Below are 144,179 nucleotides of genomic sequence, written 5' to 3'. Positions count from 1 at the left end.
AAATCTACCTCAGATCAACAATTAAACTCATACAATATTCAAATTCAACAACCAAAATTCAACTAAGAGTCATAGTTCACAAATCCTAGGCTTTTAACACAAAATACCTCAAATCAATAATTCACCGAATCATTAATTAATCAACAAGCACCAAACCAACCATGTTCATCAATAATAACATTCACCATCCAAAATTAATAACTAATTATCCAATAAACTTCAACCAAATATATTCATCGAAAAATTACTAAACATTAAACATTAACCCGCATTCCAACTTATCCTATGGTCATCTAGCCTAAGTTTTCATAGAACATTATATATTAAATACAAGAAACCTAAACCATACCTTAGCCGATTCCCAAGTATTATTCCAAGACAATTTTCCTAAAAGAACACAGCCCTCAAAACTTCAACTAATCCGCTTCCTCCAAGTTCCAGTATTCACAATTTCAAGCTCCAATTATTTATTCACAACCTAATACACATTCATAACACATATATATCCAATTTAATACTCAAAGCTCAAATTCAATGAAATTAAAATAAAATTATCGTATCCTCACCTTACCCAAGCTTCACATAAGCAAGAGTAAACGTTTTCCTCAAGCTAATTGGATCCTAAAACATCAGAAATCAAAGAAATTCAACATTCCCACTTAAAATTCAAAAATTGGGGGAAATGAGAGACTGAAGTGGAATATCAAGTTACCTATGAAATTGTTCCGGTAGAAATGTAGAGCTCAACGCGGTGAACGCGTGGCCGCAAACGGTGCGGCGATCGGAGCTCGAACGGAGAAGTTGCGGTGTACGGAAGTTAACGGGAGGGTTTGACGTCCTTCCTTTTCTCTCTTCTGTTTCCCTTCGATGCAGCCAAAATGAGAACAAGAAGGACGTGGCCTTTACTTAAAGGGCTGGTCTGGTTGGGCCCACGGTCCGGTTTGGGCCCGGTTCAACCGGTTCGGCCCGTTCGGTCCAATCTTGGACCGATTTCTTCAAAATTAGTGTCAAAATTCTCGTTTCGATGAGCTCTATCCTAATTTAATATACTATTCACATTTCTAATCCTCCTTATTAAAAATTAATTTATTAACTAATTATCTACTAATTTAACCGGGGTTTACATCCTACCCACCTAATAAAGAATTTTGCCCTCAAAATTCAAATCTAGTTACCTGAAAAGAGATGTGGATAGTCTTTTTGCATATCTGATTTGAGTTCCCATGTGTGTTCTTCAATACCAGCTCGACTCCAAGCTACTTTTACCAATGATACTTCTCTTCCTCGTAATCGTTTAACACTAGTGTCATCAATTCTTACCGGAATTACTGGAAGTGTTAGATCTTCTCTCACTTGGATTGGTTCTGGTTCTAGAACATGACTTGCATCAGGAGTATACTTCCGAAGCTGTGATACATGAAACACATCGTGCAAATTCGAAAGGTACGGCGGTAAGGCAATTCTATAAGCCACTGGTCCAATTCTCTTCAGAATCTCAAACGGTCCAATATAACGAGGATTCAGTTTCTTGGTCCTAATAGCTCTTCCCACTCCAGTGGTTGGTGTAACTTTCAAAAAGACATGTTCTCCTTCTTCAAATTCCAAAGGCTTTCGCCTCTGATCAGCATAGCTCTTCTGACGGCTTTGGGCTATAAGCATTCGACTACGAATTTTCTTTATCTGTTCAGTAGTTTCAGCTATCATCTCAGGCCCTAACAAACTTCTTTCTCCAGTTTCATACCAACACAGTGGAGACTGACATTTTCTGCCATACAGAGCCTCATATGGAGCCATTCCGATGCTCGCATGATAGCTATTATTATAAGCAAATTCTATTAATGGCATATACCGATCCCAGCTCGTAGGCTGGTCCAAAACACAAGCCCTTAGCATATCCTCCAAGGTCTGAATAGTTCTTTCTGACTGACCATCTGTCTGAGGGTGATACGCAGTACTCAAACTTAACTGAGTTCCAAATGCACGCTGAAAAGCTCCCCAGAACCTTGATGTAAAGCGAGGATCCCTGTCAGATATAATGGTAGAAGGCACGCCATGCAACCTGACAATCTCTTTAATATACATTCGAGCTAATTCTTCCATTGAACAACTTATTCGGATAGGAAGAAAGTGAGCTGATTTTGTTAGTCGATCCACAACCACCCAAATAGCGTCACAACCCGATCGGGTTCTAGGCAAACCTATCACAAAATCCATTGCGATACTCTCCCATTTCCATTGTGGAATCTCCAAAGGCTGAAGGGTCCCTGATGGTCTCTGATGCTCAATCTTAACCTTCTGACACGTTAAACATTTAGATACATGCAATGCCACATCATTCTTCATCCCTGGCCACCAGAACATCACTTTCAGATCCTGATACATTTTAGTACTCCCTGGATGAATTGAGAACCCACTCTTATGAGCTTCCTTCAAGATACTTTGTCGCAGGTCTCCAACATTAGGCACAATAATCCGGTTCTTGAACCTCCATAAACCATCCTGGCCTTCTGACACTCTCAACTGTTTTCCCTGTTCAACTGCCGGTAATACTTTACGTAACGCTTCACTGTCTTGATGAGCCTTCAGAAGTTCTGATTTAAAATCACTTGAAATCTGCAACTGACTCAAACACAAAATTCCAGATTCTTCTCTAATTCCTAAATTCAAACCTTGAAATGCCTTCAGTAGTTCTTCCTCCTGTAGCATCATCCAAGCTGCATATAAAGACTTCCGACTCAAAGCGTCCGCCACAACGTTCGCTTTTCCTGGATGATAATTCAATTCAAAATCATAATCTTTCAAAAGCTCCATCCACCTCCTCTGACGCATATTTAACTCTTTCTGCTCAAAAAGATACTTCAAACTCTTATGGTCTGAGAAAACATGAAACTTAACACCATAGAGATAATGCCTCCAAATCTTTAAAGCAAACACAACAGCAGCAAGTTCCAAATCGTGTGTCGGATAGTTCATTTCATGCGGCCTTAACTGCCGTGAGGCGTATGCCACAACATTCTGGTGCTGCATCAGAACGCACCCTAAACCTTTCAGAGATGCATCACAATACACTTCAAACGGTTCACTTGGTTCAGGTAATACCAATACAGGTGCAGTAGTCAACCTGTGCTTCAATTCTTGAAAACTCTCCTCACACTCTGGAGTCCAGATAAAAGGCGTATCTTTCCTAGTCAATTTAGTTAAAGGTAAGGCGAGATGTGAAAATCCCTTAATGAATCTGCGATAATACCCCGCCAAACCTAAGAAACTCCTAATCTCTGTCACTGAAGTTGGTCGCTCCCAATTCATCACTGCTTCAACCTTAGCAGGATCCACAGCTATTCCCTGCTTACTTACCACGTGGCCGAGAAACTTCACTTCACTCTTCCAGAACTCACATTTAGATAACTTAGCGTACAACTTTCTGTCTCTCAGAATTTGCAGCACAGTTCGCAAGTGATCAGTATGTTCCTCTTCAGTCTTAGAATAAACAAGAATGTCATCAATGAAGACAATAACAAACTTGTCCAGATACGGTCGGAAAATCCTGTTCATATAATCCATAAATATTGCCGGGGCATTAGTTAACCCAAAAGACATTACTGTATATTCATAATGACCATAACGCGTCCTGAAAGCAGTCTTCGGAATATCCTCATCTCTAACCCTTATCTGATGATATCCGGATCGCAGATCAATCTTAGAAAACACACCGGCTCCCTGTAACTGATCCATTAGATCATCGATTCTAGGCAACGGATATTTGTTCTTCACAGTGATCTTATTCAACTGCCGATAGTCGACACACAAACGCATACTCCCATCCTTCTTCTTTACTAGTAACACTGGTGCTCCCCACGGAGAAACACTTGGTCGGATGAAATGCTTACCCAACAAATCTTCCAGCTGAGCTTTCAATTCAGCCATTTCTAAAGGTGACATCCTATAAGGAGTAATCGAAATTGGACCGGATCCAGGTACCAACTCGATTGCAAATTCAACCTCTCGGTTAGGTGGGAATTCATTAATATCATCCGGAAACACATCTGGAAATTCACATACAACCGGAATCTGCTCTAAACTCTGATCATCACCTGATACTCCCGCAGTTAATAACATAATACCCTGACATTCAGTTCCAGAACAGGTTACTATCATAGAATTTAAATAGTAACTATTCACCACAACCGGTGCTTCTGACCCTTCCGGCATAAACTGTACTGACTTCTCAGAACAATCAAGCAAAACATGATTCTTGGATAACCAATCCAATCCCAAAATGAGATCAAGACCAGTCATAGGCAAACAAATCAAATCATGCACAAATTCACGCTGTTGTACTCGAAAGGGAACTTGTGGACATCCTATCCTAGTCACCATAGCTTCATGAGTAGCATTATATATTTTCAAATCATAACCTAAAACCACCATTCTCAATCCTAATTCATGGGCCTTTTCAAATGCAATAAATGAATGACTTGCACCTGAATCAAATAAAGCATTTAAGATTTTACCAGCCATTTCACAATTACCTCTAATCAGTGTCTCAGATCCCTCAGCACATATGGTAGAAGTGGTGTATACTCTCCCCGGCTGCTGCACCCTACCAGACTCATACTTCTTCTTCTCCGGGCAATTGGTGGCCATATGTCCGGGCTGTCCACATGAATAGCATACTCCAAGTCCTACTCTGCACGGAACTCCAGGATGATACCTTCCACACCTCTGACAATTCAGATCCTGCTGTGGCTGCTTCCCAAACCTTCTTCCCTGATTAACATTGGTATTCAGCCTTCTGTAATTACCTTGACCCTGAGTCTGCTGCGGAACAAAACCTCCACGCTTGAAATTTCTACCTCTCGGAGCAAAGTTCCTTCCTGAAGGTCTCTGAAAAGGCACCCTCAAACTTCCTTTCTCTGCTGTCGCCTTCCTCACACAATCCTCAGCCACCCTACTCTTATTCACCAATTCAGAAAACACCCTGATCTCCATTGGGGCAACGAAGCTCAGAATATCACTCCGAAGACCTCCTTCATATTTAATACACTTCCATTCAGCAAAATCTTCAGGCGCACCTTGACAGATACGAGAAAAGCGACACAACTCCTCAAACTTACTAGTATACTCAGCAACAGTCATCTGTCCCTGCTTTAACTGCATTAACTCAAGTTCCTTGGCATTTCTGACTGAATTAGGAAAGTATTTCTTATAGAACTCTGTCCGAAAAACCTCCCAAGGAATCGCAGCACCATCAGGCTGCAGGATACGTCGTGTTCCCTGCCACCAATACTGAGCTTCACCTTGCAACTGATAAGTTCCAAATTCAACCCATTGCTCTTCAGGAACCTGTTGTGCCTGTAACGCCCTTTCCATAGCCTGAATCCAATTATCTGCGTCAGTGGGATTTGAGGTTCCCCTAAAAGTCGGAGGGTGAACTTTCAGAAATGTAGCAAGTGTCATTGGACCGCCCTCATCATTATTGTTCCCATGATTCCCCTGGTTTATTTGATTACCCAGTGCCTCGGCTGTCGCCTGCATAGCTGCAGCCATATTTCCCAGGGCAGCCATAAAGTCTACTGGATCAGTCCCTATGGGAGCAGGAGTAACGGTGCCTGTCCTACCTCTACCTCGCCCGCGACCGCGTCCGCGAGTTGACATCTGGTCCCTATATACACCAAACAAGTGATATTAAGTTGATCAGTCTCAATATCGCAAGTCTAATGCTTTAAGTTCCAAATGCATGCTCACAAACGTTTATGCCATATATATCAGTCAGATATCCTAATAGCACATAAACACATATACAGAGAATGCACAGAAGTACAATCAGTCCGTCTTTCAGGCTCTATAGGAACGAACTGCTCTGATACCATAATGTAACACCCTACCACACTAAGCTTTACGCTTAAGTCGTAAAGCAGAGGTGGTGTGGTATTACGACCTCTAAAATAAAATGTATATTTATAATAGCAGAAGAATTATAATATTCTAGGAGCCTTGAAGAATAGAGGAAATAAAAATCGCGAATATAAAAGCGCAACACTCGAGAAATGAGTTAACTTGCATGCTAAGAAAGCTACAGCTGTCAAGTGTAAAGAAACCCAAAACAAGAACAGAGAGTCAAAGATACAAAATAACGAGCTCCTGACTCAGCCTGCGAAGTCAAGACTGGCCGGAGAATATACACCCATATATACATATATATATACATATCCAAAACCTAAATGTACATAAACAAAATTCTGCCTCTCCATACACCTCTAGGAGGATCAAAAAGAATAAGTTATGTGGAGAGAAAGCTAAGTACATATATATACATCATAACATAACAAAATAACCCAGTAACCACTCCGCTTCAAGAGTCCAGACGCCTAACGAGATGCCTCTCGACCTGCATCTGAAAAACAACAACATAGTATGGAATGAGAACCAGAGGTTCTCAGTATGGTAAAGGTGCCACACACATAATATATAAGGTCCTGGGAATGCCAGAGGCAATCCTAGAACGCCGACACTCAGATTATAGAGCTTAAAGTATTAAATAGAAGCCATAAAAGGTGGTTTACTAAGGATATTTAAACCTAACTTAACTTAACCTTAAATCTAAATCCCATTCTGCCATTCCTCCTTACCTCCAACTACATCATGCATTTTCACAGACAAGTAAACAAACAAAGGCAAACACAAGAAGGTTACAAGTACTGCAAATAACAAATATACATTTAACATGGCAAGTACATTTAAGCACACCCAGTTAATACACAAGCAAGTAATTCAAGTAATATGCATATGATGCATGCCTGTCCTATGGCTGATGAGGCTCATCTGTCGGTTATCCAGCCAACCCGACAAGTCTGAATTGTACTTAGACTGTCCCCCGACGTGCATCCCCAAGAGTCTATGCATAGTTTTTTCTCAAATAATCAATAATACTCAATGGGGGTAACATTCCCGGGAATTTATATAGTGCCCGGTCACACACTTACGTCGTAGGGTCAACAGAGTATCAAGTTTTCAACCTGGTACACATGGTGGCAAGCCACGGCACTTAATCCAGGGAATCTCGTATCTCAGATTATTCAAATTCATAAGCCATATAAATAATTCAATTATAATTCATCAACATCAACATCATTCTCAATCGCATTTTCATTCATCATCATACATCAATCATATTCAATCCTTATCCTTCACTATCACACCTCCCATTCCGTCCATCAATAGTTCCAATTCAAAACATAATTCATTCTTTTCTAAATGAATCAAACTTAAAACATGCCCATTTTCTTAATAACTCTAAATCAAACCATATACCCTTTGAATCTAAATCTTTTTAGATAATCATATAAACAAAATCTCTAATTTCTATAAAATTTCGGCAGCATCTCCTCTAAAACTCGGATTTTGCCACCCTTTTCGGGTCCAAACCTGCATTCTTTTCAATTCAACATACCCTTCCTTATCATCATAACAATCACCACAATAAATCTACCTCAGATCAACAATTAAACTCATACAATATTCAAATCCAACAACCAAAATTCAACTAAGAGTCATAGTTCACAAATCCTAGGCTTTTAACACAAAATACCTCAAATCAATAATTCACCGAATCATTAATTAATCAACAAGCACCAAACCAACCATGTTCATCAATAATAACATTCACCATCCAAAATTAATAACTAATTATCCAATAAACTTCAACCAAATATATTCATCGAAAAATTACTAAACATTAAACATTAACCCGCATTCCAACTTATCCTATGGTCATCTAGCCTAAGTTTTCACAGAACATTATATATTAAATACAAGAAACCTAAACCATACCTTAGCCGATTCCCAAGTATTATTCCAAGACAATTTTCCTAAAAGAACACAGCCCTCAAAACTTCAACTAATCCGCTTCCTCCAAGTTCCAGTATTCACAATTTCAAGCTCCAATTATTTATTCACAACCTAATACACATTCATAACACATATATATCCAATTTAATACTCAAAGCTCAAATTCAATGAAATTAAAATAAAATTATCGTATCCTCACCTTATCCAAGCTTCACATAAGCAAGAGTAAACGTTTTTCTCAAGCTAATTGGATCCTAAAACATCAGAAATCAAAGAAATTCAACATTCCCACTTAAAATTCAAAAATTGGGGGAAATGAGAGACTGAAGTGGAATATCAAGTTACCTATGAAATTGTTCCGGTAGAAATGTAGAGCTCAACGCGGTGAACGCGTGGCCGCAAACGGTGCGGCGATCGGAGCTCGAACGGAGAAGTTGCGGTGTACGGAAGTTAACGGGAGGGTTTGACGTCCTTCCTTTTCTCTCTTCTGTTTCCCTTCGATGCAGCCAAAATGAGAACAAGAAGGACGTGGCCTTTACTTAAAGGGCTGGTCTGGTTGGGCCCACGGTCCGGTTTGGGCCCGGTTCAACCGGTTCGGCCCATTCGGTCCAATCTTGGACCGATTTCTTCAAAATTAGTGTCAAAATTCTCGTTTCGATGAGCTCTATCCTAATTTAATATACTATTCACATTTCTAATTCTCCTTATTAAAAATTAATTTATTAACTAATTATCTACTAATTTAACCGGGGTTTACATGGATGAGAAGTGGAATTGGGTTTGGGTTTATGATACGGATGTGAAGGGAAACTAGGGAGTTGGTGTCTTTCGACCTACTAAAATTTCAGGAGGTTTAATTTCTTACAGAAATTGAATCTTTGGGAGTATGCGGTTCAAATATTATTTTATTATTCAGATTTTATTTTCATGAGAATTATGAGAATCAAATATATATATTCAGGATAAAGGTAAAAATTGAAGGGATGATATTTAATTCTCTGAAATCAAACTTATTTAAAAATAATATTTTAATAAACTTTGAATTAAATATAAGAATATGATTTTTTATCTTATCATTTTTTCAAGCACACACACTTAGTGTTGGTGAGGAGCTATTATTATTTCATACTTTGACAACAAAATTACTTTTCTATTGTTTGATCATGAGAGTTTTAGGTAGCAAAATTTGAGTTTATTGTGTCGATGAGATGTTTTGTTTTGAAAGGGGAAGAAAGGAATTAAAGCGTGAAGGTGGTAGTGGCGGAGTAGGAGATGATGCCAGTAATTTTGGAAAATTGGATAATTTTTTTAATGGAATCAACCAAAATTTAACGTTTGGTTATTTTTATTAAATGAAATTTATTTTTAATAAATATAAAATTATTTTTTTATGAATAATTTTGTCAGTATTTATAATTTTTATGAGTATATAAATGATTTTTTTTTTGCTAATTGAATAATATATATATTATATATAAATTTTTTTATATTAATGGTACATAAAATTTAAACTTATATATTATATATTTATTTGTTTGTTTTTGAAAAATTGTCCCTTCTATTGTGATAAAAATAATAATAATAATAATAATAATAATAATAATAATAAAACACTAACATATAGTTGCAACTTGAAATAGGCCAAGTTGATACTTGTAGGGCATATATGGGATTTGTACCAAAAGGAATTAAATGTTATGTAGTATATGGGAATTTAATTTTGGCATTCAGATTATGGAATGAAAGCACAATGGGGCCAAAAACATAATGGTCCCAACGTTTCTTGCCATCTTTAGCATCTTCACTAGTACTCAGTTTGGTGGTACAATGATATGTTTGAATTCCACATTGATATTGCAGAGTTGCCGTTCTTTTCATTTGTGGATAATGATGGTATTGGTAGTTAAAGTTTTGCAATTCACAGTTTATGAGATTTAACATATGAACGAATCATATGTTACAGGTATGTAATGTATGATATGATTTAATTTGGTGCGGTTTTCCTTTCCTTTTAAGATTTTAATTTTGACTTGCCATTTAACTCTTAATTTTTGTAGTGTAACACTTACTACCACCAGCGACTTACATTTATAAATTATAATGATCCCTAAGGTTGCCGAATTCCAAAGGAAAATGTTCGAATATAAGACAAATTAAAATTATATATAGATTAGAATTGGCGAAGACTACTACATATATAATCATTTGTTAGATATATAACGGTTGTGTTATTTTTTTTTTATCAGTTTAAATTTTTAAAATGAAAAATTTTATGTTCAAAAAATTTAAAATTAAATCTTTAGTAAATTTTATATTGAGTCAAATATTAATTAATTATCTTGTGATGACAAATATAATTAATAATTTTTTATTATATTGATTTTTTTATGAGTCTTGTAAGTATTAATAGATTGGCAATAATAAAAAATTATAATCAAACAATCCATAATTCAAACAAATTAGCACATAATGGATTTTCTCTTCAACACCAAATGACTACAATATTAAAGGTGTATCAACTAGCTTGATCAAAATAAAAATTATTCTAACATTGAAAAAAGATATTAGCTCTATATATGAAGAATTCATCAAAAGAAGAAGGCAACCATTAGAGTATAATCTGATCATATACACACAACATTTGCCTTTTTATTATTCGAGTTTATTCATATTTTTTATCTAAATTTAAGCTTAAAAGATACAAAAGATAGAGAGAATAATACACACAAAAATCATTTAATTTTTTGTTTAAAATTTTGACTTTGAAAGTGTGTTGAGTTTAGAGTACACTTAGTTCTCTTTAATTAAGTTGGGTTAGCACTTAATAAGTGAGTTATTAAGTTTTGGATAATTTAAGTGATTTACAAGAGTGTGAATTTTTTAAAATTGGTAATTGTAATCCTTATTAATTATAGTGAAAAATTATACCGTTGACTGGTGAAAATCAGTCATAAGTTACATTGCACTTTATGGCTGAATCAGAATATATTGTGGTGTTATTCTTCTTCATTCTTAAACTCTGTAACTTTCATTTTCGTTCTGTTCTGCATTTACAGAACAAGATAACAAAATATCTTGATTATAGTGTACTATATAATTTATTTTATTAAGTGTTAAAAGTAGTTTCTTAATTCAACTCCCTTCACAGCTTACTTGAGAACCTTTACTCTAAAAAAAAAAAAGCATAAAACAAATAAAAAATAATACAAAAATCAAATAAATTCAAAAAAATATTCTTACTTTAGGAGGGTAGAGGCAGATTTTTGCCCTACCCTACCTTATCCTCCCTAGAATAACCCACATAGAATTTGCTCTGCTTCAACCACGGATAATAAAAAATTAAACCCTATAGCTAACTCGTCCGCACAGGTGTTCGTCCCTATAATTATTAAAATTTAACAAATAAAATTAAATATTAAAATTTATATAACCATCATTACATATATAATATAAATTTAAAGTAAAAATTTAAAAATAATATAATATTATTAATTATTTTACTAATTATCTGACACACACAATATATATATTGGAACGAATAATTATCCACCCGAGTGATTAGGAGCGGGATGGGTACCCACATATTTAGATAGTGTTGTCATTTTAAATGTTATTTTTTCCTATCAATATAAAATTAAAGAATAAGACAAATAAAAAGAAAAAAGAATATCTATGTAAAAGTTAAGCAAATTTAAAAAAGATTTTGTTTGAGAAATAGTGTTAGAGATATAATCACTCATATTACATTCTCTTACGAACTTAAACTTTTATAGTGAGTGATTTTATAGCAATACTACTTGTTAGTTTAGATTAGAATATTTAAGTGGAAAAAGATTTTTATTAAAAATAAAATATTTTTATTAAATTTTAAATACATTTGGATACATTTAAAAAAATATTAAAAAAATAAATTATTTATTTTCTACTAAAAATCAACAATATTTTACTTTTAAAAAAATCGAAGTAAAAGGTATTTTTAATACTTAAAAATTCTATTCAAATATAAAATAATATTTGTCTATTAAAAAATATATTTTTATAAAAATAAAAATAAATAAATAACTCATTCAAACTAATCTTAGATATAGAAAATTAATTATTAAATTAATTATTTATGAATATATATTAAAATATAAAATACATGTTAAAAATAAATTAAATATTATGGACATTTAGATACAAATATATTGTAGTTAATTTAATAATTAATTTTTTATATGTACGCAATATTTTGTATATGAGTAAATAATCAAATTAGTCTCTAAAAGATCATTCGATTTCTAAATTGGTCATTGAAAGATTTTATTAATCAAATTTTGTTTTTTAAATATTTTTAATTAGTCATGTTAATCTTTTCGTTATTTTCTTTGTTAATGGTGTCAAAATTTACTAATGTGATACATTAAGTGGCACCATAACACACACCTAAAAATTTTTTTGACTATTAACATAATAAATTTATGAAATTAGATCAAATTAAAATTTAATTGATGGAAGAATTTGAGGCATTGAAATCTCTCAATTTAGGATTAATTTAATATAATTTATAAATTAGATATGTTAATAGTCAATTAGGATTATTAGATGTGTGTTGTGATGTTATTTAATAATGTATCACATTAACAAATTTTGATATTATTAGTAATAGAGTGATGGAAGAAGTGATATAATTAATTTAAAATTTTTAAAAAACGAATTTAATTAAAAAAATTAGAGACCAGTTTAAATAATGAATATTTTTTAGGGATTAATTTGATGATTAAGTTTTTGTACATCTATATACATCTTCAATTTATAGACCTACATAGCCACTCAACTCTGCAGAGATGTTAGCCTCACCCTCACACGAAAAATCTGATGATTATCACTTAGTTTTATTCTACGACCTCACATATAGAATAAAAAAAAAATTATTCATTTCATCATTTGTGATTCACTTACTTTATCACAATCTAGATTGATATATATAATACACACATTTGCAAAAGATAGATAAAAAAGTAGCCTTAATCAATGAATAATAATTATTGATCATTCATGACTAGCTAGCTAGCCTTAAATGCGAGAAATAAATAATGAAAATGACATGCACTCTTTATATTTCCTTTTCAAAATGACACGCACTTATTCGTATAGCCTCGTTTATAAATGTTGTGTGTGTTTGGCTCCTTTAGATGTCATGTAGCTAATTTGGAATAGTAGTTATGTATTATCAGATATTCAAAACTTGACTCTTTTGGTCCCCTTTCATTTTTTGACAATGTTAACTTTCATGGTCCTTGCCTGTTTTTTGTATCTGTTTTAATTAATTTGTTTTGTTTCCTTTTAAAGTGTTTTTTTTCTTTTTTTTTTTTAAATCTATCATATGTTATCAAAACGAAGATTTGATACCTAAGATTATTAGTTTATTACTATTATTATCTTGTATATTACACGTTAGAGGTTCAACTTATTTAGATATATAATTCATTTTGTATTATCCAACAATATATGTTTTTGGAATAAATAATTTCATGACATAGTGATATTATAACTTTTATAATTAAAAATTAAAAATTTAATCCTTGTTGCTTCCAAAAATTTTCAGCGTGATAGAAAAAATAAATTTCTAAAATAATTCGTGATAAACTTATTATAGGTATCAATTGAGAAATAGTTGAAATAATAGGATTTAGATAATTATCGATAACGAGAATGTCATCCATATATACAAAGTTGTATTATCGGTTAGTTAGGTATCAGTGGTTTTAACAAACTATGCAAGTCTTCAATGTCCATCAACTAGAATAATATTATATGATGAGTAAATATTATTAATTTAAATTAATATTTAATTAATAATAATTTATACTTATATTTATAAAAATTAACACACAAAATTATATAATAATTTATATTTATATTTATTAAAATTTATACACATAAATTAATATAATTTATAGTAATATTTTTTAAAATTTATATATATAAATTAATAAAATATCTTTATTAAAAATAATTTAATATTTGTACTAATTAAATAATAAATAAAATTATTAAAAATTATTGTCTCCAAGAATTTTTCCAATAAGCATGTTAATCAAAATTATATGAATACTCGTCACAAGCCAGTGATATATGTATTATTCAGAATCAATTCAATGCACTCAATATTCTTGTTTCACAATTCTCTCTTATTTTTTTTTCTCTTGGTTCAGATCCTTTTCTGATCTTGCTTCATCAGTTCAAGTCTCAATCCAACTCTATTAGTAATCTTTAGGGGGAGAAAATTTAATTATAAATTTTCAAAAGCTTGTAAATTCGGCGTTTTAATTCTTCAAGAACTTACTTGGAATTTTTTTTCTTTTTCATTTAGGACATAAATAATCTATTATAAATTTATTTAAAGAACTTACTTTATACTTTATTTTCTTTAAAAATCTATAAGTCAATCACAAAATTTTTAAAAACCTGCTTGTCCTATTATTCAATGTGGATTTATGCACAATTTATATTATAAATCTAAAAGAGAATCTTTTGCGAGAGAGTCTATTAAATATATAATAACTATGTTTATCCTAATACTAATTGCAAATATTGATAAATAAAAAATTCACTGTATCACATATTTTTTAGTTTCAATAATTAGGATGTTATATATGAAGATTTTGGTCAATTTGTATCGGCTTCACATCTTAATTCAACACTAATTATTGTTAAACTTATGTTTAATGTATATTATATTTTTTTAGTTTTCATAGCATTGAGATAATAAGTATTTCTTAATTCAACACTAAGTATTTCTTTTTTTAGAACTATCGTGATTTTTTAGCGTTTTGGCCCCATTATCAATAAAATACATACAATACAATCCAAGCACCAAGCGTTTCCATTGTGTCGAAAATTAAAGTCCATATTATATTCATCAATTTAATTATCCCTAATAAGTAATAGTTCATTAGTACGTAAGCCTTACGTTATATTTTCCTTACTATTTATACTTATGGCGTTTTCGAAAACGGCAATCGAATAACGAAACATGAAATGATAATGATAACAATTAACGAAATCTTTTACTTGCACATTACTACTAGTCATTTCACGTTTTCTTGTTGCACATACAAACAAACCATTTTAAAATTATTACATATAATTAAATTATGACGATATAATTACATAAGTTTCAAAGTTCTTCCAACTCAATTTTATTAGCTTAAACGCCGATGTTCAATTTTTGAGGTTAAATTTTTTTAATATTGGGTTGTAATATGATATTTAATTACCAACTATTGGGATTTGTTGATGAATTTTGTTAATATGAAATAGTTACTGAAAAAGAAAATTCGTCAATAACGATTTTAATTTTCTAAAATTTATTTTTAAAAAAAATCATTAGTAACAATTTTAATTGGCTGAAATTTAATATTTAAAAAAAACGTTAGTAATGATTTAATTTTAATTGACTAAAAAAAATTAAAAAAATAATAAGTAATGATTTTAAATTTTCAAATCTAACTTCTTCCTTTAAAAATTGTTAATGACGATTTCTCTTTGTATTTACTCACAATTACTTATACTCATTCCATATTAGAGCATTACACCATTTTAATTTAATATTAATGTATTACATTATTGTATCTCTCGTATTAAAGTTAATTTGCACACTTTTGATGTAACAGTAATATTTTTCCACAAGAAAATTATGAAAAGAGCTCTATAATTACTAATGAGATCGATTAATTATGGGCAGATTTTTTTTTTTTACTAAACCACTAGTTATTAGCGAGATAAAATAGCAAAATTTAATGCCTTTGATGATACTGAAAACTTAAGCTTTTATTTGTTTTCAATATTTTTTGCCCTTTTATCTCTTTAACGGATACCCGTTTGCAAAACAATTTTCTTAATACTTTAAGTTTTGATTATACTGCATAAGATTAATATTGAGGTAATGTCTTAAAAAGATCCTGAAATTTTTAATTCACTTTAATTAAGTCTTTTATTTTTTAAAATAATCAAATGTATCTATTATTTTCAGAAACGAGAGTATTTGTTAGTTTAAATGTTATTAACGATTTTAACGTTCTTAATATGTACAGTTAAGTGTTAATTTAACAATTTGTTACAAGCTGACGTAGATAAACAATGAATTTACCTTAAATTAGTACTCTAAATTTATTTAAACTCATACACAATTATAAATTTAAAGTCCTAACTCTCAATCTTTATCTTCATCATTTATTCTTCCTCCTCTTTCTTAGATCCCTAAAATTTAGACATGTTCTTCTCCCTTTAAATTCATTTACGATACTTTTTCTGAGAGAGAAACCAGTTGCGACATCAACGTTAAATTAGAGAACAATTTTAGAAGTAGATTTATTGACGTTAATTGAGGCACTGGAAATAGACTTGAAAACGGGTTCGTTGTGGGTTGGGGAGAAGCTGAGGGCAGCAAAAGGGGAAGAGAGGAAGCGACCAAAATGAGAGGGTAAGAGAGTGGGAGAAGAGTCGAACGATGAAGATGAGGAGAAAGACAACATAGAATAAGAGAGGAAGAAAAAACGATGAAAATGAAGATTTGAGAATTAGAGTTTTATAATTGTGTATAGACCAATTTGAATGTTATAAACAAATTTGAAATAATAATTTGAGTTTAATTCATTGTTTGTTCACGTCAGCTTGTAGTAAACTGTCAAGTTTATATTTAACTGTACACATCAATAATGTTAAAACAACTGATAATATTTAGACTAACAAAAATTTTAGAAAATATTTAAAAAACCTAATGAAAGCGAGTTGGAAATTTCAGAGAATATTTAGAGTAATATCTTGATTAACATTCATCAATGTTATAATTAAACCTTTATAAGTGGTAGTTTGTAATTATGAGTTTGAGTATAGTTGGGTGAGTTTTTTTCTATTTTTTATTTTTTTTAAAACTCTGCTATGATCGTATTTATAAATGGTCAATTATTTCAAAAATGAAGGGAACATAAATTAAAAATCAATGCAAAGCACTTATCATTCATCAGCATTATTGAAACACCAAAAATAAACTTACAAATGAAAAATGCTAGATGACCAACACTTTTTTTTCCCCTTACATTTGAACCAAGAGTAGCTAACTTTCTATCCTTTATCACTAAAAATGTTGGCTCTCTAGCATTCCCCAAATTTTAGTAAACTTACCAAGCCACACAATTAACACCAACAAACACACTCTCACACATAAGAAGGAGGGATGAAAACGCTATTTTATAGGATATTTAATTAAGAGACACACAAAGAGCTAATTAACACTATAATTAGAGTACAGATCATAGATTTACGCTACATTAACATGGGATCAACACTTTGAGGCAAGAATTTAGGTGAATCTCCATCGTCCATCAAGCATGGACTAATCCTAAACATGAGAATGCAAAACTCCATTTGGTTTAGGGCACCATCTCCATCCAAATCACCTTCCATTAACATGCACAACAGCTCATCATCCCTCACCTCCAAACCTAGTAAGCAACAATTCATCTTCAAGCTCTCGAACGTGATCAACCCCTTGTTCGCGTCCATAAGCAGACTGAATCCATTGCAGAGCTCGCCGATGAAGCCTTCTGCGCCGAGGCTGGAGATCATGTATGGAAAGTAGTCCTCAAAGTCCATACCATGGTCTAATTCCATGATAAAACTGTCGGCAAAACTTTAAGTAAGAAGCTAAGGGGCTTATTATGACAATAATAGTGAATAGTAGAGTTAAGGGGAATATTATTTTGTAGCTTGTGATAGAAGGGATGATGGATATTGTGTATATATATGGCTAAGTTACATAAATAGACAAGAAAACAGGAGTAATATATAATAAAAAGAATAATAGAGAAAGTGAGAATTTAGTACAGGTACATTATCCACGGAACTCTCACCAACTTTATGTTATGCATGTTACATGACTATTTGTTGAAGTTTGGTTCTGATATAGTATTAATTTGTATAGTTAAATATTTGTGAATTTGGTTCCGATATGGTATTAATATAAATTGTGAATTTAATTTTGATATAATGATAATATATATAACAAATTAAAATCAGTTTTCGTACATTATAGGCAGTATAAAAAATTATAATCATACACTTAATTATATATTATTAGGTAAACAAAAATATTTAAATAAAAACTAATGATTGAATAGTTGTGTAAAATATGTTTTGTTATTAGTGTATCGAAATTAAATTTTAACAAATTCAATCACATGTATGTTGTATATAATAATACTTTTATTGATAAGTCATATATATGTTCAACCTCATTAAAAATTGTATGCATACAAATAAATTAAAAAATTATTTACATTTTTTTAGTAATTTATGAAAAGAGTTTAATTTTTATGCATTATCAATGTTGTAAAGAATTTTATATAATTATTTAATTAAATTTTTGTATTTAAATTATTTTTAAAATAGTAAATTTAAAAATAGTTATTTTTACATAATTAATTGTCATTGAATATAAAGTTTAATTCTAATAAAAGATATTAAACATATTAATGTATAATCTTAATACATTATAGGTCTTACATAAATATTAAAAGGTTTTGATGTAACATTTGAAAACAAAACTTTTATATTAAAAAATAAATATATAATATTTTCATACATTTAGTGTATAGAAATTACGCATATTCTTAGCGAAGAAACTTTATATATATATATATATATATATATAACCATGCACCTATAATATGTTTTTGAATTATTCAACTCAATTATTTATTATTTTTTTTAATAAACTATACATGAAGTGTTGTTGATAACTAAAAGAAAATTAGTTGTCCATAAATATTCTTTTCATATCAAGTACTTATCAAAATTATACGCACTTAAAATTTGGAGGAATTTTTCTTTTCTTTTAAAGGATTTAGTTAGCATGTGAGTATATGATAAATTTATTATTAAAAAAATTTAAATTTATAACTATTAATTAATCATTATTAATATTTTTAATAATATAAAATTATATTTAATAATATAAAATTATATATTTTTTTATCGATTATACTGACTAAATTTTAATAAAAATGTTGGTTTCTTAAATTTTTTTAAAATAGATAAATCTTTAAAAAAAAAGGAAAAGAAATTGAATTATGATGAGACGTGTGTGTCATATCAATTTTGGAATTAATAGCGTTCTGTATGGGAGCTTCTTGCGGCTTTCATTTCAACAAATGCTTTTTCATTTTCTCGGTCGATGGGGCTATTGTGTTTGTGGAGCCTTCTCCTTCGTGGAAGGTGCGGTAGTTCTTTTGTAACTATCATTATGTACCCTTGACCGTACTCATTTATGTCCATGCACTATTTAATTAAGAGCAATTTATGTACACTACCGTATTATTTATCAATGTAGAGCGCCTTATAAACTCTGAGATAAGATATAACGATTCAATGAGAAGGCTCCATATATATATAAATAAATATGTCTTTGTTTCTTTAATTTGATGTGACCATGCATGTGCATTGCGTGCTTTGATTTGATTTAATAGAAACACGTTTATATGTTATAATTATGACGACTATAATATATATGATTTTCTTTTATTAATAGCTAGTGTTGTTCTAATAATATTGCGTATGTTAGTTCCTGTTACCAACAACAGTTCTTTATAATTTGGTCCAACTTAATTGAGCTCTCAGAGAAGGGATACAACTTTTTTTTACCAAGAGGATGCTTCTATGTTTGACATTGGTGTCTTTTTCTGAAACACTGATATCTATTTAGGGTTAAGGAACATGTATGAGGATATCTAATTTGGGTTAATCTAATAGTCAATTTATTCATTCACTTAATAATAATTTATTGATCAATAAAAAATTTTTAAAATAAAATTCAAATTTATAATAAATTAATTTTTGACCTATTAAATTAGAAAATATTATATAAACAATCAAAAAAAGAATATATATATATATATATATATATATATATATATATAATTATATATTTAACATGCATTCTTATACATATAAGAGTTATTTTTGAGTTTGAATATTTTTTTTATACTATAATTCTATCTTTATTTAAGATTAGGTGTAATAATAAAGATTGAAATTTAGTAATATAAATTCTAATAACATGTTATATGAATTATTTTTTTAGAATTTAAACTGTTAAATAGAGACACATAAATTATTGTATATAAAAAATATTATGTATATATTAAAATCAGTTACTATATATTTGTCTATAAATATATGTGTAGTTTAATTTATTTTTAATATATATTTTATATTTTAATATATATTTTATATTAGTAGCTAATTTTAGTAACTGATTTTAGTGTATGTTTAGCATGATTCTATATTTAACACATTATGGAGAATAAAGACATGGAAGTTATGATTGAGAGTAATAAACTAGATTTTGTTACCACAGTTGCCAACTAGTTTAGTATAACTAGTTTCAGTTTAATTAGTTAGTATATACTTTTCGGTTTTAGTCCTGCAGTATATAAGTTTGTATTCTCATCCTATTGTTATCAAGAATTATAATTCATAATTCAAATCCTCATAATTGTTATCAAGAATTATTCAATTTTATTATTACTTGACAGCATCATGCTCTTTTCACCACCAAAGACTAAAATATTGAAGATCACGTTCAAGAAGATAAATCTCCATCTCAATATAATTCAGATGCAGCCAAAACAGCAGATACAATCTCCACCAAATATGAATGACTCCAACAAAATTATAATCTTAGTTCATAGCTTCTTGCCTCTGTTGATTTTTTTCCCTCAAAAAATTGTGTCGTGTATTGTTCTTCTGTGTTTGAAATTTGGCAAAAACTTCAAACATCTTTTGCTAAATCAATTACATTCAAAATTAAAAACTTTGAAATTAGCTCAAAATTTTCAAGGAAAAGAATCTATTTGTCGCAGATTACCTTACTCTCATCAAGAAATTGGTTGACTTCCAAACTGAGAAATGGTATTTTTAATTAGTTGAAACTTGAAAGGTATAGAAGCTAAGACTAGAAATGTTTTGCTGAACAAGTCTTTAGGTATTTTACAATAAAAGAGAAGAATTTCTATATAACATTTTGAGAAAAAGTTGAAGGGCCAGCAACAAAATTTATTGTTTTTTTTGTTAGTATTTTTAGCCATCACTTTAATTTCTTTAGTCTACTAATTAATTTAATAATATTTTTAGTCTATATTTTTAAATATTAGTATTTTACTGACACAAAAAAATAAGTTATCCTAATTCTCTAGTATTTTTCTAATATTTTAAAGAAGACACCCAGATTCTTAAGACTCATTTATTTGTGCTTTTAAAATCTAAAAATAATTTTTTTAAGTAAATGCATCTTTTTTTTCCATCATTTGTATATACTTCTAAAAACAGAGGTGGAAAATAAGCTAATTTTTTTTAGGTTTTTTGAGAAGTAGGTAGAGACTTATTTTTGCAAGAAGCAAAAACAACTAAAGAAAGAGAAAATTTGTAAAAATGATATTTGTTTTGAGATTTTTTTAATAAATAATTTAAATATTTATTTATGGATATTTGGAATTTAGACAATATTTATCAATTGGTATCTTATTATTTATTTTATTTACAGTGTAAACATATTAATTAAATACGTATTTTAATTATAATATAAACGGGATAAGATACAAATTTTATAAATAGAAAATAGGTGCAACATGATATTTTTTCTGAGTGTGCATATCTTATTTATATTAAAAACGAGATATGCATGCAATCATATTGTGCACACCGTCAATAAAATATGCGAAAAGTTAACTTTCAGTGTAAACGTAATATGAAATGACAAAACATTTTCATTTATATAAGGAGGTACATGTAGTAACTTCACTCAAATTTCAGTGTAGTGTCATGCTACAATGGAGGTTTGGTAGGCTACTAGCTACTACTGTCAATTGATAACATATTTTGGACATTTCCTTTATGTGCGGAGGCCTTCAAACACTGTAAATTTTTTTGTCTCGGTTAACGATGCCTACCTCTACGGCATGTTTGATGGAGTTGTAACACACTGCCATATAGAACCTTATGTTTAAATCATAAAATAGAAGTGATGAGATATTACGATTTTTAGAAATAAAATTTAATATATATAGTAGTGTGAAAAATGTTTATAAGTAAGAGCCTTTAAAAAAAGAAATAACAAAATCGTTAAATTAAAAAGCGTGACACTCCGATCAATAACATAACGAAACAGATAAAAAAATAAGCTAACGCGAGTATATAAACAAAAGAGTGCCAAAAATACGGATATTCAAAACTCAAGACCCGGCTTGCAACGATAACCGGTCCGAGCATAGAAGTGTATATATATATATATATATAAAGTAAGGAACCATAAGAAACCCAAAAGACAAGTACAGAACTTGTCTCTCAAAAATAATCTCTAAGAGGAGTTAAAACAGTATATATGTATATAGTGGAGATAATAAGTATCTAAGTAAGTACATAAAACCAAAATAAAGTCCCAAGAGCTAAGGATCTTCGCTAATCAAGAAGTCTCCAGCATGCCTCAGCGAGAAGCCTCACGTCCTATATCTGAAAACCACAAAATTCGCATGGGTGAGAACCGGATGTTCTCAGTATGGTAACAGTACCCACATATCTAACATGTAATGTCCTGGGAAAGCCGAAGGCAATCCTAGAACTTTCAACAGATAATCAAAGCTTATAAACAGACTAAAATAATAAATGGCAACTGGCTAAAGATCTTCAGTCTAACTAACACTCCCATTTTCAAATCCTTTAGACCTCCCAACCATCATCAATAATTTGATACCGCAAACACAATTATATCAAACAAGGAAGAGCACAAATAGAAAGCAGATACAGAATTTAGATAATTAGCACGTAATATGTAGTCAATTAGGCATTCCAAACAATTCATATATAATGCATATGATATATACCTGTCCTAGTGGCTGATGAGTCTCATCTGTCGGTTATAAAGCCAACCCGACAAGTCATGGTAGCTAACCATTGGACTGTCCCTCTATCGTGCATCCCAAACTCGAATTATTCTCAATCATAATTATCAATACATATACATAATTATTCACAGGGACGAGCTCATCCGGAACTTTCACAGTGTCCGGCCACACTTACGACATAGGGTCAGCAGAGTATCAAATCTCCATATGGAGCACGTGGTGGCTAGCCACTGCTTTCACCCAGAAAAACTCGTATCTCAGATAGTGGAAGTGAAACATTCACATTTCATTCAATAAGCATATATGCAATCATACTCAGCTATAATTCAATATTAGCTCAGCCATAATTCAGCAATAACTCAGCCATTCGACTCATAATACAATTCATACCCAGCCACAATTTATTCACAGTTACAGCCTTTCGGCTAATGGCATATAAGGTACTTCCACCATCATCACCAACACCCCATACGATTATCTTTAATCATAATTCACCCCTTACTTCGTCCACAAGTTACCACATCTCCTAACCCCTTTCCATCGTTAGGCATTCTATAAGTATTTAGGACATAAAGGGTGAGAATGGAGGCTTAGAAGTCTGAAATTCGGCTTTGAAAACTCAAAAATCAGCTTTGGGGTGAAAACCGGGTCACACGTGCGCGTCGCCCATGCGCACGCATGGAAGTCAGAAAAACAAAGTGACGCGTGCGCGTCGCCTATGTGTACGCGCGAATGGCAGAAAAGTAAAGCGACACGTGCATGTCAGCCACGTGTACGCGTGGGTGCGTTTTGTGCTCCTCGCACAAAACCAGCGTAACTCTCTGGATTTTCTACTGGGCATTTACATCAGTGCAGCGACACGTACACGTCGGCCAGGCGCACGCGTAGGGGAGTGAAAATTGAGACTAACGCGTGCGCGTCGGCCACGCATGCGCGTGAAAGCACGATTTTCCAAAATTTTTACTAAGTTAAAAAGTTGCAGAATTACAGTTTCAAACCCCAATCTTCCGACGGGCATAACTTCTTCGTTTCAAATCATTTTTCATCCATTCTTCAAATGACATAAACATCCCGGATACAATTTTATTTCTAAATAAGTTTGAAACAAATTGGGAATCCGGAGACCAAGTTATACTCCGTCAAAGTAGACCCAAAAACCACATTTTTATACAAAACCACAACGTTTCATTTTCAAAACAAACCAATTTCAACCCTTTTCAAAACCAACCAAAACATACCAAAAATCAACCTCAAGCCTCCTCAACTCACATGTTAACATTTTTATCAAATTCACCATCCACCAATCCACCATTTTAACCAATCTCAATCAAATAACCCAATTTCAAACACAATATCATGTCATATGTCTTTCCTCATCCCAATTTCCAATAATACCCTTCCCATCAACCATCAATACATACAATCAATATCATCCTCACCATCAACATGGTTCCACTCACAATTCAATCTCTCAACCAATCATTAAGCATATATCAAAACATGCACATCTCTCATACATCATACCATCAAAATATCCAAAATCCACTAATCACATACATAACAACATAAGTCATCTCAACCAATCAACAACATCAATAGTCCAAATCCTATCTTATGGGTCTCTAGCCTAAGTTTTTACACCACATTACATTTTAGATACAGGAAATCGAAACTATACCTTCGCCGATTCCCTGCTCAATCTGGAGCACCTCCAAATCACTTTTTCACAAGCTCTCAAGGATTTAACACCTCCAAGAACAGATTTTTAGCACACCAAAGTCCTTTTCCAAACTTTTCAAAATCTCAATCAAGCTCCAACACACATATATACACTTCCTAAACCACAATATCACATTCAAACATACCCACTTAATACCCAAACATCATAAATCAATAAATTTCACTAGGGTTGAGAATCTTACCATATCCAAGGATCAAGGAGACAAGATTAAGCCTCTCCTTCAAGCTAGTTGGATCCTATAACATCAAAAGCTCACAAATCTCAACATTTTCACCCAAATTTTCGAAATTAAGTCTGAAATTTCAGAGGAAAAAACGTGGCTTACCTCAAAAACAAATTTTTAGGTTTTGTAGAGCTTGACGCGGTGAACGCGTGGCCGTAAACGGTGCAGCAATCGGAGCTCCGTATCAAAAGTTATGGTGGTTTGAAGATCAAGTGAGGATTAGAACTTTGGAAGAGTGTTCTTCCCCTTCCTCATTTCATTTCAGCATTTTGGAGGTTTTAGAGAGGGGGGAGAGAGTGTTGTTTTAGGGTTTTAGGTTGAGCTTGGTTGGGCCAAGGGCCCAATATGGGTTCGGTTGGCCCGGTTTGACCCGTTCGGTCTAATCTTGGGCCGATTTCTTCAAAATTGGTGTCAAAATTTTCGTTTCAATTTTCTCTATCATATGAAGCCATAAAAATTACATTTTTAATTTTATAGAATAGATTTTAATTTATGGGATAATTAGTCATTAATTAACCGAATTTTACAGGAGTCTTATTCATTGCTATAGCGCAGGATAGTAACAACAACATACGTAAGTTGATAGCAAATACCTCCTCTCCCTCAACTACAGCGACTGAGGAGGCCTAGCACTGAAAAAATACTCTACCAAATCTCATGTCAGGTGCTAATACCACGTCTGAAAGTCTCTAAAGCACCTATTCACTCGCTCTCTGGCGTAACCTAAAATGGCACACCATATCCTGTAGATTGGATATGGTAATGATGCACTCATTCTATGGTAGATAAAAAGTGAGAGTCCCCAAACACTAAGTCACTAACATTCTACGAATGTAGAAATTAGCTGTTGTAAAAAATAAAATCTCTGAGCTAAATTGTGTCATTAAAATTGGTCTCTCTCAAATAAAAAAAATGATACCCGATAATACAAAAATATGGATAACTTGCCTTAGAAATAGGAGATGAAATCTCTATTGAAAAAAAAATTACCGAATTCCAAATTCAAGATAACAAAATTGATAATAGAAATTACAAGTTTTTTCATTTCTTTAAAAAAATAATTAAAAAATTATTTTTCATATAATCACAACTATTTAATTAGTTATCAGTATAATAAACTAAGGCTAGTGCCAATTACAAACGCAAATTTGGTAAAAAAAATTATGTTCCTAGCACAACAATAACCCCTAATCATGCATACCAATATCATTAAACAATATTTTTTAAATTTGTATTTCAATTAAATAAAATTAACAACACTAACCTTGAATTGAGGGCCTCTGTAATATTTGGAGGGAAAAAAGGAGAAGTAGGTGCGAAATTTAGCATGGGATCTATCAGTGGAATTAAACCCATTTTAGTAAAATGCTGTGTTTTAGTGACTTGTAACCAGTTACTGTCGAATTTATCCGCCGGTAAGTCCAACGATAATGAGCCCTAAAATTCAAAGCGTGAACCCTCTCTCCCTTCAATTCAAAATCTACTCTCTCTCTCTCTCTCTCTCTCTCTCTCTCTCTCTCTAACCTCTAATCTCCCTTTTTCTCTCTAGCCGCCTCCTCTCTCCGCCGCGTCGTCAGCCCCACCACCGCCTACGCCGCCTCCCCCTTTCCTTGCACTGACCCTTTTCCGCGACGTCTCCATTGCAGCTGCCGTTGCAAACACTAGCCTCCATTGTAGCCGCTTTTCTTCTCACTGCCAACGGCTAGCCGGTCTTCGCACCACCAGGTCCAGTTTCGTTGTCAAATGCCAGGTCCAGGTTATTGATGAGTTCTTTTTTTTGTTTTTAACCTGGTTTTCATAAAAAAAGTGATTTGGTTAATTTAGTTGGTAATGTGTTCAGAATAATTTAGCTAAAAATAATTAGTTAATTTTGTGTGTGTTTGTAAGCTATGATCTCTTATGATGCTATGTATGTAATATAATTGACTAATTGCATGGTTATCAATTTATGATGAGACTTGAAGTTGTCAATTTGTGAAATGAGAGACTTAAATTTGTTTAATGGAAAGCTTACAAATGGTTCATTTAGTAATGCTGATGACTGCTAATTTTGTGTGCGTTTGCTAATTTTGAATTTCTTAAATGGGAAGTTTGTTAATTTTTGTGTGTTTGCTATTTAGTTCTGCTTTATGTAATTTCATATCTTGAATCTTTCCATGATTCTAGTTCCATGAATGACTAAATAATACCATGAAAATATATTTACATGAGAGATATTTGAATGACAACAGCAAAATATAAGTTAATAATTATTATTTTTAGTTATTTTTTAGTTAACATGAGAGATATTTGAATGATAACAGAAAAAATATTTTTTTTGGATTTATGCATGTCACATCTTATTGCTTTGGATTTGAACCATGAATGCTCCTTGTTTAGTTGAGGGTAATTTTTATGAAATTATTTGAGTGTTGATTGATGCTATGGATTGATATTGGTTGGATCTTTGGAAACCGTAAAGGTGGATATATGTCCAATTTTAGAGGAGGTTGTGTCCAATTTTTCTGGAGAGTTTTGTTGAATGATATGTGCAGTATATATGCTAATTAGTGTTAATACTATATTCGCTTTGCAGACATGACGACAGGTAGCAGAGGTAGATCGAGTAGGTCTTGTGGTCGTGGTAGAGGGAGGGTTTTCACCGAATCTCCAAGTACTGTTCAATCATCGCCCTCTACCTCGATTACCCTATCGACCTCTGTGACGTCATAAGCAAGTCCAGCGGACCAAGAGTTTATCATGGTCCCAAACCCAAACTACGTGTTTCCTTCTACAATGCTCCTCTACAGATCCAGCGACAGAGTTCGTAGTGGATAATTTCTCTAGTGGCCCCAGCAGGATGCCCCTCTACCACCGCCCATCATCTAGCTGAGGATTTGGCCCGATGGCATGCAGGCGTGAGTACATATTATTTTTTAATCTTAAGTTTGTTAATCTTATGTGTTTCTATATGTTTTTTAATATTAGATTTTTTCTCTGATTGGTTTTTACCAAACAATAATGCTTGCACACAGGAGATCTTCGAGGTCATTAAGTTAATGTACGACCTCCCGTGGCCGAGCTACACAAAGATTCCTACTGAAACCAAGGAGTGATTGTTTCAGAAGTGGGCGATAAAAACCCAATAATGTTGAATTAATAAACTGTCTTTGAACTGTATTTTATTTCAATTAACTAATGTTGTTGAATCACTTTGTGCTGTTAAAATTCATATGAGATGCAGAATATAATCTCATGATCAGGAAGATCTACAACCACCGGGCAGCTAAACGACTTCAGCAGATAATGAGCGACGTTCGTCAAGGGAGCGGCCACTAATGACTTGGATTCGTTCATCTATCAAGAAGGAACTGGAGGCCCATTTTAGAAATGATGAGGGGTTCAAGCATCGCCGTCTGACGAACGCGCTAACAGCACTTCGCTGAGGTCGTCTAAGTATATGGGTGGGTCGGCGACCTTCATGAAAATGAAGATAAGACTAGTAAGTAGCTTGGTAATGTTTGTTAGTAGTTACTTGAATTAGTTGTTTGTCGATTTATTTTATTGGTTGATTTGAATATGTGTAGTCTAAGTCGTTAGATCGTGAGGCGACACTGGCGGAGACCTTCAAGTATACCCATACCTTGAAGGCCAACATGGAGAGATTTGCTAAGGAGCGGTCTGCGGCCCATTATGTGAGTTTCAATTAATTCTAAGTTTCAAATTTATTTGTTTTAAAGTCAATTAACTGTTATCTTAATCACAACATATGTGACACAGGAGAATTATATGCAGAGATTAGAGGCCGCGATCCAGCAATTTCAGCCGCCTAGTGGGAATGACAAAGCCAGCTCCGAGACCTTAGTGGTAGATCCTTATAGGGTTTAGCGCGAGAGTGCCTTTGAACCCCACAAGAATCGCGCTTTAGGTTGGGGTCATTCTTGCCAGTGGAATTCGTTCCTCCACATTGGCGGCTTCCTCTGCCGCCAGTCCTGTCGATCTGCAGGTGGCTATCGATCTGAGGGAGGAGGTGCAAAATCTGACAAAGAAGCTTCACCAACAAGCGGAGCAGTCTGAGCAGAGGTATAACGACTTTCTTGTGCGCGTGGGAGGAGCCGTTGCTGTTAGCTCTGACCTAATGGAGAAGCTGGAGCAGTTAGATCGTCTGCGAGAGCAAATGGAGGTGTACAACCAGCATATGTGTGCTGGAGGCAGCAGCGCTGTTGGTACCAGAGGCAACGCTGCTGATGGGGCACCGACATCAGCACCTATTTTGCCGCCTCAGTAGGAGAAAGATGACAACGACGATTACCGGGATATATAGTGTAACATCCTACCACACAGAGCCTTATGCTTAAGTCGTAAGGTAGAGGTGACGAGATATTACGACTTCTAAAAGTAAAATACATACATAAGTATAGTTGAAAGAAATTCTATCTAGGAGCCTTGAAGAATAAGCTAAACAAAAGCAAAAATAGAAAATCGTGTCACACAGATATCAAGCTCCAAACTTGACCTGCAAAACTAAGGCCGGCCAGAGTATGTAATTACATATATATATAATCCAAAATATGACTCAAACTACAAAATAGACATTTGTTTCTCCAAGTCAAACTCTAGGAGGGACAAAATACAAAATATACATGCGGAGATTCTATATACATATATACATAGCCTAAAACAAAACTATGTAGCCAAAAGATAGTTCTTCGCTTGTAAGAAGGGTCTCCAGATGCTCAATGAGGTGCCTTTCGACCTGCATTTGAAAAATAACAGAATATATATGGAATGAGAACTAGAGGTTCTCAACATGATAAAGGTGACCGCATAGTTAATATAAAAGGTCTCGGAAAAGCCAGAGGCATTTCTAGAATTCCAACACTCAGATTCCAGCTTAAAGATACAACTAAACCAGAAATTAAGTAAATTATCTAAGGTATTCAAGTTCTAAATCTAACTTTAACTTAGCACTTCATTTTCTGTCTCCTCCAATCCTCCGAATTACACATACAAGTAGCAAATATAGATAGAGGTGCAATTACACATACAACTCAAGCAAGGAAAACATAGATAGAGGTGCAATTACAGCAAGTAGAACAAGTAGCAAATAAGCCTGAGTTAAACAATTAAGAAAACCAAAACAATGCATACTCAAACAAAACATACAAATGCATATGATGTATGCCTGTCCTATGGCTGATGAGTCTCATCTGTCGATTATATAGCCAACCCGATATGTCCTGGTAGTTAACCATTGGACAGTTCTTCCGTGCGCGCATCCCCTTGCTAAAAAATAATATCTATTGAGTCAAATTCCAAGTTCAATAATATAATATTCCATGGAGTCAAACTCTAAGCTCAATAATATAATATTTAAAGTCCATATATATATGCATGCCCATGGAGTAACCCGGGAAATTAAAGTACTTGGTCACATCTTGCGACAGAAGGTCAACGAATAGTCTCAAATACACAAGCCACGTTCTAATCTTTTTCTTTTTAAAATAACACTTCGAATTAAAACTCCAATTCTTATAGAAATTTCGATAGTATCTCCTCTAAAACTCGAATTTCTGCCATCCTTCAGAGGTTCCAACCACCAATTACCAAACACCTTTTGATCATTCAAATCATTTCTAGCATCAAATTATTTCAAAATCAAACAAATACCAATATTAAATATTTTTCCAAAATCAACTAACTCCAATAGCAAATCATACAACAACCAAACCACACATCTTATACCATATACACAATCTATCAATAAGTTGTTCAATTCATTCCTATCTTAAGGTCTTCTAGCCTAAGTTTTCACTTGACATTAAACATTAACTATGAGAAACCAAAACCATACCTTGGTCGATTCCTCCCTAAGCTCGGAACATCTCAAAAACCTATCCTTTCACAAGCTCCAAGCTTCCAAACATCAATTCCTCAAACTTAATCACACGGATTTCGTTTCAAACCGCCTAATTGAACTCCAAATCAACCAGAACACAATCTATTTCACACAATATTACTATAGTCATCCTCGGATTCACTAATTCAATGATTGACATGGGTTCAATAGTTTTTTACCTTACCCATGGATCAATTGGACAAAACCCAAAAATTTTTCACTGCTAGAGTTCACCTAAACCATCAAAATCATTCAATTTCTCAATATCCTAACTAAAAAATCTCAAAATTGAGGAGGGAAAGAACTGGGAGAGAAATGCTAATCTTTTACCAAATTTTCAGATAGAATTGAAGATAATTTCGAGACGAATACGTGATCACTGACGGCTCATCAATCAGAACTCCGGATTGAAAGTTACGGACAATTGAATTTCGGAGATGTGAAGGTTTTTTACTCTTTACGTGAATCTCTCTTATCAGCGCATCTCATAAAAGAGAAGGAAGAAAGCTCATTTTCGGTGGTTTATAAGTTGGGCCTTGGGACAGTTTGGGTCCGGTCCAATCGATTCGGCTTGTTGGCTCGATTTTGGGCCAAAATCTTTAAAATTAGTATCAAAATTCATATTTTTAATATTTTTACTCCTCTAAATTATAAAAATTGATTTTTTCTAATTTTCTTGAATAATTATTAATTTATAGACAAATTATTTATTAATTTCACAGGATTTACATGTAGGATTTAGGAATTTAATTTTTTTCTGTATACTTCATTGTATTATACTTCTGTGACATTTATTATATTCAGACCATTTATTTTTAATAAAATAATTTGTTAATTTTTGGTAATTTTGAATTGTTGCTTACAATTTCATTGACAAGTGTTTTAATTTGACTACTAATTGTGGCTTAACTGTGCCAAAAAGAAAAGCAATAGTAGGATTTACCAGCGGCCAAATCCGACGGTAATTGGGTGCCAAAACACGTGATATGGCACCAAAGTTACCATCGAAATAATCTGACGGTAATCAACAACTCAGTCTCGACAAATTCATTGAAAAATGGACAAAAAATCCGCCGTTAATTAACGTTGGACGAAAATAATCCTCTGGTAAACAATATCTGGCGTCGTTTATACTGTCACCTCCAGGACGATGATAAATCTGATTGTAAACTAATTTGATAGTAAATTCGACGATATTCAATATTTTTTGTAGTGAGTGTAAACGAAATAGATACTATTACACACTACAACAGATACGGAGGATGGCGGCAGAAAATTGGCGGCCGTTAACAAACCTACCACAGATTGGTTGGATAGTGGTGGTTGTTGTAACAGTTTGACAACTGCACCAAAATTAAATAGCATAGCGGTGGTGACACGTCCCAACCGTTGGAAAGCAACACAGTGATATATATAACAAAGAGAAAATAACAAATAGATCCTTGACTTTTTGATCCGCTGACATTTAAGTCCTCAAGGATTTGAAAATACATTTAAGTCCCTGATCTTTTCAAATCCTAGACATATTGATCCCTCATGTTCACTTGGATCTGTCAGACCTAACAGAAAAATCAAACGTGACTTTTGTTATACTGACTTGGTTGATCCGAATGCACACGTGAGAGAGTTTTTAAAATAGAACAAATTAGACCTATGGATCGATGTGTCCAGATTTTAAAGAGGTCAAGGACTTAAAGTTATTTTTAATTTTTTAAGGACTTAAATGTCTGTAGACCAAAAAGTCAAGGATCAATTTGTCCTTTTCTCTATAACAAATTAACATAGCGCGTTCATAAAATCTTTTTCATGTGAAGTCAATTGTGTAGGGGCGAGAACCACTTCTCTGGGAGTCCTTACCGCTGTGGTGCTCCCCTCAGTCAATTCCAGTAGTATCCTCCTTCCTATTGATGTATCCATCACTGAGCTGCTTTCCCTCCCTCTAAAACTGGTCGGTCCAAAACCGAGGTTTGCTAAGCCCTCTTTTAATTTGGTTGAGTTTTATTTTTTATTTCACTTTTCAATTTGGCTTAGATTGATCTTATTCTTCTTGATTTGGGTATATACAGTTAAGAATTAGATTCGTACTTTTTATCTTCCACGCGCGAACACAAAAGGGGTAGAGGCGCAAAACACACCTCCGCGTGCGAATCCTTGCCGCCGTTTCCCTCCGTCTGTCAATACCAGTTGCATCGCGCTTTCCGTTGCTAGTAGGTCCATTACCGATCAATTTCTTCGTTTAGATTACTAGTATGTACAAAACTCCTCGTTCAAGTTTGTGCTATTTTCCTTTTGGTTTCAAAATTCAAATCTGTCCACATTAATCGTTATATTCTTAATCGCATACCAATAGTTAGTTTTGGTCGCACTTGTTGTCTCCTAACCATCCTATCTCATTGTCCAGTAGAACTAGTTGCAGGGTTTTTAATATAGAATAATTTTTTAAATTAGATTAATCAGTGTCATAACCACCGATGTTTTGGTTAATCAGTTGTTATTATCTACTATCTTAGTCGGCATTTTTTTGGAATGAAAGAATATTATCATACTAATGTTTAAATTAGAGAGAAATAAAGATCAAGCGCATCAAAATGGAGTGATATAACAAATTAATTAGTAAAAATACGTAAACTTTATATAACAAATATTTTTATACTCTTACATGCTTTGCAATGTGATGAACGGATTTTTGACGGTTTAGAATTCACAAATGAATTCTCGTTGCAAGTATAGTCTCTAAACCAATTACTAATCCTTTCATACAAAAAGTTGTTTGTCACTAAAACAAACCCCTAAATTTATAAACCGAAGTATTCAAACCTCGGGTCGTTCTCCCTAGAAATTACAATAAAGTGTCTTGTTATTGGTTTGAGTTGTTTTGGGGTTTTGATAAGAGGCATGAAAGTAAATGGCAATAAAAATAAACTAACAACTATAAAAGGCTCTTGACAAGGTATGAAAATTAGAAGTCCTATCCTAGTTATCCTTCTCAATTGTGATGAGAATTGTTCATTGCTACCACTTAGTTAACCCTTACTAGATAAAGGAAAGTCAAGTGGATGAATTAACTTGAGCCACAAGTTCTAGCCAACTCCCAAGGAAAGACTAGCTTTAGTGCACTCCAAACCAATTAGCAATCTCTCCAATTGTCAATCAACAAAGGAATTAGATAACTCAAGTGTCACTAATTACTCTACCTAGGCCAAGAGGAACAAAATCTACACTAAAACTAAAAGAGACATTTTAACAAACACATAAAGTGCTATAAAAGTAAACAACATAAATTGCAAGAATTAAAGAGAGATCTAACTACAAAGGCAAGAGATTAACAATGGAAAAGCAAAGAAGAACAATTATTATGAATTACCTCTTATTGAATTGAAAGAATGTAGAGGGAACAATACTAGATCTACAACAAAATGTAAGAACAACATAAAGGAAATTACAACAAAAGAGTAGAAGAAGATGAATCTAACAACAAAGAATTGAAAGGTAGAAGTAGAAGAAAGCAAAGATTAAAACCTAGATCTAAGAACTAATCCTAATCCTAATCCTAATTCTAGAGAGAAGTGAGAGCTTCTCTCTCTAGAAACTACTTCTAAACTAATCCTAATGAGTGTGAATGAATTGGAATCCCCTTTTCTCTTCAATCCTTGACTTTAAATAGCATCTTTGGCGCCAAAGTTGGTTGCAATTGGGCCCCACAACCCTTCAGAATTCGTTGGTTGCGAATTCATTAAAAAAATCATATATCAGCACCGACGCGTACGCGCACAGCACGCGTACGCGTCCATGGGGTGATTCGCAGGTGCGCGCGCGCGTCCATGGGCGAGTTCAACTTCTTTGACTTTTCATGATTTCTCCACTTTGCATGCTTTTCCTCTTCACTCCTTTGATTCATTCCTAGCCCTTTTCAATCTGAAATCACTAACAAACATATCAAGGCATCTAGTGGAATCAAAGGGAGATTAAAACCATCAAATTAAGGGTTGAAAAGCATGTTTTCACATCTAAACACAAATAAGGAGACAATCACAAAACCATGCTATTTCAATGGATAAATGAGGGTAAAAGATGATAAAATCTCTTAAAATCAATACAAGATAAACCGTCAAAACGGGGTTTGTCACAATGCTTTTGTAAGCATCCATCCCCGAAACATGCTTTGCAATGCCTAAGCCAACTATATTTCCAGAGACTCTGTTTTGTTGGAAATGTAGGCAATATCATGAAGGAGGCAGGGCTTGTTAGCATGACCTTTGATATACCAATGTATCATGCTTTAAGGCTTCCGGTAAAATGTGGAGATGATCCTTTGAAGCTATATTTTCTCTATATTTACTTTCAAATATAAATACACGTTTGAAAATTTATTTACTTATTTTAAAGAAAAAAAAGAAAAAGTGTTGGTTGAATATTGTGCCTGATTTTTCAGATGATTTTCATAACTCACTAGTGTACTACTGATCATGAACTTAAATGGTAGCTGTCCGTATAAAATTAAATTCAAACTATTTTGTATAGTCTTCTATGATTTGATGATCAGACATTTAGAGTAAATTCCCTTTTTATTACTCTTTTCGTTTCAAAGTAATTGTCAATTACTCAATTTAAAAAAATGGTAAAATATAAAATCAAAGTATCTAAACAATACATTGGTTTTTTAAACTCTCTTGGTCGACATTGACAACTATTTTGAAGTAGAGACTAATACTTAACCTAGGGGTGTTTATGGGTCGAGTAAAATTGGATTTGATGTGACCCAAACTCGACCTGAAATATATATCGGACCTATTTATTAGACTTGAATCCGGCCCTAGACTCGATGAAATCTGCACACTTTCGGGCCAAAATTATATCGGGTAAAAACCAGGCCGTTAACATTATATTACCTTGATACATTTTTTTAAGCTAACATGTAAAAATATCCAAATTTTTAAAACTCCAACCATTATTTGACATGGTAAAATTCACTTAGAAAAATATAGCAAGAACCAACCCTTCTCCAAAATTAAAGTATAACCACAATCAATACTAAAACATAATTACAATATTGTCTAATAACACCAAATATTTAAGTCAATACAAATAACACAATATTATGCATTAGTCTAAAGTCTTATGCATTCTAAATATAAAACATTAACTTATGGTCTTATAATGACTAATAACACAAAATATTAAGGTTTACAATACTTAAATTTCACTTAAGATTAGTCATCATCTATCAATAGTCATTAATGTTGTCAACTTGTTCCTTGTGATGTGGATGCATTAGTGAAACCTACAAAATATATAAAATTACTCATTTTTCATATAAAAGATTATTACTTGAAATAAATAAGTCACAAATAATAAAAATATCATAAATGTACCTTCAACAAGTAATCACTAAACACACATCAACCACCACATCTAATCAGTAAAAAATCAGTAAACACAGAACAAGTAATCACTAAACATATCAGTAATTAAGAGCAACTAAAAAAATCAACTAAACAAATCAGTAAACACACATACACACCCACACCTAATTAGTAAAAAATTAGTAAACACAAAACAAGCAATCACTAAATACATCAGTAATCAAGAATAACTCAGAACAAAAATCAGCTAAACAAATCAGTAAACACACATCAACACCCACGCCTAATCAGAGTTCTAATAACGAAAATCAAAACCCACATCCCTAAATTCACAAATTCTGATAATCAAATCCTAATCCCTAATTAGAATATTAATTAAATAATAAAATTAATTACTTATCTGAAAAGAAGACTGGAGAAGAGAGCAGAGTAAAAGGAGCGGAACTAGTAGAGAAGAGGACGACTGGGCCAAGCACAGAAGCGTTACGTCACCGAAAAGCAGGGCAGCACCGTAGGTTGCCAACACGACTCGATTGAAGAGCTTCACCAGTGATTGGGGTGAAACACGGAGGTATGAGAAGACGAGAGGAAGAGGTGCGTTTTGCGTGGGTCTTGCGTCTTGCATGGCTACATGGTGCGTGCTGGGAGACTCCGAGACTGGGAGTAGGCCATGGGGAGAGAAGACGTGATGAGGGGTCACCGAATCAGGAGTGGGGACTGTTGGACTGGGGAGTGGGGAGTGGGGAGTGGGGGTGGGGAGTGAGGCTGAATGGCTGAGCCGCTGAAAAAGGCAGTGAATAGAAAATGGGTTGAATGCGTTGTGCCCACTGCCCTATCCCCTAATTTAGAATATGTAATTTTGTATATGACCGGGTCACCAGACCAGATTCGAGTGACCCGAATTATGACCTGGTTCCAGTTTTATCCTCTTCTTAGATTTTTTTTCTCTCCGGATCACTTCGAATTCGGGTCTTCGTCGTCCGAAATCCTTTGGTCCCGGATCGAGTCTTCGAGTCGGATCAAACTGTGTGCACTCCTAACTTAACCTATCATATATTTTGGGTTATTTTGTACTCTCTAGTGATAAATAGTTCTAAGAAGCCATTTGTTGGTGTAGGTGAAGTATTTGCAAATAGCAAAGAAATCAAAGGCACATAATCCATATAGATGGGTTAGATATGTGTCCCAAGGAAACTCATATGTTGCCCGCATGTAATCGGTAATAATTACCATAAAGACAAATAATGCTTTATGTATTCATTGAAAATTGTCTTCAACTTCTTGTAACTTTTGTACGTAAATTATAAAATGAGGATATATAATGTTAATTATCTTTAGACCAGAAAAGACTAATTATTAGGTATTGTAGTCAAAGTAGTATAATTTGGATATTGACTTAAAAAGATGCAGAGGTTTTTATGAAGCGTAAATTACACTAATTTCTTATATGGTATTTGTTCATACCCTAGGTCAAGTTGTCCGACCCGAAATGTTTAGCGACAAGTCGACCGACCTCTTCAGGTCAGACTATCCGACCTCTTCTCAAAGAGCTCGGCCAATGCCCGACCTCTTCTCAAAGAGTTCGGCCAAATCGCCAAAGGAGCCCAAAGCAGGCCCAAAACGAAGGAACACAGCCCAATCTAAAGGCAGCCAAAGCCCAGAAAAATAAAGGCGGTTCCCTTGAAGATAAGATGACCTCACTTAAAAATAAGATAAAGATAAGATAAGATAACTAACTTATCTTATCCACAGGAGGCCACATCTCACCATTATAAATACACTGGAGCACCCAGGTATAACTCATACTCTGATTCTACTCAATGCCTGCTTAATACCCTTGCTAACTTAAGCATCGGAGTCCCTTGCAGGTACCCCCACCCTCCGGGGACGAAGGATCAGCACCACCACCAAGTCCAACAAGTCGGACACACCAGCTCCGGCCGCTGTACACCTGCCGGACACGTCGGCTCCGACCAACACAAAAGATCTCGTCTGAGATCGACCTACAGTTTCAGGTAACCCTCAAAATAGTATTGGTATTCATAAAATGTGTGTACCCAAAATACGTGTTTAATGAATACATTTGTCCTAGAAACAAAATAGGATAAATAATAAGATACAAACTGATAAATAACATATAAATTATATATATTTATAAATAAAATATTTAAAATATTTACTTAAAAAAATCTCTTATTTTTGTGGTTGAGAGAAATACTTTTTTAGAAGTAGAAAATATTTTGTAAGAGCTATATTTAGTAAATCAGAATAATAGTAACTTTTAATAAACACACAGATTATGAAAATCGTTGATAAATTTATTTTTATTAACATTTAAAATAATTTAATAGTCATATATATATATATAAAATTATGTTTTTTAGTTTTATTTTTAAAAATTAATTACGTATGGTTTTTAAAACATGAATATCCTTTTTTAAAAATTTTAACAAACCAGAATATATTTAATAAACATTTCAGATATTTAAAATTATAATGACTTTAATAATTTTAATTATTAATCTCAATTATAAATATATAATATTAATTAAAATTAATAATTAAAATTATTAGAATGCAAATACTCTAAGAACGTAAAAATTTTTTTTAAAGAGAGATCAGAACAAGAAAAGTCGTATCCATGAATTTTTCCAGAATCTACTTTACTTGATCGATGGGACAGACCTTTCAACGTTAAACATGATATTTTCAACGTTCAACATGATATGATCAACCGGAGTCTTAATTATTAGGAGTAAGTAGTAAGGCAAATTAATTATGCGGAATTGTCATATACTCATATGTTAAGAAATATAATAAGTTATATATTTTTTATCGGTTTAAATTTAAAAAAAAATTATTATTTGGTATTAAAGTATTTATGATTAAAAAATTTAAAATTTTATTTTTATTATTTTTCTAAAAAAAGTATAAGATAAATAAAAAATAATTTACATAAAAAATTAAGTAAACTTAAAAAGGATTTTTTTTGAGAAATTAGATATATAACTACTCATATGTATCTTTTTCTAGACTTAAATTTTTTAAAAAGTGATTTAATGATACCAACTCTGATCTATAACTTTATAGCGGACTAAAGTTATATTTTCTCTCACTTCTATAGATTATTTTTATTATCAAAAATAAAAAATATATAAAATTATGGTGATTCTATATGACCAAAATTATTTTAATAACTAAGTTTTAATCAAGTTGGTCCAATAATTTAATAAAAGATTCAGTTAGACTTGATTTGAAAAAATAATTTATTCTCCTAACATTTTTCATAAAAACAATGTACACACACTACAATGTATATGGAATTTAGTGGCGGTTCTTTAGGTATTTGCATTGGTTTAAAATTATCGCAAAACAGATTACCAATGATTATGAAACTGTCATCCTTTAAGACGAGGGGAATAAGATTCGCGACAGTTTACAAAAATCTCTAGTATAACCACTGCTAAACAAATAAATTTATTTGCGGTAATTTGTAGCCGCCATTCCACAATTTTAATTCGAGTGTTAAAAAATAATTGCAATGATATGAAACTGCCACAATGATATTTATGAGATTAAAGAAAAAGTTGGTAAACAACAATTGTTTTTGCCTTTTTTTTCTTAGAGAAACAATAGAAGATTATTAGAGTTTATTATTTTTTACTATTATTTTTAACAATTCTGCTACGTTATCAATAACATATCTGCCAACTTCTGTCAACTCTTGTTTATGATTGTAGTTAATAAAAGTGTCTTTGTAGATGTGTTTAATAAAAATATCTTTTTTATGACTGCATCTCATGGAAGTGTCTTTATAGATGTATTTTCTGGATGTGTCTCTTTATACATGTATTTAAAAAATAATAATTAATTATTGTTGGCAATAAGTTGGTAGATAGTATATTGGTACCCTATACTTTTCCTATTTTTAATTATCAACTCATCAATTTTTTTAGTTTAGTAATTTAATAATATATTTTAGTCTATATTTTTAAATATTAATGACTAATTGATCAATAATAAAAAATAATTTATTATCTTATTTAATATAATATTTATAAATATATATTTATTATATTTAAAATTATATAATTATTTTAACAATAATTAATAAATATTAAATAAAATAATTTTAAATTATTTGAATTGATTTTCTATTTCTTTCAAACATTATTATAGAATTTATATTTATTCATGGTCAATACAAAGAGTTTGTTTGAGTGTTATTAAATTATTAAAAAAAAGATATTTTTATTTTTTAAATATGTTTAAAAAAATTTTAATAATAAAAATAAAATCACTAAAAAATATATTTTTTTTAAATCACAATTTATATATTTTTTAAAAGATTTTTTTATTTTAAAAAAATAATTTTAACATAATAAATAAAAAATATTTTTATATTATTATATCCAAATATAATTATTAAATAAAAATATTTTTATATAAAATATTTAAATACACAATTACTTTTATTTTTTAAAATTTTTTTAAAAAAATCACTTAAAAAAAGATTTACTCGTAAAAATTCTACCAAATAAGATCAAACTCTTTCTTCTATTCTCTGACTCAAGCTAAGGTTCAGCTTCGTTAATAATGTCTGGTATATGAGTGTCTATAGGTTTATTTAGAATTTGATTCTTATTTTTCTAAAAAAAGAATAGCATAAAAAAAATCTTATACAATGATTCAAGCAAACTCAAAAGAAGCTTTTATGTATATGTAACATATATTTTTATCTATAATAAAATATATATTATTTTGGAATTTCGATATATTTAGAATATTCATTATATTTGAATATAAATGAGTTTAAACATATTAAATTTTAAATTTTTACTATAATAGAACATTTTAAATTGTTTTGGCCCAACCCAACATGAATTGAGAGTCACGGCGAATTTACAATTCGATGGATTCAGGATCTACTCGGACAATAATATCTCCTATATGGCACTCCATCCTAACGAAAATTTAGACAATTAACAGTAGTATTTCTTTAGCTCTCGCGCTCTGATTTTGACTCTTACCTTCAACGATCCTTACTCCATCGATCCGACGAACAATCGAACATAAATCAAAGAAGTGAAATTGATCAAAATGTAAAAAGTAATCAGAGCAAATATTTCAATATTTATTTCTATGGTTAAAATTGTGTTCTAATTTTTAAAATTTAAAAATGAAATTAAATAATATGAAAAATATTTAAAATATAATAAAAATGAACCCAAAATAATCTAAAATCATCTAATTTTATATTCATTAATTACTACCGAAATAAATAAGTAATACTAGATATAATAAATATACAATTATAAATATTATATATAAAAAATTATAAATATTAAATTAAATAAAATAACCTTGCTTAGTTTATTATATCTCTAACATTACCTATTAATATCTACGTGGTAAGCAGTTTATAATTAAGCAACCTACCCAATTTGATAATCAACGCAGTATTGATTTCAATGTCATGGAAAAGCCTATAAAGTAGTACTACCACTATTATATTTCACGTTTTGACGGGAAAGTGAAACATGCATGCGTGCATGCAACATGAGGCTATCGCATCTTATTTACCACGAAGATATTTGAACTCCTTTCATTTTTTTTTTTTTTGGTGCTTGTGTCAAATTTTAAATAGAAATATGACTAAACTATCAGTTTTTAACAGAAATAAAAGACTACCATATTAACAAATTTATCCCAAAAAAAAAAAAAAAAAGCAAGACTACTCATACATATAAAAGATAATTTCCATATGACAAATTTACCCGAACATTTGCTTTGTTAGTAGTCTTTCTACATGGAAATGGATCCTCTCCAGTTTTTTCAACACTTGACAAAATACAGTGCAATCTCTCACCTTTAATTTTAATAGTGGGACCAGAAATAAATAAGAGAGAGAATGTGGTGAATGGTTAGATTAAACACTGCACACCATCCAGTTTTTTATTCACTGGAGAGGATCCACTCCCCTTTCTACATGGCCTATTGGCAACCTATGTGGCTTTTATTTGGAGTAAAATGATGACTGATTTTTTTTTAAAATAACTATAGTTTTAATTATTAACACATTAATATTTATAAGTGAAGAGTTGGGACTACCAGTCTACCACTTTTGGTTCACTCACATCCATTTAATGTTAGATATATTTATTATACAAAAAACCATCTTTTATTAATACAAGACTACTCTCTTTACTTTTTTTATGAATATTTGTTAATATTCTAACTTTTGTTAGATAAATATGATAATTTACGGTAGAAATATTCTAACCATTAACTTTATATAAAATTTAAGAAAATAAAATACTAATTAAAAATTTTCATAATTTATTATTTGTAGTCATCATTTAACTATCAACTCAATTCTTTTAGTTTAATAATTCAACAACATACTTTATATATCCTATATTTTTAAATATTAATAATTAATTAATAACAAAAAATAATAAATTTTGATTATCTTTTAGTATTATTCAAAATTTAAAGTTATAGACATCTGATATAGCGGATGAATGATAGAAATGTTGGCCTTTAAACTAAGATAGTAAAATTTAGATTCAAGTAGTATATATTACACTATACTTATTTACTAATAATACAGGTTTAAATCAAAAGTTGAAAAAACATATTTTCAAACTTCAAACTAATTGGCCATCCTAGGTAGTTGTTAGGTTAGGTGCAGGACCTGCAACAAATTTGGTCACAAAGGGTAGTAAGAAGACAAACTTTGGGATGAGTTATTTGCGAATTGCTTTCCATTGAATCTAATTTTCCTCCCTTTACCAAGTGGGAAATCTAAGCCTTATTATGAGCATCTATTCTTAGAATATGAAACCAACTAGCTAAAAAATCTAGAATAGTTATACGTTTGTTAGTCCAAAGAATAATTCAAATCGACAATGAGCATGTCGAACTTTTGAAAATTTTCGAGCTTTATCAAAGAAAGGTTATCAACGAACAAGTTAAATTGATCAAAAATGCATGTTGAGTATAAGATTCTGTGATTAAAATAATAATTCCATGATCGAAGCAAGTAGAAAGGCTAAGTATTTAAAGCAGTTGAAGATGGTTACTCCATCATTTATATGACAGAAATAGTTATATTTAATTTTTTCAGATGTAGAACCTGTGATGAAATTAGATTGGTGAAAAAAGGCTATATAAATAGATATAATTTGGAAGAAATAAAGGTTGAAATTCTTTTCCAAAAAAAACACTCTCTCAATTTTACGTCTTCAAAGACTTTCTGATCTTGTTCAAAATTCACTTTTTCATAGAATTTCTTCCATTGTTTCACATTTTCTTTAGTCTTTTTGCAAATTTACCTTTTTTATAATGCTTTCTTTTCTTTATTTTCCTTTATATTTATACATCATATTTGAATTCAAAATCTTTTGATCATGTTAAATTCAAAAGTTAGTTACTTTATTTTCTTTGGTATCTCCTTGTTCCTTTTCTTTTTGGCCGTTTTTAAACTTTACTTTTAAATTCCAAATTCTTTTTTTTATTAATCAAAAAATAGAATTTTTGGCGTACATCTCAAAATTAATACTCATAAAGAGGAGTATGTTTCATTCATAAAATCTAGATATCAAACTAACCCAAATATTTTGTTTTGATAAAAAAAAACTTAATTTCTTTTGACACTTTCGATTTGCGAAAAATCTTCATAATACAAACTAATTAAATTAGTTTTAACTCAACTTAATTTCTGTTTTAAAATGGACTCACTAACACTCTCAAACTTATCGCCAAAGGAGGAGTCAACCTGAATTTGTTTTTTGAATTTAACAAAATTGGCGATAAACACGTTAGAAATATAATTATTTATTTTGTATTCTCCTATCATCTTAAATTTTTGAAAAAAAATAGTTTCATAACACACGTATTTAATAAAAATATCTGTCACTCGATTTGTCCTTAGTATATGCACAATATATAGTTATTTGGTACAAACACCCTCTTCCACAATGTGTAAGTCCAACTCATCAAAATGAACAGCAGTAATATTATCACAAAAAATAGTTGGAATTATAGTACATTGAATTTGGAGTTCTGAGAGAAGATTGAGTTCACAAAACTTCAACATGTGCATATAACTTTTATATTCAGCCTCCTATATTCAGTTTTTGTGCTCGAACAACTATTTTTTTGCTATTTAAATAATGCTAATTAAATTAAATGGGATTAACTTACTTTAAAAATTAACTCAAAAAATAAGAGTTGCTTCATATTTATAAAGTCTACTAGACTTTTAATTTTAGATAATATGAAACTTAACATGTGTAACAATTTCTAAAAGATATATGTCTAGCTTTTTTTTAACATGTGTAACCAACACTCACATGTTTGTTTGAAAAATAAGTAAAAAGAATGTGATTAAGAAGGAAACTAGATTATGTATTAGTTAAAATAATTTTCGGCTATATGTTGACTAATTAAACTCTAGTAGTCACATAATGTTTGTTTACAATATGTGGTATACAAAAATATACTAGTTCATATATGGAAAAAACTTGACAAAACAAAAATAGTAACTCCCTAGAATTTCTGTTCCCCCCAAATTGTGACTTCAATTATATCCAGAAAATAACAAACGGAGATCTCGCATAGAATATATTTGTTTCCTATCATATGATGAACATCCAAGCAACCAGACAAGAAGTCTTAATATTTTCCTATATATATTTTTGATCTACCTAGCTTCCTTCCAATATAAGCATCAGTGATAACCATTGTGGCATTGAATCTCATTTGAAATGAGCCACGTATTATTCATCATCAAGTGCGAATCTATGAAGACTAGAGGATAAATTATTTGATAGGTTTTTGTTTCCTTTATTGTAAGACATATCCAAGTTCTTTGATTTAATAATGACTTTAGATTAATAATTGTATATGTCTATAATTTTTATTGTCCATCCTATAGTTCAGTCAATTTTGGAGTTATATCTAAGACAAGTGGAAACTTCAATGCAACTTCCTCCTTATTTTTTATTTCATTATTAACTATTAACAAATAAACGTCCAAGTATATTTAATCTCTTCTACTTTGTGACCATGTATGCTCTACCATGTATGTTCTCCTTATTAATTATTATGTAAATTTATTTTATCTATTATGTTAGATTATATATAAATTAAGAAATACATCTATATAAATATTAAAATATATATATTTTTTATAAGGGAGAGAGTTGGAGTAGCACCTATTGTGGAAAAGATGGTTGAATCGCATCTCAGGTGGTTTGGACATATGAGAAGAAGACCGATAGAACATCCAGTCAAGAGGGTGGATGAGATGAAAGATGGACAAATGGCGAAAGGCAGGGAAGACCTAAGAAGACCATCCATGAGGTGGTCAAATGAGATCTACATGTAAACGGTCTCTTTATAGACATGATACATGACAAAGCACAATGGCGTCGTTTGATTTATGTAGCCGACCCCACTTAGTGGGACAAAACTTTGTTGTTGTTGTTGTTTGTTTGACAAGGTCACACACAAACAATTTCTTTTTCTATTTCTTTAATTATCTCTGCTTTTTATTTTTTTATCTCTATATAAATCGTATATTTGCAACAACAAAAACAAAAATTTCTTAATTCTAATTGATTGGGCATATTATCAAATTAATTATTATATATTTGTGTATGTTAATAATATACATTTAGATATTGTTATTTAAATAATCAATTATTAAAATAATTAAATTCTCAATAAACAAGTAATCAAAATTATTTATAGATCACAACAAAATGTTTTACAACATATTAAATATATATTTTTATATATAATAACCAATTTTTTTTTATATGCATAATATATATATACTCACTCCTTTTTTTTTTAGAATATGACTTCACATATAATCACACACAATTTTTTTGCCTTCTAAGTTTACAAAAATTTATAATAAAAATAACATCATCAAAATAGAAATAGCATCCGTTGCCATATATACATAATTACATACATACACACGTATATACGCACATACAAAAGTTTCGACAAATAATGTTACTAATGGGAGCCCAACAAATAAAAAATGAAAATCTTATAGTAAAACATTTAAAAACTTAATTTTAAATTCACTAAATAAATTAAATATATATTTATTAAAAATTTAATTTTAATACATTGTCATTATAAATTAATTTTACATAAGCATATAATTAATAATAGAAAAAAGTTTAGTAACAAAATTTTCTGCCATAATTAACTAAAATTTTCTATAATTTATTTTATTTATATAACTTAACAACAATTTTATTTTTTTATCTCACTCTCCTATCAATTCATTTATCATATTCTTTTCAATCCCATTTATTAATGACATTAATTATAATATCATATTCCTTACTATTAGGCAATTTTGTAATCAATACTTAATATTTCTTTTTATAATTTGATTTTTATATTTAAGAATACAATAAAGACTAATAATAATTATAAAAAAATAGTAATGATAATTTGTATTAAATGAATTAATTGTAATTAATTTTTTATTTTTGTTAAGTCATCTATTATCATTCAATGGAGAGATATAAAACTTGAAAGCCATCCTAATATGATTTTATTTCCATTAATTCAATTATTTTCATTTAAAATTCACAACTCGAATGTCATTGTAAGCACAATTAGAATAGGTTAAGGAATTTTACAAAAAAAAAATCATATTTATCATTAGAAATAGTAAGACATTTAAATTCAACCTTAATACGGTACCTATAGTAGAAGGTGTTGAAGAATTTGAACAACAGATGAACTCACTTGACGAAGTTGTTGTCAGTCAATCAATTTTTGAGAATATGAAAAACTACACTAACTTTGATGAGGTATGGTAATAAACTTATTTAAATTTTTTTGTGTGTTTTTATGTGCATTTATAATTATATTATACTAACTAAGTTCATACACATAACATTCATACGTTTATATACATAACATCCATAATTACATATAACTAACATCTAAAAATTAAATTCATGTTTATTAGATATTGCATCCATACACATGATTTTTTAGTTATTGCATAAGTAACTATAAAGTTAACAGAGATGTTTTTAAATTTTATCATAATTGAATTTAAAAAATATCAAATTCTTAAATTAATTTATTCAATTGATAAATTTACTCATAACACCTATAAATTCATACACATAACATCCATATTTTTATATTAATAACATACATAATTTTGTACTTATAATATTCATAATTTCATATATACGATGTCTATAATTAATAAATTTTTATAATTAATATTATCAAATTTTAAACTATACATCTTATTGTATTCTTCAAATTATCTCGTATGTGTACTAATAGGTCATAATTTTAATTATTTTAATATTTTTATTTAATATTCATATGTATGCTTATTTATTGATTTTAATATGATGAATTAATAATTATTTTTAAAAATTTATTTTTTAATTTTTGTTTATATTTTATTTTTTATTTTTTAATAGTCTATATATAAAATATAAATTATATAGTAGAAGTTGTTAAAATTTTTTAATTTACTTCCATAATTTTTACAGAAAATTATTGTATTTTAATAGATAATAATGTAATTGAGAGATGTTAAGAATTTGATTTGGAAAAAATTGAAATTAATTTTAAAAAAAACATTAATGACTCTAAACATAAAGCAAAATGATAAGGAAGATAAGTGATAACTATGTCACTTATTTAGCAAGAGTGTTATGAAACCACTCATCCCAAAAGCTTAAGCTGATAGGAGAAGGTAACATTAATTGTTATATCTCTAACAAAGAGAATAAAAATTTTTATGTAATATTTTTATATTATAATTATTTTTTGACTACCTAACATCACTCATAATTACATAACTGTATAAATAGAGTGCATAAAAATTAAACTTATTTATTAAAATTGAAGTTACTAATATCTGATCTTCAAGTAATTTTAAGGAGTACCTAAAGCAAAACTCTTAGTCATCAAATCATTGCACAAATTTGTATACCATTCTATCTCCCATCATGATAGGCATTAATAGGAAGAAAAAGCTACGGCTGCCCCACTAATCACGGATGGAATCTTAATTCTATCTCTCCTTTAACGAAACATATTTAATTTAAACGTTTAAATTTTAATGTGCAATAAATATACTAGTACTATATATGTTACTTTAATTTGGCCTGACAAGCCATTCCAAACGTGTAATGCGTGGGTTTCTTAGCATCCTAATGATGGGAAATGAATAAAAATATGCTTAGTTTGAAAAGCAAGTGAATATATATATGTAGTTGTTATGTAAGCTATATAGTGAAACATAAAATCAACATTATCTTTGAAAAATAGAAAAATAATGCATCCGTGCACTAACTATTAAATATTCTAATTGTACTGATGATTAATGATTGACTTAAATTAAAATGATAAGCTAAGATAATATCCTTTAGAATGAACACATAACATAGGGGAGATAATTTTCTTTTTTTGAAAATTTGACGTAAATTCAAATTATATTCTTCAAAAATATCATAAAAAGCTTTAAAATTACATGTCATCCGATCCGATCCTTTTTTAAATGGAAGAGTTCTTTTGAGGAATTGGTGGTGAATATGTTAGGATTTAGTGTTAGGGTTTTTAAATTGATACGTGGAAATCTTGGTTTTATATTAAAAAAAAAAGAAGAAGAAGAATCATAGAATGGATAGCATCTAAGAATTTAATATATATATATATATATATATATATATATATATATATATATATATATAATAGTTGAGCAGGAAGCAAGAGAAAAAGTTTCATTTTATTATAATTGGAGACAAATTGAGAGATAAAAAAGAATATAAAAAAAGCAAATATATAATAGGATGGTTTAATTAGTATGTAATGCGCGCTGTCTTATTACTAATATTGTTGGAGTTTGTTAATGATTAATTGGCTATCCATTATATTATAGTAACTCTATTAGCATGATTAAGATATATATAATTAGATCATGCATTTATTTATCATTTATTTATTATAGTTAAATAATTTATTTTATATTTTTACTCTAGTTAGTACAGCTGTTAATTAATTAGAATAATAATTTTGTTAGTCTCTTATATATAAGGCTATTCTTTGTACAGGGTATGGTTTGTCACACTAACAAAAAATCTTCAGCTATATTTTCTATATTCTCTCCTATTTTTCTTATTCTTCTTCTTTTTTTTCGCCATTTTTCTTTCTTTCTTTGCACAGGCTCGTCGGCTCAGATGCCAAATTTCAACAAGTATTGCAAAATTATTTATTAAAATATTATTATTTGCTAATTAATGTAATATAAATATTCTCTACCAAAAGAAGGTAGTATAAAACTATAAATATTTTTATTAATAGTTATTTGTTATGTTTAATAATGTGTAAAAAATAAAGTTAAAAATGGTTTAATAATCATCACGTTACTTAATGATAGAGTTATAACTATTTATATTGTCTCTTTCTATCGGTTTAAATTTTTTAAAAGAATAATATCATGACATAGTGTGAAAATTTTATATTCAAAAGGTCTAAAATTCGATTCTTAGTAAATTTTAAGAGTAAAAAAAAAATAACATAAGATAAATAAAAAAATATATACAAAAATCAAACAAACTTAAAAAAAACTCTTATTTGAGAAAAAATTTTAGAAGTATAATTATTTATATTATGTCTTTCTATCTGTTTAAATTTTTAGGAAGAGTGCTATTATATCAATTAAAATATAAAAAATAAATATCTACATCTATCAATAATGCTAATATACTTTTATAACAATCCGTTCTTAATTTTTGTTTTTCCTTGTATATACTCTCTTTAACCATAGGCATAGAGTTGTTTTTGTATTTATTGTGTCATATATTATTTATGTGAGAAAATGTAACATACTATATATTATATAATCTATAATATAAATTTAATATCTTAATCTAATAAATCATATTAATACCTTAAAAAAGGCCCAATAGAGATACATTAGACGCTAGAATTGAATAAGACGGATAGTTTTCTTAAGGAACCAAATATTATGAAGAAAATTACAGGAGTATCGGTATTTTATTTGCACAGCAGTGTCGGTAATTGTAAGAACACTATTTCGAAGGCGATGGTATGCAGTTACTAAAAGGAATATTGTTGGCGATGAGCATTAAATTATTGATCAGAGATTCAGAGTTACACGACAATGGCAACAGTGAGGACGGCAACTGCCAAAGACAAATGGAGAGACAAACAGTTATTGTCTATTGAATATGGTCGAATAAAACAATAATAATAATTAACCAACTCAAATCGGCAAAATTTTTTATATATGTACAAAAGATATGCAAGATAGAGATATATAGTTAAGTAGCTAGAAATAGTTAGAAATTCTGTTATAATTATGTTAGTAACTTTCTTTAAAAATCTTGATTTTATTTGTTAGTGACTTCTTTACAAATTCTATTATATAATATACATCTCTTTTTAAGATTTCGACAAAAATATTAATAGTTATTTTTTTACGATATATTAAAAATTAATTTATTATGAATCTAAATGTTTTTTAAAAATTTGTAGCTAATTAAATAATACACTAATACATACATAAAATAGAATTTAAATTCGAGATATTCTCCACATTCAAACAATTTTGACATCCAACTTCATCCAAGTAACTTTAAGTCACACCCTTTTTCCGTTTTTCTTTTTTCCTCACGCTTTTTCTCTTCTTCTTGTTTTTCTCCTCCTCCTCCTCCTCCTTCTTCTTCTCACGCTCGTTTACACACTGAGCATCTTTTTCTTCTTCGCCTTCTTCTTCGTGTTCCTCCTTTTCCTCATTCTCCTCCTTCTTTTTCGCATTCCTTCTTCTTCACATGTTTTCTCCTTGTCGTCATTCTTTTGTTGTTGCGGCTACTGTATTTTTTTTTTGTCTTTTCCTCCTTCTCTCCTTGGTAAAAAAAGCAATAGAAGGTGAGGAGGAAGAGTTTTGAACTGTGCAAAATATAAATGAACCGAATATGTTATTATGGTGAAATAATTGTATAGTACTAAATGAATGGAATATTATCCATTATATAAATTCAAATTCGAACAGCTTTCTGCATGATGAACCGAACATGTATTCATAGTGAAACAATTATATAGTATTGAGTGAACGAAACATAATCCATTATATAAAATCAAATTCAAACAGCTTTTTGCATAATAAACCGAACACAGTACTCATGGTGAAACAATTGTATAGTACTGAGTGAACGAAACATAATCCATTATATAAAATCAACTCGAACAGCTTTTTGCATAATGAACCGAACACGTACTCATGGTGAAACAATTGTATAGTACTGACTGAACGAAACATAATCCATTATATAAAATCAAATTCAAACAGTTTTCTACATAATGAACCGAACACGTACTCATGGTAAAACAATTGTATAGTACTGACTGAACGAAACATAATCCATTATATAAAATCAAATTCAAACAGTTTTCTACATAATGAACCGAACATGTACTCATGGTAAAACAATTGTATAGTACTGACTGAACGAACCGTAATCTATTATATAAAATCAAATTCGAAATACCTCTATCTATAATTTAGAGATTATCAATTCAATTCAATTGAAAAAATAATGTTTGTGTTGTTGGTGATGATGATAACGAAAGAGGAGAAGAATCTGTGAGTGCGAAAAACAAGGGGAAGAAGATATACGTGAATTTGAAAAAAGAAAAAAATGACGTATGCGTGTATTTGAAAAAAGAAGAAGAAGCGCAGGAGAAAAGAAGAAGAAGAAGAAGCGCGGGAAGGAGAAGAAGATAAAGTGCGTGAAATGATGCTCTTTTAACGAGAATAGTTTTTGTTAGTATTGAACCTACTTAGATAAAATTTGAATAAAAAAATGCTTGCCTGTGTAGCATAACGTACCCTTTAAATTCTTTGAAATTTCTTTAAGCGAGTGAAACTAACAAAATTTTAACAGAAATTTTAACTACTTAATTATATTTCTATTTTGTATATCCTTTATAATATGGAAGCTTTTTTTAAAAAAATTAAAAATATTAGACTTATTTGAGTCTCACCAGCATACGGGAAACTATAAAATCAGAAAAAATCAAATGATTTGCAGTTTTTTTTTTTAATTTCACAAAATGCCAGGGTGATTTGATTCTAAAAGAGTTACTAAAGCAAAGTTTGTCAGCGTGATATGAGGTTTTTATAAAAAAAAATTAATAAAGCAAAATTGTCAGGTCAATTTGTTTTTTCAATTAAATAACGAAGCGAATTTGTTTTTTTTTTTTTAATTAATAAAGCAAAATCGTCTTCCTACATTCTCAAAAACGCTAGAATGCATTATTTTTTTTATTAAAAGAAAGTATAGAAGTCAACATTTAAATCAGCCAACTTTTAACAACTCTATTTTATAATTAATTTTAAAATTTTTAACATTAGAATTTTAATAATTAAAATTAGATAAATAACCTCCACAAAAACTTTAATCCCTCTCTCCCAAACCCCGTCGTGGCTCTTAACCACATGCCATGTTGCTTCGTCGTGCCTCCACCGTGCTATCGCAGCACCAATTAGAGTTCGCGCACTCCTGCCGTCGTTGCAGACCACCGTAACTTCCACCACTAACGCATAACTTCTCGTAAACCAGAGCAACATGCCATCGCTCCTCCATTTCATCGTCACATTGCCGTTTCTGCAAGGTCCAGTGTCTAATCCTCATTGTCGCGACGCGCCACTACCCAGGCAACGTCTTCCCGCTCCACCGTGTCGATGTTCCCCTCCGCAACTACAAAAGAAACATCCACTAATGTAGAAAAGAAACATCCAAATGCTTAAAAAAATCATCCACTAATGCCAAAAAACTTCCAAACGAGCACAAAAGAAACATCCACCAAAATACAAAAGAAACATCCAAATGAACTGCAAAGAATGAAGACAAACATCCACTAAATCGTAAACTCTACTAACATTTTGAAGTGTAGTGGCGACACGGTGAAGGCTCCATGGGAATGAATGGTGACATGATGGAAGCGCAGCGCGACAGAAGAGGAGGATGAAGTGGACAAGTGACGATGTTGTGTGGTGGCAGAGACAAAGAAGTTTGGGAATGACATGTGCAGGGGAGCAGAGGCATTACGAATGATGACCGGCTGTGGTGATTCTTTGGACGACACTGTGCAAGGGAACAGATGCGCGGCACAGTTGTGACAAACAGAAGCGGTGCAACACGTTGCTCAGACAGTACAACGTGGAGCAATGAAGCAACGGACGCGATGTAGTACTTCTTCTCGTCGGAAACACACGTCGCAAGGAGCAAAGGCAGGAACGGATAGGGGTGGCGAGGCGGCTACGATGAAAAAGTGGGGGAGGTGAAAAGTAAATTAGGATAGGAGAAGATAAATGGATTGGAATATTTTTTTTTAATGGACTTTGAGATGCATTCCAATAAGAGTTGGCTGGAGTTTGCTAGACTTTCTATTGATTACCTAACAAAATTAGTTAGTTAAACAACCTATCAATTTGTGATTCAAATCATAAAATTTAATTTTTATTTAATTTTTCATTTAACTATTTATCCAAAAATTTAAATAATAGAGGTACATAAATAACAATATCAAATATTATTTTGAAAAAAATATATCAAATATACCCTCGCCAAGAATTTCTTTGAACTTGAAGCGTGCATAAATTTTGTATAGGATATATTTTTCTCATTTTATTAATAAAAATTCTAATATTAAGACATAAAATCACTTAAAAAAATACTACGTGTATATTACAAATTAGTCATTATGTATTTGTGTATAACTATATATATTATTTAATTCAATTTTAATGTATATTTTATATTTTAATATGTATTTTATATAAATTATTAATTCTTATTAGTGTACATGTCATAATTAAAACGAGTGGTAGAGCAATGCGGAGGCCAAAGTCTTTTTCTTTTATAAAAATATTATGTGTAAACAAAAAATCAATTATCACATATTTTTATATAAATATATATGTCATTTAATTCATTTTTAATATATATTTTGTATTTGAATGTATTTTGTATAGATTAAATGACTGATTTTTTATATACACATAGTATAATGTTTTTAACCCAAAATACATAATGATAAAAAAAATTAAATTAAATTTTGGTTAAAAGAAGTTTTTTTTTTCATTTAATAAATATAATAAAAACACACTTTTTAATTCTTTAACAGCAATTGTTTATTCTTTAAAAAAATTTTATATGCATGATATTTATTAGTCAAATTTTATTAAGTTATTTATATATTATAATAATATATAATTTAGGATGAATTAGCATTAAATATCCATTAATTTTGAGATATGCACAACTATTTGACATATTGTAAATCCGTAATCTATACTCCAGCAATAAAAGAAAATTAGGATAGGATGTATGGTCATTAATACATTAAATATTTTTTTTTAAAAAAAGAAAAGTTAAGTTTGCTGATTTTCCATTACTTTGATGATTGCATTTTATCTTCATGCATATCCTTCACATATTGAATGAATAAATAATTTCTTGTTGCTGATATGTCAAAGTGAAAAGAGGCCATTTTAATACTTTTTATCTTGTTTAGCTTCATTAAATCGAAAACATCATTGAGTTGTTATTTATTTATGCATTTGTATAAACAAGTAAAATATATTTTTTTTATTGTGCTCATATTATATTTTTGTTATAGAGATTGAATTAAGAGAGTGAGATTCCATTATTAAAAGAGTTAGAAAGTAAGTCTTTTGAAAAGAATAATAAAGAAGTATAAGTTTACATAAAATATTTTATGTATTAAGAATCATATATTAAGACTTATTAAAAAATATTATCTTTAATACTTTATTTTTGGATTATAACTTTTGATTTTTCAGTGACTATGTTAAATTAAAAATCATGTTATGATGTTTAATTTATGGTTATACATTTTGATTATTACAAAATTTTAAAGTTTGAGTTTCGAAAATACTACTTTAAATAGGTGGTTTCAATCTCATTTAAAAAGTATAAAGTTGTCATCATAATTAGGTAAAAATAGCGGTTAGAAACTGCTAATTTAAACGAAAACAATGCCATTATATCCTGGTAAAAACGACAATTAGAAACCGCCATTTTAAACGAAAATGATGTCATTATACCCAAGTAAAAAATTGCCATTTTAAACGAAAACAATGTCATTATACCATTTTAAACGAAAACGATGTCATTATACCCAAGTAAAAAACTGTCATTTTAAACGAAAACGATGCCATTAAACCCTGGTAAAAATGGTGGTTTCACGGCAGTTAGAATTCACATTTTAAACGAAAATGATGCTATTATACCCTGGTAAAAACGGCGGTTACAGCCACCATTTTAAACCAAAACTTTGCCATTTTAAACATTAAAAATAACGCCGTTTTATTTGGAAATAATGACGGTTCGAACTGCCGTTTTAACCTATCCAAAAATAATCGTTTTAATTTAGGTAATTGTGACGATTTTTTAAAAACCATTATAATAACTAGAATGGCGCCTAGAATTACAGTATTTTTTGGAGGCGCCAATTTTTATAATAATGGCGGTTCAAATCGTCGTAATTTCTAAAGAAAATCGTCCTTTTAACCTATTTTTTTGTAGTGAGAGTTTTAGAAAAAAGTTTAGCTTGCTAGTTAGTTAGGTGGTTAGGACACTCTTATCATTCTATTAATTATCAATTCTATTAGAAATATGAAGTGTTTGTGTATAAATCAATAAAGATGATGCTAAGAGTCAGCAGGTTTTGTGATTTGTAACCATCAATTAGTCACTATTAGTGTTTTTAATGATGTGAGATTACGTCTAATAATGTAAAATTATTCACTTTTTTGTTGGTTAAGTGTTAGCCAAATTTTAATAAAAGTGCTGGCCGCTAGACTTTCTCATAAATAAATACTTTACTATAAATTCATTTAGTAAATTTTGGTAAATTTAAAAAATAACAAACACTACAACATTTTGGGTCTATGGTCACAGTTTTTTTAGTCACGGTAAAAAACCATGAACATAGACCTTCTATGGTCACGGTTTTTTAAGGTGACAAAAAAAAAGTTATAGTCATGGTCTTTTTGGAAAGGGTGACCATAGAGTGCCTATGGTCACGGTTTTTTAAAAAAAGGTTGCCTAAAAGTGTCTATGGTCACGGTTTTGAGGGGTGACCTAAAGGGGTCAATGGTCATGGTTTTTTATAGTGACAAAAAAGGGTCTATGGTCACGATTTTGGGGGTAACCTAAAAGGGTCTATAGTCACGGTTTTGGAGGGTGGCCTAAAAGGGTCTATGATCACGGTTTTGGGAGTGACCTAAAAGGGTCTGTGGTCACGATTTTTTACAGTGACCAAAAAGAGGCTATGATCACGATTTTTCAAAAAAAAAAAAGTGACCTAAATAGGTCTATGCTCACGGTTTTAGGGGGTCACCTAAAAGGGTCTATGGTCATGGTTTTGGGATTGGCCTAAAAGGGTCTATGGTCACGATTTTGGGGGTGACCTAAAGGTGTCTACGGTCACGATTTTTTACAGTGACCAAAAAGGGTCTATGGTCACGATTTTTCGGAAGGGTGACCTAAAAGGATCTATGGTCACGATTTTGGGGGGTGACCTAAAGGAGTCTATGGTCACGGTTTTGGGAGTGATCTAAAAGGGTCTATGGTCACGGTTTTAGGGGATGACTTAAAAGAGTCTATGGTCACGATTTTTTATAGTGACCAAAAAGAGTCTATGGTCACAGTTTTTTAAAAAGGTGACCTAAAAGGGTTTATGGTCACGGTTTTGGGGGGTGACCTAAAGGAATCTATACTCACAATTTTGGGGGATGACCTAAAGGAATCTATGGTCACAGTTTTAATCATTTGAGTTTTAATTAATTAAGATTTTTATGTATTTTTTATAATTTTAAATATTTTATCTTTTTAAAATTTAAAAATTATAATAATTAAAAACTAATAATAATTTTATATAATTTACTTTAAATATTAAAATTTTAAATCTAATTTTATAAATAAAAAATTAAGTTGAATACTATTAATTTTAAATTAAAAAATGATTTAGAACTTAATAATATAAAAAATGATTTAATAACTTAATAATGGATGAAAAACTAACCCACCAACAGTGATTTAAAAATAATTTTTATAAATAATTTAAGTTTAAGTTAATTATTATTTATATACAATTTTTATTATAATTGGTAATTTTATATTTTGAAATTAAAATTTCGGTGATAGAAAAATAATTAAAAGTTATATCATTTAATTTGAATAATTAATATTGAGCTTAAACGATATTTTATAAAAATGTGATTAATATGTTTATTTTATAACTTAAATTAAAAATAATTAATTAAATTTAGCAATATGATGATAAATAATACTCTTAAATATTTTTTATAGAGTATATTTGATTTTAAAATTACTCTACCCTTCAATTTTATCAATATATCTATTCATATCTATCCATATTCTTTTATAAAATCTCTAATTTCTAACCCTAATTCCCAAATTGAATCAGAAGCCCTAATTCCCAAATTGAGAAATAGAAACCCTAATCCTCGAACCCTTAACCCAGCCACCGAAACCCCTTCCCCAAACCCAACAGCATACATGAAACAAAAAATAGAAAGAAAGAGACCGAGAGAGGGAGGCGCATCGCTGGTAGGGATTGGGCCGCCGTTGCGTGGTTGTTGAACTAGAGGGAAGAGCTGCCGCCGCCACGCCTCACCGTCGAAACTCCATGTTGTTGTCACCGCCGTTCCCGAAGAGAGAGGAAGCCCGCGAAGTCGCTGCTGAGCCACCGCCGCTGTGTCCTACTTGCGCCACCGTTCAAGCCCATCGCCGTCCATGGAGTCGTGAGGAGCCCTGCCGTCATCATCGTGGTGTGTGGACTTCGTGCAAAGAGAAGAGACAGACCACGACGGGAGAGGGAAGGAGACCGTTTCCGCTGTTGTCGTGCGGTGAACGCCGCCGTGGTGGATGGCGTCGCCGCTGCCTACGTTCCTATGATCCAAGTCGCCATTGATGGAGAAGATGCCACTGAGGAGCAGAGCCTCTATTTTGCGCCAGTCACGACGAAGCTGCCACGGGTGTTGCCGTCTCGCTGCCACCGAAGGTCCATCGCTGCCAATCCACGCCGCTGCTGAAGATGGTAAGCCAAACCGTCGTCCATGTTGCTAAAGCAGACCACCGAAGTTGCTGTTCTGGTTCTGGTCTATTATTTTATTTGATCCTGTTCCATTTACACACTTTCTTTGTCACTGCCATGCTTGTTAACGATTTGATTTTTTGTATATTCTTTGTCCTAAATTTTTCAGAGTTGTGTTTGCTCTTGCTTCCTATTCGATTCAAATCCTTTGTCTTATTGCAACCATCGTCGCTGCCTTAGAAAATTGAGACTGTTGTTATTCCGGTTAATGCTCTTGTTGCTGTTCGATTGATGTCGCTGCTGCTGTCTTGAGTTTGTTGTTAATGCATCGTTGAGGTAGGGAATTCTTTTTTAAAATTTAACAGTTTAAATTCTAGAGTGCCTACAAAGTTAATTGGATAAGTGTAAATGGTTAATAATGGTTAAAAATTATTTAGTCGATATGAACGACTTGAAATGCATTCGAAAATAGTTAGTTGTTGTGATTATTCTGAGTTGTGACTGGAATTAGATGCGGTTGTGAATAATGATTAATTTAGTGTGGTTTATTAAATTGAAATATGCTAAGTTAATTATTGGAAAGCTGTCGTATGGATAATTGAAAAATTGAGTTTAGATTATGGCTGTGATTGTGACTGATTTTGTTGCTGTGAGTGATTAACTAATGAGATTGATTTTGTTTGGAGATTGTGATTCTTATTGGTTTTCAGATTATTTTGTAATTGTTGAAAATCCTAACTTTATTTGATTATGCTAAATTGGTTGAGTTGTGGATGTATTCTGATTATTGAGAATAAGTGTTTGTTGTTGTGATTTTAGATATTTGATGTATCGGAATGGCTGTAAAACTGACTTGAGATTGGTTAGAATTGGTTTTGATGGTTGTTATTGTTAATTCATAATTAATTAGAATTAAGTTTGAGAACTGCTAAAAGATTAAAGTTTGATTACTGAATTATTTTCTTGAAATATGATTTTTATACTAAAATAGTAACGTTGCTAATAAATAAACGACTTAAAATATGGAAGGCTGATTTTTGGAATACTAGTTGATTGAGTTTAATTTTGAAAGAATTCTGATAAATGAAAATTAATTATGAATTGATGAGATGGAAGTTGAATTGATGGATTGTGTGGGAATTATGGGTTATGATTGAATTGTTAACTATTGCAAATTGTGAATTTTCTGATTGATTAAGAATCTCCTATTTGGTAATTGTTGAGAAAAGGTAGATGCATTGTTATTGCATTGTTATTGTAAGGTGATAATCTTAACGAAGTAAATTTGTAGCAAATTTTGGTGGATTTTGATGATTATTGGTATTTTATGGCAAATGTCTTATACTCTTATTAACCCTCTACCACAACTAATTTTATTTTTGAATGTATAGGTGTGATGTCTTATATATACTCTTATTAACCCTCTACCACATGTACATTGGTTGTTAGTGGTTACATATTGTGTGTAGTTAACCTATCTCATTCATAAGTCGTAAGCATGATTGAAATAATTTGTTTGGTGCTGTAATTTCAATTGTTTTGAATAGAAATAATTTTTTTGAAGTACACATGATTGAAAAAATAACTACTAAATTAGCAGCAAATTCTTTTCTGTTGATTTTTGGTCTTATATCATTTTTGGTCATATAAATTTCAGTTTTTGTAGAATTAATTTTATATTAAATAAAGAGAATAAGTGCAAAAAAGTACATTAAACTAATAAGAGTTAACTTAATATGAAGAATTTAGTATAATAAGAGTTAACTTAATAAAAGTCAACTTTATCTATACGATGACTTGTTCTGTTTATGTATTCCAATTACAGTAAAACAAGATTTTTTTTTGTAGCAAATGGAGCTGGCTTTCTTTCACAATTGCTTCGGTGCCATATATTCCTAATTTGCAATAAACAAGCTTTCCCTTCACAGGTTACCTTAACTTCTCTGCTTCCTTTTGATTTTTCTTTTTAGTTTTATGTTGTCATGAAACTAAGCTTGGGTTTGGAATCGTTTGCGTGTTATTATGGGTGGCTTCTGCCTTTCTTGTGCACTTTTTGTGTTAAAGAGAAAAAAAGGAACCTTGTGCTTTGAATACTAACATGTAAATTAGTTATTTTAGTTTGGGTTTTATATTTGCTTGTACTATTTTCATCACTCTCACCATCCTTCAACTGTTGATATGGTAATTCATTTCAAACTATCTTTATTTTTTTTATATTAGGTCTTATTCTTGTGATACTTTATTTAGAGTTTAAAATGTATTGTGAATCATACAAGACAAAAAAGAATACATAAGTATTATTACTTTATAGATTATGACAATGAAAGAAAAGAAAATTGTAGTTGAGTTTACATTTTAATAATGAATTTTGTGTTTTGATATTTTATTTTTTCAAATACTAATTTATAGAGTAATTCTTAGCTTAAAGGACATCTAAAACTTTCAAAAGAATTATAAAATTTTACAAGAAAATTTTTTTAATTTTTAAATACTTGTCTAAACTTTCAAAAGTTTTTAATTTTTAGTATATGTGTAATGTATATATGTTTTGATGATATGTTTTTTTTTCCTAAGTTGAAAAAAAATAAATATAAGTGTTTATGTCTAATGTGATTTTACTTTGCATGTTAATGAAGCAGATGCTGAGCTTTCATATGGTAAAGTGGTTGAAACAAAAGTTTCCGAGCGTTGAGAAGGAAGAATAGCAATACCAGAAACAATCTATCCTGGCAGAGTCTGAATTGTATTGCTCTCATGTCTGTGGAACAATTCTGTTAATAGTTTCTACTTAGTGTTAGTATGTATATCACTGTATAAAACTGAGATTGAGATAAGTATATTCACTCAACTATATTGATATGTGAGTTGGTTATTTTAATCACAACTTATCTTAATTGTTGATTATCATTTTTTATTTTTAGATTTATTTTGTAATTATCATCATTTTGGGATGTGATTATGCTTTAAAAAAAAATAAATCTCATAAAACAAATAGGCTATAATCACGGTTTTAAGGTAGTGTGACTATAGAGGCTATGGTCACGATTTTTTACCGTGATCATAGATAAGGCTATGGTCATGGTTTTAAGGAGGGGTGACCATAGAGGCTATGGTCACAGTGAAAACCGTGACCATAGATAAAGCTATGGTCACGTTTTCAAGAAGGGTGACCATAGAGCTATGGCTACGGTAAAAACCGTGACCATAGATAAGACTATGGTCATGATTTTAAAGAGGAGTGACCATAGAGGCTATGGTCACGGTAAAAACTATGACCATAGATAAAGCTATGGTCACAGTTTAAGGAGGGGTGACCATAGAGCTATGGCCACGGTGAAAATCGTGACCATAGATAAGGATTTGGTTACGGTTTTAAAGAGGGTGACCATAGAGGCTAAAACCGTGACCATAGATAAGGCTATGGTCATGGTTTTAAAGAGGGGTGACCATAGAGGCTATGGTCACGGTTTTAAGGAGGAGTGACCATAGAGACTATGGTCATGGTAAAAACCGTGGGTAAGAGTGACCATAGAGGCTATGGTCATGGTGAAAACCGTGACCATAGATAAGGCTATGGTCACGGTTTTTAGGAGGAGTGACCATAGAGGCTATACCGTGACTATAGATTAACCTATGGTCACGGTGAAAAAACGTGGCCTAAAGTGTCAGAATTTGAAAATTATAACCGTGACTATAGAAACCGTGACCATAAACCTATGGCTACTAGAGAATAGGCTATGATAAAAAACCGTGACCATAAATCTAAAACCGTGACTATAGATCCAAAACCGTGACTATAAATACCGTGACCATAGGCCATATTTTTGTAGTGAATTAATATTATTCTTTCCTTTTCTCTCGAGTTCATGAGCTCCTAACTTAAACTTTTCTCTTCTTTCACCAACCTAGATTTTATATATACCTTTAGTGCACATGGTTATACATAAAGTAGTGGGGTTAGTCCATTTATAAAGGAGTTAAAATTCTATATTTTGGATTAGTGGATTAGTATATCTAAAAATCCAATAATACTATATTGTGAAATTTAAATAAATGTCCAATACTCAGAAAAAAGAAAAAGAAAATCATACCTTTTTTGGGTATAGTTGGATAAAATACCTTTACAAACACCGGAATATAAGAGAACCAGCCACATATTATGAGTATGCAAATATCTTTCCTATATCACGTTCTTCAAGGAGCTAAAGAAAGTATAGCAATAATGTATGTATTATTTGATTTGACTATCAAACGCTGAATTGGAAAGTAGAAATGAAGAACTTGGCTACGAGCCTATGATAATCCATTATCTTACCCTAATTATGTATTTTATATATAGGTGATAAGTGAACGTGCATAACATGCAAATTTGTGTGGTTTACTTAAGGGTTGTTGAGAAAAGGACTAGCACTATTTGTGTTCTGCCTTTCGATATTTAATTAACAATTGTTCTTGTATAATTTGGCTGCTATTGGATGTCATCTACCTTGAATGGAATAATTATTTATATTTTCTAATACGAATTTATGTATGACTGGTCGAAGATTTTTTCTTTTTTGATGTGGCTTTGTAGTCCTATCCTTTAAATTTTCTTACTCTATCTACATCTGCTTTTATGTATTTGTTTTTTTTCATATGATGCTCGCAATCATAGTAGATCTCACACATATAAGCATTTTTTCAAATCTACGCAATTGTGGAGTAAGGCTCTCTGCCAAGACTTTACCATCAAAGCATCACTTTTGGTCTGGAGATACACGAACATTTATGAAAGGTGATACTTTTTCTCTATTTTTAATTTGAATATTTTCTTCGGAAATGCGTGCAAAAAAGAAGAAAATGAAAATAAAGTTATAATTATGTAATTATTAGATCAGAGAGTGTACCTTGGGTACAATGCTCAAAGTGTTATTGTCGCTTATTTTGTTTGTAGCCTATAATATAATTCATAGGTTCCCATTCTACTTATAATAATAGGAAGATATACATCATATATTTATATACCTCACCAAATTAGTACCTGGGCACTAAAATAGTACATAGTGATATCTAACAACTTATGTGAAAAAAAAAAAAAAATATATATATATATATATATATATATATATATATATATATATATATATATATATATATGAAAAAGTACGTTTAAATTAACATCTTCTACTCTAATTATAAAAATTAATTTAAAGGTAATATATTCATATCATTTTACTCTAAAAAATTTTAGTGATCTCTTGTCACTACTAAAGTTGAATTGGAACCCTTAATTCTTCACTTATTAGTAACTAGTAAAGATGGAGTTAAAATATGGAGGTAAAATGATGGATGAAACTTCTTTTAATCGTTCTCATTGCTGTTGTTAGATATATATGTTGGGAAAAAAATGGAAGTAGGACACCATATTTTTATCGAAAATCAAATTTAAAGATAGAAAAATAAATTTAATTTGAGGGTAAATTACTAAAATAAAATATTTGGATTTTAAAATTACGGAAATACAATAATTTTTGCAGTTTAAATACGAAAATACAATTTTTTATAAATCTACGTAAACTGTTAACGGGGCCCCACAGTTTTTAAATACACGTAAATCGTTGTTGGAATTCTACGGTTTACGTTCAGAACGCATTTGGTTAGAAACTGTGGTAGGGGTTTCATGATTTCTGTGAGGATGGGAATATGTATAAACCGTAGAAGGGATCAAGCAGTTTATGCTCTACTATAAATACGCATAAGGAGTGCCGCGGATTATTCATTTTGGAGACACTTTCAATTTGTTAGAGATAAAAAGTGACGTTCTAGAGAGAGGGAAAGAGGAAAAGTGTGGTGAGGAGGAGATTCGCACTTTTCTTGGGTCGGGACCATGGCAGAGGAACGCAGTCTTTACCGACTCAACGGCGTTGCGCAAATAGCCGGCTACATCAACGAAGAGGTAAGCCTGCTATCTTTTATTTATTGTATTTCATATAACAGAGAGATGTAGTATTTGGTATTTTGTTGTTAGAACGCATAATTTAGGATTAAGATTTTGAAGTTAAGAGATAGGTCCAAATGTTTAAGTAGAATGATAATCCTCTTGTATTTGATGAGACATAGGATTCAAATTGTAGTATTGTTGTTTAAGTATCATGTTTGAAAACTAAGTTTTGGCATTTGCACTTTTAAACATGTAAGTTTAAATTCAAATATTATAGTCTTGGTTATTAAGATTTTGAAACGTAAAGATTAAATTTTGTAAATTGAACTTAATGGTTGTATTTTGCATTCTTAAAAGTAAAAATTATGAGTTTTGTAATTTAGCCTTCTTGAGCTTAAGATTTAGATTCTATAATGTCACGTTTAGTATTTGCTTATTTTTTTAATTAAAGATTTGAGTCTTATATTTAAGCCTTATTAATTTGAACTTAGAACGATAACTTTAGTATCTGTATCGAGTTAAACTTGTTTAGTATCTATGGGTTATGGTTGTTAGCGATGCAATCTCACTTGGTTTTGGTTATTTCTCTCACATGTTACAGCCTAGTAGGTGCATCACTAGTGTCCGGAGGTAACAGAACATACTTCTGCATGACAGGATCATACCATATCTGGAGAGGGCAGGTCTGTACCACCTGGCGCGGCTCAACACGAGGTGGTTTTGGTTGGATGAGCCACTCGTCAGCGCATTCATTGAGAAGTGGCATCTTGAGACACACACCTTTCACATGCCATTTGATGAGTGCACTGTCAGGCTGCAGGATGTTGCATACCAACTGGAATTGCCCGTGGATGGTTTACCTGTATCCGGATGCCTTACAGATTTCGAGAAGCTGATAGAGGATGGCAAACCCACTTGGGAGTGGTTTGAGGAACTATTTGGCGAGCTTCCTCTGCCGAATAAGATAAAGCAGTTTACACTCCACTTCACCTGGTTCCATGAGAGATACAGGGTGCTGCCGTAGGATGCCACTGAGGATACCGGATATATGCACAGGCTTACATTATGATATTGCTATCCACTCAGTTGTTTGGTGATAAGAGTGAAAATCGGGTTCATATCCGGTGGTTGCCCTTTTTGGCGAGGCTGAACGAGATGGGCAGATATAGTTGGGCTTTGGCAGTATTGGGCTTGCTATACCGATCTATGTGTCGGGTTGCGAACAGAAATGTGATGAACTTGGCCAGCCCACTCCAGCTACTGCAGTCATGAATTTTCTGGCGGTTTCCTAGTCTCAGACCGCATCGATGATCTGACTCCAAAATCCGATACTATACCCCACGACGGATGCTATAATCCTTAACACTCAAGAGAGTTTTCTCCTTAGTAGGAAAAGATTGGCCAATCTGAAATTCTCCCACAGGATTTTCCTCGTGTAATCCTTGACTCCTGAAGGTGGGATCAATGTCCGGTTGCTGACCAACTGCTTCCAAGTTCAACATCAAAAAATGTGGTGGTTATTCGTGGGACCCCGAACTGGATGGCCCCTGACGTGCTGGCGAGTTCCTAGGAGTATCCTCTTCACTGTCTCCCAATATGTAATCTGGCTAATCGTCTGAATCATCGTCTCGCATCGCATTTTCAACATGATCCGACTCACCATTACCTAAAAGACCAGGAATCAAACCCGTTGGCCCAGCTAACCCTGCTGGAACAGATGGAGGTTCACCTAACAGACAACCAGGTGCAACGACTGGCATCGAGGTAGAAACACCCCCACCGTTTGGAAAGGTGTGAGAATGACTCTCTACCATCATACCACTCACTCTAGGTTGGTATATATAGTGGAACTCGGTGCATGTATAAATCGCTGGACCCTTTTTACAGTTTATACATATTTCCATCCTCACAAAAACCGTAGAACTCCTACTACGATTTCTGACCAAATGCGTTTTGAACGTAAATCGTGGAACCTCAACAACTGTTTACGTGTATTTAGAAATCGTGGAATTTCATCAACGGTTTACATAAATTTGTAAAAAATCACTACAAAATTTTTATTTATTTGTGGAAGTTTTTTAGTGGGAGTTATTAAAACCTCCGTAGTATATTTTATTTGTGATAATTTTGAATAATATAACAAAAACTCCCACTGTTATAATACTCTCAACCCCATTAATGATAAAAAGCCCAATCCAAACAAAAATTTAAGTGAGCATACTAAAAAAAATTCAGAAGAGTTCTTCGAGAGAGAGAATGAGGGAGAGGCTGAACCCTAAAATCTCAATCCCATCGCTACTGCCATTCATCTCTTCGCCGCCATTGCCGCCAAGTCTTCTCCATCAATGTGTCGCCGGTAGAATTATGAATGGAGGACGAGATGATGGTTGAGCCTCTCAATTCGTGGAGCTCTCGCCTCTCGGAATAGTAATGCTTTAGATCTTCTGCTTCTGCGTCGTCTTCCACAGTGGTTCTGTCGCGGGTTCTGGTTTTGCTCCAGCGGCTTGAAGCATTCAGAGCGCGGTTTGGGCGCGGACTCGGTGGTGCTGGCTGAGTAGATCAGGAAGGTGAGCGAGCTGGAGACTCTGGAAGCTTCGATTGAAGCTGCGTTCGAAGCTATCAAATCTCGTGAAACTGATTCTCATGTCGTTCTGAGTCATTGAGGTTCGGATTTGTTCCTACTTTGTGCTTATTTAGTTTGGGATTAAATTTCGTAGTTTCAATGATTAATAGCACACGATTCCTGCTTCTTCCAACAACATTCCTGAAAATTATATCGTCTATAACTAGAACAAAGAAACATAGCAATGTTTGTGGGACTTGCTTCACATTATCCATTAAACTGAAGAGAGATATAACGGATTCTATCATTATGACTTAGTAACTTATACATATTTTCTGGATTTGTTTATTTCTATTTAAGGAGTTAAATTAACTTTCTAGAACCTGTAACTATGTGTTGGTTGAGAATTCATCCTTTTGAGAATTCATACTATGATAATTGAGTTGTGAAATTCTTATGTGAATGAAGCAGAGGCAATCCTACTTGGTTTCCAACATTATCTAGTGATGCTTGGCACAACTATTTTGATTTCTAGCTCTCTAGTTCCACAGATGGAGGGAGAAAATGTAAGATTCATGAATAGTATGCTTTTCAAATTTTCAATCTTATGTAGTCCAATTCATGAATAGTATGATTTATATCCGGCATTAATTTTATAGGAATACATGAAATCAAGACAAGGGAAGGATTGGCCCTGGTAGATATTGTGAGAGAACTGACAATTTGAGCCTTATATATTCTACTTGTTGTCCATCTTCTTCTTCTATTATTATTATTTACCCCTATCTTTACTATATTGTCATCACAGGTTTGTTTTTAAGATTAAGATGCCTCCAAATGTCCGAGTACAGTTGATTAATGGTTTGGCAGATATAGAGTATGTATCGCTATACTATACTATTCTTTTGCACAAGTCTGAGAAAAATATTTAATTATAACCATAGTCTCTAACTCTATTATATTAGATATGATATCATCCATTATTATCAATGTAGTTAATGCCAAGATAAGCTTTCTTATTTTTAAATATTTATTAAGTTCAACGAATATTTACTTAGTTGATGAGTAATTGTACCATGAGTAGAAAGACGACAAAAATTGTAGAATACTTATTACTAGCTTATTACTATCTTATTTTGTAATATGTGCTGTAATTTGAATGCATTCTTTAGTTTTTATATACATGTATTATTTTAAATGTTTTTAATAATGAAATGTATTGATGATTTTTATTTTTTTTAAGACTCTACAAATACCAAAAAGAAGGCTAGGGATTATTCTATGTTGAATAAAATTTCCAGGCTTTGATCTTTTCCATGTTTTCATGTAGGATTATTCTATGCAACCTCCTGCACAAGAACTTGTGTCTAGGGAGATTTGCATGATAATGTTTGAATTTTCCGTCATATATATCGAGGTATGCATAATGTGCAGTCCTGTATATAATCTGAAACAGCAAAATTATTGAAAACTTGCTGAAGATCTTTTTATTTATTCACCTTAACCAGGGCAACCAAAGCACCACATGCTTACAACTGAATGGAGTCTATTTGTCAGTGGAAAGAAGCTCTTTGTTGGAGACTCTGTTTTATTTATACTAAAAGAATATATCAAGAACAAGTTTACAGAAATCACTTGATCAAGGTTCAATTGTTGCCACCATAGCTGTTGTTTGTATCACTATTGCATCTTTGTTTTTTATACTTGTCTATATTAAATTTGAAATATGTTCATATGTTTATTTTAATAAATGTAGTTAACTTAATAATCTTTATTTTTATAGGAATATGATTTGTGTATACTCTAAAAGGCACATGCTTGATGACCCCTCACAAATAGAAATGAAAAACAGAGCAAATACACAAATTTGAAGGAGATGGCTGTGCTTCTAAGGTATATCTATTAGTGTAGAGCTAAGAACTAATTTTTTTTTTTTTTTTATATTCTGAATTCAGGCTGTAGCTTCATCAATTTTGGTCCTTGTTTTCTTGGAACCTTTAGGCTTTGGGAAGTTGAACTTTAATCATGGAAATAACAAGAAATTGCTAGTTATATAGTTTAGTTCTAAGCTCACTGTAAAAGCAAATCAATTTCATTTGGTGGCTCCTTGATGATGATGATTCCAAGATTTCTAATATGGCCTAATACCCTCTGTTTTGTTTAGGTGTACATGATTGGAGTGTTCTGATTGTGAATTATAAATATGTTAAATGTCAAGTTCTTAACTATGAATTGTAAATTTGACTAATTAAAATGAGGTATCATATTTAGGTACAATTGGTAATTAACTATTTGGTTGGGTTGATGAAGAAGGATTACTGTTAAATCTTAATTTCTGTGGCTCTAACAGTGGCAGCTTTGTGTTTAAATTTGTTTCTTTAACACATTTAAGTTATTCTTGTGTTAAATTTTGTTCAAATAGGTAATATTTTAATTTTCTTCTAAATTTTTAATGTGTCTTATTTAAAGATTTCTTTTAAATGATAATTAATTAGTAGTATAATAATATAATTTTAGTATCTAGATTAATTGTTTAAGAATAATATTGACATGTTTGTGGAGGTTGAAACCCCATATGAATGTGTCTTTTTTTTAAATTGAAAATTCCTTTTATGGGGGTTCTAAACCGCCACAATGATTAACCAAGAATTGCCACAAAACACTAGCACAGAACCCCCACAAGATGGTATAGAAAACCGCCACTGAATGAATTGTGGGGGTTGTGAAAAACCGCCACAAAGGAGCTCGTGGCACCTCAAATTTTGGAGGTTTTTGAAACTGCCACAATCCTTTTTGTGGGGGTTTGAAACCTCCACAAACAAGAAAAAAAACCGCCACAAATGAGCAAAATTCTTGTAGTGAATTACATTTTTATATCCAAACTACAAAAATTGTATTTTCATAATTTTAAAACCCAAATATTTTATTTTAGTGATTTGCCCTTAATTTGATGAAGAAAAGGTATTTATTGTGAATGGTCCCATGTAGAAAAACAATACTATATACGTATACAAATATAATATCATATACTATATACGTCAACATAACAGTGTAGTAAATATGTAAATAATACTGTAAAACATATGGTGAATAATACTATACGATAATTATTGTAGTTGTATTAATATTTAATGTGAACTTCTAAAATTGGATAAAAGTCACATATCTAAATTCTGAAAGAAATTACATTGTATTCATGATAATTAGAGATGATTATAAATGCAGTAAAAGTAAGATGGAGAAGAACAGGAGAATATGCAATGTTGTGTTATTGATTCTAACTTGAATACATTCTGCAGATTAGTAACACTATCTCTCATTGACAAAAAGGGAAGAAAATTGTGTGATTATAGACTTTTTTTTAGTTATTTTTTTTAAAGCTGTGACTATAAATTTTTTGAAATTATTTTTTAGAATTGTGATCATAAATTTTTTTTAGGTTATTTTCTAAAATCGTGACTATAGATTTTTTTTAGATTATTCTTTTTTGAAGAACTGTTATCATAGATCTGTTTAGATCATTCTTTAAAATTATGATTATAAATCTTTTTAAGTTACTTTTTAATTATAGACATTTTTAAATTAATTTTTTTAAAAAATCGTGACCATAAATATATTTTTATCACGAATTCTAAAAAGTCAATGACCAACATTTTTTTAATTCACAGCAAAAAACTATGACTATAGATAATTATAATTTTTAAACGTAATTAAACAAATAGTGGGCATAGACCACAAATATTGTAGCAAACAGGTCTAACTAACTACTGGACTTGGTCTTTTTTTTTGCTTGCTGCCTAGGTCACGTGTCCTGCTACGTCCTTTCTTCATTAATAGAGTATCTTTTCTGCACTCACGCGCAAGAATTACATAAAGTGCTATACATAAAGTTCTTATCCAAAAATATTCAGCGCTTATCATTTTGAGCACAAGATATAAGTAGACTTTTTCGCCTTTTTAAGTGTATAATATCGCGGTTAACAAATTATAATTCAAATGACATAATTTTTTATATACATCTAAAAAGTTGTAGGTTCGAATCTCCTTATCTTTAATTAAAAAATATATAATAGAATGTTTATTTTCCCAACTCCCATGATATTCTGTACCCGATCGCTTTGAAGTTCTTCGAGAAATGCTACGTCAACAAGAAGAAATGTCTATACAAATATGAAGAACCGAGTTTTCTTGTGTTTTGTTTGGAGGTTGGTGGGATGATAATATAATGGCATTTATGTATGAATAGTTATGATCTTTCATGTCTTATTTATTTGTTTATTTATTTATTTTTGGTACATTTATGAGAGGGAACTAAAACCTAAAGAAAGAAAGCACTACATACATAGATCACAAAATGGTATGTCGGGGCATTAAAACCCCTAAAGGATCATGATGAAGCTCAGCTGCCAAAAGTGGCGGTGGATTTTCCCCAATTACAACGCCTTCGTTTCCAGTAACTTCTTTATTTGCAAGGATATCAAAAGTGTCATGATTCTACTTTTTTTTTTAGTTTAAGTCGATAAAAAAGACAACATGAATAGATGTATTTATAATACGTCTCTCTAAACAAGATTTTTTTTAATTTGTTTAATTTTTTTATAGACTCTTTTTTCTTTTAATTTGTCTTATATTTTTTATATATTTATAATACATCTCTTTAAATAAGAGTTTTTTTTAATTTGTTTGATTTTTTCATAATTTTTTTTGTCTCATATTTTTTTTTGAAATTACTAAGAATATAACTAAATTTTTCGAAAGTAGAGTTTTGATATTATATTATAATACTATTTTTTAAAAAAAATTAAATAAATAAAAAGAGACAATATAAATAAATAATATAAGAAACAGTATTATTTCCTTCTCTAAAAGTATGCTGAAATTTTGTGTTCCAAAATTTATTCTTTATCTCCAGGATTATTATGCTGGTATACTTTAACTTTGGAACTGGTCTGTGTTCTTTAAGGATTATGCATGCTGTACTCTTGTTTTGGGATCCCCCTCTTCTTTGGCTGCCCTTATATAATGAACTCTCTTGATTATTCACACAACATTATTTTATAATATCTAATATATATATATATATATATATATATATATATATATATATATATATTTTAAATGTCACGCATAAATTAGTAAATTAATATAGCGTTTTAATTTCTTTTCTTAATTTTAACCAATTAACTTAGTCCTTAAAAAATATGAATATAAGTTAAGTTGGAGTTTTGTTAACATGTCATTGGTAATTAATGACGTGTGAAGTAAAATTCATCTCATGATTGATCATATTTTAATATGTAACACTTAATTATAATACATAAGTAAAAAGTTATTAGAAGAATAATTTAACTCACTAATATGTTTTAAAAACCAAATTGACTTAAGCGTAATTTTGTTAATTTATACATAAAGGAAAATATGTCCTACGTATATAATATATTGATGAAGTTTGTTTACCGTCATAATATTAGTGGATTATGAGTTAGTATTTAATTTAATCTCTAAATTTATACGTACATTTTAATTTAATTTTTAAAATTTTAATTATTTTTATTTATTCTTTTAAATTTTATAAATATAATTTATATTAGTTCTTGAGATAATTTATAGCACATAAATTAATAGAGGGCTACTATAGATAGTCAGATACTATATTAAAATTTATAAAACGCGTCATTTTGATTTTGAAGTTCAATTTGATTTTGAAGTTCAAATAACCTAAAAACACAGCCAAATCACTTATATTGGGAGAAAGGATTTTAATAAATATCACTTATAATGTTGTTTTTGAGTTATTTAAGTGTCAAAATAAAATAATATTATTTTACAGAATCTAACGTGACATCTAGTTATTCAAACTAGCATTTTTGTTAATGTTTTAGTATAAAAAATTATTCTAAGAATTAATATATATAAGTCATATTTAAAAAATTTAAAAATTAAATAAAAATAATTAAAATTTTAAAAATTAAATTAAAATTTATATGTAAATTTAGAAATCAAATTAAATATTATTTCTTAGATTATTATTCTCAAAGTTCATGTTTTCCTTATAAGTTTAGGAAAGGTTTTGCCAGGTGTCCCATGTAATTGGGATTACTTGCTTTAATTAGCTAAAACTCTTGTAAAATTGTGCTATGCAGAATGAGGCAATTAGCGGAACTATTAACAATGACGTTACTTTCACATCAGAACTTTTACCAGTTGTTGTTTTGTGAATCAATCACGCATAATAAGACTTTTTTTTTTTCCCAATCGAAAGTTATTTTATCTACCTTTTCCAAGACTACTGATTCGATAGGATTCATGACTCACTATTGATTGCTCATATAATAAGTTGTTTATGTATTGTATTCTGCCCTTTATAGGATAACGATCCTTATCAATTATTGTTACATAATAACTCGATCTACCCCTCTTATCAAATAATTTTGGGCCCACCCCAGACTACATAAAGCAATTAATCATCATCATTACGTTTTTTTTTTTCAAACATGATATCATTATATACATCATGAATAATGTTAGAAAAATTAATATGATTACAGTCTTTTTAGTAAACATGACAGTAAGTTGTCAAATAAGTAGTTCAGTATAAATCCTATTAAAAAAAATGTTGGGTTTGAACTTTAGATAATTTTTTTTAATTGAGTTTCAAATGTTTTTTTATATTAAAAATTAGCTGTAATAATATTTTTTAGAAATCATCAAAAGTGATATTTTTTACTATCACTTAGTCTCCAATTTAACTCTTTTAGTTTAATTTATTTAGTTTAATAATTTAACAATATACTTTATTCTATATTTTTACATATTAATAACTAATTAATAACGAAAAATAATAAATTCAGATAATATTCTAATTAACATCCTTTATTATTAAAAAAAAGAAAAAGATACAAATAAAGTTTTCTTTTCAATTATGGATCATTACAATGATTAATTAAGACTTACACCAATCTACATTCCACTCTCTCAATTCTCTTAATTAACTGGAAGGATATGACGAAAATGTTATGTTATTGAATAATTAAGAGAAAAAGAGAAAATTAAAGCTAGCTAACAGAAAGTTAATTAGTCTAGGGACTAACACTTACATTAAGATGGGATCAACATTTTGAGTACAAAATTTAGATGCATCTCCATCCATCAAGCATGGACTGAGCCTAAACATGAGAATGCAAAACTCCATTTGGTTTAGGGCACCATCTCCATCCAAATCACCTTCCATTAACATGCACAACAGCTCATCATCCTTCACCTCCAAACCTAGAATGGAACAATTCATCTTCAAGCTCTCGAACGTGATCAAGCCCTTGCTCGCGTCCATAAGCATACTGAACCCATTGCAGAGCTCGCCGATGAAGCCTTCTGCGCCAAGGCTTGAGATCATTGATGGAAAGTAGTCCTCAAAGTCCAAACCATGGTCTAATTCCATAGGAAAAATTAAACTATTTTAAGTAGGAGAGGTTGATGTGAGAATCGTGTGAAGATGATGATGATGTGGTAGCTTGTGATAGAAGGGTGATATTTTACATATATATATGGTTATAAATCAAAGTAGCGTAATAAATTGACAAAAAATGTGGGGCTTGGTAAATTGAATAGGAAATGAAACGGAGGTTTTGATTATCATCCACAAAACTCTCATCAACTTTTAAGTTAACTATTTTAAATTTTGATCTTATATATCTAGTACTATACTTTCTTTTTATTATTTATTAATATTTTTTTTGAAATAATTGTCAATTTAATATTTTTTAATTTCAAATTATATGTTATATATTATATAATATTGCTACCATAACTATCCGAAATTTGGAAGATAATAAAATATTGTTGAGATGACTCAGCATGATTGGTCTACTTAATGGTGTTATGTTAAGGAGTTCGTCATTTTGGCATCTGCTTTCATTTTCACAGTTAGGTTATTGGGGAGCCTCCTCCTTCGTGGAAGGTGCGGTGTTGTTCTACTATATCAATCACTTTATTGTACTAATAATTTAATTATATGCTACCTACAACTTATGCCTACTAGTATATATATTAATTAGTAGTAGAGTTGTGCGATGATTTATCTGTTTTAAACGTGAGATATCGAACCTCGCCAAAATAATAATAATAATAATAATAAACATTATTGTATGCATATTATTTACTCATACCTTATGGGTTATTAGGTGCTGGATAATAATATATAGTTATGTTAAAGTTTAGAGGAGAGAATTTCATTTTTAAAATTTTTTTATCCGTTATACGATAGAGATATAATTATTTATGTATTTTTTTTATAAGTTTAAATTTTTAAAAGAAGTGATATAATGATATGATATCAGAGATTCTATAATTACAATGTCTAGAATTTGATTTTTATTGAAAAAAATAACATAACACAAAAGAAAAAGAGAAAATTTATACAAAAATTTAAATAAAATAAAAAAATTCTTACTTAAAAAGACATGTTAGAGATATAATTATTTATGTATTTTTTTATAAACTTAAGTATTTTAGAAAAATAGTATTATAATAGTGTAAAATTTATTTCTCTTGATAAAAATTATTATTTGTGAATTATAAAATTCACAAGTACGTGGTGTTCACTTATATGCTTTGTCGATTATTAAATAGTATTTAAGTTTCACTTAAAATTATTTTGAATTATATTTAATGATAAACGAAAAGAGTAAGTTAACCCAATATTGCACACTTAAAAGAGGAAAAAGTCTACTTATATCTTATTTTGAACATCATATATACTTATATATTTAGTTAATTACCTAGACCTTTAATTTGTTATTTCTTCTCTTTATTTCATTTTGTAATCGTAAAATTAAAGTTGAAAATCATGCCTACGTTGTGTCGAATATAGGATAATTTCTGTGGTACATGTGACGCAACATGTTGTAGCATGTAAGTGATGTAACTATGTGTGTTTTGTTGGTAGCTATTGAATGAGAAGGATCCAATCTTTTTGTTTCTTTGATGTGACCGTGCATGTGCAGCGCGTGTTCACTGAACATACGCATATTGTATTCATTATTTCAAATTTTTTTTCACAATATGTATACTAGGGGCTCAAGATTTTATTATGAAATTAATGGTGGTGTTTTAGTTAAAAATGGGTGTAGTGAGTATAATTACAGTTTGGTAGATGTGTCAGATGCAAAGTATATCACGTAGGGAGTGTGTTACATGCAGTACGTAGAGGGTATAGAAGACACATGACGAAGTCTTGTTGGATTGCCGAATAGCACGTGGGGCATGCTGAGTCAGCACGCGGGGGATATGCTAACACGTGACGGAGTCTGGTTGGGTTAGCAAGCAGCACATGGAAAGGGGGACGTGCTGACACATGACGAAGCCTGATTGATTGAAGTTCCAGCACGTGGGGAGCGAGTCAGCACAGGTAGGGCATGTTGACACGTGGCTCACTCTAATTGGCTGATGAAGCAACACGTGGTGAGCGTGTTGAATGCTCCCCTCTATATAAGACAAAGTTTGGTACCATTTTCATTGCAAAGAAGAGTATGCTTTGAGTGTTCTTTGAGTGTGTTGGTAGTGTAATGGAGGGTATCGCAAACTTGGTAGTGTATCGCAACGGTAAGATAATACAAAATACTCATGAGGGAGTGAGGTTTATTTGGCATAATCCGTTTTTGTTTGTGGTTTTATACACCATGACGTTAATGGAGCTTCATAACGGTCTATGTCAAAGCATGGAGAATGATATATTAAGGAGAGTGAGTATAATTCTGTATCGGAATCCGGTTGTAGTTTATGGTGGTCTAATATAGTTTGATATCATGCCGATCATTGACGAAGTGAGTATGCAGAATATGTTCCGAATTCACCGGCAGATTCAGATGCGACAGTCACAGATTGAGCTGTATGTTGAGTTTGAAAACGTAGAGGCAGATGGGATTCAAAATGATTTAGATATAGAGGATGATAGAGTTACAGTGTACGAAAGAATGAATAGTTACAGCGAAGAAGACTTCGAAGCCACTTATGAAGCCGGCAATGAAGACAAGGATGGTGATGTGGGAGTTGAGGCAGTAGCGAAGAATGTAGTGGTTCATCCCTCGGGTAGTCAACCGATGAATGTTCCACCTTTTATGCGTACGTTGGATCTTAACGCCATGCATGCACCGGAATTTTCAGAATATGCAAACATAGGTACGTGATGACTGAATAATACGTTTTTGTTAATTTATATTATGGATTGATTAATGAATGATGATTTCTGTTTTCTGTAAGCGTTGTTGATCCTAAGGATGGAAAGTTCAGAATTGGAATGGAATACAGTTCTAGAAATTAAAGTTGGTCATTGCAGCAATTAGAAGTTACAGTATCTCTGGAGGAGTTAATTACAATGTGTATGAGTCTGAGTCACAGACGTTCTATGCAAAATGCAAGACGTATGGGCGTGGGTGCAACTGGCTTATCCGAGCCAGCTTGATACGAAAAAATGGTTGTTGGGAGATATGCAGATATAACGACGTACACAATGAGAACGATTTCACATGATCATTCCAAGTTGGACTCGGATACAGTTGCTGAGGCTATAAGGCCATTGGTCGAGACTGACCCGTCCATCAAGGTGAAATCTATAAAAGCGAATATTTAATCAAGGTTCAACTATACCATCAGTTACCAAAAGGCTTGGTTGACAAAGTAGAAGTCCATAGCAAAAGTTTTTGGTGGTTGAGAGGATTCTTACCAAACTTTGCCATGGTAGCCCTCGGTCATGGTTCAGAAGATGAGGAGGCGCACGGTGTAAAAATACTTCATCGCGTATTTTGGAGTTTCAATCCATGCATTAGGGCGTGTTGAGTCTGACATCTCGATAAAATACGTCCTTCACCAATATTCAGCAAATACACCCAAAAGAGTTCCATATGAAAAATAATTTCTATATACTAAAAGTGTATGCGTTTGAAACACCTTAAAAATAAAATTTTTACAAAAAAAAAAACAAAAAGATTTTTGTGTGTAGAATATAATAAAAATCTAATTTTTAATTCTCAACAAAATTTTAATTCTCACATTAATATTCACACTAAATCAGATAAAAAAAATCTGATTTGCAATTTCATTTTTACTAAGATTAAAATGTCAAAATTATTATTGATAAATAAATAAATAAACAAATAAAAAATCACAAAGATAAAATAATAAAAAATACAAATTTTATTTTATTTATACAATTAATTATTCTAAATCATGAATTTGAATTTGAAATAGAATTAAAATTCACTTCTTAACAGAAATAGAATTTTTTTTCACTTTAATGCTTCCCAAACACATTCTAAATATTTATATTAAAGATAGATTTAATCTTGAAGAAAAAAATATGAATAAAGTTCTTCATGATAGCAAATACATGTAAATAAATTAGTTTAAATTAAGATCTCTTATCCTAATTATAAAGGTTAGTTTAGAGGTAATGTATCAACGTCTGCTATTTGAAAAGATTTTATTGGTATTAGCGGGAGATCAAAAAAATTTTGATAGTAGAGACAAAGTACATATAATATGACAATAAATTTTATATAAAAAATACATAAAAAATTAATTATCAAATCATTTATTATATATTTGTCTATAAATACATATGTTATTTAACTATTTTTAAATTATATTTATATTTTATTATATATTTTTATAAATAATTATTTTTTATGTACACATAACATAACTACTACTATTATTATTATTATTATTATTATTACCGTCTCATCTTCAATATCACATATAGCATATTTTCCTTCTCCTGCTTGTATAATATTTCTTCTCAATAGAATATCTTTTGTATTTAGTCCCTCTGTTAAGGCGAATCATGCATATAAGAATCTCATACTCCTCATATTTAATTTGCTTCCCTCCAAACATGGAGCATGTTATTCAAGAAGGAAAATTGGCTTATAGTATGAAGGTGGAGTAATTATTTTTCGAATAATTCAAATTTAACAATACCAATTTGCATTGTTTTATACTAATTTAAAATAAATAAAATAATTTAATAAAAGTTAGCCGACCATGATGGTGGAAAAAAAAAAAAACTAAGATTACTCGTAAATAATTATACTAGGGATCAATCATTAGTAACAACCTGTTATCATCATGGTGAGAATTTAGTTCCATCATGCAGTAAGCTAAGATACAGCAAAGAATATTGTATTGCATAACTATTTTTTCTTTTTTGTTTTTTCCGATATTTCTTAACCTTATAAGTCATTGTGAATCGATTCTATTTAAAAGTTTGTCACTAACCAATAAACTATTGTATTCATAAAACGGAATTCAAATTTCACACTTACTTAAACGAATTAATAAGTTAATAGCCATTAGATTAACCCAACTTGATTTTATAATAGACTACTATATACACAACCTAGGGTATCATCACGGAATTTACACGGAAATATGTTATCTTCTGCCATGTTTGTACTTTGGTCTGAACTTTCTCTTCACCTTGTATCTATGCGGTGGGTGGAGCAATTATGTTTATTTTCTACTGAAAGTAAAATAAAATAAAATTAGAAAAGAGGGAGAGATGTGACTTCCGTCAAAATTAAACTGCCATCATCTTAACTTTAATATGAAGATAATATTATTGGAAGACTTTCACATATGTCATTGTACTTTACTGGCATACTAGTATTCTTTAATTTTTTACCGTGGATATAATGAATAAAATAAGTTGGTGGTGAAGATTATAAAGACATTTTTTGATGTGTATATGCGTAAATGTTGAACACCGTGAGATGAGTACCATTTCGTTAACCGAAGAGTAGATTTTTTTGAAATGTGGCTTGATATCCTTGTTGTACATTCAAAGCAGCTCATATTGTGGTGCTGTGGAAAGCTTAGTGTTAGACTTGGACCGGCTAAATATAGTGTTAGAAGCAGATGTCAATTGGGGTTGAGTTATTGGTTAATGAATTCTTTTATTTAAATAAAATAAAATAAAAATAAAAATAAATATAAATATATAATTATACAATTTTTATAAATTAAATTTAATACATCTGTGTCTAATTTCTTTTATATAAATTGTAGTATTGAATTTTAGTATTCATTATTAAGAGAATATTTAAATAACAATAGTATAAACAATAATTTTAAATTATTAATATTATTCATTGTTAAGAAAATATTTACTAAAGACATAAAAATAAAATAAAATAATACAGATCATGCATATTAAGATAAAATGAGTATTTTGAAGTGAAAAAAATACTCTATTCAAATAAAAGGATGTTTGTATACATAAATTTATTTTTGTATCCATGTGCTTTATATTTAGCTTAAATTCATGTAAGTTATAAACTTGTATACTGATATTAATTTTGATATATAAAAAAAGTATGTCAAATTATTTTCAACTATATTACATAAATACAAAAATAAAAAATCAGCCACTAGTTATATAAGAATACATATTTAGTATTTATGAAAAAATTTAATTACCAGATTATAACAAATTTGATTTTTTTTATACTAAATTTGATTATTCAGGGAATAATAATTTCATTAAAAAATTGAGTAAAATAACATATATATTTATATATAAATATATATTACAGTTGATTATTTATCTTTATAAAATATTTTTGCGTGTAATATATACAAATATATAATAATTATATTTTTGTCACATATTTTATTTTATTTGAATGCAAAATAAATATAATTAACAATAACACCTTTTTAATTTGGTCAAGTCCTCTTACTATATTTATTCCCAATGACTTCAGCCACATCAAATTGCAAAAGGATGAGAAACGAAAAAAAAAAAGAAGAAAGAAGAGGAACAGGAAGAGGAACATAGGATACAAAGATACGCATGATGTAAGTGAATTTTGTTGAATTAGATTAACTTGTATGCATAGTTGTAAAAATCAAACCAGACCGGTCGGTTCGACCAGAAAATCAATGAACCGGACCCTATACCGATCCGGTCCAGTATTTTGAATCGTACAAAGAATCGAACCGGTGTGAACTGGTCAAATTTGGAATGAACCGATACGAACCGATATAACTCGGTGAGACGGTCCGACCGAACCGCTTGGGAGTGAAAATATTTCCAAAATGCTTGAGGTAGGGTTCTAATAGGGGTGGCAAGCGGAGAAGCCCGCCCCGCCTAACTGCGGGGTGGCGGGCTAAGCCCGCCAAAACTCTTTTTTTTTTACTATTAACTACTAAATAATATATATAATTTCACAATCATATTAATAAATTTATAATTTCTAAAGGCATAAAAAATTCAATAAACATTAAATTCTTTGTAATTATAAATATCTAATAAACATAATTATAAACCAAGTTTTCGTCCAAAACATAAGTATAAATATTCTCTCCAAAGCAAAAGAAACATAATTTAAAACATAATTATAAATATTGTCTTTAAAGTAACATAAATATAATCCAAACCACTCAATTTTTATCTTCATACTCTAGTAAGTTAAGTTGGGGGAAGTTAGATCTTGGCAAAAAATTGTAAAAATACCCCCTCACTAAAAGAACACTAAGCCCGGCGGAAAAGTCCGTCCCGCCCCGCCAAAGCCCGCGGTTTAAGCGGTGCGGGTTAGGCGAGCTTTTGCTATTTGGCGGTCCCAATTTTCCAGCCCGGCCCGCCTTTTTTGGCGGATTACGCGGGCTGGCCCGACAAATTTAGGCCCATTTGCCATCCCTAGTTCGAACCCCTGCCCTCAAGAAAACAAAAATGCTCCACAACCACCAAACAACTATGTTTCCTATTAAAATATATGCAAATATACATATAGATATCTTTCATCAAATAGTTTACTTTTATTTAATTTATTTTAATTTTAATTATAAATTCACTCATTCTTAAATTAATTATATTTTTATTTAACAATAATTATAAACTCACTTATTTTTTTATAATTATATAATATCTATTAATATTATTTTTTAATAAATACTTGTAGTATATAATAGTATAAAAGATATAAACTAATTAATAAATTATTAAAATTTAAAAATACTAGTTATTTTAATATAAAAATAAAATAAAAATATTTATGATAGAGTAAAAATAATAAAATATTTATTGTTCATGTTCTATATTGTTTTAAAATAACTTGATATTTTTAAAATGTTAGTAAAAATATGTATTTTAAATTTTAATTTTAAACTTTTGACTATTTTTTATTTTTTTATTTAAATAGGACCGGATCAACCGTTTCAACCAGTAACCCAATGACCCAGTGACCTGACCGATTCGATCACCGGTTCAGTTCTGACAACTATGCTTGTATGACTTATATACCAAAAAGACTTATTATATGTGTAGCAGTACTCATTTTAATATTTAATAATATTCATCAATCATTACTATCAATCTTAAAAAATACACGTATATATAATCGATTACAGTTATACCATATTTTATCCTAAGTCATCTTTAATTTTATATTGTCCGTTCCCTTGACAAGAGCATATAGTGATAAAAAATATTCAAAGTTTGTCTATTATCCACTTTGATCTTTTGCAAAATTTGGTAAAAGTCTAATATTGTGTTTGTTAAGAGAGACATGATACTGGGATAGAGATACTAAAATAGTTAGTCGAAAATAATTATTTCGAAAAAAAGGTGTATTCGAAAGTCAGTAAACACGTGTCTTCAAAGAAAGGTTTGCATCGAAAAAGTTTATGACTAGGAATGCGGGACAAGAGTAAGAACTATCACGTTTGTTCAGCAAGCTGCTCGAAATGTTATATCAAAGTGTCCAAGTTTCGAAAGCTATTCTTGGTGGTTACTTTATTTGTCAAGCAAAAGAAGCAAGAACGTTACTGATGAATTAATGAACATGGGTGTTACATTTCAACCCAATTGGTGAAAGATTCTTATAAATAGAAGAAGAATAGAAGGAATAAATGTTGAAATTTTGCTTCAGAAAATACTCAAGCACACTCATATCCCAACGACTTACTGAGTTTACGTTCAAGTTACTTTTCTGTAGGATTCTTTCCACTGTTTTAACTTTTTCATTTACACTTTCTGCAAATTTTATTTTTCTTGCAAGTTTATCATCCAAGCTATATTTATTTTCTCTGTTCAAAATTTACATTCCAGTATTCTTATTTTCCATTTCAAAAGTCCTTTAATCTAATCGAAGACATTTTACTGTTTTATTTAAATTCAATGCAATTCATTTCAAATTCAGTCAATTTATTTTAAAAGTTTTTTATTTATTTTTTCATATTTAATTTCCTTAAGTTTCTATTCAATCGAAAGGTTTTTGATGCACTTTAACAAAACTGGTACTTACAAAGATGAGTAGATTTTGCTCACAGATAATAAATATCGAATCACCTTCGATTTGCTAAAAATCGATAAAATATATATAAAATCGTGTTTGACAGGAGACATGGATAAAAATAATGTATTTAGAGACACTGAATTAGTATATTTTGTGTTCATCTTCTTCTTTGTTTTCTTTTTCGATATGCACTTTGAATTGAAACAATGAATGAATCAACTTCAAATCAGTTGAATGAGTGCGATTTGGATGATTCTTATGAAACGCATCAATTTAATGAGATTTGGATTATTGAATTCTGAATCGAATTTATTAGAATGAAATTGCTAATTTTATTTGAAGTGAATTGAATGGACTGAGATGATCTACATCTAAATTGAATTCAATTGAATTGATAATATGTAACTGTGAGAAATTGTGAGTGTCAGTAACTGTGAGTAACTCTGAGTAAATATGAGTAATTTTTCGCTTCGGTAAGTATTAAAGAGGTGGTTCATCACGTTCATATTTTTGGTTCGGTCCGCAGAAAGGAGTCTAACAAAAATTAGACCAATATGTTCTGTTTTTTTCCCTAAGCACTATATAATTGTTTCACCGTAATTAAGATTTTGGTTCACCATAATTAAGATTTTGGTTCACCATGCAGACCAGCTGTGTTGTGGATGAAAAATTTGTCCCAAAGGTGGGAATGATTTTCAAGACACTAGAAGAAGTTGGAAAGTTCTACAAACATTATTCTAAACTTGCCAGTTTTTCTACCAAAATCAGGAACACGACTCAAGATGGAGACAAGATTAAGAATCAACTAATTATATGCTCTAGAGAGGGGAGGTGGAAATCAAAGATATTTCCAACTTTGAAGACAAACCCTTCAGCTGGGTTAAATTGTCCGGCCAGAATATACGTGTACATAATGAAGGATGCTGGTCTTTGGACAATTTCCAAAGTTGTTTTGAATCACTCACATCCTTGTTGTTCAGACTAGGCAACAATCACAAGCATGTATATCTTAATCAAAACTCATTCAATACATCAACAACCACAAGCATGTATATCTTAATCAAGTCAATTAATATGCCACAACCCACCGAATCGAAAATCCTTCATGCATAGAACCAAAATCACAAAGGCCACCGAACTGAAAAATGCATATAACTATTCACACAAATAAGAACAACCACATATATCTTAATCAAATATAATGATACAATTTTACAGTAGTATGGCTTATTAAAGTGAAAGAGTTGTCCCTAATGTCAATTGTTCTAAACAAAACTCATTCAATACATCAACAACTACAAGCATGTATATTTTAAGAGCACCGCTAGGGAGACAATGAAATATATATACAATGTATACAATGGGCCATTTATTAGGTCCAATTAATATTAATAGAAAGAATTAACCCATTAATAACCCTAATCCTATTTTGACTGTTTACTTTAACATACCACCCAATTTCTTGTAATTACACTTTTTTCCCATATCACTTAAGCATTTTGTCTTGTCCTTTTTTCCCACCCCCACACCCCAACCCTTCCTATCTTTGAACACTACAGTAACGGTGGATAACCCAAACCCTCTCAATCCTAGCTTACACCCAATTCCTTTTTGCAATCGAGGAAAGTCGCCCAACAACCCATTAATCCTCATCGTTGGTATCAATAACGGCGTCCTCTTGGTTCTGATCATCCCGCCTTCCCTTCAACGGAGCAGCTGGGCACGACGCCGACCATTGGGAATGCCCTCAAGCGGCCGTCAGCCATGAACCGTGCAGCAGCCGAGTTCTCCTCGCGTGGGCGCTTTCATCTCCTACCATCAGAGCAGCCGACCAGGGAAGAAACCCCCACTTGCTCGCCAACGTATAGTTCATTGGAAACTCAAAAAACATAACCTCTATTAGAATCATAATCATCCAATGTAAGTGGGTTTTATTGTTCATTTTTGGATTGATAATCGCTTTTGCATGTTTGAATGTATATATATGTTGTTGATTAAATCACTAATGACCCATGGTGAGAAAGCAATGCTCTTAAATTTTTCTGGATTGATTGCTGTTTAAATTGAGTGTAAAATCTCTGTTTACATATTGTGCACACCATATGCTCGATGAAATGTCTAAGTGAAACTTTTTATTTAATTCCTATATTTGGCCATCATTTGTCTTAAATTTTGTTATCTTTAGGCATTCCGTCGTAGCCGGCTTGCGTCTTCCTTGCGGCGTCGGCATTCGCAAGTTAGAGGGATTACAAGTGGAGTCAGGCTTGAGACGTCCATCACGCCTCAGAAGAATATAAATGGAGTTGAATTTCATTCAACTGCTATGTGGTGTTTCATTGGCCATCAGTAACGGAAATTCATCAAATTCACATAACAATGATCCCAGCCATTGGGTAGAAGAGGGTGAGAAATCCAACAAGGTAAGCAATTTACGTGGTGGCATGCATAGCGGATGGTTATTTGATTTATGATTTTTATTCATTCCACTTAGTGAAAGTAGGGGCTCTTTTTTATGTTAAATGCTTCAGTAGATGCAACAGAAGCACTTCACATGCAACCACTTCTATGGTTTTATTAAATTCTTTTTATGATTATACTTACAAAGAATTCGCATATGATAATTCAATGTCATGTATATTTAATATGTGCAGAATTTACGTGTGATAATGATTTCAAAGCTCCACTGGAATCGTATTAGTGAAGTATATAATATAAAATTTAGCTAATAGAGATGTGGTTATTTAGACTCTTTATAAAAATATTTGTTAAATATTCAGGAGATATGAATTCATGGTTGACTAAATATTTATCCTGCATATTTAGATTAACTATATTTATATGATGAATAAACTAGATAGAGAATAAATTAAATATCGCTTCGGTATATGATTAAATTGATCCGACCTTGCACGATTATTTAGTACATTACTATGCAAGTAGTTAATTGTTGTAATCTTTTTGTGTTGTTTAGCAGGTGGTTCCTCTAGAGGCCTCTCAAAAAATGGAATTTGGTGCTCCGATTTGCCGGCATGAGCGCCAACAAGCTGGTAGTTGCATGTCTTTGTTAAGCTCATTCAGCAGCAGTTAGAATCTGTTGGAAATGGTTTCGAGTACCTTTAATATTTTTCTCCATGGATATAGGATTTCAATAGTTATTCATTTGTCAGCAATTGTAGATGAAGATGATATTTTTCAAAGACGCAAATGCCAAGTGTGATGCTTTTGTTGTTAGCAACGGGTGGCTTTATTCTCTAAAGATATAGGTATCCGGTGTGTTCGTAATTGTTGCAAGAAACTAGACTTGATTAATTTCAATGAACCAATTTAATCTAGATAAGTTCCGATGCTTTGTTGTATAAGGAGTTTGATTAATTTCATTCGGTGTGCAGCTAGTCGCTTTAGATAGTAGTTACATGTTTATCTTTACTTAGATGTGTTGGATGTTCATTTATGTATGAAATTGGATGTTTACTGTAACTGTATACATGGATAGTTATTTTTGGGTATTCAACCCTTGTAAACTGTAGCAGGTACTCAAAACAAACTATAGTATATTGGTTCAAGAACAGTGATAATGAAGTCAACACTTATCAGATTCAAGTAATGTCAACTTAAAATACAAAAGAGATATCCCTGTACTAAGAAATAGTATACTGGATGTTCGGTTCACCATGTATCTAGATGGTTACTTTCATCAGAAAAATAGATGGTCATTTTCGATAGATTCACATAAGAGAATATATGCTTATACATGATAGCATAATTAGCTCCAATTACTGAGTAGCTCTTACATCTGTTCAAGGGTCTCATATAAAAATATATTAATGTAATAAATAATGAGAATAGTAATTTCACTTGGATTATCAAAATTAATAGATTAGTCATTAACAATTAAGTAGAACAAGGAGATATATATATAATAATGTTAAATAGATGCATACATTTATTTTCAAAAGAAACACTAGTTGAATTAAGCAACATACACAGCAAGTCAAATTGAAGTACTTTGTCTTGTTTATTGCTTGTTTCATTTTATAGAACAAAAATTCATTCCACGTGTCAATAACACCAGGCAAGCACCAATGTACACAATCTACAACCTTAACATTCTTATTATAAATAAGACCATATTTATCAGGATGTGCATCAGGCCTCAATGACGTTGCTTCACTTATATCTATCAAACCAAAGTGCAACCCTTTTTTTCTAGCTTCCTTTTCTGCTTCTCTAAATTCATCCGCTTGAGCATGATGCATTGCTTCCAAGAGCTCTCCATTGTTATAGCCTTGTCTTTCTTCTTTTGTAAATGGTCTTGTCCTGTTGCAACTCCCATTTTCATTATACTCTCCATGCTCAAAGTGTTTTGCAGATTATGTCACTAAAAAAGTCAATCCTTTGAACCTTTTAAGGTTTATGATAGTTCTAAAAGATGTCTGAAAGGCCTTTTTTAATGCATATGCCATCTATCATTTATACTCATGCATGTATTCCGATTCTAATCATGAATAACTCTTATTATTCTATTCAATTAACATTTTCAAGAAAACTCTTAACAATACCAATGCAGTTAGTTTTATTTTATTATATTTAATAATATAATACACTAATAGTATTATACTGTAAGCATCAAGAATATTATGGGTGATTATTTCTAAACTAACCACTTGTGCAGTGTACCAAATAAATTGCCTATACATGCTGGTTTAATTTTGCATATTACTAATCCATGACTAATTAACGCAATGATATCCTCCATACAAAGATGAACATCTAAATCATATATAAATAAGCATCCATGGTGATCAATTCAAGAAACCATTCTCACCTTATTAGACTGCTGACCATGGGCGACAAAATGGTCTGGAGCTTCTTCAAGTGATTACGATGGATTGTGGTCAGTAATGGATGATGGAACATGACACGGAGACTGCACGACCTTACACGCCATCAACTAACTAGCACGCGGTGATGGACGTATCAAAGGAGAGACACTATTTACTCCTTTATCTTGTATGGTGAATAAACCGAATAGACCAGGGAAGGAGCCACACGTTCGGAAGGACGTGATATGGTGCCTCCAGAAGGAGTCACACGCTTGGAATGCGCTTCTTGGCGTTCACCGGTGCGGACCTCGACTTCTCCGGAAGAGACTTCAGGTGATCACACATGAGCCAGTGAGAATATGAGATAGTAGCTGAGATGGGTTGCGTTCTTGCTTCTATCGACGCCGCTCAACTAGAAATGATCATTGTTCATGTTTTCCTCAAACTGAATCCTAATTTTTTTAACCATTCAAATTAGCAAATCTTCATAATTAATGATTGTAACCATAATTCAATTTTAATTTAAATTAAACTCTCGTTACCCATAATTAAATTTTAATTTCAATATCACCCCCCCATTGTATGTATTGTATAATAAGAGTATTGGTTCCTCATACTTTTCCATATTGTAATCAAGTTAATTAATGTCTCACAACCCACCGAACAAAAAATCCTTCATGCACAGAACCAAAATCATAAAGGTCATCAAACCGAAAAATGTTTATGTGGTTAATAAATCATTATCAATTTTCAATCAAAAAGAATAGTGTTCTTCAATGCAAAAGAAGTACTGAAGATAGTAACAAAACTCTAGTTAAACTATCCACACCAATAAGAACAAGCACCTATATCTTAAAGCCCTAGTTATACTGTAAAAATCATTCACAATAGTTCAATCTACTAAACGAAGCAAATCAAACCAGTAAAACTAAAATAAAACTAGGTGAAACGCGACATTACAAGATTTTAAATGAACAGTAGTTTTCTCATACCTTTTGTAGTCTTTGTTGCTGTTTTTGTTTGTTTCTGGTTGTTGCTTGTGAAATCTTCTTCCGATTCTTTTGCAGTAATGGTTTCCGCAAAGAATATGATTGAAATTTGAGCGATGTTCAGAGAGATTCAAAGAGAATGAGTGTTTTGGTGTATTGGTTTCGTGTTGAAGATGTAACATTCTTTCATAAAGAAGCGCGAATGGAAAACGAGAGGTTTTTTTGTGTCTGACGCGTGTTTCTCACTCTACATTTAATGCGCCTGAATCTATTTGGAATTGGGCCAACTTGTTTATATGGTTATATGGATGTGTAGCAGCCCTATTTTGTAATAATCAAATTTTAATCAAGTCGTGTTAGTTATATGCACATATACGTAAGTGTCTTTTTTTTCATCCTCTTTCTCCAGTCTTTCTCTCTTTCTCTGTTTTTACCTCTTTTTAAAATTTGTACAATTTAAAATAATTTTTATAATTTTTAAATAAATTTATGTATTTTATTGTGTTATTTTTTATTATATCTTTATATAATTTAACTTAAAAACTAATTTGTTTGAATGAAATTTACTATTTTTAAGTGAAATATACGAAGACACATAAATTATTTTATATCAATAATAAAATATATAAAAGAGAAGAAGAAAAAAAATATAAAAAAGTATTTGCACTATTTAAAATAATTTTTTGTGTTATGAAACTAAATTTTTGTATTTTTTTTATTGTTATTCAACAAAAAGTTACACAATTTAAAATAAATTTATTTTATATAACTAAAATTCTTGGGTTTTTTAATTAAAAAAAAATTTTGTACTTTTCTATTTTATTTTCTTTTCTTGTTTTATATTTTTTTGGCACTTTTTATATGGTAATATTTAATAGGTTCATTTTTTACATATTCTAAAATGTCACTTACATATTTTTTTATAATTAAATTAATAATACACTCCGAATAGTTTTAGTTTTTTTTCTTACTTAATATTATTTATATTTTTTAATAAAAATATAAGATTTTAAAATTAAATTGAGTTTGTTTTCCTATACATATTATAACTTTTTAAAAATATATTCGTATTTAAAATCTTTTCTATTTCATAAATATGATTTGGAATAAATTAACTTAGCATAATTTTACTATGTATACATAATTACTTGAGAATTTTATTAAAAATAATAGTATATATAATTTTAATATTTAATAATATTTATGAATTACTATCAATGTTAGAAAATAGACATATATAACGAATTAAAGTTATGGCAAGTGGAACTTCATAGCATGATTGGATTAGCACTAGACTTAGTCTCGTTGCACTAGACTTGGCTTCAAGCCTTCAGCTTTGTGCTCATTGTTCAGCAGTGACTGCAACATGATTATCAAATTGGTCTTTTAAACAAAATTTGAGAGATGTTTATGGTAATTCATCGCACACAACATGACAAAATTTTTAATTTTTACTGGACCGTACTTGATATACCAAGGTTACAATAAAATGAATGGCACACTTGAAAGTTTTCCTATCATATAACCCACACTTTTCAGTTTTTGACGTGGGGCTGGCATTACTTTTCGATTGATTTATTTATTTATTAGCACGTGTAAATTTGAATCAAAATAATAAGGAAAAGCTCAACGAAAGTTAAGCCAAAGAAAAAGAGGAGGGAAAGGTTTATTTTTCAAAGTTCTGATTTCAAAATTCAAAAACACTCATACAATGCACATATCTTTTTCGGTGATTGATTCTTTGTTCGAAAAACAGAGTTTTTTTATAATTTAAAATTTTTAATCGGTCTCCAATAATTTAGATAATAATAAGTATAGGGAGCCAATAGAATATTTGTATAATGTGTATAATGGAGGTTTAGGAATATAACGATTAGTGTTATCTTTTTCTATCAGTGTAAGCTTTTAGGATGAGTGGTATCATGACATGATATTAGAGCTCTAGATCCAAAAGGTCAAGAGCTCTAAATCCAAAAGGTCAAGAGTTCAATCCTTGGTAAATCCCAAAATCAGCTTAAGTTTTTGGGATGAATGATTTTATGACATGAGATGTTTATTATGGGTGATATTTATGTTGTAACTCATATAGTCCATTATACACATTATACAAATATTCTATATAGTAAAACTAAATTGTAGATGCCTTATGGACTATTTAGTTTAATAATAAAAGGCATTTAGATTAATTATTCAAAAGATTAAAGACCGATTAAGAATTTTTGAAGATGAATACCTACATACAGTTATTTTTATTTAAAGTTGATAATTGAGAATCATTAGATAATAATTTAGTTAAATATGTCAAATCATTTATCTGTTCTAACAGCAAATTTACATAAAGACAACTATACGTAAATTCTGTCATTTTTGAATTATAAAAGAATATTTTATCTTTTGAATAAGAATAATTCTCCACATACAATTGTTTTTTTATACAAGTCTTTACAAGTCATTTATATTAACACGTTTCGAACCGTTACGGCATGTTTTTCATTGCACCTTCTTATTCTTCTTGCTGCACGTTCTTCTTCCTCTTCCTCTTCTTCTTCTTCTTTTCTTTCGTTTCTTGCCTTCTTTTTCTCGTTCTTCATTTACGTGCTTTTCTCTCTGTTTTCTTTCTTCATTATTCTCGATTTCCATTATTTTTTGACATCAAGCTCTGAAATCGTTTTTGAAAAAGAAGAAGCAGCAGAAGATAGGAGGAGAAAGAGAAAGAGTTCTGAATTTATGCATAAGGTGTACTTCAACGAATTTTGGGTGTATTTCTTAAATTCTTTGGGTGTATTTCTTAAATCTTTTGGATGTATTTCTGTAATCCTTTGGGTGTATTTCTATAATCGTTTGGGTGAATTCCTGTAACCGTTTGGGTGTATTTCTACAATCCATTGGGTGTATTTCTGTAATCGTTTGGGTGTATTTCTATAATCGTTTGGGTGTCTTTCTGAAGTTCCATTATCTTCAAAACGATTTCAAAGCTTGATTTCAGAAACCATGAAATTCGAAAAAAAAAACGAAGCAAGAATACCAGTGATAAACGCAGATAAAACAACGAATGAAAAGGCGAAGAGAGAACGCACGAAGGAGATCGAACAAATTTGGTAAGAAACTCGTTTTCATGGAGGAAGAAGAAGAAGAGTCGTTCATAATGCATGGTGAGTAGTGCGCTTTGGAAACAGGAAGTGGTTGAATAACGTACGTATATTTACTCTTAAATGTGGGAATAATACGCGTGTATTTTATTGGGCTTGTGGCAACTTGTAAGACTTGTAAACTTGTATGTGTAGAGACCTCTTTGAATAAATAATCAAAACCCAAAAAAATATTTACTCTACAAATAATAAACTGACTGTTGCTAATTAATTACTAACAGATAATACTGCTCTAAAATTTGTATCCAAAGAAAAAAAAACAAAAAAAAAGACAGTATTTGTTTGTTGGGAATAAAAAAGTCACTAAAACGAAATACTGGTTGCCGCTGATAAACAGTTATAGATGAGGGCCGGGGAGAGGGAATAAGATGATGTTGAAAGTGTCGTCCCCCGACACTAACGTTTTGTTATTTTATGCCTTCATATAAAATAAATCACAGCAATTGTTATCTTTTTTCTTCTATATATGCAACTAAATGGCAGTGACTACTTCCTGTTTATTTTATAAACCATACATCGAAGTGATTTAATGACAAATGTTAACTTTAATGATGTGCTTAAATTGCACGGCGGTGTTGAGATTTTGATTTTTTTTTTTTTTTTGTAAATTTCACTTTGGTGCGATTTAGGTATATTATTGAAAGAATAAATTTTGAACTCCTAATGTGAATAATGTGGAATTAGGAGCAATGCATACTTGGAGTAGAAGAAAAAACTTTTTTTTAACCAAATCCAACCGAACCAAGCTACATATTTACATGAGCTCACGTTTTCTTTTTTTTTTTTCGTTTAATTTTTTTGTTTCTCTTCGTTTTTTATTATCATTATTTTTTTTCTCATCCTCCATCTTCTTTTCTTGTTTGATTTCTTTTTTTTTCTTCATTTCATTATATATGTTCAGCAAAATTAATAAACATATAAATTTTAATATACAGAAAAAATATTTTGATGCATAGCATAAAAAATTTGTGGTGATCACTACAGAAATTAAAAAAAAATACAAATCCAAAATATTAACTTATCCAACTAATAAAATATAGTAAATTATTGAACAAAAACTTTTGGTGCACAATACAAAAAGTTTTATAATGACTAGTAGAAATTTTTATATATCAATTTAAGAGTTTTTATGATTTAAAAATTTAGCTAGACTTTGATTCTTGTTAACTCAAAAAAAAAAAAAAACATAACAAATAAAAAAAAAAGAAAAAAACTTATGCAAAATTCTATACAAACTCAAAACAGACTCTTACATTATAGGGTTTTAAAAATATAATTGCTCATAAATTTGTTTTCTATCAATTTAAACTTTTAAAAAAATAGTATTATGACATTGATATTTTTGATAAAAAAAAAAAAATACTCAAAATCCTTCAAACCACATCTCCCTTGTCAACTGTAAATTAGAAACTATTTGTTAACTCATTATTTTTAGATATTACGATAACAAACGCGATTTGCTGATTAAGAAATTATTTGGGTAATTATTTATAATCGTTATGTTGAAGTTTGGACTGAAAGCTGAAGTATATCTAATTTGTTTTAATGAGAGTAGTTTTGTATTTGAACAATTAAATATAGAATTAAATGAATAATAATAAATTATTAATACTACATGATTGATAAAATTTACTATTTTTAATAAATATTTTATCAACAAAAATATTTTTATACTAAATTATAAACTTTAAATTCTTAAATTCTTAATAGTATAAAAACAAAATATTAGTTCAAAGTGTTCGCTATCGTTTATCCTAATATATCATAATGGTCCATTGGTCCATCCTAGCAGATATAGATTTTTGCAGCCTCATTGAGAAACAACGAATTCTGTTTGGACCACTAGAAACGTTAAACTGATCAGTGCCAAGGATATGAGAAGCATTCTAGCTAGAAAGAACAGCTGTCCTAGGAATAATAACAAGAATTTCGTGATACATGATCATGTGGTAGCAAGCACTATCCTAGATTATTCCTAGCTCATCATTTTGGCAGCACATCTTAGTCCACAAATAGCGGAACTTGCAAAACGAGTTGAAAATTCTACCATTCCCTTCAACCTCTTGAAATTTAAGAGAAATGCCATGTATTGAGAAATCTATATCTTCAATTCCAATTCATAAAAGGGAGCTAGAAAATATGAATACGAATATTAGCATGTCATTTTTCTCTCTCTTCTCCTTTCTAATTGGTCACTAAAATCACATCTTCGTTCAGTAATAATGGTTTGTAATTTCTGAAAATTAAATTAGTGAAAAAAAAACCTACCATAATTTGTGGTAAATATTGGATTGATGTAGATTTAACTAGACTTAAAAATAACAAATATATTATGTGTACACAAAAATTTAATTGTTGTATTTTTATATAAATATATATATTATTTAATTTATTTTTAATATATATTTTATATTTCAATTGAGTTTTAATATACACAAAACACAATTGTAAAAAAAATTAACTAATAGGATAAAAATTATCTTTTTCTTTTTTCTCTCTGCTCATAAAATATTATTATTTTGCATTCCATTTTACATCATGTTTTATGATATGTATATATATATATATAATAAAAGTTGTTCCGAGAATTACCTAAAATCGGATTGATTGGGCTTGAATGTGTGGCCCAACCGTTGGAAAGAGGGAGCCTTAGACTGGTTTGCGTCCCTAAGCCGCCTTCCAAGTTGTTTGTATGCTTGAATAGGAGAGGGGTGGTACCTGCAAAGACACTTCAATGCCTAAATTAGCAAAGGGGTAAGCAGGTTTAGAGTATTGGAACTTAGGTTTATCTAACTATCTAAGTGTGTCAGGGTATCTAGAGGAGACGAGCCAATAACCACCACTGAAATAGTTCCACTTCTATTGGTGGATAACCGTCCCTTTATTTTAGGGTTGTTGAGATCTTCCTCCTGAAAGTGAGAGCAAAATTTACGGAGACAGTTATTCACTTGGATAAGTGTTAAGTACCTACTTACGTTAACTCCGACCTCTTTAAGAAAGTCGGATAAACAGTAAAGATCAATTTTTTGGATTGGACTTTTTAGCTAGATGTGGACCTAGCTTATGTATTGGGAGAGAATATGAACAAAAATAATACTAAAAAATTACTTTTTTAGCTAATATTAATCAAATATTTTAAAATTATTTTATTTATTTTAAATTTTAAATTCTAAATCATAAATTCTTAATTCGATTCTGAATTATAAATTTTAAACTCTAAAATTGACTAGTGTTAGTCAATTAAAAGTTGATTTTATAAACATTTTCATATATAATTAACTCATTAAATATGCAGAAAAGTAAAAACAAATTATTTTATTTAATTAACCCCTTTCTCAAATAAATTAGAATTATTATTGTTGTTCTCTAATTAACGTTAATGGCATGCCCTAATAATCCTTTTTGTTGCCATCGCATAAAATAAATTCACTTCAAGAAAACTCACATGATACATCGATTTTCAAAGTATGTGATAAAGATTTCTACTAAATAACATTTTTAAGAAGAGTAATGTTAAGGAATTAATACTATAATAACCAATTTCATCCAAATATAATAGGTTTGCAAACAAGTTTAATATGAAATTCACTAAAGATAAACATTTTTTTGGGTTTGAATTTTAAACGTTTTTTTTTATTGAGTTTTGGATATATTTTTTTAGAATTTTGATTTTTTTTCCTGTAACTAATGTTGACTCTAATACCAATTTTGTGGGTTTTTATTTATTGTTAGCTTTTGTCTTTGTAAAAATGGATTGAATGTTTAAGTTTAAAATTTTTGTAAATTCATAAAGTGATTGAGTGATTCACTTTGAATTTGGACTTAATTTGGATGTTATCATGTATTATTGGAATTTACAGTTAAATAATATAATTAGTGTACATATATATAATTATATAATTTTCTAACTACTTAACTCATATAATAATCATAAATTATAGAGGTATTTAATTACATATATAATTATATTCTATTTAATGTTCTAATTAACTAATATGAAATTATGAATCCAACTAATAGTTAATTCCAAATACTTTTTCTTTTTAGAATCAATCTCTTCCTCACCAATAATCAAACTCTATATAGTATATACCCCTAAACTTAAACTAATAGTGTGTCTTTTTTTTTTTGTTTGTTTTGTTTTGGGTACGTATAATAGACATGAAGAAACAAGAGCAACTTCCCGAGAAACTTGCTTCGTTTTATGGGAACATCGAACATGACAATTGAAAAGAGAGATATCATCGTTATATATATCTGCACTTAACTAGAAGCACTCCACTGTAATTTCGGTATCACCGATTATTATTGTACGTAACATTGGATATATCGCCTGAAATAGTGGAGCTATGCATCATGGATGTGCGTTTGACATGTGTCCAACTTCCATTGAATCTGATATGACTGAAAGCTTCAGAAATGGATGTATAAAAGTTCTTCAATTTTCAGCAAGATTTTTTTATATTTTATTTATTCATTTCTAAGATTTAAATTAAAGATATGGTTAAATTTGAATATAACCATACAAATTCTTTTTATATCTATAAAAGGTCTTGCTCGCATATACTTTGATCCGATCCGTTTGATTTTACAAATTTGTTTTATACATCAACAATAAAATTCAGAATCTATATTCCATATAATTACATTTACATCAACAATCAACAAAATTAATAAAATACATACCATCAACCATCAATAAAATTAAATCATAAAAATTGATTTAAAAAAAATTACCTAAAAAGTGAGAAACCCTTAACTGAAGTAGCAGAAGAGGATTGCTTACTGGTAGAGCGACGACGAGGGAGGAATGGAGTAGGTGACGTCGAGAGACATTTAGTCCTCTTCCTCTCAATTAGGATTCATGTCTTCAATTCTCGTTTTTTGCACTTTCTCTATAATTTTCAATTTTAAAGCATTAGCATCTCTTATATTTGAATTGAAATCGGCTTTAACACATTAAACATATTGAAAGACTTTTTGATCGTACAAATTAAAATCTAATTAAATTTCCTTCCTCCAATGTCAAAAAAGTAAAATCTTCTTCCCCAATTCTCATTATAAGTTCTCTAATAAAAGAAAAAAAAATTGACTTTGGCATGTGAACTCTCGTTCTCTCAAGATAGAAAATTGTTTTCAAAAATAAGAAAAGCTATTCACCTAACACCTAAATGCATAGATTTTTTTTTAGGTGTAGTGTAAATCTTTTCAATTTTAATGATGGAATTAGCTACAATAAAATTAAGTATTTTTTATTTATTTAATTTATTATTATTATTTAATTTTTTTATGAAAGACAATTTTTTTATGGATAATTTAGTTATTTATATTAAAAAAATTATTAAAAAATTAAATTATGATTTAATTATTAAAAATTTTAAGTCACTTAAAACTTGAAGAGTATTATTATAAATTATTTTATAATTTTTATCTGTTTAATTATGTATTTATTATTTTATTAGTAACAAATTTTAAAAAAATAAATGATAAATAGGTGTCTAACTTGTTATTTCGAAAACAAATAAGTCATCGACTAATTAAAAATATAAAAACGTTTTTTATTTTTTAAAACATAAGACATCTAAATTTTTTTGAGAGATCAATTTATCTTTATATATTTTGGATAGAAAAATTTAAAATTCTTTTATTTTAGAAAGTCAAGGACATTTTTATATTTTTAATTAAAAAAATTTGTGTATTTTTTAATTAAAAAATTAAAAATCTATTTATATATCTTTTTTTCAAATAAATTATATTTATAAATTTTATTTTATTATAAATATTATTATATAATTTTTATGTTAAAATTTTTTACCGCTCCAAAAAATTTTTTTAAGCTCGGTCCTTGAATTTGTCAATGGTAAAGTTGATCTTCTTACTCTAACATAATTTTTTCTAAGATTGGAATGTACCGAATTTCGATACTTAAATAGTCAAATAATTAAATATATTTGTTTGGGTTTTGTTCGTTATTAGCTATATGACTAAATCTATCATTTTGATAATTAAATTTAACTAAATTGATATAGTAGTTTATTAATATAATAAAAACTATTTAAAAATAAGAAATAGACACACATAAAAAATTTAATTCAATTTAATTATAAAAATAATTTATTTACCTAATATTTTTCTTAAAAAATACTAAGTTTAGAAGACAACAGTTTAAAAGACATAAATAGTTGTCTTATTAGTGCATTTTGTAATAGATGGAATATGATTTCCTAAAAAAATATGGAGAGCTAATGAATTTAATGTACAATATGTATAATAGGGATAAAATTAAAATTAATATCAAATAATAATTAAGTTAATTAATTTTTAATAAATTTTAATTTGAAATTTAAAATAAATGAAGATTTACAAAGTACACCGCAAAAACAGCCTCCCTCTCTCTTATGTAATGTGACTTTCTTCTCGCGTAATTTCTCTATCTTATGTAATGTAACTTCCTTTTCGGTTTTTTCTTATCTCACCGGTGCTGCACGCCACCAACAGTAGCCGCCATTGCTCATAGTTCTGCCGTCGCTTATAACAATTAAACTCATTCACAATATAGACGATTACTCCTATTCTCATCATATATGCTCCCAATTTTTTGTGTCCCTCTTGCTGCCGTAACCTCACCTACGCCGTTGCAATCCCTTCGGCCGATCGTGCTGCCGACGTTGCCGCAGACTCCAGCCGACACCGCCGTAGGTCCCGCATACGTTGTCAAATTGTTTGGATTAACGTGTGAGTATAGTAGATATAACGCACGCGTGCTTAAAGATAGACAACATCAAATCAAACACTTAATTGCTTACTTTTAATTCTCACTCAAGTCTCCTCATTTGTTCCAGCTTTTTTTTTTTATTTTTTTTCTAATTTTATAGTTACATCAAATCATAAGACTCATGTGTTAAATTATATATTTTTCTTTTTTTTAATAAAAATTAAATTGTTGGATGGTAATAATTACTTCTTCTGTTTATTCATCTTTTTCTTTTTCTATTTTAATAGTCAATTTAGGATAGTCATTTTAGTAAGTATGTAAATGATTATTTTTATTTTTATGTAGATTATTATTTTAATTGGATTGGGTTTAGTTATATATAATTAAAATATGTTAAATGTTCAATTTATTAGATATGTAGATTATTTTTATCCTTAGTGAATGATTATTTTTAAACTCATCACCGTTTAAATTTAAATCGTGTACCAAGAATAATGACATCAAAATTCATTTGTTACTAAAGATCATTCTGTAACAATAAATTTTACCTAAAATTAAAGTTAATAATCTTATATTGATTGTATATATTTTTTTCTGTGCTAGAACTTCTTACTATATATTGAGAAAAATTCCCAATAATTTGGGTTGGAGAGAACCTTATTTGTATTTATCGGTTACTTTTTAAGTTCTGGAATAATATACTGGCAAGTGGAAGCTTCAACGTAATTTCCACCTTTTTTTTTTTTCTTTTTTATTTTTTATTTTTTATTTTTTAATTTCATTGTCAACAAATAAACGTATATAAGTATGCTTTGTGACCCCTAAGTTCTTTCGAACAAAATATGAATGTGCTTTCCGACAAATGCATCTTCATTCTCCCAACAAATGAAGAAAAGGAATAGGTCTACCCCACTGATCACAAAAGAGGAATCTCAAATTTGTTTTTGTCATCTTCATGCTAATATATTCTGTAATGATGAATTTTTCAGTTCAACTCTATCGTACTCTGATGTCTCATATCTTTCTCTCAAAATAATTTGATAACAGCGTAGATTATTGTAAAGGAACTCTGACACGAGCTCCGTGAACCACGGATGCTTTACTAAGCGGCTGTATTCGGTGTTTTGACATATTTTTAATGTGATATTTATTAGGTGAAAATTCAGATAAAGTTGATAATTAATAATTATTAAATAAAAATTTAATCAAACCAGTCAGTCAAATTATTTAATAATTTTTAATTATTAATTTCACGTAAAATTTATTATACCTGAATTTTACATTTGTCTTTTATATATATATATATATATATATATATATATATATATATATATATATATATATATATATATATATATATTTGGTATTAATTTTATTTTAATAAAAAATAAAAAAATTTAGATATATTTAAATATTATCAAATATTAGTATATTTAATTTTATTTTTAATATATATTTTTAAAATAAATTTAGAATAATAATATATATTATTATTTATTAAAATAAAAATATTTTATATAATTTAAAATATTTACAATAGTTAAAAAATTAATTTATATTTTAATATTAATAAAATATTAAAATAGGATGATATATATATATATATATATATATATATATATATAATGTACCTTATAAAAAGAAATGTTAGAGTATTAAATTTTGTGATTTGTAATTATTAATCAGTTATTATAATATTTTTAATAGTGTGAGATTATATTTAATAATGTGAGATTATTTACTTTTTATTTACTGATTATTAAGTGCTAACTAAATTTTAATAAAAATATTGGTCTCCTAAATTTTCTTCTGATAAAAATTTAAAATTTATATATTTGTATATCTTGTATTCGTATCAATATATGTACATCATAATACAAACTAATTACTATATATATAGAGTAAAGATGCATGGCTAATAAATATCTACCTCGTAAATGTTATAAGGATTTAATTTTGTTAATAAGTACTTAAAGGATTTTATAAATAAAAGTTTTAACAGAATAAAATGAGTTTAATTTAATTCAAAAACTAATTAAAAGAACAATTGTATTAAGTAAATACTAAAATTCAGCGCTAATTTATGATTAACAACTAACAAAAATGAGAGTGAGAGTATTGCACTATTGCTACGAAAAATTTGTGATGTCAGTAATTTTTAATATTTTTTATTTGTTATTATTTTATCAGTATAAATATTAAATTATTTTTAATAAATATATTTTATTAATTTATGTATGTAAATTTTAAAAAATGTGATGCTATCTGTATTGATTTTTGTACACAAATTCTAATAATATAGATACAAATTATATATTTATTCTTTATGTAAAAAACTTCTATAAACATATAAATTATTGTTAATTAAGTGTTAACCAAAAATAATAATATTTACTAATTATATAGTATTGTTCTTATATATTATCCAAAGGATATTATAGTTTGATAAAGTTAAGATTATCATGACCAATTAACAAAAATGAACCAATCACTTAAAGATAAAATAATTAATTATATTGTCCTTCTTGTTTGTATGTAGATGATATCTTTCATTGAGATGCTTGACCTTAAATCTATCTTTTTTATTTGCCATAGTACTATAATAACTATAAAAAGTACGTAGGATAAAATCTTACGGCCAAATATAGAAAAAGTATCTTCCAAAAGTTTCTACCAAACAATTAGTAGAAGAAATCAGACACAGGTTCAATTAGAATGAAATGAAATTAATTAGAAAATGCATTTTGAATTTTCTGCCCGTAGATTAGGCCACAGAGAAAACTGCCATTTATTAACAGAGTCTGTAAAGGTCTTCCATTGACAATTATGCAACAATGAACAGAACACACCCACCTGCCAGTGTAAAAACTTACAAGCTATAATAATTATCTATTTTGATTGTTTTATGTCACACTACATAATCATATACCAGTTCAAATTTAATTGCTTCCATCTTTAACACAAGGGTCAATGTAGAACAACTTTGTATGGATGGATGGTATTTTATCAAATCACAAGTTGGATAACAAACTGAACCACAACCACCTAAGAATTTTCCTTGGCGTATATATATCAATGAGGAATTGAAAGATTAGATGAAAGATTCCACTGACCTAAAGGACTGGTGGTGTCTTTCAATGTTTTTCGTGTGCCACTTTGTGTCAAGATTAGTAGTAGTATTAGTTAGACAATCTCTAATAGAGAACTCATTCTAATTTCTGTTTATGATCTATCTGTCATAAAAAGTAACTTCACATCATCTTTTGCGTCATAAATAGTAAATAGAAACTCAAAGCATCTCTCTCTTCTTTATTAGGAGAAACTAACTTTAGTCCCTGTTGTAGTCCCACTTAATTAATTAATTAAAATATTTAAAATTAATGTAATTAATTTTTTTCAATAATGTAATTTAAATATTTAAATTTAAAAATAATTCACTATTAAAAGATATTAATATTAAATAAATTCATATATAACAATAATACACAAATTTTTCAACAAAATTTTCCAAGCATTCAATTGTAGTGCTCTCGCCTATGCGCACATAATCATCAATAGCATCAGCTGCTACGTCATATGCTAACATCCGTATCGCAGCGGTACATTCCTGGAGTGACGACAAGCCTCTTCTTCCAGTTGCATCAACCCTCTGTTGGAAATACGGATAGACGTTTGAGAGAGTGTCTACTATCCGAAAGAACACATGTCTTCTCATTCAAAATCTCCGTCGAAAAATGTCAGCATTATACACCGGTTCATCTGCAAAGTAATCTTGGAAAAGGCGATCATGTCCTGCTTCTCGATCTCTGTTGATCCATCTACGAGTAATTGGGATAGAGCTTCTATCTATATCTTCTTCTTCTGAATTTTTGAGTAAAGACTCATCGATCCAATTATCTATGAGTGTGTTATCTTGCCGTCCTCTTTTGCCATACAAAGCCTCATTAAACATATCATCAAAATTTATAGCCATATCTAGAAATGTAATTTTTAGTTCTCTTTCGAGGTGAGAAACAAAAGTTGAAGTGGAGTTGCGGAGTCATTGATAGTTGATATTTATAAGTGTGTCTGCAATAAGTACCTTAACGGCTAGTTAACGGCTACTTTTGCAACGGCTAATTTTGCAACGGCTACTTAACGGTTACTTTTGCAACGGCTAATTAACGGCTAGTATTTGCAACGGTCACTTTCATGAACAATAACGGCACAATAATATTGACTAATTTAAAAACTTATATCATAAATAAATAAAACAAACTACATCACATACCAGTAATACACAATAAAAATAAGAACATACTACATAACTCTACGAATACAAGGGACCATTAAGTAAAACACTTGGCGATTATTTTCTCACATGCAATCTCATGAAGAGCTCGTCGTTTTTCACTCATTGTAGACGTGTCAGCATTAAGTATTTACATATCCATCTCCCTTTCCCTTTTCTTGGCCATCCTTTTCATTTTCCTTTCTTTTGCTTTTATCTCCATTTCTTTAATATACCTATGAGTTTGTAATTCTTGTTCTTTCATTGTCGCTTGAGCTTGTAATTTTTGTTCTTTCATTCCCGCTTGAATTTGTAACTCCTTCTCTTTGATAGCCATAATCTTTGCTCTATGTTCCTTTTCTTCTTCTCTTTCTTTTTCCCTATTCATTAGTTCCTTTTCTCTAACATTCTTAATGTCTTCCATGAGATAATTTTTTAACAACCGATGATTTTCTTTCGCTAAAATCTTTAGACACTTGTGCTTTTTCCTTACCTTTTCGCTTGCTCTTCTGAGATCCTTGTGGGCGAACGGGAGAGTCCACACCGGGCTCGTCAGCCGACTGTGTTTCTGGATTTGATGAGGATGAGTATGCTCCAGTTGCACTAACTTTGGTTCTCTTTGAGCCGCCACTCTGTTTAGGTAGTTGGCTTCTCCATTTTTGCTCCAACCGAAGCATGTTCCAATGCCTCTCAAAAGTGAATTTTTGACCATAATTTGTGGAATAAAGTTTATAAGCCAACTCTTTTATATCATCAGTGTTCGAACCACTCCTAATGTTTTGACTAGCTTGATCGTAGCAACCAGCAAATTGTGCAATAGCCTTATTGATCTTATACCATCGTTTCTTACATGCAACTATCCCCCTTGTCATGTCGGAGCAAAATTCTACACATTAGCTATGAATTCTTGCTACTGGATCAGTTGAAACATTTAACCATCCACTGATCAGCATCTCATCCTCTTTCCAATACCAGTGTTAAATACTATCTTGCCTCTGATCTTCAATATCATCATCATTAAGGTCGATATCATCTAATCCACGAGGGTTGGCAAAATCTAAATATTGCGAATTTGGACTAGATTGTATATGAGTCTGAGAGGATGGGTTAGAAGAGCCACCAACACCAGATGAGTTATGTCTTGATGCACTGAATTGAGTTGGAAACGGCAAGGAAGTTGGAGTAACATTTCCGATAGAGGGGTTAAATATGGATGAAAATAGAAAATGGGGTGTTTGTGAATTTTGATTTTGCGGTTGGAATATAGGAAATTGATTATTATAAGGAGCTTAAAAATTGAAATTAGAAAGATTTTGTGGATTTGGATTTTGAAATGTATTTGGTAGTGTGAAGTTTTGATTGGAACTTGAGAGTTTGAGGTTTGAGATTGTTGGGTATTTGGAATTTGAGAAAAGTTTTGTAAGTAATTGAAGAAAGAGTTGAGTTGGTTTGGATCCATTTTTTCGAACAAAAAATAATAGTAGCAGAACTTTGATTATGTAAACTTGGAAGAAGATGAAGAAGAGTAGTAGAGAGTGTGAGAATAGAAGTGTATCTAAGTGGTATATATAGAGTAACAAAATATTAATTTACTAATAATAACGGTAACATAGTAACGACTAGTTTTTAACGGCTAATTTTACAACGGCTAGTTTTACTACGATTAATTTAATATAATAATATAAATATAAATAATATTTAATATTAATTATAATATAAATAATTAATATAAATTATTGATTAAATAAAAATTTAATTATTTAATCTAATTAATTATTATAATTATTAATAAATTAATTATAATTTAATTACTTAATTAATTATTATTTAAATAATTAATATAAATTATTAATTAAATAAAAATATAATTATTTAATCTAATTAATTATTATAATTATTAATAAATTGAATATTATTTAATTATTTAATATAATTATTTATTATAATTTAATTATTTAATATAATTATTTATTTAATTATAATTTTATATAATTATTTATTTAAAAGGTAACCATTGGCTGTCTATGAGTCTCTCTGAGTAGAGACTTCTCTCTCTTGAATTACGTGAGGGAACTCATTTTGCTGCTTCTCCAACGGGTGGAACCAAAATTTGTCAGAAAAAGTGAATTGGAACTCATCCGTTAGAGTTGGTCCGAGTCCCTCTGAGCAGGAACTCCTCTCCCTTAAATTACGTGAGAGAACTCATTTTGCTGCTTCTCCAACGGATGAAACCAGAATTTGTCAAAAAAAGTAAATTGAAACTCACCCTTGGAGTTGGTCTTAGTTGTAGGATACCCTTATCTCAACCTAGCTATAGAGAACCTGACATTATACTGTACACAAAACATGTTCAATGCTGATCAAGTTATGATTACATACATACATATGCACTACCATTGAATAGTGCTACATAGACACATGAATAAATAACAGATTAAGTTTGTGAAATCTTGTCAAAGAAAAAGAAAACAAGAAGGCTCCTCCATTATTATTTGTTAATAGTGTTTAGTAAAGCAGTGAAAAAGATGTCAGTGGTGAACCACATGGCAAAAGGTGAAGGTTATTCCTTAGGGTAACCCTGATGATAATAGTAGCATAGTGATTAGTAATACAAAAAATAAAGCGAAAAGATATCAGATAAGTAGAACAGAATTAGTAATACCATGAATTTAATGTGGATTAAAATTTGATTGCAATATTTTCAGCTACAAGTGATTCTAAAATTTTAATCTTAATTTCTACATATACAATATTTGCATTAGATTAGCACATAGATCATAGGTGCAGATCATCCACCGTAAAATTTCCTCAAGCATCTAAAACTTAAAGTTGACATTTCAAAGCAGAACAAGTATTTAAATTGGACGGGTCTATAATATGCTCAATGGTTCATAGCAATATTTAGATGCATAATATGAGCTAAGGTGAAAAAACAGTGCAGAAGTTTAAAGACATGAGTGCTTCCTTTCACATTAAAATTCTCTGTTACAAATAACTTTACATAGAAAACCTGCTATTAGGTCAGATTATCACAGCCTCACAAATCATAACACAACAGAAACAATATATGTGTATAAGTTTAAAAATCATCGAGGCATTATATCAAACACTTCATGAGCATCTTCTACCACATTGTTTGCAATGAAGATACCCAACACTTTTTTTTTCCTTAAAGCAAAATAGTTGTATGGAGAAGATATAGCTTTATAAAATTTCTAATAAATTTCTACATGAAATGCATACAAACTAAAGGCAATTTGACCATGCAGCATGCATCATTTTTCAAAAGAAAGGTTTTATTGTAAAAAAAAAAAACCTAATTTTTTCCAAAGGAAACAAGACCTGAACCAAGTACATAAACTATAGATCAAAAGCAAGGAGTAAAAGTGAGGTACAAAACTTGGGAAAAATTTATGAGTAAAAACTAGAGAGAAATGCCGCCAGATCTCATAGTATATATAAATAATCAAAGGCAGTTACTAAGCCAGTGAAGTTCATCAAAACCCTTCCACAATAGACATTTAAAGCTTTTTTACAATTCAAGAATGAGATTGAGAAACACAGTGGTCTTATAATCAAAGCATTAAAAATTGATCATGGCCGTGAATATTTGTCTACTCAATTCACTCAGTTTCTTAGTCTCTGCCTACATTATTAATAGACTCCCATCATCTGTTACAAACCACATCAATCCTTATGAACTTTTGCACAAACATAAATCAAATTATAGTATTTTGAAAGTTTTTGGATGTATTGTTTTTCCTTGCCTGAAACCATACGATGCTAACAAATTCTCTTATAAGTTTGATTTATGTATTTTCTTAGGGTATGCCTCTCATCAGAAGGGCTATAAGTATTTAACTTTGAATGGTAATAAGATCATTAGTACTCGACATGCACTCTTTGATGAAGAAAGGTTTCCATACACTGAAATGTTTTTCTCAAAATCACCTTCTAATGCTAATATTCAATTTCCTCATACTTCCACTAACCAAACTGAACCACAAACTTCCACTCATAAAGATAGTATCCCCATTTCTGCAATTGACATCCCCATCGGCAATCCACCATCTTTACCACCAAAAACCAATACACACTCCATGCATACAAGATCAAAGTTTGGCATTGTCAAGCCAAAGGTGTTGACTTCAATGCTACTGACCTCATTAACAACACACTGTCAACTATGGCTACAGCTCTCTTAAGTCACCACATTGGCTTCAAGCAATGCAAGAAGAGTTACAAGCTTTGGCCAAAACCAAAACTTGGACTCTAGTCACTCAAAATTCAGATGCTAAAATCATAGGGTGTCACTAGATTTTTGCAACTAAGAGACATCCCAATGGAGATATTCTTAAATACAAGGCAAAGCTTGTAGCTAAGGGCAATCATCAAATAGAGGGCATTGACTTTGATTAAGTCTTTGCTCCAGTAATCAGACCTACAACAATAAGGGTTGTTCTTTCAATTACATTGACTTACAAATGGTTCATTTGCCAATTTGATTTCAACAATGCTTTCTTGAATAGTGATCTTGATGAAACTGTACATGAAATTAACACCCGGATTCAATAATGGAACTAATTCTCAGGTATGGAAGCTAAATAAGTCACTTTATTGTCTTCGCCAAGCACCAAAATCATGGTTTGTTAAAGCTCTCTAGTACTCTAGCTACTTTTGGTTTTGCAAGAGACAGGTCAGATCCCTCTCTTTTTATCAAACATCAACATAATTCAATTCCATATATTTTATTATATGTCGATGACATTCTTATAATTGAAAACAATGCACAAGCTATTCAGCACACTATCAATGAGTTGAACAATGTCTTCTCTCTTAAGCACTTGGAGGAGTTTAGCTATTTTGTTGCCATTGAAGCCACTAAACTCCCTTCAAGTGCCTTCCGCTTATCACAGACTAAAGGAGTACCTACATCGATGGTCACTGATATGAAATTGACAAGTCAAGGAGCTTATTACTTTGATAATCCATCTTTATACAGGTCGGTTGTAGGTTCCTTGCAGTATGCAACCTTGACTAGACATGAGCTATCTTTCTCTATGAACAAAGGCCGCCTAAACTGTTGCAAATTCACTGGCAATGTGTTATGCGTATACTCAGATATTTAGCTGGTAGCGTTATGCAGGGTTTTACTTTTGAACCTTGTTCTGATTTAGATGACAGAAGATCAACATGTGATTTTTGTGGTCGAGTAGGAGGCAAGCTTCAGTGTCTCGTTCGAGTACAGAAGTGAATATCATGGACTTGCAGCTGCTAATAGTGAGATCATTTGTATCCAAAACCTCTTACATCAATTAAAAGTTACTTCCTCAATTGCTCCGACCCTTACTATGATAACATCAGTGTCGTGCTCTTTTACAAAAAAAAAAAAAAAAAAAAATAGTTAACACGGTGGTTTTTTAAAAAAAGCCGTAATTCTGAGCGCCATTTGAAATATTAGAGCAATTTTAAAACACACCACAAGTTTTGTAGTTTAAAAGGGCAGTTTTTTTTATGTTTAAAATGATGTTTGAAACTATCATTTTAACCGAATAAAATAGTATTTTTTTTATATTTAAACCACCATTTTAACTTGTTAAAATAATTTGTTTTTTTTAAAACAATGGTTAAAATTATCATTTTTACTAGTTAAAATTGTATTTTTTAAAATTTAAAATAGCTATTAGAACCGTCATTTTTAGCTAATAAAATGATGGTTTTTTATCATTTAAAGTGGTGATTAAAATTATTATTTTTACTAATTAAAAGAAAATTTTTTACTTATTTTAAAATTACAATTTTAACCATTATTTTTATCTAGTTGAAATGATAGTTTTATGCTATTTAAAATAAAAAATTTTAATCATTATTTTTATCTAATTAAAATAATAAATTTATGCTATTTTTTACCGAGTATTAAAATAACATCTTTTACTTGTTTAAAATAACAATTGAAACAGTTATTTTGACCGTATTAAATGAACAATTTTTTGTTTAGAATTTCATAATAATTAAAAATCATAAACCATAAGCCATAAACAAAACATCAAATATGACATATAATTTTTATAATTCATACGTACATAGTATCAAAAAATAAAAGTCATAACTCATAAACCATAAATAAAATATCAAACATAACATAATTTTTCGTTCATATCTTAACATATAGTCACTAAATATAAAGTTTTTTGTCAGAAAAAATCACATTCTTTATTATTCATTTTGAAAAATCTACTTCCAGTGACGGGCCGAAAAAATTTTATCAGTGGAGGCATAAATATGCAAAGTAAAATTTAGATATAGATTTATTTTTTTTTATTTTTTCCAGTATCTTATAGGTCAAGGACTAATCGGACATAGATCTGAGCTTCATTAAGAGTCTATCACTGACTAATGAGTTGCTATATATACGAGACAAAATTCAAACTCCCAACACTTATTTAAGTGGATGACTGAACAAATTACTGGATCAACCCAATTTAATTTAGATATATTTAAAATTTTAAATTATAATGAACTATCTATATTTATTGAAAAAACTACAACTATACACATAGACTTTGTACATGCACTTATTTATTATAGCATTTAAAATTATAAAAAGATAATTTCACACGCATTATAGTATTCAAAATAATAAAAAGATAATTTATAACTTTTTTTAATATTCTTAACATGATTAAACATTATTAGTTTTCTATATGTTCTTAAAAAAATATTTAATTATTCATTATCTCTTATTCAATTGTGGAATTTATTTATTATAGTATTTATGGCATAAATAAATTTTTTAACTAAAATAATTATTATATTTAAGACCATTTTAATAAAGAATATTAATACAGTACATTAATATATATAGATAATACGTTTTTTATCTTAAATAATTTTTAAAAAATCACAAATAATTTAGGTTGTATTTAATTACAAAATCGAGTTTGAATTTAATTATCAACTAAATTAGCTAGTATCATGAAGTTAATTATTATTATTTTTATAGGTTGATTTATTTTTTATTTTTAACTTTTATACTAAATAAAATTTAATAAAATATTTTTTAACATAAAACACAAGAAAATTATTTATATTTTATGTCAAAAAAAAACATAATATAATAAAGGAACAAATATATACATCTATATATAATTATTAGTATTTTTTAAAAATCTTTATGGGAGCAAATGTCCCCCTCTTTTTTACACTTAAATTCGTTAATTTTTGTCTACTTTTTAGTTCTCTTTACGGTGTAACTTCACTTGCTTGATATAATTCTTAGGTGTTTGCTACGGTACGATGATAAATTCATACGTACCGATACGTTAAAAATATGAACAAATAATAATAAGCCATGTGGAATTTATTTTTCACGTTAGCATTTAATTTTTTTTTAAATATATATTATATCACCATTTTTACTAATACACTCTTTTTAATTAAATAAAAATAAAAATATTTTTTTATTTAATTTTATAAAAAATCTTAAACATTCTTACTTTATTTAATTAGACAAAAATACCCTTTTAAATAATTCAATTAATCCTAATTTTATAATTTCAAATAATTTAAACAACAAAACAAAAACATATAAAAAAAATTAAAAATCAATCGTTCTTCATCTTTTCCAATTCCCCTATTCATTCCTGTCTTCCTCTAAAGCAAGGCAAAACATATCAATAAAACTAAAAATCAATTGTTTTTCGTCTTCTCCAATTTTCTTAATATCATTCGTCCCCCTCCCCCATTCTGAAACAAAACAGTAAAAGTCCCAAACAAAAACAACAAAACCTTAGCCCTAAGTTCTTTGCCGCCGCCGTCCCCTGTCTCAGCGCTTTCGCTTCTTCCTCTTCCCTCTGTCCGGAACCCAGGTAGCTCGGCACGCCGTCCCCATCTTCACTGGCTTCTCTGTCCGTGGCTTGGAGCAGCTTCTCTCGAAACCTAGCTTCTCTCGCTCTCTTCTCCAGTCTCGCCCTCGCACAATCTTGCAGTCGCTCTCTGCTGCTCACAGTCTCACCCTTGCAGAGTCGCAATCCCACCAGCCGCCAGCACCGAAGCCTTCTTCCCAGTTCCCAGCGAGCATCGACCCAGCAGGCAGCAGCGTTCTTCCAGCAGCGCCCAGCGTCGCCAGCGAGCACCGACCCAGGAACGTTCTTCCCAGCAGTGACAAGCCACCGACCCCAGTTCCCACCGAGCCTCCATCGTCTTCTGTAATGGAGGCTAAGCCTCATGTTTATTTTTTCTGTTCTGATTCTATTTTTATTTTAAATTCTGGTTTAGTCTTCTTATTGATTCTAATTTATAATTAATACTTGGCTAAGCCTCCATCGTCTTCTGATTTTGTTTTTTAATTTTAAACTTTTTGTTCTGTTTTGATTAAGGGTTTAGGGTTAATTCTGATTCATGATTTTCAATTCTATTTGTATATTTGGTTCACAGGTTTAGGGTGTTGGTTCTTATTTTTGGTTGAGGGTTGTTAGATTTTTATTCTCTGTTCTGATTTATTTGTTGTGATTTACTAAAATTGCTTCTGATTGTTGTTCATTGTCATTGTTCAATGTATTAGTTACGGCATAGCCTGAATAGTTGTTTTTTCAGTTCCCATTGTATGGAATGGATGTTAGCAAGCAAAGTTGTATTTATGATCATGATATCTGGAAAGCTGTTTTTGGTTTGAAGACCATATATTTAGAACTCTCCATGGATGAATCATGGGCCACAGTATGAAAATCAATTATTTTCAATGGTCTTTTTCATCCTTCCTTCTAGTCTATTCTAGAGTATACTAGGTGTTTTGTTTTGTTTGCATGCTTTAGAACTCTATGAGCTAGTGACCCTTTTTCTCTATTGATTTTAAGACTTTAAAACATGAAACCAAACATGTTATTACACATTTTTCAGTACCTCGTTATTGATTCATTGATTTCATTGTTGCTGGTTGTTTTATTGCTGGGTTCAGTGTTCATTGTTTTATTTGTTGTTCATTCTTTAGGAAAATTGCTTCTGATTGCTGGTTCACTATTTCAGTGGGTTTCTCTCCATGCATCAATCCTAGACCACATGTTTTTTGTGTGATGGCATGCACATTAAGAAGACCTTCAACCAAAAAATTGACCTAAAGCTCTTTATATAAGGAAGAGAGCTTTTGTTCATTTAATCATGCAGAAAGCATCATGGGAACGTCCTGTATATTGAGGCTGCAGAAAATGGCTGCCATCTTTACCAACTATTCCTGAAGTGTAGAACTATTGAATAGTTGTAAAATTTTTGCAGTTAATATTATTTACAACTCTTACAACATTTTCTGAGAGGTTCTGGGTTGTGTGTATCTACTAAATAATATCAAGGATGTTTACTTGCTTAAATTTTTAAAAGTAATAGCAGGGAGAACCAATAGTTGTTAACTTTCATTACTTTAGAGATATTACTGGTAGAATCTGCATGTGTTCAATTGTTTTCAAATAAAATATTGTAATAATCCTTATGGCTATGCAGTTTAGAATTTATATAGAACGAGTCTTGAGTCTTGAGATCACTCAGGAACAATTTTCTTCACAACCATCATAAAATAGAAATGTAACTGAAATTATTTTCTGCATATTAAGTATGCTCATATTCTATTTCTTCTGTTTTTACTAAATAATCTGAAAATTAGTATCAAATAACATAAATTGCAACAAGCAATTAACTGAATCAAGAGTATGTTTATTCACTCATATTGTAGTGATTGTTGTGACGAGTTGCATTTTTTTGTAATTTTGGTCAAGGATTAAGTTTTGAAAATTTGAATGATTCATTGACACATGTATCAAGTAAAACATGTTAAAACCCTTCTTGCAAAAGCTTCTTTGCTTTAATTTTTTTTTTCTGGTATCTATTGGCACTCATGATAATAGTGCAAAGCTTATATCTCATACATGTAAATTGACCTTGGTCAAATTAGACCAAACCATTTACAACACAAAACAGAGTTTCTATTACATAACAAGGTAAGCCTACCCTCCGCATCAGTGTTGTTAACCTATAAAAGAAACCCAACATCAAATTCTTAGTAATTGATCTCAAATGGTATATTATTAAACAAATAATAAAAATTACTACACATGTTTAATTATATTGATCCTAGAGGACAAAATCTCTAATCATTGATTTCCAATTTTACACGAATATTTATTTGTACCAGATATTTCTACAATAGATTTGCCCTACGATAATTCAAGTGACCAATACATTGCATCCAAATATTAAAATTAAACATCTAAGAAGCACAAAAACTGTTCTCAATATAAGAAATATATGATTTCTGGAGGGAAAAGATGAGAAGACTGCAATGTAATGGTTGAAACAGGATCAAAATGTAACAAATGCTATGTTCCAATAACGTGTACAGTAAGTTGTGATTATAACCAAATAAACTCTCACCTCTATAGTCTTTCTATTTGAAGTTGTGACAATGTCTCCAGGCCTCATACCTTTTCCACTAATCATATTCTTACAAGCTGCAACTACAAAATGAACCTGCATATGCAGGACTTTAAACTTGGGCATAGCATGAATTATTAATTATAATTAGCAATTGTACCACAAAATACAGTAACTCACAATATTCACCAGCAACTCCAAACTAAACATTCCAAAAGAAACTAGAACTTAATTTCATATGCAATATGGAATGCAATAGAAAACTCGATAGTGTTAAATAAGAAAAGAAATGAGATAAAAAATTTTCCTTTAGTTTTGTACAAATGAAACTATGTTCAAATCAATCAATTGAATTTTATTCTTTACAAAGGGAAAAAATTCATGAACAATGACATAAATTACTGACCTCAACTCCAAGAGGTTTGATTTGACCAAGAGCTTTTGCTGCACCCAAAACGGCAGCGACTGGCAACCCAGTTCTGGCAGCGATCGGCGACCCAGTTCTAGCAGCGATCAGCGACACGACGGCGAGAGCAGAGACGACGGCATGCGGTGACTCGATGGCAAGCTGCTCCAAGCCACGGACAGAGAAGCCAGTGAAGATGGGACGACGTGCCGAGCTACCTGGGTTCCGGACAGAGGGAAGAGGAAGAAGCGGAAGCGCTGAGACAGGGACGGCGGCAAAGAACCTAGGGCTAGGGTTTTGTTGTTTTTGTTTGGGACTTTCACTGTTTTGCTTCAGAATAGGGGAGGGGGACGAATGATATTAAGGAAATTAGAGAAGATGAAGAATGATTGATTTTTAGTTTTATTGATATGTTTTGCTTTGCTTTGGAGGGAGACAGGAATGATTAGGGGAATTGGAGAAGACGAAGAACGATTGATTTTTGGTTTTTTTTTTATATGTTTTTGTTTTGTTGTTTAAATTATTTGAAATTATAAAATTAGGATTAATTGAATTCTAAAATTTGATTAATTTAAAAGAGTATTTTTGTCTAATCAAATAAAGTAAGGATGTTTAAAATTTTTTATAAAATTAAATGAAAAAATATTTTTATTTTTATTTAATTAAAAAGGGTGTATTAGTAAAAGTGGTGATATAATATATATTTAAAAAAAAATAAATGCTGACGTGGAAAATAAATTCTACATGGCTTATTACTACTTGTTCATATTTTTAACGTATCCGTACGTATGAATTTATCATCGTACCGTAGCAAACACCTAATTCTTAAGATAAAAGTATAATAAACATCAAGATTAGCTAATAAATATATTAAGCAACTAATATATTAGTTTTCAGATGAAAATTAAAATTATAAAAAAAAAATAATGTACCTTTATCTTCTGAATAATGATCAAAACGACCCCATTGAATGCGATCTAATATCTCAAAAAAGTCACGTAGGAATTAGAAGGCATCATAGAATATTTTATGTGATTATTTATGCAGAAAACATCCATAAAAATTATTCTTCACACACACAAATATCAAACCTAGCAGATTGATTTAATCAAGTTTCTGCCTTTTATCTCTCTGTTCTTTACTGTTATCCCTTCTTTCACATAAAGATTATAAATTTGTTAGAAATAATTTGCTCAGTATATCTAAACTGATAGTTCTCGATATTTGTAAAAACATATCGTATTTCTAAATTCACTACGGATCATAGAACTAGAAATACAAAATAACATACCTAATAATTTGGTGGCCGAAAATTTGGAAAAACAGTTCGTTCTTGAAAGACCAAAGCAAAAAAAAAAAAATAATAATAATAATAAAATTCAGAACTTAATTGTTAATACCAAATTGTTTAAGAATAATTTTTCTCTCTCAACTATTAATAAACACAATTGTATAGCTTCACGTGGTTATCGGACTATTTACAAATCCGAACAAACTATATTAACTAGTAAAAAAAATGCAGAGATGGTACCAAAATCAGCATTTTGTGGACACAGTCACGAATCCACAATCCACAATCAAATATCAATACCAAAATCACCTTCAAACAAAAATAAAATAAAATAAAAAATTCTAGTTTACAATCACTCTAGCCCAACTCTTTCACAATTCACACACTCACTCAACTTAACAACTTAAACTTCTCCAACTAATTTTACAAAAGAAAACATAAAGACCAACAAATTATTTGTATAATTTCACAAAAGCAAGAAAGTACATCTAACAGGACAACAAAATTGATTATTCTGATTTCGTAACAAAACTGGCATACTTCAATAATTCATTATTTTAATCCTAATAAGAATCACAAGATTTTTCTCAATAAAATGAATCAATGCATGATTTCTCTCTCAATTCTATAAAACCTAATTGAAAACCGACCTCGTAAAACCTAAAAGTCGCTAAATCGGTTGCTGATATCTAATTTGAAAATCTAAAATCGGTCACTAATTCTTTAACTAAAAATTTATATTGGTTGTTAAAGCGGTCACTGTTCCTAATCTTATAATTATAGATTTTTATTAATTTTACATTTACCACTATTAACACTTAATTTCATAAATAATTATATTTTTACAAAATATAAAAAGAATCAAATATAGATCAATTTTTTAAATAAATATAAAAAACATTCACAATATCTATATAGAAATATAGAACTTAAAATATTAAAAATTCTTAAATACATCAAATTTATGATTCACAATCTAGACTAAAGATAAAAATAATTCATAAATAATAACATAACTTTACTTTATTCATGAACAATCAGTATAGTTCAACAATTTTTACACTAATTTTGTCTCTTTAATTTTTTTTACTGTTCTTGAAACTACGACCAATACAAACCACAACAGAATCTTTAAATAATCTTAAATCTTAATCTAGTAATCCAACATGTTTAGTGAAAGATGTACCTAGTCCAATTGCCTTAGACCCTTTCATGACAAAAGTGAAACCAACCTCTCACCAACCAGATTATACACCATGGCAACAAGGATTTCTTCTTCAGAAAATTCAATCTTGGAAGCTTGATTGGTTTGCTCTTGCACAACGAATAAAATGAAGTAATTCAAATAAAAAAACAATAATATAAATTCTTCGTAACTTGTCTAAGAAAATCTTAAATAAATTGAAGTGCCATAGAAAAACAAGATAAAACCCCTTTTTTTTTTCTGCAGTTCAGAGTCCAAATATACCTTTTAACTCATTAAGTACTCATAAGTATTATTATAAGGTGAATGCTATTATGTCTTCTCTAAAATAAAGAATAAATTACTCTCTATGATTTATATAGTGCCTATAATTATAATTAAGTTGAATATTAACCATAATAATTAGGTATATGTTCTCTACTTTTCTCTCTCTCTTATGATTATTTAAATTTAGTTTAGCACCACCAATCTATGGTGGTGGTGGTGGTTATCACCGCTGGAAAAATTTCTTTGCGTTGAACTCACAAACCCACCAACAAGGTGCAAGTACGTATTCAGCTCGTTACACGTGGTAACATTTGTGCTATCGAGGTACGGAGAATCTTTGCTACATAGGCGCAACTCCTTCCCAACCTTAGCGCACATCCATTGTGCCTCCTCCACTCTCTTCTGTATCGTGATAACATCCTCGGAATTCATTATCCGCAAAACTTTTATCCCATGAAAGTGATTAAATTCTTGTGCATAATTATCACCTCATCTTGCAAATCCTATTGATCTCCACCTCATCGACAACAATGTCTTTAATCTCATGAGGATCCGAATCTACAATCCCTTGAAACTTGTATTTGACATCATCAACAACAATGTCTTTAACTGTGTTTATGACTTGAGGATCTAAAGAATCTTTCCAAATGTCTTTATGACTTCTATCATCACGGACCATAAACCCTTCTCTACCTTCAAGTGCATCAATTGCATTCGTAAAGATCTCTTCCACATCATAAAACTTATCTGGTGAATCACTTTCAATATATATATTACAAGGGGTAGTTTACCCTTTATTTTAGAGAAGGTACGATAGAATTCACCTTATTATAATTATTGATTCAAGAAAAAAATAACTTCGGTTCCCAAATTTCAGCAGCAATGATCTATACTGTGTGTCCATTTTAGTTCATATAGCTGCAGCACTTTTTTTATATTGTTTGCTCCATATGAGTTGTTGAATAGCTTAGCCTTTGTTGTCACCAAAAATTCTAATATAGACCTGCACAAATAAAACATTCATCAAACAATTTTTAAGTTATTAAGCTTAACCAAATATATGTTTGTCATCACACAATTAAATTATTATTTCCTAAACTCAATGTATCAAGTGTGTCATATTGGAGACTAACATTTTTGAATAGGAACCAAGTTATCTGCAAAAATGAAGCAAACCATATATTAAAATGAGAGACTTAGAAAGTAAATATTTGATAATAAAATGATACAAATATGCAAACACATAAAGACAATCTTGTGACTCATCATATACGATACTCAAGGCCAAAAAATAATAAGAAAAAAAGAGTAGCTTTTCTGCATAAACATGCAACTACTATAATGTTATATTGTGAGATGCAAAACAAAAATCCAAGACATTGTTCAAGGGGAATTAAGCATGTGACACTTGAACCAACTTCAACCTATGTAATGAAACTAATCATTATATCACTACTATACTATTTGAGACTTGTGATGTAGCTAAGACTATATTAATTGTTGAAAATGTCTAAATACAAAGAACTCTCTCTTGTGAGACAATATCAGCAAATTAATTAAATTGAATTATGTAAAAAGCATATGGCCAGTTCTAGTTTTGATTTTAAACCTGCCCCTCCCTTCCATGGATCAGGTGAGATTCAAAGTATTTTTAAGGATTTGACATGCAATAATCTTCTTTTACCTAAAGAGTTCACAATAATCACTCTACATTCTGCAAAGGCAGAATCCATCAAATGTACTTTCTGCTATCATCTACACATTGCATCCAAATTTGATTTAACTCCATATTTCCAAATTTTATATCACCATGACAAATCATATCCAAAATCTCAGAGAAAGAAATTCATGGTTGCAAACCCAAAGTTCATAGGATAATGTGACTAGCTAGGGGAGAGTTAACCAGAGTTCATATTTAAGTCTCTGTAACGTATTTTTTAAGACAAATTTTAAAAAAAATTGAAAAGGCAGGAGAAGAAGTTACTACAGGAGGTGACGCTGAGAAAAGAATGACGCGATATACGAGCAATGGAAGATCTGAACGAACGACGCGATATACGAGCAATGGAAGATCTGAACGGGGATGCGACAATCTGCGACAATGGCGAAACGAGCAGAGAAAGTACGCGGCGAGGGGTAGACGGCGATAAAGACTCGAGGAAGAGAGATGGCACCGACGAGAATGGCTCCAACAAGAACGGCATCGACCAAGATTCGACGAAAAGTGACTTCTCTCTCCACTCCGCTGGAGAGTGAGGGGGCGGCAAGAGGGACACTGTTTGAGGAGAGAGTTTAGGGTTAGGGTTGAAAAGTGATTGAATTTTTTAATTTATTTTGAAATCTAGTTTGTTCTTATTATTTAAAACAGTGACCAATTTAGCAACTAACTAATTTGTAATTTTTATTTTTTAGTTGGTCGCAAATTCGGTCGCTAATAGCGACCGATTTATTGACCAACAGTTCTAATGCTAAGATTTTATAGCTGATCGCTAAAATCAGTCGCTATATTGATCCTTAGCAACCGATTTAGTGACTGCTATCTTGTCGACCGAATTAGCGACCAACTATTTTATCAACATATTTTTAGGTCAGTTGCTGATCCAGTCATTATATTATAAAATAGAAACCAATTTAGCGATCGAATGCTTTAAAAACCAACATTTTATAGTTGGTTGCTGAATCGGTCGCTATGTTAATACTTATCAACCGATTTAGCGACCAACCACCGTAAAGCTTGTTTTTATATTGGTCGCAAAATCGGTCGCTAAATTAAAAATAGCGACCGATTTAACCACCAACATACCCTAAAAGCTTGTTTTTTGTTTTGGCTGCTAATTCGGTCGCTAAGTTAAAAAAATAGTGACCAATTTTAGCGACCGACTAGATTGACTTTGTCATCGGTAGTTAAATCGATCACTAATTTTTATTTTAACGACCGATTTAACAACTAAGAGTGGGTGGTCACTAAATCAGTCGCTAATTGAAATGTAGCAACCGATTTGTTTTAAATCCAAGAAAAGTTTGATTGGTCGTAAAATTGGTTACTAATAGGGGCCGATTTTGTTGGTCACTAAAATCAGTCACTATTTTAAAAGTTTCTTGCAAAATCGCTGGAGGACAAACGTCTCAGTACAATAGCACTCACACAATGAAAGCATTTCAGTTCGTAACACGATAACTCAATGGAGGAGAATGCGCTGCTAGAGGAGAACATCGCCGATGGATGTTGCATTGGAGAGATCGTCGCTAAAGAGGATAACAACATTTTAGTTCATAGCACAGAATCTTGAGGGAGGAGATTTTAGTCGAAAAAGAATGCCGTTGAAGAGATCGTCGCCGGAACAGATCGCACTGGAGCAGATCACAATGGTAGCATCGTTTTCAACCTTACTCTTCCAGTGCATGGCAGCAGCGTTAATTTTGCAATTTAAGTTTGGATCTGAATTCATAAGATAGAATTTTGGGCTCCTTTTTAATAATGGACCTAGATAATGGCGATTTAAAACCGCAAAAATCACCAAAATTCACCATTTTTCGCAAATTTTATGGAAATAACATAAACCACCATAATAACACCATAATACTTGAATATTATAGCCATTTTCGTATTATTAATGCCATTTAAATTTTTTTTTGTAGCGTTAGTTGTTAATCTACACAGCCACACTAAATATTTTGAATTGGACCTCTATTTTGTCCGTGAGAGAGTCAACTAATGTAGTTCACATTAGCTCACAAAGGATCTGATAGTTGATATCCTAACAAAACCACTGTCTTTTGTCTCTTTCTATCAATTTCAAATCAAACTCAAGGTTACTCCTCGATTAACCGTGAGTTGGAAGGGCGATAACGGAGATGACACAAAGCAAGATCAAGAATTTAGCAAGAATGCAGATAGTGAAGTCAATAATATAGTTATAACATACAGTTACGTAATGTTAGTCCAGTAGCTTATAACAAAAAGTGTGATTCTGTTATCAAGTGTATAAATACTACCTAGTCATTGTATTTCTCTTAAACACATTGATTCAATATCACAATCACATGAGTATTATTCAGCTTAGTTATAATTCTTTCCTTCCCTCACAATCTGTCATTAATTAATATAACATATAAAGATATTATATACATCACTAAAATATGAACATATTAAATTTGTGTTTTATGGTGTCGTGTATTCGTGTCTGTCCTTTATAGGTTTTTTCATAACCTATGTTGTCTCTATTTGATGAGCGAACCCATATGCACTCACTATTAACCAAACATATATAATGTAATCGAGGCCAGGCAAGTCTCTCTATGAGAGACATATAATTCACGTGCTCATGGCTTACATCATCTACAATATGTCTATTCGATCGAGGACATTACCATTTGGGAATCTCTATTGCATATAGCCCTTCTTAGATACCCAAAAATAGAAAAAAGAAAAAGGAAAATGACATTCATGTAACGGTCCCATGCATATCGAATGAAATTAATATATGGACCTAAGCTACATTATTATTATTATAAAATATTAACTTCGTCTCATCAAAAAAATAAAATATTAACTTCGTTCAACAGTAGTATCATCACTATTGCTGATGAGCTTGCAATGGCACGAGCGCATTGAATATGTATGTCACATTTATCATATATGTTTAGTGATATATAGCTTTCAATGTTGATTCCAATAATTGAGAGAATGGCAATTGGTTAAAATTTAAACAGTGGGGGAATTGAAATTCACCACATACATGCATGATGATAGGATTGGAATTAACGTGCTGATTAAACTACTCATATCACTGGTTTATGTATATAGTAAAGAAATATTTCCATTTTCGAACAAATTATTAATTGAATAAAAAAAGATAATAAATCCTTGCGTCTTTAATTTTGCTTGAAATTGAGTAATGGCGTTTCCATAGAAGACTGCATATACTAGTTACTTTTTGTAAAGTAGGTCCTTTCTCTATTAAAACCTACATGCTGCAGTACATCTAATATTAATCTTTGGCACATGCTATTATCTGAGACAATAATAAATTGATTCTACGGCCAACACATTAATTTGATTTACGCTTTCTTTTATACGTATCGTGCGGCCATTAATAGCTTAATTGTTTAAATTTTAAAAAATGTTTTTGTATTTGTATTTATATATACAAAGGTTCTGAAAATTAGATTAGACTGGTCAGTTCGACCGAATTAATTAAGAATTGGTTATCTAATCGGTCCAATTAATTTTAAAATTGTCCTGCAAAAAAAATCGATCAAATTGGCGGTTAATAAGTAAATTGGCCGAATTGGCCGAGTTTTTTAAATTACCAGTTTTTCAATATTCACCAAAACGGCATCGTTTTGACGCCGAAAAAAAAAACATTATTGATTACCATGCACCCACATAGCTGAACCACCCAACCCATTTTCAAAGAGCCACTCTCCACACCTCCTTAAACCCAATTTCCTCTTCCAGTCTTTCTCCAACGAACTCCACCATCCCTACCACAATCGACGCCAGATCGAAACTACTGTCAGTAGGCAAAAGGAACTCCAACGGGTAAAAAGAACTCATCGTCGCGGATCAAAGCTGCTGTCAGCAGCGTCGTCGTCTGGTCTTCTGAACTCTGAAGTTTCTGTCGTTGGCGTCTTCTGGTCATACTAGTCGTCGAAAACACAGTTGAAGATTCTGTCAACGTCGTTGCTGGGCATCTGGTCTGCCACCATGAACTCTAGGCCTTTTCTGTTTTCTGTCGTGATGAGTTCTTGTATATTTCAATTAATTTTTTTATTTTTTTATTTAACTATATGAATTGACGGTTGCTGCAGTAAGGAATTTAGTCCACTGCTTTGAATTCAGTTAATTTTTTTATTTTATTAATTATATGAATTGATGCATAATTCTTCTACTTTTCATTTTTTTTATTTTGTTAATTATACGAATTAATCATTCAGTAATTTTAAATTTTACTGAATAAAATTTTTATATAAGTTCAATTTTGGATTCTGGATTTTGAATACTATATATAATTTTGATATAATTTTGGATTCTGAATTTGAATGATGAATAGAATTTTGATATAATTTTGTATTCTGGATAGAATTGATATAGTTTTCTGAATTGTTGTAATTCTAAATTTTGTTGTAATTGCTGTAACGGCTGAGTTTTATTTTACTGTATGTAATTTAGATGGAACAACCACAAAGTGATCAACAACCACAAGATAATGCCGTCCGAGAATCTCAAACAGGTTTCTCTCGAGAAAAATCTAACCCGGCTTGGGAATATTTTACTGTGAAATATGACAAAAATTACAAGGCGCAATATACATGTATCTTTTATTTGAATACTTATAATGGAGGGGGTATATATAGAATGAAATATCACCTTGCAAAAATTTATGGACAAATTAAAGTACGTAATAAAGTCATTGAACTTCAATTCAAAAGGCTTCTAATAAAAAAAAAAGGACAATTTAAGGAGAGGTCTTATAGCTTGAAAACACAAGCACAAGAGTCTAAGCTGTCTAACCCTATACAATCTGCTGTTCCTACAATAATGGAAGACAAAGGAAAGAGAAGAGCTATTGTTGCCATACAAATTGAAAGTTAATTTAAAGAAAGGACTACTTTAGAGTTTCAACCGACTTTGAAAAGTATTTTGGCCAGTAAAAAAAATTGTGCACAAGGTTAATGGAAAGATTTGTAAGGAAGATTTGCAAGTATTAATGGTGGACAAATATTTCACTTCTCATAAATTAGTCAAAAGAATTAAGTAAGTTTTGACAAAATTGTGTTACCACTTTAAAAATTGTTGATCCTCTTCTTAAGTTGTTGAGAATTGTTGATGCTGATGAGAAACTCTCTTTGAGATACGTGTATGAAGGTATGTAAAGAGGTAAAAATGCTATCAAGACAATGTTTAAAAATCCAAAAACTATTTATACGTCATACACAAGTATCTTAAAAATGTAGTAGGATAAGCAATTGAAACGCGATCTCCATGCGACGACATACTTTTTAAATCTAACTTTTTTCGATAGTGAAGATTTTGTTGAGAAGAAAAATATCTTGAGATTTTTATTTGATTGGCTTGATGTTGAAACATTCTGCGATGACTCGGTTGCTACAATGCAAGAGATACAATTGTATTGAGATTGTAAAGAAAGTTTTGGGAGGAGAAGTGCTAAGAAAGCGGCAACAAAACTTGAACTTAGTAAGTTATTTTATTCTCAAGTTCAACTTAGTTTAAAAGTTTAATATGTTGAGTGATAAACATTAAACAGTATTTAATTTTTATATCTATGTAGGTGAATAATAGAGACTACATAGTGGGAGTGCTCCTAATTTATAAAAAATGACAATTCGTCTTCTTCATCAAATATCTTCTTCATCTGGATGTGAGAAGAACTAGAATCTTTTTGAATAAATTCATTCAAGGAGAAGGAACCGGTTAGAACATCAAAGACTAAGTGACATTATTTATGTGATTTATAACCTACGTCTTCAATTTAAATGGCATCGTAAGAAGAGGAATTATAATTCAATTGACATTCAAAGCATTAACACGATAGATTTTTGGGTAATGGCAGATGAGGATGATCCTAAATTTAATAATAGAGATGTTGAAGATATTGAAAATTTAATATACATTGATAATAGTGAGTAACATAACAAACTTTGTTTTATTCAACAAATATATATGTTGTTAATTTTGATTTCGTATTGAGTTTTTTTTCTATTTTATTAGATGAAAGAGACATAGAAATTAAAGTAGATATACTTGATGTTGTAATTGAATCCTCAAATATTTTTTTTGTAATACTTTTAAAAATAATGACTTTAGATTACTTGTTTATCATAGAAACATTGAAACATTTAATAATGATTATGATTTTTCATGAATAATGTCTTTATTTAGTTAAAAACTTATTTATTTAATATTATTTCATTTAACGATAAAATATTTTGTATTTATTATTTATATGCATTTTAATTTTATTATATATTTAATTAAATTAATTCAACCATAATTTAATTCTAATTAAACTATTAAATTATTAAACCAATCAATCGGCTAATTCTATAACCCATCCAATTCTCGCAACCGTGACATATATACTAAGCACTACGCATCGCACGAACATTTTCTACTGGCATGATGAAGAAAACCTACCTTCTTCGTATAAATTGTTGAATCAAATATTTTCCCAAATTGATTTACTTTTGCGGAAATAATAACGCCTTCAAAACGTACCATATGTACATTATTGTACAGTACAGACTTCAAGGAGACAAGCAATAATGACACGATTGATCACACTTGCAAAAAGTGACAAGTGAACTTGCATATATACAGAGGTAGAGTTAAATAAAATATTAGAGTAGAACAAAAAATATTTACACAATAAAATAATATTAAAATAAAATATTAAAGAAGAATTAAATTAAAATTTATATATAATTTATATATAAAAAAATTAAAATTAAGAGGGACCGTTACCCTTTTCTTATACCTGGCTCGGCCCCTATAAAATGGACATGCCCTACTTTTGTGGGGTATAATGTAATTATGTATTATATTTATTATAATTTATAATGTTCGCTATTTCGCTATTTTAATTAAAGAAAATTATATGGTACAGATCTAAATCTGTACAGATTTAAAGATATAATGATGTGGCAAAATTTAAACCACACATCCTAAAACTACACTTTTCACTCAAAACCGTAACTCTTCACAAAGAAAAGCGTCACCTAATGAAAAAAAGTAAATTAGAAGATTTAAGAGAAGAAATAATTAAGTTATCAAAATTAATAAATCAAAAATTAATGATTTTAACTAATGTTAATTGTAATGACACCGAATTCTTAAAATCAATACAAAATGATTTTTCTCAAAATCTTTATTTTACTATAAGTTTTATTGAAGGACTTCAAAAACCTGAAAAAACTTATTTTTTACACGGAATTTCTAAAAAATGTTACCATGGAAATGATTCCCCACATCTTTATCATACCTTCAACCCACAATTAAATTCTATAGTAGATATGTTTGAAGAAATATTAGTATCCATAAAATTTCAAAGGGATAAGGAAAAAGAGAATCCCAAAGAAGAAAAATTTCAAAATATAATCAACATAACAGATCTAAAAGTAAAACCACCATTGAAATTATGAATATTGAAGAAAAATTAGAAGAAGTTACAATGCTTTTTAAACAATTAAAAATGGCTCAAGAAAATAATATTACGGAACATGGTTTTCAAATAGAAGAAGAGTTAGTTAATTCTGAAAATATAGAAAATGAAGAACACATTCTAGATTATTCAAGTGACGAAGAACCAGCAATTCCAATACAAGTAAAAAATGAAGCTGGAACATCTAAGGATAATCAATCTCAATTTAAATGGGAAACAGGTTTTGATAATTATGCTTTTAAAAAAGGGTTTATAAATAAAGATTCAAAATATACAAAAATACCATCAAAATACGTTCCTAAAATCCAGGAAATGGAAGGAGAAAGAATCCTTGACTTAGACTGTAAAAAGAATGAAAAGGAAATTTTTGAAAATTGGTTGAATTCCTTTTTATTAGAAGCCTTTACTAATCCAAAACTTAGTGAATTGTCTGGAAGAGATATTTGGAATTACATAGGGTTTCATACTAAAGGAACTATAAGAGATTATATGACATCAATAGAGAACCAAATAATAGAAGAATTAGCAACAAAAACAACAGCTTATGATAAAATATTATATATAGTGATGATTCTATATAAAGATTTTTTTGGAAAAAATATTATAGATCATAGACAAGAAGTCTATAATAAAGAATATCAAGAAGCAAAAAACCATCTAGCTAAATATTCAGATATATGATCTATGTAATGTAGAGTCTTATATATGTGAATATAGAATACATTATTACAAATTAAAAGAAGAAGATAAAAATCATTATCTTAGTATGTATATAACAAAACTTCCATATCCTGCTAATGAATTTATAATGGGAAGATTTATAAGAGAAATAAATAGAGGGACAATTGAAAATAATTTTGGTGGAGCAACCTCTGCAATAAGAGAGGAAATAAAAGAACGTTGTATGCAAGAAGCGACTCAAAAAAGATTTGCAAATATAATTAGAATTTGCTATCAGGATAATGAAGAAATACCCCAAAAATATGGTCTTAATAAAAATTTTCAAAGAAAAAGAAAATATCAATTTAAAAAAAGAAAATACTATCCAAACTGGAGAAAAAAGAGGTACTTTAGAAAAAGAGATAACAATAAAAACAAAAGACAAAAAAATGACTATTGCCCGAGTAAAAAAGAAAATTGCAAGTGTTGGTATTGCCAAGAAGAAGGACACTATGCGAATGAATGTCCCAAAAAGAAGGATAAAAAAGATCTTACTAAGCAAATAGAAATTGCTAAGTCTTGTTTCATGGAACCATTAGAAGAATCTGATGATAACTTAGACTATATTTTTGAATATGTCTCAGAAACAAACTCAGAGATTGAGTAATAATGCTACATTTATTACTATAAAAATAACATAAAAGTTTATAAATGCTTTCATAGATTCTGGAGCAACACAATGCTTTGCTAGTTCAAATATAAAACTTGATTGGAAAAAATTAAAGAAACCATTAAGAGTTAGAATAGCTGACAAATCAATGCATAAAATTGACCAAAAAGCAGAGATGGCTGAAATTTTTATTCAAAATTATAGGTTCATTGTTCCATCTATATATATGTTAGATTCTGGAATGGATTTTATTATAGGAAATAACTTTTTAAAGCTATATCATCCATTCATTCAAGAATTAACATATATAGTTTTAAAAGCTCCACACGATTTTTCAATAAATCAAAAATCAAAACGTATAAAAATACCGACTACTACTATAGATAAGATCTTAAAATTTAAAATATTTTCTATATTAGAGACATGTTATTTAAATTTATACTTTCAGATAAATATTCCAAAAAATAATCTTGAAATAAAGATAGAAGAACTTTTGGATAAAATTTGTGCTGAAAATGCTTTAGATATTAAAAATACAAATAATGAATTAGTAAGCATTGAATTAAAAGATCCTACAAAAGAAATAAATGTTCCAAATAAAATTCCTTATTCCGCAAGAGATAGAGAAGAGTTTTCATTAGAATGTAAAGATCTTTTGGAAAAAGGAATTATAAGATTAAGTAAAAGTCCTCATGCGGCTCCAGCCTTTTACGTCGAAAACAATAATGAAATTAAAAGGGGAAAACGAAGGATGGTTATTAACTATAAGAAAATGAATGAAGCTACTATTGATGATGCTCATAAACTTTCAAGAAAAGATTCTATTTTAGAAAAAATCAAAGGAGCAACGTGGTTTTCATCTCTTGATGCAAAATCAGGATATTGGCAACTTCGTTTAGACGAAGAAACAAAGAAATTAACTGCTTTTACTTGCCCAACAAAAGAATCAACAAGTGTGTTGCTCTATGAATGGAATGTATTACCATTCGGATTAAAACAAGCCCCAGGTATTTATCAAAGATTTATGGAAAAAAATCTAAAAGAGTTAAATGAATTTGTTTTAGTATACATTGATGATATACTAATTTTTTACAAAACAGGATAAAGAAGATCATCTTCAAAAATTATTAATTGTTTTAGAAAGATGTAAAGAAAAAAGGATTAGTTCTTAGCAAAAAGAAAGCAAGAATAGCAAAACAAGAAATAGAGTTTCTTAGATTAATTCTATCCACTCAAGGAAAGCTAAAACTTCAGCCAAATGTCCTAGAAAAGGTAAATTTATTTCCTAATAAAATAGAAGATAGAAAACAATTACAAAGATTTTTAGGGTGTATAAATTATATTTTTGATCAAGGATTTTTAAAGATTATAACAGAATACACTAAAAGCTTATTTCCAAAAATAAGTACTAAAAAAGAATGGAAATAGGATGAAAAAGACAATATGCAAATTCAAAGGATTAAAGAATTATGTGAAAAACTTCCAGAACTTTATATTCCAGAAGAAAATGACTACTTAATAGTAGAAACAGATGCTTCAGACATAACCTGGTCAGGATGTCTAAAAGCTAAGAAAGCTATAAAAAGTTTGGAACAAGAAAAAGAATCACTAGATTCTAAATATTCCCCAAAGAAATTACTTTGCAGGTATATTTCAGGGACTTTTACTCCAACAGAACAGAGATATACCACTCATGAAAAGGAAACTCTAGCAGCAATTAAATCTCTTAAGAAATGGAAAATTGATTTACTACCCAGAGTGTTTACATTAAGGACAGATTCAAGTTACCTAACAGGTTTCATACGATATAATTTAAAAGTTGATTATAATCATGGACGATTGGTAAGATGGCAATTATTTTTGTTACAATATCCAATAAAAATTGAATATATTAAGGGTGCAAAAATGTTATTGCAGATACATTAACAAGAGAATGGAGTTCGTCTACAACGCATTAGATCAAGAAATTCAAAAATATGAGCAAGAACTCGAAAAATGCAAGCATTGCCAGCAACTAAGGACACAGATCCAATCTCTCAAGAAGGCCATTGAAGCAATGAAATCACAACAAGCAAAACCATCAGAGTTCAGCCAGCTAAGCATGGTGGACAAATCAGGTGAAGAAAAAATTTCGGAAAATAAAACAATTGCTGAAATCATTAAAAAATCCACCCAAGATAAAAAATATTATGTAATTTATAATGGCCCCATGAAAGGAGTATATGATTCCTGGGAAAAAGCAGCACCATTCACACACCAGTCAAGGATAATTCATAAAGGAGGATTTTCAACACTAGAAGAGGCAAAGAAATCCTTCAGGGAATATGAAGCTCTTCATCCAGAACAAACTCTAAAAAGAGCAGATAAAGCTCCGATTCAAGCCCAGAGAACAGGAATAATGAGAAATATTCCTACAAGAGCTGAAATCAAGGAAAAGAAAAGGGTCTGTAGATCAAATCTCAGAGAAACCCTCAACATAGTCTTAAATTAGACTGAAGAAAAAAGGGCAATTTTGGGGTATTATCCTATTGCCAAAGAACAGCTAACAAAGCTGGTTATATTTCCAGATGCTTCCCCATCGGACACATATCAGTTTTTCCAATATGGATTAATTGATACAATTTTAATTTTTAATGATCTAAAAATTATTAGTGAGTTTTCTGCAGGATTCGTTGATGCAGTAAAGAGATTTAAAATATGATTGACAATGTAAATCCAAGGGATATATCCCTAAAATTTACGAATAGTCAACCTATTTTTAATGAAGAAGAAGAATGCTTGGTTCCAGCACATCAAGTAATATTCATGTCCGTCTTCCCATGAAATTTTCAACCAATTGATCAAGTTCAAGATTTAACAATCTACAGTCATGAAGGTAGACTAGCCAGCACACTAGCAAGGGTCTTCGAAAGAACTCAAAAGATAACAAGGGAATCTCACACAAGAATCAATTATAAAAGTAGAAATACTATGCTTGTGTCCAGTAAAAGAAATGAAATTGAAGAAAGAGAGATGAGACTCTTGGTAGAGTTTGAATCTGCATTCTACAATCTATCTAGACTCTTAGAAAGACTCCCTGAAGGGATAAAAAGGAATCTCTGCTATTTGATAAAAAACAGAGAAGACCACAAGTGCCAGCTGTGTGTCTCAGAAATATCTAAAGAAAGCAATAATGAAATGGGATCCACCCACATGATAAAAGAAGAGGACAGCTCATCCACCCACATAAAAGAAGAGGACAGCGCATCTAAAGCATCTCTCGACATTATTGCATAATGACGTAAGCGCTTAGGTCATAGAGCACCAACAATGTAGCTGGTGCAAGATAATAAACAATGACGTAAGCAATGATGTCATAAGAAGGGTAAGGATGTGAATTGTCCATCAGACCCAACCATTATAAATAGATTGCTTAGGCAATTGTAGAAGGTATCAGACAATAGAAAGCAGGAGGCTAAGAGTACTCATATGCTAGGAGAGCAAGGAGGAAGCTGCCGAGGCGATTCTATAGTCTGAAGAAGAATTCCCTTAGGAAAAACCAATTCTAAACTCCCCTCTGGAGTTAGTATCTACAATCTCCCCTCTGGAGACAAAAACATCTTATGTAAAATATTCTAAATAAAGGAAGTTTTTCTCCAGAAAGGTACGCCTTTATCCTGATCTCTTAGTTATGAATTATTTAGAAAGTTTAGAATTAACGGAAGAATCTGATTATTATAGATTATCTGCCTTATTAGATAATGAAAAACAGGCTGTTCTAAAAACAGAATTAAATCTCAAATCAAATGAAAATTTTAATAAACAAAATCTTTTAAAAGAAGTTTTTAATAGAAAAAATATAATATACTATGGAAAAATTCAACTTGAAGCACCTATAAAGATAAAATCCGCCAATGGAGAACTTGAAATAGCTTTGATAAATGATGAAGAATTGAGTAAACAGATTGAGAAAATTAATGATTAACAAAAAAGATCTAAAATTGGATGGATCCATATTAGTACTATACAAGTCTTAATCAAATCTACATATATGAAAGGAATTAATTCACCAATAAGCTTAGCAATCTGCGATAAAAGAATTACTGATGACCCAATAGATCAAATAATTGGAATTGTTCATGGAAACTTGGCAAACATAAATGTTAAATTCAATGCCCATCTTGGATACGCTATACCTTTATCAACTGAAAATCTTTGAAGATCTATAAGCTTAGCTTATAAATTTCACAGAAAGAATCTAATGGAACAAGATGATGAACCATTTTCAATTACATATGCAATAAATTATGCTTTAACAAATAGCCATCATATTATAATATTTAAAAACAGAGAAAGAATTTATGTTGATGAATTATTTCAGAAAATCGTAAAAACAGAAATACCGAAATATAAAGCTATTGAAAACCCAGTTCTATTATTAAAAGAACCATCAGGAAAATTAGTTTCATCGAATTTTCAAATAAGAGAATCTAAAATTAATAGCCCTTTAAGTTTATCTAAGTTAAAAATTAAAGAAGAAAATTCTGAAATAAAAGAATTAACAAAAAAGGTCGAAAAATTAAATGAAACCCTAAACACTAAGTTATGACAATAAATAAAGAAAAATATATGTAACCTATCAAGACAAGAAACAAGAGCTCTTTGAAAGAGAAAATCGGTTGAATTATTTACAGTTTTCTGAAATAAATCAAAAAGCATTTGAAGCTCTAAAAATAATCTATGACAAATTGAAAGGAGAAGTTGAAGAGTCAGAAAAATTAATAGAATCTCTAGAAAATAGTGATGAATCAATGATAGAATTTGCAGAAATTTTAAGATAAATAATGAAGTATACAAAGATTGAAAAGAAAACAAAATAAAAAGAAAAAGGGCGAAAAAATTAAAAAGTAAAATAAAGGAGTATAAAAGGGAGTTAAATAACCTTCAGTTCGAAATTAATGACCTTATAATAAAAAGGATAGAAATAAGAACAAATATAAACAAGTTAGAGCTAAACTTAAAAAAATTATAAATGCCTGTAAAACCATATTATGACTTAAAAGAATAAAAGCTGTTGAAAGAAAAAATGGAGAATGAAGTTGAAAAATTAAAAAAATATTTAGAAACAACAGAAAGTGTAGAAATAAAAGAAGTTTTTGAGGATTTGAAAAATTATATTAAAGAAAAAGACAAACAGATAAAAGATTTTATATACAATAATCCATGCAAAAAAGAATATTATAAACTAAAACAAGATTGAAAAACTATAAAAATGAAATCAGAATTAGTAATAGTAGAAATTGTCAATACTTTTGATTATGAAATTGCAAATTATAAAGTACCACCAACCAAATCTATACAAATTATAAACTATTTCGAAGCAAAATATGAAGAGTTAATAGAAATTTTGAAAAAGAAATTACATTTTAAAAATTGAGAGTTAATAGAAATTTTGAAAAAGAAATTACATTTTAAAAATTGGTATCAGAGCCAAGTTAACGATTAAGGGTAACACTTTTTCTTTAAGCAACACTTTTAGTAATACACTTTTAAATCAATAAAAAACAAAAATCTATAAATCTGTACCAAAATACATCTATACACTAGATGGACCTTTAATTAATTATTGAGTTCATAGGAATAGTAATTCGAGTCGACCCGTCTTTTCATCAGTTAATCAGGTATAGAGTGCAAAAAAAAAAAAAAAAAAATCAGGTATAGAGTGAATTTGAGTCAACCTGTTTATTTTCTGTTTAGATATAGAATGGGTATGAAAATGGCTGTCTCATCCCATTGTTTGTCCCATTAATATATATATATATATATATATATATATATATATATATATATGATTTTATATAATAATAATAATATTTTACATATATTTATATATAATATAATTTGTTTTTTATATATATTAAAAATAAAATAAAACTGCAGGTACTGATACCAAAATTTATAGAAGACATCTTTAGTCTCTCTCCCCCACACCGAAAAATTCTAATACTCTGTCCCGCCATTCTCTCATTGAGTTATCCTTTTACATTTTAAACCCTAATTTGTTTTTTGTTTGTCACATTTTTAAGATTATTTTAATATTTTAATATTATTTTAATGCATTATGAGACTATCTATATTCTATGTTTTATCCTAAATAATTTAGGATTGTCTTTGTATTTAATTATATTTTTAAAATATTCATTTATATTTAAAATTTTATTAATTAGTTCAGTTTAAATGTTATATATATATATATATATATAATATATATATATTATATATATATATATATATATATATATATATATTAATTCAGGTTGTTCTAAGACAGAGCATAATAGAACGGATACATAATAGGTATATACTCGTAAATTTAGGTAAAAATTAAAATATCCGTAAATAATTTGATGGGTAATAGGACAATAAGTAAGCGTATGTTTAGAATGAGTATGTGTACTTAGATATCCATCCCGCCACCTTTGTTAGTCTTAGTTTCTATAATTAATACAAAAAATATTTCTAACAATATTAAAAGATCTTGAAATTGATGATTATGACGGCATAATTCAAAATATACTTGGATTTATGTCAGATTATTTTTGAGTCATGGTTATTTTTTTATGTCAGAGTCGAGTTCTAATTCAAGAACTTAAAGGTTATAGACGCATCACATTTTCACTGTTTCTAATGATCTTTGTGTTATAGGCAGTTAAGACATAAAATATTTTAATCAACTAAATTATTGGACAGTCTCCCAATATTTTTGGATATTTTTTGAAGTCGGTCTTTTTTAAATTTTTTAGGATTACTTGCTTACTCATTAATATTATATATTTTAATTTTTTTATAAAATAATATATTTGATAAATATTAATTATAATAATAATTTATTTTAATATAAATGAATAATTTTAAAAAAATATTTAAAATAATATTTATAATCTTCTTTTGAAACTTAGTTTATAAAATAATATTTTTAAAATTTTTATTAATTACTTTATAAGTCATAAACTTTTTAATATTCTGTTCTTAACTTTAATATTTACAAAATTATATTTAAATTCTCACTTATTTTTATATCTATAAAAATAACCTAAATTTTTATAAAATATCTATTTTACTCTTGAACTTTACTTATTATTCAAAATACCCAAAAATTTACATAATTATAAATTTAACCTCGATCTTTTATCAAATTATATTTTTAAATTCAAAAATAAAATTTGTGTTGATGACAACTTTAAAAAATACAACTTTCTCTTGTGATCTTTTAAAATATATACTTGATTTTAATTTTTTTTTCGATTACAAATTTTTTACAACTTTTAATTTTAATCTTTCAACCATCAAATCTCATCATTTTTTTCAATATTCAAATCTAACAACAACCTTCAAATACGTCAAAAATAGTTTAATCTTTATCGGATCTATAATGGCCAAATTTTAAAGCATCAAATTCAACAAAATTCAACAAAAATTCAAGCACAAAATTACTCAAATTCTAGCAATAATTATCAAACCAACAATCACACATCAAAAATATATTTAATTTATATTAAAATTATCAAAACCTACCTCTGTACGAATTTAAAATCAACGAAAATTTCGAAAAATTTTTTTGCTTTAACTGCTAAGGAGAAAAAAATCAGAAATTATCTTTACTTTTTAGAACTCTAATTAATCGAGCTCGAGAAAAAGAAGAGTTACGTTACTGTTAATTTCTACCGAACAAAAATAATACCAATATATAAAAAAAGAAATACGAATATTTTTATCGAATTAAATTTTTTTATTGAAATTACGAATGACAAAAAAAATCTAAGCCGAAAGGTTAAAGAGGTTTTACGGTTCTCTCATGCAAGCCTCGGTCTCACTCTCTTTTCTTTTCTCTTAATGCTCAGTGAATAAAATGAAAAGTGAAGTAAAGATGGTATTGATGGTGATTAAGGTTCATGACGTGTCAAGATTATATCATACTTATACGCATTAAAGCCACGTTATACATATACATACATGAATCCAAGTCATTAGCTTTCTTTCTTTACTTCCTAAGGCACTCGGCCACCTCCCCCCTGTCCTTTTCTTTTAAATAATAATAACAATAATATAAGGTTAAATATACGTAAATTACTAATATAAATGACATTAGTAATTTAGGAATATAAAAATATTTGATGGATCTTTAGTAATTTTAAATTTATTAAAAAATATCAATAATTATTTTTATTGGTAAAAATCAGACTTGATAATAATACTAATATTATTATCTAAGTTTCATTATAATTAGAGCAAGTAAAATAAATAAATAAGATAATAATAAAATTATACTACTATCTATTTTATTTCGAAATTTGAAATCGACTCATCATAAAAAAATTAATTATTTTAAAATATTATTTTAAGAAAAAATCCGCATTAATACAAAAATTAGAATTATTACGGTGCGAGTCCACTACTAAAAAATAGTAAAATAGTTGCGGATATCACTTATAATTTTTTTGCAGAAATTTAATTTGTTGCAAATTTATCATGCATGGATAATATGCCAAAGTTTTACTCCAATTTTCAAAATTTGCAGCAAATTCTGCAGTTACTTTTTGTACTAGAAGGTGAAAAATATTATTTGTGAACTGTTGCTGTTAAAAATTTGTAAATTATTATAAATATATTTATTGTGATGTCTTAATAAAATATTTGATTCTTGACTGAAAATTGGACCATTAACTAAGAGTTGGAGTAATCCTTTTCATATTCTCCAATATACACCATTTAATGAAATTACTTATTATTCTCTCTATTCTCTCTTCTCCTTCCCTTAAATCCTAATTCTTATTTTCATAACACAAATAAATATTTGTAGGTAATTTAACAACAGTTTGAATCATGTCAGATTTGCAGCAAAATTTGCAGACGAATTTAGCTGTAACTTTTAGTTTTATCCGAAGTTTGTTGCAAATTTATTTCTTAATAATTTAGTTGTGAGAAAATTATTGTGCATTTAGTTACAAATTAACTTTGTTAAGAATTTTATTTCGAATTACATTGCTGTAAATTTGTTGCAAACATTTTGATGCAGAATTTGTTGCGACTTTCATTACCCATAAATTTTGCTGCGAATTTAGTTGCAAAAATTTTATTACAGAATTTGTTGCAAATTTCAGTTCTTGCAAATTTTGTAGCATAAATTTCATTCTATATTTTAGTTGCAAAAATTTTATTACAGAATTTGCTGTAATTTTTGTCACCCACAAATTTTGCTTTGAATTTCATTGCTAAGGGTTGAGTTGTAAAAAATTTGTTGCAGAGTTAGTTATGAATTTAATTTACCTGCAAATTTTATGAGTTTCATTTTTTGCAATTTTAGCTTAAATTTATTATTCTGCAATGTTATATAATATAATTTGAAAATTAACTTTAGTTATTAGGTATATTAGGGATTGATAGGTTTAATTTGTGAAAATATTTTTTATTTTTAAATTTTATTTTTATTTTTAAAAATGATTTTTATTTTCAACTTTTCACATCTTAAGAAAGCAATTGATTTGTGAAAGAAGAATTTATTTCTAAATGTTGAAAATAATAAAAATAAATTTGGTCAGTTTATTTTTAAAATGTATTTTTAATATTTTAAAATATAAAATTATATTTTTATTAAGGTACAAATTTAATTATTTAATTTTTTTATTAAGTTAATAATTTATTTTTATATAGTATCAATCATAAAATAAATTATTATCTTAAAATAATTAATTGCATTCATCTGAATTTATTATTAAGAGATAGAAATAAAAAAAATAGAAATTAATTTATTATTCACTATAATTTTTTTAATTGAGTGAGTGAGTATTGGGTACTAAATAAAAGAAGGAAAAATATAGGGGTTAGTAATTTTTGTGTTTTCTGACTAGCACTTAACCATCAAAATAAAAGTGAGTAATCTCTCATCATTAGATGTAATTTCACACCACTAAAAATACTATTGATAATGGCCAATTAATGGTTACAAAACACCAAAATTGCTGAACCCTAGCATTCCTCATAAAAGAATTCAGTAAATACACTACTTAAATTTTAGAACTGAATTTAACGTTCTTTAATTAAATAATAAGTTGTTTAAATTGAGTTATTCCAGCATTAAATTATTTTTATTAATATATACATAACGTGTATCATATATATTGCTTTTGTGCCATGCTTATCAACAGCACCAATCTCATATTAACTTGCTAATATGGATTATATTAGTAAGAATGATCAGAAATGAAGAAAGAGTTGAATGAATAAAGAGTAAATTAAACTTGCTAATTGAAAAATGAGGAATATCAACTTTTTTTTACGTTTATAAAATAATAAAGATGGTGAAAATAAATTAAGTGACTCAGATTATTATTATTATTATTATTATTTATGCTTAGAAAATATAATATTTAGATATTATATATTTTATTTTTTTAAATAATATAGATTTATTTTAGTATAATATCAATCTAGTTAATTAGATGATGCTTTAGATTTTGATATTTACTATTAGATTTACATACGTTAGTAATTCTGGCATTGTTTTAGTAATTTATTTAATTAAATTTAATTGTTGATAATTTTTTTTATATTTTTGTGGTTGCATTTGTGGCAGTACAAAATTTTTTGACCTGATCTCATTCTTTTTTAATTAAAAAAAAATAGGACATATATATAATAAAACCATGAGTAGAAAGCACATGCATGTTAAAGAATTGTGTAAAATTGAACTCATCTTTTACTTGGTAGTACAATGATTATTGTGCTCAATTATGTGGTCACATAGCAAAACTAATGATTATGGTTCAGGATAACTTGAGTGGTTATGGCCACAGTAAAGAAGCACTTGTTTGATAAATGTTTTTACCTATTATCAAGCAATTGTTTTATTTCTAATGAGGAGTATACTTGAAAGATATGAATCTTATATAATAACTAATGTATTATTGGAGCACGCATTTTTTATATTTGCACGCATTTTTTATATTTTGTCATTAATTTAATTTTACCATAGTTATTTGAAATGAAATTTAATTTTAATTTTAAAATTTAAATTTAAATTTTATTCTTAATTTCTTCACCTTTTACTTCCTCATCTTCTACTTACTTTTTTTCTCTTTCAATTTTTTCGATATCACCGCCACCTTTTTCTTCTTCAACTACTACAAAAATCACTACTATCTAATTGTTACATCATTTACATGCATATTGATACTCTTCTGAGTTGGTGCAAACATATTATAGTTTAATTAGTGAAGCTTAGGTCAATTCATTAGATGTATATATGTACGTCTTCTGGAATGCTTGTATATTTGGTTCATGGTATTGACGAGCAAGCCATGCAATTTTTTTTTATTTGAGAGATGGGGATACAATTTTGACAATTAAGGAGTGATGCCATTAAATTTCTATGTTTTTCATTTTCTTGGTTCAGCAAAATAATTTCGATAAATTAATAAATACTTTGAATTAGCAAATAACTAAGACAAGAGTGATCCAGAAAGGAAATGTTGATATGGTAGTCATATTTGTGTAGAGAAATAAAAGAAGGTAGTAATAATGAAAGAATTGGAGAAGAGAAAAAAATGAAAAAGAAAGAAGATAAAATTGGAATATAAATTTAAATTTAAATTATATAAATAAAATTAAATTTATTTTAAACGTTAAAGATGAAATAATTAAATTAAATTAAATATTAAATATATTTAAAACTTTTTAAAAACTCTAAAAATAAAAATATATTAAAAGAAGAAATAGTTTATACTATATCTTAAATTTTCATTCAAATTCAAATTAAAAATCCTAAAAATAAAAAATAAAAAGAATTTTTTTTCTTTGTCCGTGTATTATTTCATGACGCTAAAATAGAATTCATATACACATAAAGCAATTTCTAATAATAATTATAATTATCACTATATTGAAAGAGTTGGATAGCACATATAAACTATCAAATCTATTTTAATTAATACAGAACATTGTGAATTATCATATGGATTAAGGCTTACATCAACATACACACATACATGTTCTTTTGTCTCAATTATTATCTTACTTTTGAAAGATGAAATTTTAATTAATATCACTAAATAACATACACTACGAGAAAAATGAGTACTCTTCACATATATTAGTTGTTAAAAAAAATTACTATTTTAGTAAAGTATTCTTGATAGTCATCAATAATTTCTTATTAGAAGCTTCCTTATTAATGACCATAAAAAATACTCTACTATACATACATATAATATATCTAAACAAATACAAATCTTCCTTTCAACTTAATGAAGATAAACATATAGAAGCTAGCACAATTCAATTAGACAAGATACTAATAAGTAATAACACTTACATTAAATTAATTATACTAACATGGGATCAACACTTTGAGTAAACAATTTAGGTGCATCTCCATCCCCTCACCTCCAAACCTAACAAGGAACAATTCATCTTCAAGCTCTCAAACGTGATCAACCCCTTGTGTGCGTCCATAAGTAGACTGAACCCATTGCAAAGCTCCCCAATGAACCCTTCTGCGCCGAGCCGCGAAATCATGGAAGGGAAGTAGTCCTCGAAGTCCAAAGCATGGTCTAACTCCATGGATGAAATTGAAAGGTGAGATAGACTCAGCTTCAAGTGGAAGGCTTTGATATGATGATGGTGATGTATGGTAGTTCTGAAGGCTACGGATGATGAGGTTTTGGTGTGGCTTGTGATTGAAGGGTGTGTGACATTTATATATGTGCCAGGGAAGAAAATTAACAATTTTTTTTTTTACTATCCTAGTTATTACTAAGATAACATAGTGTATTATTAACCACTTAATGTACCTCAAAATGAATCCATTAAAAAAAAAGTATGTACCTTAAAATAAACGAATTATACTTTAATTGTATTCGGCTAACAGCCATATAAATCGTGTAGCACGTTCATATAATAAGTAAGATAACTAATGGTGTACAAAATGGTACGATTCGATAAATGGAAGGGTAAATGAAACGAAGGAATAATGTTCACGAAATTCTCAACAGTTTTTTTTTCTAACATTATTTTATGTATATCATTTGATAAATTAGCTAGTTATTCTTTTCTAAATTCTGAATTGATTATTATATAGAACTATCTGTAATTATATTAAAAGTTTTTAATTGTATGTATACATATGTACTAATATAATAATAATAATAATAATAATAATAATAATAATAATAATAATAATAATAATAATAATAATAAAATGATGATTATTATTATAATAATGATAATAATAATGAATCGAGATGTGCGGCTGCTATGCACTATCATTGCTTAAATGAATGATGTTTTTGCAGTTGGGAGTTCTTGTGGCTTTCATTGCAGACTACGGATGAAATTATTACATGCTTACAAATCGTATAATAAATCAAATTAAATTAATATTCTTTTATTAAATATATACATAAACACAGTTCACTTAATATTTAGAGATTTAGTTAATATATGTATCCTTAAGATATATAATAAACTTACTATTAATAAAAAATTTTAAATATTTTTATTTAATAAATATATTACAAATTTAAATTTTTTATATTTTTAATATATTTTTTTTAATTTGTAAACTTAATATGTATCTTGCTAAACCCAATATTTAATACTCTCTCAGTATTTAATAACTTCTCATCATTGCGAAGCCTTCTCCTTCGTGGAAGCTGCGGTAGTTCTTTTGCAATATCCATCGTTTATGATCCGTATCATTGTACTAATTCATAGTAATGTAAATATACGTACATGGTTAATTAATCTCAAATATAATTAAATGACTCACTATCTTTCTTTTCTAAGAATATTTCTTATTGAATTTAACAAGTATGCTTGCCAGAAATCTAATTTATATATATATATATATATATATATATATATATATATATATATATATATATATATATTAATTTAAATTTTTAAAAAATAATTTTATGACATAATATAAAATTTTTTATATTAAAAAATTTAAAATTTATTTTTTATTATTTTAGAAAAAGGGAAAAATAAAATAAATAAAAACTATATAAATATTTAAATAAATTCAAAACAGGTTCTTATTTAAAAGAATGCATGTGTTATATACATATATAATTATTTATGTATTTTTTTATCAATTTAAATTTTTAAAAGAGATGATTTTAAATCATGATAATTTTATTCGTTGTGAGAGGTATTTTTCAATTTTTTAATGTCAAGTTAAAAAGATATTTAGAGTGTGTGTATTTATTCTATGTGGAGTCAATAATGTATGTATAATTAAATGTGCTATACTAAATGAAATTTGTAGTGCAGAGGTATTGAATGAGAAGAGGCTCCATATGGCATTATATATGGTGGCTTCTATGATGTGACCATGCATGTGCAACGTGCTCACAAAACGTATATACATATTTATTGCCACGATTATGATAATGCGAAAAAATTAAGAGGGGGAAAATTCTAGGTATATATACTCCATGATGTTGATAATAATGTCACAAAACACATTTAATGACGACAAAAACTTGTCGGTAATTACTATACATTTATGAATTTCAGAGACGACAGCAATATATAGTGGATACATTTTTTTTTATTTCTCAACGTATTTTTTAAAAATTAATCCGTTTCGATACTGAATTCTATTTAAGAATTTGTCATTGATGAATAGATATGCATACATAAAATAGAATTCAAATTCTCGATACTTATTTAAGTAGACTAGTGAACTAACCACTAAACCAATCTAATTTAGTTACAGTAAATACATTTTTGTATAGGCACAGGTTAACTTATGTGTATATACATTATACATATTGCTAAAAAGTTCCCTAAATAAGGATACATCAAAAAATATCGAAAAATAAATGTTTTTATATTAATATACAAACATTTATTTTTAATAATTTTCATTAAATATTTTTTATGATATTCTTAATTAGTATTTTATATTATAAATATAATTATTCGTATATATTTTTTATTAGTTTAATCGTTAGGATAAATAATTTTATAATATTCTAAAAATATTTGTTAACTAGACTAAAAAAATTCTGCAATTTTAAAGTTTTGTTAATAAATAATAAGTATATCACCATATATACTGCGCATTATAATGAAATTAATTTCGTAATAATGCCGTCTCTCTGAATGAAAACGTTCATTTTTTCTGTCGTCCCACATTAGGGGTAGCTAGCTAGGGATTATTAGTGTCATTATTTTGGGGACAAAAAAGAGAGAGAGGGATGTTGTTACTGTTGTTCAATGTTAGGTGACCTTAATTGTACTGTCACAATGGCAGCAATTTTAATTTAGTTAATATATTGATAAAATGTAATTTGGTACAAACTGCTATTCACTGTTTATATGACAATACTAATTTAATGAATATAACACTGTTTGGCTGCGTGAAAAATTATTATTAGTGTACTATGCTTCGTCAGAAATTAATGAAGCAATTTTAATTTACGTGCAATTTCAATTGTATTATGCGTGTATATATTCTAAGGTCCACAGCCTCTGATTTAGGTGTACAAATTAATTAGCTCAATTTATTTTTTCTCCCTCCATAATAGCGAACCAAGAACCATTGATCTGTTATTATTATTACAGAATGAAATTGAATGGAGAATGAAAGGACCCACGTATAGGCACAATCTATCAAATGATGACACGTGCAAGGTGCAAGTTATTATTACTATGAAATAGTATTTTTATAATTTTATATTTTATAATAAAATATGACCATGGATCAATCAAAATGTGGCATATAATTAAGAAGTGTCATTATTTTATGTTAGAAACGAAAGATTAAGAGAATTATAGGAGTGAGTTGGATACCATGATTCTGATATTATGTTAAAAATGAAAGACTAAAGTGAAAAAAAGAATTTGTGTATTTAAGTTGTCTATTTAAATTGTCTAGAATAATACAATATAAAAAGATATTTATAAGTATTAAGAGAATCGTAATAATAAAGACATAATTTCTTATAATAAATATTCAAATATACTAAATAATACTAATTGATTCTAATTGATCCCAATTATATTTTAAACATTTTAAATTAGTCAAATATAACTTAAGACAAATGTTGGTTAAACAAAAAAATATTTAATAGATAATAAAAAATCAAGATAAAATAATTTAAAATTATTTTATTTTGTATTTTTTAATTATTATTTATCTTATTTTATATTTTTAATTATTATTAGAATAATTAAATAATATTAAATATAATAAATATATAATTATAATTATAAATATCAAAGATAATTTTAAGTTATTATCTTATTCTTTCTAACATTATGGTTTACTAAAATATCAGTTTTATTAGTTAAATTATACTATTTTATCAAGGAATCGTTCGTGTTATTATTCGATCGTTCGTTTTATCTCATTCATATATTAACTTTTATGATATAAGAAAAGCCAGATATCCATAAAATTGCCCTCGTATCTAATCTAAAGTATCCGCATGCATGATATAACTACTTGGGACATGAAAAATACATGTTTCAACATTTCAGGCAACATATGATACACACAAATGTCTCAGTTGGGAGTATCCTATGAATCCCACGTGTGTGAATAAAATAAATAAGCACAACAGAAAATTTTGTTAGAAAACAAGTAGAGTGGAGAGTAGAAATGGAATAATAAAATTGAAACAGAATGAATTAACGTGCTTCGCCTTTTAACGCTTATGTTTAATTATATAGATAAATACAATAAAATATATATCAAAAAACACAAAACAGAAGAAGATAATTCTATTTAAATTAAAAATTTTAATAAGATAGCAAAGAGATAATCAAATTCATACTAATCCAAATCTTAAAATACCTATTGATACTAAATTAAATGATGTATAATTTTCAAGACTAAAAAAAAGGTAAAAAAGAATAAATATTTTTCATCAATATAAAAAAATACAAAAGACTAATACAATTTTTTCTATATTCACAAAAAAAAACTAACAAATTGACTTAGTATACAAAACTATTTAAGACTCGAGATCAAGAAAGCAAGCAGCAACTAACTTTCTTTTATTCTGCTTCGGTGTTATTTTGCTTTGGTGTTAATTGATGCAATACACGAAATATAGTTTTAAAACTTGATTAGTTATATTAAGAATTGGAATAACAGTTCATATGATGTACCAAATCCTAAGAG

General features: G+C 29.7%; 2 protein-coding genes and 2 long non-coding RNA genes across 4 annotated transcripts; 1 reads left to right on the top strand and 3 right to left on the bottom strand.

Annotated features, from left to right (window-relative positions):
- Positions 1–16,862: 16,862 nt before the first annotated feature.
- LOC130946499 (calcium-binding protein KRP1-like) lies at positions 16,863–17,628 on the bottom strand. The gene has a single exon (XM_057875260.1). It carries the CDS (start codon positions 17,503–17,505, stop codon positions 17,158–17,160), a length of 348 nt encoding a protein of 115 aa, XP_057731243.1. The 5' UTR covers positions 17,506–17,628; the 3' UTR covers positions 16,863–17,157.
- Positions 17,629–66,307: 48,679 nt separating this feature from the next.
- On the top strand, positions 66,308–69,116 carry LOC130944805 (uncharacterized). Its single transcript, XR_009072156.1, has 7 exons — positions 66,308–66,764; positions 67,135–67,229; positions 67,323–67,369; positions 67,472–67,540; positions 67,994–68,080; positions 68,172–68,307; positions 68,447–69,116. It is a non-coding gene; the product is annotated as an uncharacterized LOC130944805 (long non-coding RNA).
- A 4,421-nt stretch (positions 69,117–73,537) lies between these two features.
- LOC130944803 (calcium-binding protein KRP1-like) lies at positions 73,538–139,698 on the bottom strand. The gene is made up of 2 exons (XM_057873339.1): positions 139,432–139,698; positions 73,538–73,932 (listed from the first exon to the last, which is right to left on the bottom strand). Exons 1-2 carry the CDS (start codon positions 139,598–139,600, stop codon positions 73,757–73,759), a joined length of 345 nt encoding a protein of 114 aa, XP_057729322.1. The 5' UTR covers positions 139,601–139,698; the 3' UTR covers positions 73,538–73,756.
- LOC130944804 (uncharacterized) lies at positions 112,731–114,101 on the bottom strand. The gene is made up of 3 exons (XR_009072155.1): positions 113,727–114,101; positions 113,321–113,416; positions 112,731–112,919 (listed from the first exon to the last, which is right to left on the bottom strand). It is a non-coding gene; the product is annotated as an uncharacterized LOC130944804 (long non-coding RNA).
- Positions 139,699–144,179: the final 4,481 nt, after the last annotated feature.

Source organism: Arachis stenosperma, chromosome 8 (assembly GCF_014773155.1).
Source record: "Arachis stenosperma cultivar V10309 chromosome 8, arast.V10309.gnm1.PFL2, whole genome shotgun sequence".
Lineage (NCBI taxonomy): Eukaryota > Viridiplantae > Streptophyta > Magnoliopsida > Fabales > Fabaceae > Arachis > Arachis stenosperma.
Note: the sequence above shows the minus strand (reverse complement) of the source record. Positions and strands in the feature narration are given on the sequence as shown.

Bases quoted from the DNA above. Each gene is read 5' to 3' on its own strand.
- LOC130946499 (XM_057875260.1), bottom strand. From the start codon at position 17,505: ATGGAATTAGACCATGGTATGGACTTTGAGGACTACTTTCCATACATG.
- LOC130944803 (XM_057873339.1), bottom strand. From the start codon at position 139,600: ATGGAGTTAGACCATGCTTTGGACTTCGAGGACTACTTCCCTTCCATG. The intron at 73,933-139,431 runs GTTTGGAGGTGA...GTTCCATTCTAG, and splicing joins GATGAATTGTTCCTTGTTAG to GTTTGGAGGTGAAGGATGAT.